Source organism: Diuraphis noxia, unplaced genomic scaffold, assembly GCF_037042655.1.
Source record: "Diuraphis noxia isolate RWA-SAM2 unplaced genomic scaffold, SU_Dnox_SAM2 contig0002, whole genome shotgun sequence".
NCBI classification, from domain to species: Eukaryota; Metazoa; Arthropoda; class Insecta; order Hemiptera; family Aphididae; genus Diuraphis; species Diuraphis noxia.
The window spans coordinates 25,352,668-25,459,172 of record NW_028301712.1 but is presented as its reverse complement, the minus strand read 5'-3'; the positions used below and the strand labels follow the sequence as shown (position 1 = coordinate 25,459,172).

General features: G+C 27.9%; 8 protein-coding genes, 1 long non-coding RNA gene and 1 pseudogene across 11 annotated transcripts; 6 read left to right on the top strand and 4 right to left on the bottom strand.

The window, feature by feature from the left end:
• Positions 1–23,779: 23,779 nt before the first annotated feature.
• LOC107169245 (uncharacterized) lies at positions 23,780–29,480 on the top strand. Its single transcript, XM_015518923.2, has 3 exons — positions 23,780–23,910; positions 27,684–27,750; positions 28,127–29,480. The coding sequence occupies exons 1-3, from the start codon at positions 23,815–23,817 to the stop codon at positions 28,852–28,854; spliced, it is 891 nt and encodes a 296-aa protein (XP_015374409.2). The 5' UTR covers positions 23,780–23,814; the 3' UTR covers positions 28,855–29,480.
• Positions 29,481–44,460: 14,980 nt separating this feature from the next.
• On the top strand, positions 44,461–46,667 carry LOC149058267 (uncharacterized; annotated as a pseudogene).
• Positions 46,668–48,177: 1,510 nt separating this feature from the next.
• On the top strand, positions 48,178–58,311 carry LOC149058266 (uncharacterized). Its single transcript, XM_089218350.1, has 4 exons — positions 48,178–48,210; positions 48,254–48,618; positions 55,929–56,298; positions 56,824–58,311. Exons 1-4 carry the CDS (start codon positions 48,178–48,180, stop codon positions 58,309–58,311), a joined length of 2,256 nt encoding a protein of 751 aa, XP_089074476.1.
• A 4,217-nt stretch (positions 58,312–62,528) lies between these two features.
• LOC107169240 (uncharacterized) lies at positions 62,529–63,130 on the bottom strand. Its single transcript, XM_015518917.2, has 2 exons — positions 62,954–63,130; positions 62,529–62,813 (listed from the first exon to the last, which is right to left on the bottom strand). Exons 1-2 carry the CDS (start codon positions 63,128–63,130, stop codon positions 62,529–62,531), a joined length of 462 nt encoding a protein of 153 aa, XP_015374403.2.
• A 7,188-nt stretch (positions 63,131–70,318) lies between these two features.
• Positions 70,319–73,895, bottom strand: Sod2 (superoxide dismutase 2). 2 transcript variants are annotated; one of them, XM_015518921.2, is made up of 5 exons: positions 73,540–73,895; positions 73,116–73,309; positions 72,938–73,051; positions 72,073–72,252; positions 70,319–70,609 (listed from the first exon to the last, which is right to left on the bottom strand). In XM_015518921.2, the coding sequence occupies exons 1-5, from the start codon at positions 73,572–73,574 to the stop codon at positions 70,464–70,466; spliced, it is 669 nt and encodes a 222-aa protein (XP_015374407.2). In that variant the 5' UTR covers positions 73,575–73,895; the 3' UTR covers positions 70,319–70,463. The 2 variants fall into 2 exon arrangements, with proteins under 2 accessions (XP_015374407.2, XP_089077483.1); XM_089221357.1 differs by having other exon boundaries at positions 73,753–73,895.
• Positions 73,896–75,998: 2,103 nt separating this feature from the next.
• On the top strand, positions 75,999–77,865 carry LOC107171891 (uncharacterized). Its single transcript, XM_015522149.2, has 2 exons — positions 75,999–76,244; positions 76,368–77,865. Exons 1-2 carry the CDS (start codon positions 76,191–76,193, stop codon positions 77,673–77,675), a joined length of 1,362 nt encoding a protein of 453 aa, XP_015377635.2. The 5' UTR covers positions 75,999–76,190; the 3' UTR covers positions 77,676–77,865.
• Positions 77,866–79,921: 2,056 nt separating this feature from the next.
• LOC107169247 (putative aconitate hydratase, mitochondrial) lies at positions 79,922–87,643 on the top strand. Of its 2 annotated transcripts, XM_015518924.2 has the most exons (15): positions 79,922–80,190; positions 80,385–80,447; positions 80,564–80,721; positions 83,170–83,395; positions 83,457–83,582; positions 83,643–83,801; positions 83,869–84,019; positions 84,278–84,453; positions 84,522–84,651; positions 84,924–85,081; positions 85,142–85,400; positions 86,401–86,606; positions 86,683–86,780; positions 86,848–87,196; positions 87,282–87,643. In XM_015518924.2, exons 2-15 carry the CDS (start codon positions 80,418–80,420, stop codon positions 87,423–87,425), a joined length of 2,370 nt encoding a protein of 789 aa, XP_015374410.2. In that variant the 5' UTR covers positions 79,922–80,190; positions 80,385–80,417; the 3' UTR covers positions 87,426–87,643. The 2 variants fall into 2 exon arrangements, with proteins under 2 accessions (XP_015374410.2, XP_015374411.2); XM_015518925.2 differs by lacking the exon at positions 79,922–80,190 and having other exon boundaries at positions 80,254–80,447.
• A 95-nt stretch (positions 87,644–87,738) lies between these two features.
• Positions 87,739–88,657, bottom strand: LOC149058265 (uncharacterized). The gene is made up of 2 exons (XR_016190551.1): positions 88,064–88,657; positions 87,739–87,998 (listed from the first exon to the last, which is right to left on the bottom strand). It is a non-coding gene; the product is annotated as an uncharacterized LOC149058265 (long non-coding RNA).
• A 74-nt stretch (positions 88,658–88,731) lies between these two features.
• LOC107169244 (uncharacterized) lies at positions 88,732–91,571 on the top strand. The gene is made up of 5 exons (XM_015518922.2): positions 88,732–88,996; positions 89,082–89,271; positions 89,445–90,235; positions 90,303–90,422; positions 91,241–91,571. The coding sequence occupies exons 1-5, from the start codon at positions 88,989–88,991 to the stop codon at positions 91,335–91,337; spliced, it is 1,206 nt and encodes a 401-aa protein (XP_015374408.1). The 5' UTR covers positions 88,732–88,988; the 3' UTR covers positions 91,338–91,571.
• Positions 91,572–92,874: 1,303 nt separating this feature from the next.
• LOC149058264 (igE-binding protein-like) lies at positions 92,875–93,204 on the bottom strand. The gene has a single exon (XM_089218348.1). The coding sequence runs from the start codon at positions 93,202–93,204 to the stop codon at positions 92,875–92,877; it is 330 nt and encodes a 109-aa protein (XP_089074474.1).
• Positions 93,205–106,505: the final 13,301 nt, after the last annotated feature.

Here is a 106,505-nt window from a genome sequence, read left to right as displayed (position 1 = left end):
ATAAAAGATTATGCTTTATAAAAATAGAAAAAGAAAATAATAATAAAATAAATTATAATCAAACAAACAAACAAACAAAAACTAACCCTTAAAAATAAAATGTTGTAAAAAGGTATGTAGTATGATGTTACATAGGCATTCGGGTAATATTTCTCACACAGTTAACATTATTTAAAGACCATTAAACCGCTCGAAACATTTATTTCGAACGGATGGTCTACCCAAGACTTATAAAAAAAAATATTGAAATTTATTTATTTTGGATTCTTGTCTTAAGAATATAATAATAAAATGCCATGAATATTTTTTCTTATAAATATGAAAACTTTTTTGAGTAATTTTATGACATACATAGATATATTTTACCTTTTAAATGTTACATGGTATATTATTGTAAATTTATTTTTATCAATCAATGTATTAGATTATACTTCAAAACTGTCTAAAACGCAATACAATAAATATATGATATTTTGTTTACTTTATAATACATTTATTGTTGAAATCGCTTATTTATTTTCATCGTGAAAACAAAAATTTAAATTATAAAATAAAGTGATATACCTATGTCTACCTGACAAATAAATTCCTAAATCATAATTATTATCATTCGATATGATAATGAAAAAAAAAAAATTTAAAAACAAAAAAAATGTTTTTTTTTTTTTTAAACGGGATAAAAATAATATAGACATATTGTAACATAATATTGATTTGGGTATATCCGGAATCGGAATGGAATAAGAAGAACGATTTAAAATTGTCGAAGTTTGACCTGGTCGCGGATACATTTTCCCGCACCGACACGTGAATTTGCGCACCACGGAGGTGATTTACATACCCATAGGGACGTTCGAGTTTCTACGGCAACTGCAAGTGAATACAGTCTCATCGACGATGATGATGTGTACTATATATATATATATATACGTGCACGGTCAGATTCTTATACATACATACAAAATAAACGTATAATGTACATGGTTATTATGCATCACGTTTGCACGACCCTATTTTCCGAAAAGCCTGTGTGTCGAACAAAACTTACAGACACGATGGTGCAATATACAGGGTTATTCGACGAGCATAATGGCATCATGCTCACTCCTATTTCGTTCTTTGATTATATACCTATATATATATATATATATATTTCAATTACGGTTTTATGAATTTCCAAGTATCTATATAGGTAGGTACCTATTATAATTGACGTTTAATAATTCAGAAATTAGGTACCTACTCGTGTTCAAATTTTAATTTATATAATATATGTATATATAACATATAAGTATAAAAAAAATGTATTAGCTTAATACGATTTATCGTAAAAAGAGACAATTTTGATTTTAATATAACATTTGTATCGTCGCACAACATTTCTTAAATGGTGACACGGAAAAATCAAAGTATTTGAAAATATATATAATAATATGGTCAAATCTTGATCGAAAACTGACTACCCCTATGTATTTAAAATTTTCAAAAGTTGGAACATTAATAAATGCTTAATCGAGGGACAAAATATGGGTGTAAGCAGGGTGAGTTTGCTTCGGAAGTCATCCTGTATACACACACGCACACATATGATTTACTTAACCACCGTATACTTGGCTCGTGTTTCTTTCCATCCGGCTACCAAAGCACGCAATGACGTGTTATAAACGGATGTTGTATTATATTATGTTGTATTTCAACGCGTGGAAGTCTAAACGACATCATAAACCAAAACGTATTTCGATTTATTACATTTTTTTCCCTTCACATTTTTAAAGTTGGCCGCTTATTATTGTGAGTTGTGGTCTGTCTACGGTAGAATTGACGCACAGGGTAAAAAACTTTTATTCGAGCCATCCTAGTTTGTAATTAAATAAAACGTCCCAGAACTTTTAAGCGGCTTTTAATATTTTGATGACGATTTATAACTTGAAATATTTTAATACCATCACAATAATATCCACGTAGAGTTCAGTGAATAATATTTTGTTTAACAATGTGTGTTTGGGATGTTTCATATCGTTATAAATTATAATTACTCGCGCTTAAATGCATAATAATATGTAAATTATCAATAATGTAATATCGTGATTTAACTTCTTCGTGCTTAAAGTTTTTTTTATCAAGCACTTGATTACATTAGATTTGCTAGTTTTTCTTCAATTAAATTATTTAATTAATTTGATAAAACTGAAAGTATTTTTATTCTTTAATTATGACTATTTTTTAAATATTTTAATTTGATATGAGATATGAATATTCCGATATTGTGTAAGTACAACGATAATGGTATAAACGTGAAGCTAATATTAATTTTATTATGAAAGTAAGAAAATTCTTTTTTTTTAACAAAAAGTAAAATATAACATTTGAATTTTTTTTCTGTACTTAAATAATAAAAACAATATTGTGCATTTTAATATTATGTCAGTCTCAAATATATCAAGTATTATAATTCTTAAATTATAACTCTATAAAATGTTATATAAACACTCAATAATTTTAAGACTATTTGTTTGACCTCATTATGGAATCTTGCCGTTAAAATGCAGTTAAATACCTATATGAATAACTGGGTATTTTGATAAAAATAAACTGTTTTTTTTTTTATGCAGTAACGTGTGTGATAAATAAAATAACAAATAACATTAAAGATCCTACTCGGCTATTGTCCTTGCTTTTATCACAAACTTTTTAATACATTTCAAAATTATATTATTATTCAAACAATAACAAAGTCTACATTTAATAAATAGATTTAAGTGATTAATATGTAAAAACTTATAAATGAAAATGTAATTGTAAAATTGTCAAAAGCTAATGGCCTCCTATGTTGCCGAAGCTAAAATGTTCAATAAAAAAAAAAGACTATATTTTGAATATAATTATTACCTATAGTGGAGTATTTTGCATCTTAACAACTCGAACAATATGTATACGATTACAATTTAAAGTCAGAGATGCAACTTGTATATTAAAAATGTCTACTACCAACTTTTATTTGAAACGTATTAGTTTCTGGACATACTCGTAGGAAAAAAATGATTATAGATAAATTATGATGGAAAACATTTAAATTTCAAAATTTGACACGGTTTATTTTCTAGTTTTTATTATTTACGAATGAACAGAAGTGTCCTAGAAGTGTGTACATACATTTAATATATCGTAAGATGTACAAAAATGTATATAGGTACGGACCGATGGTTCGAAAAATAAGATCCAATAATGTGTATATGCAATGGTATAAACTATAAGGAATACGTCGCTTAAATCGGTCTCGGCCTTTGTGAACACTGCCGAATGCTTTGGGACCCAAAGGCTTTGAGAATAAAGCCTGTGGAAATAAATAAAAATGTTCATAGTTTCATATATACATTATGTGCTCGCTATTTTTATGGTGGAAGTTTTGGTTCCATCAGATTTGACTGAACTGTTTTTTTTTTTTTGGTTGAAAAATCATAACCATATTATTATGTAGAATGATATATATTTTGTTCATGAATACGTATACACACACAAACACATATATATGCATATTATTATATATATATAATGTATATTGTATATATACAGTAAAAAAATCAGATCTAATGTAGCAAAATTATAATTTTAGAATTCAACGCATTCGATAATACACTATAGAAATGTTTGAAAGTTCAACCTTTTCGATTGTGACCTTAATGATGCTTTTAAATGAAATCAATAAAACTAATATAAATATTTTATCATAGTGTTATTGTTATGATTTTATTATAAACTATAAAATATTCAATTGCAATTATAAAAATAAACGGGAAAGTGGATGTTACTCTGCTGCACAGTAGGTTACAAATGAGTTACTATAATGGATGAAATTAAATTTGAATCCAATGATATTATATCATTGTATACGAAAAACGATTCTGAACGGAGATGATTTTTTTGACAAGTATAGCAAATGCTTATATAAACATTCAGTGAACATTTCAAGTATCTGCGATCATTTGTTTTAGAATTACACCAAAATAAGAAAATCGCTAAATGAGAAATTTAGTGATCATCAATGTTGTAAAAAATTAAATTTCAAACACTCATAACAATTTAATTTGACTATCTGGTAGACAGTATTTTTTTGATAAAGGTAGACAAACTTCTAAAGAATCTTGTATTATATTTTCAAATTTTAGATTTAAAAAGAAAAATTTCTTGAATTTTTAGCTTCAAATAATTTGCGAATTTTCGTGATTTTTACGTATGTTGTCAAAATTCAAACTTTGAATGCTTCTAAAAAAAAAAACATTTTGACCATTTATTTATTTTATTTTTCAACTGATATTGTAAAATTATGTTAAGAACCTTGTATTAAATTTTCAAATCTTAGAATTAAAAAGAAAAACTTTTATGAATTTCTATCTAGGATAATTTGAACATTGCCGTAATTTTTACGTCAAAATTTGAACTTTAAATACTAATAAAAAAAAATCGTGCCTATGTATTTTTAATATTTTTAACTGCTATTGTAACAATATGTTAGGTGTCTGAATTAAATGTTCAAGCTTTTCTACCAAACAAACATATATTTTTATCAATATTTATAGAAAAAAAAAAAACTAAAAATGTTGAAAAATTAAAATATCAGTAAACAGCTCAAACCAAATCAAAATATTTCGAAAATTTTAACAAATATAGAAAATGCCTATATAAACATTCAGTGAAAATTTCAAATATCTGTGGTCATTTTTTTTAGAGTTACACTATAATAAGAAAATCGCTAAATGAGAAATTTAGTGATATCCAATGTTGTAAAAAATTAAATTTCAAACGCTTATAAAAATTTAATTTTTTTTTGATAAAGATTGACAAACTTGTAAGGAATCTTGAATTAAGTTTTTATATTCTTTAATTTTACGTAAAACGCAATTGCGCCTTTAGACCTCGTGTCCGTAATATGGTTCCTCTCAAAATATCTCTCGTTCAAAATGTCACACGTTAAAAAAAAAATATATCCCCGTTACAGATATCTCCGTTACAAATATCCTACGTTGAAAATATCCCAATTAAAAATATCCTAGGTTAACTAACCAGGGACGGCCAGCTATGTATGTAGAATTCAATATAATAGTAATTTATGGTTATCTCATTTTCACTATGTTTATATTATGCCGTGTAATTAGGTACTATTAGAACTTACAAATATATTACAATTATGTAAGCCTTCAAGAAGCAAAAATTGAAAGATACATATCTGTTGAGCTACCCGTCAAAAAAAAGAAAATTTATGAAAAGTTGGACAGACAATTAAAAGAAGTAGTTCTTAACTATGAACATACTACTATACTTAAGTATATTTAAAAGGTATTGTGTGTAATTTTTCATTTAAAATAAATCTTTATCATGTATGTCGTGTGTAATTTATTTATGTATAATTTTTCAATTTTAAAAAATAATGTTAATTTTAATATAATACGATAATGATATAGGTACATATAGAAGTTGAAATATACATTGCTAAAAACGATTCAAATTTATAAAATTATTTAAAAAAAAAAAAAAACAAAAAATATAAATATGAATTAAGGGATAATATTATTAGGGATATTTTTTATATAAGATATTTTCAACAAAGGATATTTGTAACAGGGATATTTGTAACGGGTATATTTTGAACGAGGGATATTTCGATGCACGGGATATTTTAAGGGTGCACCATATTATATATATTTAATGATTCCAAAAATCAGCTTTTGAATATCTTTATTATTAAAGAAAAAAAAGTGGCAAGCATGCTCGGTGTATCACTCTATATTTTCTATAGAAACATGTTTCTATTCTATTGATATCCCATAATATTTTTATTTTCTTAATCAATTATTAATATATTTCAAATTTTTAAAAATTGTTCTTTTTTTTCCTTGGTCTCTTTTTCCAGGTATTCAACTATAGATATAATATACCACTATTGTAACAATATGTTTAAGATCTTGTATTAAATTTTCAAGCTTTTCTACCCAACAAATAAATTTGTATCGATATTAATTTAAAAAAAAACTAATAATGATCGAAAATTGCATAAGCCTATAAATAGTTAAACTTAAGCGACATTTTGAGAATTTCATGGTGAATAGAATATACTTATATAAACTTTCGGTGAAAATGTCATGTATCTATATGTATGTCATGGTCATCTGTTTTAAAGTTACCTCAAAAACCATAATCGATTTTGTCGAAAACTACAGATTGAGCGTAAAATTTCCCGTTTTCCCCTTAATTTTTAGTTTGTTAATCGAAGCAGTTTTACTGTCCCAAAACCTGATGACACAAAAATAAAATAAAATAAAAAAACACACGTCATTGTAAAATCAATACATTTCTTACTCTGCTCAGAATCTAATATGAAGAATTGTACACGAAACACAATACCATTTTGCGTATAATATTATTATTGCTCGCCTGAATGTCTTCATGATCAATCTAAATCAAATTGCTTTTAGGGAAATCTGTTTCACATTACGTTATATATTATTTATTATTATAGTATTATAGTATAGATGAACACTACAGAATACATAAAATAATGTTGAAATAAATACATTTATATCCTAAAGTTACCAATTAGATGTATTATTTTATATCTATATAATATTATATTTATTTATGTTAAATGGGTAGGTAGGTAACGATTGAAAATTTATATGATGAGTATTCTAGGAAAATGAAGTATAACGTTATGAAGAAATGAACTCGAATAAGGATAAACGGTCTTATTATACATTCTCATCTCGTCCTTATAATTTTCAAAAGAGAAATGGAAAGAAGAGCAAAAAAATACATAACCAGACGAAACCCCAGATTGTACACCTAACAAAAGGTAATTGGACCATTTTCTTTGTCGATCCTTGTGAATATTAAAATAGCAAACTATATTCAGAATGGTCCTTGCAGGTTGAAAATTTCTACAACCAGTGGCTTGCAGGATGAGAGAAAATGAGTTAGAGAGAGAAAATTAATTATATTTTTTAAATGCAAAGAGAAATAATAACGAATTCAATAAATTTAATATTTTTCGTTTCCATCATACTATATATTCACACCCCCTAGATGACCCTCATACATTTTATAATCAACATATTGTTATTGGAGTTCTATAAGAGTTTATCAGTGCAAATATTAGCTCAGGATCCATCTCTGTATATTTAATCATTGTTGACAAATCCCAGATGATGGGTAAAAAATCACTGTTTAGAGAAAAAAAATCCATGTAAAGAAGTAAAAATTCGATTTTTTGTAGTTTTTATACACTATGCTATAAATGATGATTATAATTTAATTGAAACACCATTTTTTATATGAAAAATTATAAAACAACTTTGAAAACAGTGACAATATGTATGATACCATGTAGGTACGGTATTGGCATTGAATTTATAATTATTTTAATAAATATTATTTTTATATCGTCTTTTATCCGTAATAATTATTTTATTATTGGGTAGGTATTTATTATTCAATTGAAGATTTGTCTTAAAAGTGTATTATAAAAAAGGATATACATATATATTCATATAAATTGACTTCTTAGATTTGATTTAAAAGGGTATTTTTATTTTTCATAAATCATATATATTACGTATTAGTAAATTAGGTTAATATCAATACGTGATTAAGCAATAATAATTTATGATTCATTATAATTTAAAATACAAATGCTTAAAAATAAACTGTATCGAGAAATATAAAACATATTCGAAAGTTAGCTTTGTTAAATTAAATTGTGTGTAAATAATAAAAATATATACATATTTTTTTTAGTAGTGCATACTTATGAGTTATGATACATTTTAGATTGTTTATACAGAATCAATTCGTATTATTTGTAAAGACGAAAACTAATGTTATTATAAAAAATAAAAATTGACACTTAAATCTAGCAATGATTTCAGTATTCATAATATATTATATAAAACTATAGATGTATAATATCTATACTACTTTCCAACCAAAGCGCAATATTTCTTTCGTTAGACGGTAGCCGTAAAATACATATTATATTAGATTCTGAGCTGAGCTAGGAATGTATTGATTTTATAATGATGTGTTTTTTTTTTAAATTATAATTTTTAAAATTTTTTAGATTCTGAGCGGAGCGATGAATGTATTGATTTTACCGTGATGACGTGTGTTTTTTTTATTTATTTTTTTTTTGTGTCTGTCATCACGTTTCGGCGCAGTAAAAGTGCTTCGATTTTTGACTTCGGGACCTCGTTCGATCAGAAAGTGAATCTAGTTGGTATTTTGGGGGGTCAAAAGTAAAAAATTCCCAATATTTAAATAATCAGGATAAACAAACTAAAAATTAAGGAAAAGACGGGAATTTTTACGCACAAACAATTTTCGACAACATCGATTTTGGTTTTTGATGTAACTTTAAAACAAATGACAGATACATGCAATTTTCAAAAATTTTCGACTTAAGTTGAAATATTTTTAGGCATATGCAATTTTCGATCATTATTAGTTTTTTTTTTAAATTAAAAATATAATATAACATCGATAAAAATGTATTTGTTGGGTAGAAAAGCTTGAAGATATAATACAAAGCTCCTAACATATTGTTACAATAGTGGTATATTATATCTATATTTGAATACCCGGAAAAATAGACCAAGGAAAAAAAGGACAATTTAAAAAAAAATTGAAATATATTAATAATTGATTAAGAAAATAAAAATATTATGGGATATCAATAGAATAGAAAAATGTTTCCGTCTCCGCTCAGAATCGTTTTTCGTATACAATGATATAATATCATTGGATTCAAATTTAATTCCATCCATTACAGCAACCCACTTGTAACCTACTGTACAGCAGAGTGATATCCACTTTCCCGCTTTTTTTTTATTTGTAGTTTCAAAAAATAATGATTTGCAAACATGAGAAAACTTTATTCAGAATAAACATGTATTATCCTTATAAGATATCTGAGTTGAATTAGGTATTCTGGATGATACTGATTACATTAAATTATTCTAAAAAATTGATATTTAAATTAAAATAAATTTATTTGTATTCGCAGTTATTAATTTAAAATTTCATGATTAATAATGATTGCATAATTCATTTTTGGTGTGTTGAAAATATTTTAACGAAACGTTTGACATTGAAATCTATCTATTACGAATGCTCACGGGTCAATCAAAAGTGTCAATAATAGACATAATTTAGTGTTAAATAGTTAAATTCATGTGTACCTAAATATTCTCATATCAGAGTTATCCGTTTTAATGCTAGTGAGGAAAAATTATACCTTCTGCGTCCATTACATAAATAGCATGCTATAGATAGCTCAAAATATTTGTATTAGATCTTATAGTTTTGTGAGAACTCTAGAGAAGTGTACGTTGAGACAGATTCCTATGCAGGTATATAACTTAACAAATATCACATAATCATGATAATATGTATTATGTGTGTTCATCAACTTGTATCTTGTGGGTATAGGATTTGAATAATTGTGTTATCTAATTAATTAGTTTAAATAATATATTTTATGGAGTGCGTTTCAAAACGTCCAAGAAATGTTATTAATTTATTATATAATTTGAAAAGCATGGCATTAACAAAGAACGTTCACAATACCTTTTTTAATCATTTGTCATGTGCCCTTAAAGGTAAAATTAATGTGATATTCTACCAAATGTTATATTTACGCATTTTATACGCTGGTAGTTAACTTGAAACAATTTTACAGTTACGTAAACTCTCGTTTAAGAGCTAAATATTATTGTAATATGATAATAGTTATATATATATTTTATTATAAGTATGTTTTTTGCTGGTTAGATATAATTCCTCATGAATTCATCAAACTTGATCGTTGTACGTAGCTAGATTAATGAATGACTGAACAACATAGACTTATGTATAAGTAGAGTTAGTAGACTATACTAGGGATAATTTAATAACTTAATAATTTCAGTAAGAGTTAATTGACTATCCACTTAAGAATTACATGCGTGTCAAATACCTAATTGGGTTCTATGAGACAACCCTTCAAATCTAACATATTTAAAAAGAAAAAAATTAATATTAAACGAATAAATACATATTTTTATCGTACATTTATTTTAAATTATTTATATTCTCAAAAATACAACAATTATATAAGTATGTATAGGTACTAATTCAATGGAAAAATATTTATTTATTATTTACTTCGTATCTAACGTAACGTATAATTAATGTTTTCGAGTTATATGTACAAATTTAAACCTTAATATCACTTGTTTTAGTTTAAACAAAAGTTTTGGAAGTTCTATTTTTCTATATAGTAAATCTTAATTAGAGAATTAGAAGTTGCAAAGTATTGTTACAAAACTTGAATGGTTCCTTAACCATGTTCTCAATTTTTCAACATATTTCATATCGATTATATATCATCAATATAAGATTTATGATTTTATAAACATTTATAATTTTAATAATAATAAAAATCTTAGTAAAAATCTTTACACGAAAAAATATAAATCATTATAAATGAAGAATTCTAAATAAATATTAAATATCTATTCTGTTTATAATAAATCGTCTACAGTAAAATATGAATGAAATATATAGGTATAGGTACAAAATGTACCTGTGTAATTTATCGTAATTTTATCAATATAATGGTTGTTTAAATAATTTTATATGTTTTAAGAAAAATCGATTTGTTATAGTTTTCTAAATGTATTTAAAAGTATTTTGATGTTTAATTTTAGCCATGAATAATAATAAGAATAGGTATTATTTTTTTTTTTTTAATTAATGAAAAGGCTTCAACAGCTTAGGTTATTAGCCTACTATAGGTATTATTATTATAATTATTATAAAATAATAACCAACCAATTTTGGGGAACCATATCTTCGATTCCACGTGAATTATAATTGTGATTTATTGTTCTGAATCAAAACTTCTGTCAAACTCTCATAATAATTCATTTTTTAAATTACAATTCATTATATATTCAAAGAAGTGCTAATTAAATGTTGAAATTCTTGATAGTTTTCCAACGTATATTGTTGAGAAACAATTTTTTTTTTTGACTAATTTATGTAAAGATAAGATAAAAATTTGCAATAGTGTCCACCCACGTAGGAGTTTTATGGATGTAAAATGGACAAAGTTCACTAATTGTTAATAAAAAATCCATGAAGTGAAAGCGAAATTGAGAAGCGAGAATGGAGAACGAGTGTTTGACTAGTTTCGACAAACTTTATATTATGCATCCGTGTAAACACATACATTGGTTATATACTGCAATACTGACTAATTAAAATTCACTTTTAAGCTAAGCACTTTAAGCTTTTCAGTTTTGACAATCCATTTTAGCTTTGTCCAATATGCTATATATATATATATATATATATCAATTTAACCAACATTTAATAAAATAACAAAAAGGTCGGTGTTTGGTTTGTACAAACTATAGTTTATAGATCAAACAGTTGATAGTTTAATAAACCGGGAAAAATAAAATATACCTACTTAAAATAAGCAAAATATTTGAAAAAAAATTGTTCTATTGTTCCATAAAATCAAAAATTATCTTCTAATTATGACTATTTAATAATACAAGGTTCTAATTATTTTATAGATCAACAAAAATAAACATTTTTTAGGTATTAAATTAAATCTATAAAATACTCATATTTTATTGAAATTATTTTACTGACAACTATGAATTTATAAAATTATTATTAAGACACAAAATGTCCAAAAATTTACATATTTATTTTGTATATTAAAATTTACAAATTTTTTTTCTCTTTCTTTCTAATTATATAAATTAATCCAACGCTAATGGCCCATAGTTGTCGAAGCGGAAATTCTTTATAAATTTCAAGACCAATAAAAAAAAAATTATTATTAATTCGAGTGGTTTATTAAAATATTTATAGTAATAAGTCTGTATTTAAATACAATTCTAGTTTTTCGTTTTGAACTATAAATACTAATATTAAAATGAAAAAATATTAATAATAATAATCGTAACTATGTAATGGTAACTAACGAACGGACTTAAGGGGGTATAAGCAGGGATTTAAAGTAGGGGGTCGTAAGTAATAGATAGTCTCCTTCCCCTTACCTATTAAGCTTAGAAGGCTTCTTTTTTAGGCTTTAACTAATCATTCAAACAGAACATTGAAATGCTGAACATTAAAACTTAATTAAAATAACTTCTACTCTATTAAAAGTAATTATTCACTATCGAGAATTTATTATTTAATAATTATCAATTTTATAAGTATATTTTTTAGGTTAAAAAAAATTAGGTAAGTCGTGGATGTCGTTGTACTGTACAGTAGGTTACAAGTGGGTTACCTACTGTAATGGATGGAATTAAATTTGAATCCAATAATAAATATCATTGTATACAAAAAACGATTCTGAGCGGAGACGGGTTATCTGTCTAGGATATATTATAGATTATTAAAAATTTTCAAATCTTAGATTTAAAAAGAAATTTTTTATATATTTCTAGCTTAAAATAATTTACAAACTTTCGTGATTTTTACGTATGTTGTCAAAATTCAAACTTTGAATGCTTATAAAAAAAATTGTGACTATATATTTCTTTTATTTTTCAACTGCCATTGTAAAAATATGTTAGGAGCTTTGTATTTAAATTTCAAATCTTTGATTAAAAAAGAAAAACTTTTATGAATTTCTAGCATAAAATAATTTGCGAATTTTCGTGAGTTTTACGTATGTTGTCAAAATTCAAACCTTGAATGCTAATAAAAAAAAATTGTGCTTATGTATTCTTATAATTTTTTAATCTCTATAAGAATAACTTATGAGAAACTTTGTATTAAATTTTCAAGTATTTTGATTGGGCCAACAAAATTTGATCGAACCTTCAAAAAACAATTTTCAGAAAAATTTAAAATTTCAGTTGTCTATTAATATCCCAAAAAAGTCAAAATATTTTGAAAATTAAATAATGTAAAGAAAATGCCATTCTTAATAACTGGTAAAGTTTTCAAGTATCTACGACTTATACTTTTTGAATAATAACAAATGTTTAAAATCATTTGAGAATAAATCGTTATCGTTACACTATTTCGTAAAAATTTAAAAATCAAAATTTTTCTATAATGATGCTTCGAGTTTTCTCTATAGCTACTTGAAGGAAAACTTACGAAAAACTTAGTGTTGTATTTTTAATCGTTAGTTATAAACACAAAACATTTTATGATTTTTCAACTTCAAAATTACTTGCAAATTTTCGCGTTTTCGACAGATTTTGTAAAAATTTGAACTATAAACGCTTATAAAAAAAAATTGTGAATAACGATTTTAAATTTTTTTTAGTTACAATAAGAACAACTGATAAAGAAGCTTGTATTAAATTTTCAAGTTTTTTTGGTTATCCAAAATTTTTTTATTGACACTTCAAATTAAACTATATATAGATAACACTAACATAAACATTTGGTGAAAATTTCAAGTATTTACAGTGATTAGTTTTTGAATTACAACCATATAAAAAAATCGATTTGGTCGAAAACTGGTTTTGCGTAAAAATTCCCGTTTTTCTGTCATTTTTTTTTGTTTTTCTCGATTTTTTAAAACTGTTGGAAAATGTTTACTTTTGACCTCTATAATGCACCAAGGATATTCACTTTTACATCAGAAACCATCCCCAAAGTTTGAAATTGAAGCATTATTTCGACTAGTTATGCTGTACACAGACACACAAAAAAAAAAACACACATTATTGTAAAATCAATACATTCATCACTCCATTTCGAATCTAAAAATATATATTGATAAAAATTATTGGCCTGATAAGCCTCGCTACATATTAATTATCATATGCTTAAAAATGTTTGGTATATACATAAGTCACAAAGGAAATATAATTTATGATATCCTATTGATACTGTATTGTATTGTATTATATTTAATTTTGTTAATTTATATTATAAGGTGTCAAAAAAAAACTGTTTAGTAAAATTAAGTCCTAAAAAGAAAAAGTAACTATTTTTTTTTATTGCGCATTTGGCATGGAATTACAGTTTATTGTAATGTACATATTAATATATACGTTTAAAAACGAAGAGTTCAGCATGCTCGGAGAGTGGAGCTTTCCTATTATTTTTATAATATAATTTTGAAATAAGTAGGCTCGCAGTTTTTTTTACATACAAGTATTTTTATAAAATATATGATTTCGCAATACAACAAAAATATATGTATAATTTTTATGAAAAATTTCTAAGCAGAAAATACTTATCATACAATAAAATACATTCTATAATATTATATTATCACTCTCCAAACAGTCTTATTTTATTCTATGATCTTATCATAATATTCGCTATTTTAATAGAAAAATATTTCTTTGAAATACATATAAATAAATTAATATTAGTAGTGAATAAAATATGGTTATAGAAAAATATTATTAAAACAGTATGTAATCACAGTGCGCGTATTAACTATTTTGTGAATGATAAGTACCTTTAGTACTTATCTACTGTTACTTGTTTTATTATGGTTTAATTATGGTTATCTAAAAATTATGATTATCAAAAGTGATTTAATTCTTGAAAGATAAGATTAAGAGAATCATTTACGTATCAGTCTATAGATTAATTGACTTTTGATGGTTGTAAAATAATAATATAATTTAATTTTGGCAAATTGAAAATTTTTACATTCGTGGTAAAAATTAAAACATTATTTTATCAGGTTTTGTTGACTTTTTTCTTATTCGATTCTTGTTGTTATTAAAAGTATTAACGAATAAATTGCATTAAACTGTTTGTTCTCATACTCGTGGGCAGTGGATAAAAATTTTGTGATATGCCATTATTTCTTAATAAAATTTCTGCCTTTTTCAATACATACAAGAAATAAAAATATTATTAGTTAATTTTATAAACAGTATTCTTTTTGAAAATTGAAATGCATTGAATGAGACAAAATAATAAAGCATGGAATTTCGACAAAATCCTGGAAGATTATCATTACTATGGACCACATATGAAAACTCTACTTGGGTTTTTGTGGACGTTACATTAAGTGAGACAAACTGAATCTGATTAATCATATTTTGTATTTATGATTATTAATGCTATTTCATAGGCATATAGTGTGGGAAATAAATTAAAATTTATTGATTTGAACGATGATGAGAATCCTTAATAATTTGTGAGATAAACAAGTTCACCATGCAATGCGTAAGGGTGTGCGCCCCATTTAATAATTATGCGACTTGTCCTCGTTAACCGTTTACTGCGTAACGGTTAAAATTATTAATAAAAGATACTTTTCAACACTCGCAGTTTGTTTGATATGCAAAAATGAACAAGAGAAACTAAAACAAGCGTCTATTGAATAACGCGAAATTGGATGCAAAATGTTCACTCGTATTGCGAGCAGAAACGCCAATGAGGCGAAAACAATATAAAAATGATACTGCAGTGCGAGGCATTGACTCTTTTTGAGAAAAAAATTAGCATGTCAACTGTATAATAATAATATAGTGACTGCCACGTATACATGTAAATGATCGACGAACGAGAGTGATATCATTTTACATTTCCATAAATGCTGATGGTCGGATATCAATGAGATATATACTACTTTTTATTTCGGAAACGTATATCATATTTTTTTTTATTCGACGTAATTTCATATAATATCTTATACGTTTCTTTTTTTTTTTATAAATAAATATATTTCTTTTTAACTATCAAAGGAAGGTATATTTTAATATTCACATTTGTGAAACCTTCCATGTGATTTTCTTTACATATATAAATGTTTGGAACACAAAACATTTGGCCAAATAATTCGTACTTCTACAATATATACATAGATAATGGAAAAGCGAGTTACCTCTAGTATATAATATACACTGAACGGTGAACATCAGTGCCTTTAATACCCGACAGACAATGTTTCTAAACTTTTTAATAGTCGTTTCAAAAAGTGTTCCGATAATATGAAATACAAAATGTAACGTCATAGAAAAATGTCAGTAATAAAAGTGTTATATAATAATGTAGTTAAAAGTTAGTAGTTATTGTTGCAATAATAATTCCTCTTTGTAAATTCACTTAAGTTGAACATCGTTATTATTATTTAAGCCGACAAACATCGTTTACATTTCTTTGACAAACATTATATTAGACGATTGCATCCGAATTTCGTGAATAATTTATATGTTTATTAAACTCGAGTAAATTATAAATATATACATTTTGAATATTTTAGCTCACCCAAGCTAGTGAAACCATCCAGAACATAACGATAATGTATTTTTAATATATACATTTACATTCACATGTATTCACTCAAGTAATTTTTTAAGTTGTTCATTTCATTTGTGTCCTGTCCGCCCGAGTCTTATAAATCGCCAAAGACATTCCTTCTTTGCAAACCAATATTTTATTTTGTCTACGTGAACTTCCTTCTGTACTATTAGGTATATGTGAGTAAAATGCAACATTAACCAAAGGAGTATTTGACATTACATAGAATGATTACCTCTTTTTAGCTCAGCTCGTGTACCTATATGGCCTATATTTATACAGTAATTTCTGGCAAGCATAATCTAATTTTTTTTACGAAATAATTAGTAACGGGATTTAAGAAATGTATATTTACTAGTCCTGAGAAATTTGAATTTGAATTTTTAAATTAAACCTGCAATTGTTTTTTTCAAAAAATCATAATACAGATTAATTACTGATATTATGCTTAATTTCTTATTTAAGATAATGCAAGGTAATCACTTTAAGTGTTTATAGTTCTACACTTACCATTTCAAAAAGTTTTTACTTTTTTGATTACGTTGTTTTGCAATGCCATTAAGTTGTGTAAAAATAATATTTTAAAAAAAATAAAAATTTTCTAATTGACGGCTGGACACATATTATATGAATCGTCTTAATGCATCTTTTATAAAATATATAAAATCCAATATTTAATATCATTCTAAACCAACCATTATACAAATACAGACTAATAATAAGCTAAAAAAAATTAAAAATTTCTACAAACTATAAAAGTTTAGATGTATCTAAATTAATTTTTAATAACAATAAAAATAAAAATAACTATTGTCAAAAGATAACCTTGCCTGAAAAACAAAAAAATAAAAAAATTTGAAATATTACTTTTCATAGAACTAAACAATGGTAATTGAAATATTAAGTTGGTGTGGTTTTCAGCAGATAGAATGTTGGGGAAAAAATAAAAAACTGTTCCAATATTTAATTACGATAACTAAATTTATCGTTGTCTACCATAAGTTATAAGTTCAGAATAGTTCTTTGGGGAAAAATGTTTTAATCCTATCTAGATTGTCGCTGTTTTATTTATTCCAAATGTACAAATTATATTAATTAAAATTATAATATTTATGTTTCTATAATAAAATGTTTAGTTAACCTAACAAGTATTTATTCCATCAAAATGATGTCCAACAAACTATAATGCTTTAGTAAGTCTGTTGACTTAATTATTAATTAACTTTCTACGTGATTAAAATCTTGAATTTATTGTTATGGTAATTTAAAATAATTAGTTTCTAAATATTCTAAATTAAGACATGGACATAATAAAAACCATTGGTTATTCATTATTAATGTTACAAACTTAAAAAAAAAAAAAAACTTTATAAAATATCAATACTAAATTGAACATTTTTAATGGTGCTCTACTCCGTCGTGTACCTATATTGCATATACATTACGCCGTTCAACAAATCATGGTATAAAAAAAAATATTTATTAAGGATTCGGTGTAGTGAACTCGTGTTTTGTCTTTAAGTATCAAATAAGAAGAATAAAGTGTGTTAATGTATTATCATTTGAAAGTAATGACTTAAATCAAAATAATCGAATACAATTTAGAATCTACCTACATTACAATATGTTTGTGTACATACCGACTACCAATAACATTGTAAACTAAAACAAACATTTAATGCAATTCATTAGACATTTATTACAAATATTAAGTTTTAAATATGGTTAAAATAAGTTGGATAGGTGTTGGTTTAATTGAGATTATTAATAAATTATTTAAATTAAAGTTCTAGAGGCCTACTCGTTCCAACTAGATAAATTAAGTCTTGAGCCATAAAATAAGTATCAGTTGTTAGCTTACTATAATATCAGTATTTCTGTGTAATTAAAGTATAATAAATAATTCATAATAATTAATATAATAATTAGAAAATTACAATATGTAGAACAGAAACCAATAACGGCATTTCGTTTAGCTTTTAACTTATATTTTTCTCGTGGAACTTACTTGATTTGTCAGATTTATTTCATAACACATGTTGATTTAATGATCGACAATCGTGTTAATAATACTTTTAGTTACTATAACTAATTTTTGGTTTGAACAAAATTTACTTATTTATTAACTCATCATTCAGTAATTCAAAAGGGCTTCAACATTTCTAGATATTTTCATTGTATACGGCTTTCAATTATAAAAACTCTTTATTTAAAAAAAAAAAAAAAAACGGTTTCAAAACAAAGCCAAATAATTAATAGCCATACTCAAATAATTAATATCTTGAATATCCCTAAAATATAAACAAATAAAATGGTCAGTATCTTAGTGTTAAAATCACCATTCAAACTATACCAAAAAAATTGATAAATAATCTGTTTTAACTAAAATTGTGTTATAGCTTGTAAAATATATTATTTACTATTAAATCAAATAATACGAATACATCATCAATCAATCAATAGTATGTCATTTAAACTATAATAATTTCAATTAGGTATGATATCGTTTACCATTTACATATTAAACTTTAAATTAGTGCTCATTACTAATCGTTGCTATAAATTCAGATCCATTAATAATGTTTTAAAACTAACGATAAATGCTAAAACCACTGCATTAAGTCTCAAAATCTTGGGTTCTGAACGAGAAAAATAAATTGGTATCATAGTGACAGCAAGAATACGACATATTATTTTCTCGTCTACTATAGTCATAGGTACTATTATAATATAGTGTTTGGCACACTTTCCGGACATCCGGAAATAATACGCTCACAATTCCCACGGCTCGTTCCCCCGTATATGCACGTAGGTAAATGTATACACAAGAGATCAGTCGTCAGCGAAGCGTGACAAGTTTTGTGCATTTTGCGAGTTATCGACGAGAACACACGGTGTTGCTGTGACACACGGTTCCCGCAGTGAAAATAAATCATTCGGTCTGATTCGATAGCAATTTTTGATTTGCCGCAAACCCGTGGTAAAAGAGGGGAGGGAGAAAAAGAAGGCTATAGGAGAAAAGTGCCCTCCACATATACAAGGCAATATACATGAATGCATTTGGTTTTATTCAGTCATAGGTCGGCCGAGTTAAAAAAAAAAATCGTCGAGACAACATCAAAAACAATAACAATATATACAAACAAAATTATTCACTATTGGTTAGTTTCACAACTGATTGTGTTCAAATGTGTTTTATTTATTTATTTTTTCTGTTTGCGTAATAATTGTCTATGTGGAACACTTGTATTGAGTATTTCTCTTATTTGACGTGTCTCTCGAACTTTACAGCACCTACCTACTTTTTGTACTTTTATTTATTATTATTATTTTTTTTCTAATAATAATTGCACCTTTTATCAAACGCGAATACTGAACTTCACTGTGTAAATACTAATACTACTACTCCTACAAAAAAAAAAAAAAAAATACGCTAGCATTAAATATTTTTTCTTGTCAGCTTATTTATTTAGACTTTTAAAAATGCTTCTTAAAAAGGAATTTAATCAGCATAAATTAGTCGCTGCTATAGCGTTTAAAAAAAATATCTAAGTAATTGAACCATTTGTTCGTATTTTGATGTTCAACGCCTAATCAAATTTATTGGATATCTACTTTTTTATAGTTGCGATAGCATGATAATTTTATTGTCAATACATTCAAAACCTTTTTTTTAGCTCATATTTTAGCATTTTTCTGTACACAATAATGTTGCATTTCTCCTGTCATCGTTACCATACCGTTTTTTTTTTTTGTATTTAATATTTATGAATTTATGATTATTTAAGTAAACCGTCTCCATATTGCAAAGAATAAAAGATAGTTTAAACTGTGTTTAGGTTGACGATCGTTTGGTACACAAAAGTAATAATAATTTGAGCTAAAATTAAAAACTATTGTAATGGTTTCAATTAAAAATAAGAGCCATTGTTTCAATTATTATTTTCAGTAGTCACACAGTTTATATATCGTACGCACTTTATAGTCATCCGCGATATATAATTCAGTACAACTATGTCGCATTGTTTAGAAAAGTAAAATATTTTTTTAACATGTCCAAGAATACAAAGTTTATAATAAAAGTGGATACTCGCCATTCATATTTTTTAGATATTGGAGTAGACAGTTAACAAATATGTATTGTTTTGTATCTTAGTTGTTTTTAATGATGTGCGCTAATAAATCTTTCTGAATTATATGTATATTAAAAACAATAATAACCTAAGAGTTCTCTTCTGAATATTTTATCAATACCTATACAATTATTATTTTGAAATGTTATATAACATTTTAAAAGTACTTCGATTAAAACGATACTAGTGTTGGGTTCTCTTAAATCCTGACTCTAAATATATAATAAAAATAAAAAATATAGATATTCATCTTTAAGGATTCCACACTGGTGGTATATATTTATGTACTTTTTATTGAATAACACAGTAAAATATACCATACAATTCATTTACTTATTATATGAAAACATTTTTTTTGGATTGTGAATCCTAGGTATTTATTTTGAATAGAAAAAAAATAGTTAAAAGAAAAATAATTTATATTTTGAGCACAATACTTTCATTTCGTTTACAATTTTTTCTATAATTAAATGTCCTTAACCAAGTATTATATAATATATTAATATAATATTATGAAATATATTAATTAAATTAATAAATATATTTTACGATTTCTTATAATAAGATTTTTAACATTACATAATAAAATCATAATAATTATTGTATGCTATTGGTATGGCGTCATTTATAACACGATTTAATAATATAGTTTGATTTGTAGAATATATTGCCAATCTCTTTCTGGAATCAACCAGATTCTGAATGTTTATTATTCATAAAAACGTGAACAAATAATAATAATTTTTAAAAATATTTCTGTTACTTATCTGTATTGTTGTACGTAAATATATATTTTTATCTTAGCAATACTTTTTATTATATATGCGTGCTGAAATGTGCGTTCAATCAATTTAAACTTTCAGCGTTTTTGACGATCGAGTTTAGCTGTTTCGTTTACGCCAGATAACCTGATAAACAATATTCTATTGGTTTTATTATATTATCGAAAATAAAACAAGTTACCTACCTATGGTGTAGTGTGCTGTTGGTATTTTTTTATGTGCTATCCGTATTTTTTACTCACGATTATATAATATATAACACATATATTACAAATTTGACTGAACTTGAATACGCTAAATCTAAGATTTTAAAATTTTTAATAATCTATAATAATATATCCTAGACAGATAAACCGTCTTCGCTCAGAATCATTTTTCGTATACAATGATATAATATCATTGGATTCAAATTTAATTCCATCCATTACAGTAACCCACTTGTAACCTACTGTACAGCAGAGCGACATCCACGACTTACCTGTCTTTTTTTTTTGTCTTTCTCGATTTTTTTGAAAACTGTTGGAAAATGTTTACTTTTGACCTCTATAATGCACTAAGGATCTTCAATTTTACATCGGAAACCACCTCCAAAGTTTGATATCGAAGCATTATTTCGACTAGTTATGCTGTACGAATCTAAAATGCCTAAATTCAAATGTGAAAACCAAAAAACGTTAAAAAATATATTGAAGAAAATTCTTGATACTTCTTTCATTGTTTTCATATTTCTTACTGATTATTATTTTTTTTAGTGTTCTTCAAATTCAAGTATTCAAAAGCGAATTTTTTTTTACTTCTAAATATTAGGACATTTTTTTTTATAACCAAATACACAGTTAAAGATACCTATTTACTAACTTTATTTAAAAATATAAAAAGGGAACTAATTTTGAATTTTTTGTTTGTGCCCTCAGGTATGACTTCTAAACTGCACGAATCACGATGAGAGAAACTGCCACAATCTTATAATGCTATTTATATGTATTGAATTCTACTAAATACAATTTATGATTGTTGCTTCAAGCGGACAACATATTTTTTACCACTGAAATTTTCGATTTGGAAAATTTTTCCATAGAACCCTTCGTGGCACCTATATAATATTATTAAACTTAAATAAAATGAACATTATAGATACAAATATTGAACACCGCGTACCTACGTGTGTGTTTAATATCATATTTTTATGCTCTTTCAGGGCGTGTAACGCATGGAGAAAGGATTTGTTGGTTTACGTGCCACGGTTTTTATCCTGATTGATGCATATCCTCCAGAGCCAAGTTACTACGTTTTAAATATGCATTTATCATATGGTGCCGCGTTTTATTGCTTCTTATCAGTCACAATACCCGTCAAGCGTCAGACGTCCTTCATCAGTCATTATACACATTACACACAAACACACACATTTGTACACATATGCGAGTTTCATTCGTCTCCTCTGCTCTTTACTTTCCGACATCGGGTATGTCATGATACGTACAATTTATGAGCAAACGTTTTGTCAAAATTTCTTGAATATCTTTTGGAAGTTCGGAAAAAAGGTAGAAAAAAAAGTAAAACAAAAATATTAAAACTTAAAAGAAAAACAAATGTCAAATTCTGCACCCATACATTTTAATTGTGAACATTTTTAACATATATATTTTATATTAATGCATAATATACATTATGCATATTATCAGAATCGTAATTTTTTTCCGGATTACACTTTAAATAAATGATAAAATACATAGATTTGAACTCAAATAAGTATACAAAATTAATGGCCATTTAATATTTCGTTGACACTAAAGTAAACGTTTGGAATAAAATAAATAATATCATAATTCATAGTATTATTACTATATTTAACATTAGGTCGTTACCCATATCTGAATAGGCTGGTATATTTAATGTTTTTAATAAGAAAATATGAGTTAATGTTTTTAGGTAGCGTACCTATACTTAATATCAACAATATAAATCATTAGATGAAAAAATTATTATTTTTTCAAACATATTTTATTCTATGAGTATTATTATAGTCATTATTCATTTCTTAAACGATATATATGTTAAATACACACAATTTAGTGTAGGTACGTATTATTACCAAAATGCTTTACTTATAAGTACCTACCTGCCGTTATGGTGTACCTACCTACAATTTACTATTGTACCTTCTGTATTTTATAAATTACGATCTTAAATCATTAAGTGTAGTTAATCTAGTTTTTCTCCTAATAATAGGTTATTGCAGTGAATTATGAATGTCACAATCGGAAGGTCATCAAAGACGTTTTTTTTTCCACTGATTTAACTGTAATATAACAAAATCTAATATAATCACATTATTGTTATTTTTATGTAATGCTGTTATTATTATTAATATTAAAATTTGATGCATTTTCAATCTATTTGTAAATCGTCCTTGAATAATGGATACACATTGAATAGAGGAAACAAATTTTGAATCCTGCATATGAAATTATAATAACACAAAGAAACACACACACACACGTATTATGGGTGCACGCAACTCGGCAAGCAAAAATAAATGCTCTTGAATATTATAGTTATCAGAGAGAAAAACAGGAAGCTCAGTATAATATTATGTGGTTTATCTAAATTTTATGATTTGCAGTCAAAAGCACATTATTCATTCTTGTGTATGGTGCACTTCACAAAATACCATGTTCGTAATACAATATATTTGTATTTTCCTTTATGTAAGTATCGTTTTCAAGTATCATCGTTGACGTTTATTTTCTATATGAAATAATATTAATAATAAATAAAAGTTAAGTAAAGTCCTCTTTACCGGAAAATATTTATTAACATAATAATAATGGATTCAGACAACTGTGAAAGTTTAAAGTAATATTTTACAAATACAATTATTTTTAATGGTTAAGTACTTCATTAAGAGAATATTTTCATTTTTAGGGTACCTATAGGAATATACGGATTTACCGTGTAGTTTTCATTGGAATAGTTTATTAAAACTCATCGTTATTCATCATTTATAATAATCTATAATTATATAAATTAGAAAACCTATAATATTATTAAACTATGTGTATTTTAATATTAAATCTATTAGACTTTGAGTGGAGAGAAACCATTTTTATTATTTATTTATTTAAAAATACATTTAAATTTTAGAATGAATTCATAAAAACGATTCTTTTTTAACGACTTAGTGTTTATATAGGGTATTGAGACAGGTTTTAGAAAGTTATTTTTTAGAATGCCGAGTTTTAGAATATAAGTTTTAGAAACATTGTGTTTTAGAAAATAGAACTTTTAGAATTTCAATTTTTATAAAATTTTTTTTTACTGTTTACTCGTATATAAAATTTTTTCTAATAATTCTTTCATAATAAAAATAAATATAATAATTGTTAATACTTATTAGCAATAGCTCTCATAAATTTATCTAAATTAGAATTAGAATCATTGATTATTCGTTTACATAATATTTGCAATAAGTTTTGTTCCGTGTTTCATTGGACTTTTTTCTCTTGAATAGTTGTTAATATCAATAAAATAAAAATTTGAAAACGATTATTGAGTAACAAAGCATTACTTATGTTTATAAATATTTTGCATTTTGATATTTCCCATCTTCCCGCTCAAACATTAACTATATAATTACAAATTTGGAAAAGTATCATAATTTCTACATTCTGTATCGTAAATTCTAATAAAAAATAAGACAGCTTTTTATTTAAAAACTGTATATTTTATTTATTTTATTTTATTTTCTAAAACACAGATTTTCTAAAAGTTTCATATTCTAAAATATAGATTTTATAAATCTTGTCATTCTAAAACTTGATTTTCGAAAACATGTACCCAAATCAGATACTTTATGTTTAATTACAATTTTTATCAATCAATATATTTGCTCCAAAATGTGTGTGATCATAATTTGTTGCAAACTAGTTTTGTATAATATCATATAAATATTTATTACAGTTAAGAATCCACAAAAAAATTAAAATCGGGAACATTATCAATCATACTTTAAACGCTCCTAACTAAATAATAATTTTTAAACTAATATATTTTATATTTTTCTAAACATAATTGAGTTGTAGTGTATAAATGAAAACAGTAAAAACTTTAGTACTAGCATATTTTGTTTTATTTAAAATATATAAATATATATTATTTAAGTTAAACATCTAAGGCCATCAGCCTGTTTTTCTCTTATAGAGATTATAGTTTGTACGATTGGTATATGGTTGGTATGGTTGGTTCAAACAGGTATATGGGTGGCAAGTATTTGCCACTAAGAACCCGGGTGGTCATCCATCCGGGAACTAATGACACTGGCTAGAGCTGATACTCAGACACGTTTTGCGACTGAAAGCACTACGCCGCGTCACATTTAAAATATATTATACTAGAATTGGTTTTATTCTGTAGCATTACAATGTTAATTGTGTGTTTATCAATCGAGTGAGTTGTAGGTTATGTCTCAAAGTTACTAGGTAATGCTTGTATGGTATATTTATTAATGTGCACTATAAAATAATGAATGTCTTATTTAATGCTCATAAGTTTTAATATTAATATTGTGTTAAACAAAAATAATATGTAAATTCAATGTAACATAACTATAATAAATTGAAATAATTATTTATGCATTATTTTTGTCGATATCTAATCTATATGTATTGCCATTAATTCATATTTATTATTAAAAGTTAAACGTTTAAATTAAAAGTTTTTTTACAGACTGTCAATGTAATATATTTTGCTCATGTTACAAAAGCGTTTTGATAAGAAACATCTAATGGGGCCCATAACACTTTCTTGTTGTACAATTTCACCTACAAATATAAGCCGACGTTTTTGTTTTTCCGTCTTTCGAATGAAAACATGTGTGTGTGTGTCAATTTTATAGGACATTAGATTTTAATTGTAGCTATCTACGAGTATTTTAAAATTGCCGACCATATTGTAACGTCGTTTTGTCGATTTTGCTACGTCGTTTCGATTGCTCTCCAAATCGTTGTTCAAACACATATAACATCCGTAATTCGTCATGAATTCCCACGAGACACATGATTGGCGAGTCCTTAAATTCGCAATTACACACCAAGGGTTTTCTCAGAAAATCCTGGTTGTCGTTTCCCACAATTTATAATACGTCTATAAATTATCAAATTCGTTTATGTTCACAATTACTTATAATAAATTTACTCTTATGCTAAATAAATTAAATACTATCGATTAATTGATATGCGAAGGTGCCTATACGTTCTTCACTCTATTTAAAGTGATTTTCAAATAAATAATATTATTTCATACATTTATAGGTAGGTACTTTCTTATTTTTTTCATACATAAAGGGCCATTCACCAACAACGCATATTTCGCAATTAATCATATAGTTATTCAAATTCTGATTTTCGAATTTTCATGTATAATTTAAGACCATCATCTTGAGATTTTTGTACAACTGAAGGAGTATCCTGTGACAATACAAATTTCTTTTAAATGAAAACCACATTTTTTCTATACATAGTTTACTTGATCATTATTTTGAAAAATGTTTGTACCTTATTAAACATTCAAATGAGTACTTTCTCAGTTAATGATATATCTATACTAGGTAAGAATAATGGTTTTACAAAAATATAAATTTAGATCAGATGTAATATTGGATATATTATTTATTATACTTAGACGATGTTAATAAATAAATAAATATTGATACATTAATATGAATTACTAACATTTTAAATTGTCCAATGCCCCTATATCAACTATATCATCCAAATCCGTTATCAGGATATTATTCCTTATCACTCATTTTCTTTCTGTACTTGAAGTTAAATAACTCAAAAACTACCTGTTTGAATTTTGATTATGACACGTGAGAGTATTTCAAAATTATTCTTTGAATAATTTTCAGTATAAATGTGGGGTTTCATTTGAAAAACAAAAGTTTGTATCTCATCCTCAGGACACTCCCTAAGGAGTGCAATATAGTACAACAAATCTTAAGAATTTAAAAAAGTCATTAAGTATTTTAAAATTCCAAAAACCAGATTTTGAATAACTGCATTATTGAAGAAAAGAGAAAGAGTGAACATGTTTGGTCAATCACTCTGTGTACAGCTCCATAACTGATAAACAATACGTATAAGTAAACATAATCTATGATCATTACACGAATAGTAATTATTGATTATTGAACATAATATTATAATATATTATAGAAAGATGTTTTATTTATTTATTTTAAGCTGTAATATTTTGAATATTTTATATTTATATGTTGAATTAAGTATGTATTATGTTTTATTTTGAACATCATTTTATTTTATAACCATTTAAATAGATTTTTTATTAGATAATTTTTTCTTATATTATCGTACACAATTTACCTAATAACAGTTTAATTTAAAATGAAGGAAAACGATTTTTCTAAAGTTTATTAGAAAAATTAGCGAAATTAATGTTGGTTATAATTTCTATATTACAGGTATGTCAAATGTCGAACTTTACTTATTCCAAAGTAATCGGAAGACCCAAACAAAGTTTGAGTGTAGGTAAGTACTAATAGCTACAGTAACTATACATAATTTTAAAAGAGCATTCACATTTTAATATTACTCCAAGGAGACATTTGTGTTTGTTATTTACGATATTTTTAACCAGTTTTGTCATTCGTCGTTTGATCCTATTATCTAAATTACTTTTTGCGCATCAGTCAACTTTAATTTAAACCACTTAATTATAATAGAAGAAATAAAAGTAAATTTTTTGGGAAATATTACCAGTATCAATTGATGTTCAAATGAAATTCACAACCTAATAAAATTAAAAATTCGATACAATTGTATAAATTCCTGAATATTATTATTTATTTCATTATTAACCATACAGAGTAATTTCTGAATAATATTAAAAACGATTTATTAACAGATTTGCCAAAATGCTCATCAAATGATTGGATTTGTTTTGAAAGTAAAACCATGGACAATTCTTCAGTAATGGCGTATTTTAGTAAATATACTTACATTCTGTGGTCATATTATAACGAAGATGTGAAAAAAATGAATGATAGTGAAACGAATAGTATTTCCATTGAAATACAAAAGGAAAAAAGACCAACAGATTATGATTATTATGATGAACCGGAACAAGAGTTTTCGAATGAAGATTCCACGAACAAAGTGAAAAGATCACTTGAACTGGTTGAAGAACAACCTCCTGAAGGAACTTATCGTCCTCCACCCAATGATGAAGAGATTAGGACCGTTCGTTCATTGCCTGATATGCCTACATTGCCGTCAATACCTTCTATGCCTTCAATGCCTTCTATACCCTCAATGCCATCTGCAATACCGTCTTTGCCATCTTTGCCCACACCTTCAATACCGCAGCCACCTACAATGTATCCCGTGCCATCAATACCTCAACAACCTAAAATGCCTTCAAATGGACCAAACACAAATACAGAAGCGACAAAATACGATGTAACGACTCGATTGTCGGAAGTAGAACAATTTGAAACTACTACGGAAGATTATGGTAATATTGGTGAACCAAATTGCGATTACGATCCCATTTCCTTCGTTTTAAAATGTACTTTAAGTTTGATCACTAGTATATTTGGATTATCTGATACATGTTGCAAACCAATTATTTAATTTGTTTAATATATAGGTCAAACAAACATAACAATAAAATATACCAAACAGCTAAAATAATTACGTTCATTACATATCACATACCATATAATACTTTTCTGTTTACTTTAAAATATGTTATAACTAAAAAATTTTATTTCATGCTAAACTTGGATATATAAATTAATGAAGAAACATCAATGTACACACAAAAAGGTATCAATGGAAATCACAATCGTGATTATATAATATATACATTGAAAAAAAATGAGACGTGTTTCGAATAAAGCTGTGTAATACTTTTGAAACAAATGTTCCATTCTCACTGATATTTCTTTTTGATTCAATTTTAGATTAGTTAATACCTATGTATTTTTAACATGTTTTTTTAAATAAATTACTTTTATAAAAATAATAATTATAAAGAAAAATATTGAGGTCCACATTTATCAGTCCAATAAACTATAGCACATTTACAGATTATTTTTTTTAGTAAAATAATGACTACCTTGTCAAATTTTATATTCAAAAATAGATATCTAGCTACTAAAAAAAAAATAAATGGTTAAAATTCTATAGAACAAACGAATTAAATTACAAGACCTTTAACACGTTTAGAATTATTATATTACTTTTATAATTTTCTATCATATCATACATTGAAGTTCCAGGAACATAAAAGATAATAATATATTCCACAAAAAAAATTAAATAATTAATTAAAAAACAGCAGATGGCGAAATATAACCAATATAAATCGTTATTACCAAATGAAGATAATACATTACTGTTTTAATAATTTATTCTAATTAATGTTATTATTTTAATATCGAATTTTTAATAATTGTGTTGATAATTAAAAACTGTTTGGAATTAAAAAAAGTTTTGTCTAAAATTTAAATAAATATTATTATTACTTTTTTTCATTAAAAGAAATTTATTATTCTTTAAAGGTATACCTATTGTTGAAGTATATAATCTATAGTAATTTAAATATGTGTATATTAATTTATTTATGCACATAAACTTATAGAAGTACGACTGCATAAATCATTAGATAAGAAAAATTATTTTACTAAATATTATACAATTTATATATCGAATGATATTAATATTAAGTGTTAGTGTTTAATTTTTATAATTTAAAACAAATAATTATTGTTTATGAATTATTAATAATTTTTAGTATACAACTATGCCAAAATAATAACTGTTTTTTTGTAGTACAAAAATGTTCTTCTAAATTATTCATATAGGTACTTTTAGGACAATGATATAATTCTACTGATTTTTAATAATTATTATTGTCTATCACTATCACAAATGACAATTTAAAATGTACTTATTTGTTACACTAGATTTAAAATTTTATCCGCCGATAATAATTCCGATTAGTTGAAATAGTCGTGTGTAATAGTTACTTCGATTGTCACAAATCTGAAATCATTTTTACAACACGAAAAACTCTATTTCTTGGAATCAGTGATTGTACGGTATATAATATCATCGCCTCGCGATATATAAAATAATGTTGCGAATAGAAAATGTTTATTTTTTCTTTTGATAACCATTATATTTTCATTGCTACTGGTTAAAAACACCTCTACACATAATAAACTGCTACGGGCCAATAAACTATCACGGTGGTTCCATCAGAATTGCAATTATTATAGCCGAGCCTTCGGGAATATTGCCAAACCGTTTAATGGTGGGGCGGTATCCCTGCAAATGGGTCCCCTGGGTTGTGCTTTAAAATAACCGGAGAACAAAATATTAGCATTTCATCACTGATCCTGAAGGTACACTCCGACCCAAGAACTGTCGAAATAATTGATAACTATCGTTTCTCTAAAATTATTATCTTTCGTGTATTTGCTTCTGTCTGAAGATCGCTTTAATTTGTACGTCTGATCGCGTGCCATCGATTTAAGTTCACTAGTGCACAGGTCTATATAGATCAACCGGTTATAGTTATTGACAATATATTTGCTCTGAGTTGTAATAAGTTTTCAAGGACCATTAACAATACTGATTGCAGTGATTTATGTTATTTTTTGAAACACTACATTTAATTGTAATGATTTATTATATCGTTTTATCACTATATTAACACAACAAATGCATTGGTTATAGTGTTATTGATCCACAGCCCCGCAGGATGGTTTTAATGGTTATTGTATATACTACTGATGGATTACTGCTTACTGTTAGCAGTTGAAAACATTAAATTCTATGGTTTTAGAATATATTAAGTAATATTAACATTGATTTGATTTATTTCACGAAATAACAAGTATTAAGGTAGATAATAGATATATCATATTATGAACTATTTGTATTATAAAGTTTTATTTTTCTATAATAAAAATAGGTAGGCAGGTAGCCAATTATAGCTCCGTTATCCAATTTTATCATTGAACAATAATGGTTAATGGTCTAATACACACGATAAAAATGACCTTGAAATGGCACAATATTGTTTATATTATTATATGTGCCATGTACTCGTGTAGTCGTGTGTGACGACGGTTTACGCAACTTAACACTCAAACTCAAAACATCTAAAAGTAGTAAACATCAGTAATTGATAATAGTGATATCTAAAAAAGATACAAGAAACATAAATTCAGTAATGTGATTGCTGAGAAATCTCAACAAGAAATTTATTGAAAAGTAAGACTTTTATACTGAAATAATTTTAATTCACCTATAGTAATTTTTACCACGTGGTCATAACTTATACGTATAATATTATCGTACCTATACGTTTATACTTAAATGTTTAATAATAGGTTTTTACGTACATATAGTGCATTTACAAATGTAATACACTATTCAAACTAGATAACCCACTTTTCTGTATAATAGTCGTCAAGTATACTTCGAGTGTAGGTCACTGTAATAGATGTGTTGAATTTGAATTCAATGAGAAAAATATGATTCTCAGCAATAACAGTCTATCATACTCATATATGTATTTCTAAAGATATTTTCTACTTTTATATTAGTGATACTCCACTGACCCCGTAGGTTGCACTCATTTTTGCCATAAATAATACGTATAATGGCCATTATTATGCATTGTTTTTTTTTTCTAATCATCAACAATAGTGGACAAATACTATTGATCTGTAAAAACAAGATATACGTAGGATATTATTTTAACGTTATCAATTAGCCTTTAGGTATAAATATAACTATTAGGTAAGTTGACACTGTAGATATAAGTTGAAATAGTGCGATAGTATGACATGTGAATGAGTTCGTGGTACCTATATCTCGCGTAAAATCAGTATAAATATTTTGAGAATATAGTTTATAGTTAATAATATACGTAGTTGGGAAATGTTAAAAACATTCTACGAATTAGGTGCAACATAATAACCAAAATCGTTATTTTTCATTTGAATATCCAATTTTTCATCAACTTAGAGATTTGTACTTAAAAACGTCTACAAAAATAAATTATATTTTTATATTTTTTAATGGCTATAAGAACAAAAACGTCTATGGAATAAAGTAGGTATTACATTTCCAAGTTATTTGGTAGTACATAAGATTTTTCATCACCATTTATATAAAAAATAAAAATAAATAACTTGAAAAATGAAAATATTAATAAAATAATAAATACCTAGTTTAAAACAACCAAAATATTCGGAATATTTTATCATGTTTAAAATTTTTTTTATAAATATTTAGAGTATTTATGGTTATTCGTATTTGAATTACAACAAAATTGATTTTGTTATATTATGGTATGTTTAATTTGTGAATATATTTTCATAATATAACACTTTAATTATTATTTATTTATTTATTTATATTTTTGTTACATTTTGTTACATATAATAATAAAATATACAATGTAATAATATATCCAATGAATGCAAATTTATTTTTATCACCAAAGTGTATTTATTAAAACGTTACATAAGTATGAGCACTGAACAATAATACATTTTTAGATTAATAAAGCCCATATTCTATTATGTAAAAGATTACCTGAACATACTGTTTAAATAATATACTTACATAAGTTAATATAATATATGTATTGTAGTATGGAACAGAGAAAATACGATAAAATATTGCCGGATGAATCAGATAAGTATTGTTCAATTCTATAAAATAAATGGGAAAAACCTTTGAGCTTACGTTTTATCAATTCATTCAGAAGGTGGTTTTTTTTCTGTACACATTTTATACTTTTACATTTTATGTAGATATAATATATTTTTTTATACCTGAAAAATAATAGGATATTTCTAAAGAAAAAATAATAATCATGTTTTGTTTTTTCTTTCCTCATTGTTCTTAGTTGCTATAGAAACATTGGAGATGTAGCTTATTTTGTCAACCATGTTTTATAACTATGATGCAGAAGAGTTGTGGTTCATTTTTCGTGGTTCTTCGACCATGTCATGAGGCGTTTTTAAATAGTTCAACTGATGAGTGGTAGATACAATTAAGATTCAACTATGTACTATATTCTCGTATAATGATTATGTACTACGTAAGCTACAGTGCTTCCAAACAAAACCCAAAACTATACTTTTGATCATTGTGAATCTCAAGGGCTCAGAATTAAAACGTTCTATTTAAAAGTATTAAATTGTTCAAGAGAGCAATTTAAAACTTCAAATTGAATGAAAAAGGTAAAATATAAAAATAACCAAATCTGTATCTGTTCTGTTCTGTTTTTGTGATCTTGAAATTCGCATTTTGTTTTAAGCAAAACTAAACGTAAAAAAAAAAGATGGTGTGAAAAATTTCCGTAAAGAAACAGAAAGTTCTACAGACCTGATTGTTAATGTTTTTTTTTTTTTTACATGGAACTTTTTTGTTCTAAATAATGTATGTATATTTCCTGATAAACAAAACTCAGTAACATAAATGTGGATGTGGATATGTCGTGATGATAAAACCAAAATAATTGTATGGTACTATTATTCAAAAAAATATTTATTTAGTTGATACAATAGGTATCATATACCTGTGAAATATAACAATACCATACGTTTTGAAAAATAAAATATTTAGAAAATGTTTCAAAACTGGGAACATAAATTGTTAAAAAAATTGAGATAGTACTTATTTTGAATTAATTATAATAAAAGTTGAGTAGTAAAGAACAAGCATTGTCCCTATTTAAATTTAGGCACTTATTCTTTAGTAATTAATAATTAAATTTGTTTTGATATAAAATAAAATGAAAAAAGTTATTTTAGTTGTAGATAGATTAAAACTCATTTTTTTATTATTATATAAGTATTATTGTAATTATTAGATGTAAGTATTTTTTTTTTTTTTTTAGAAAATTTACAATCTGTATTAACAAAACACAATAATTAAATGTGAATGTAATGCAAGTATTAAAAATAAAAATATTATAATATTTATAAACTTTAGTTTAGGTACTTTTGTATTATTTAAAAAATCTAATTATACATCTCGTTTATAATAATTACTATGTAATATAAATATATTTTTTATTTAGTTTATACAGTCAAATTCAAATGCACAAATTGAAAATTTAACCAATTATTTTCTTTGTTTATACTTCTACTTCTTCGTGGTTTGTTGAATTCTTTGACGGTTTAAGATTAAAGTAGACAGTAGTATTTCATTACTCTTGAAAATATTATTTACATGATTCATGCTAAATATTCATTTTAGTATCACAAACAAAAATTAATTATTACTTATTGTTCATGATGTACCTAACAATTACCAAATAAGTGAATGGTTAACTTCTATTAAATCGCTACTGTGGGACATGAATGCATAATATTAATAGGAAACTTTAATACAACACTAATTCCCCCATATTCATATTTATCATCCGAGAATAAATTCTGTATATAGAATTTAAATGGAAATCATCCAATCTGTGAACGGGTGAACTGAATAGTTGACCCTAGGAAGGATTACAAACTCAAATTCTCTAACGTTTAACGATTGGATTGTTTTAGAATAGTAAATACATTTAACTGTTAAATTCAAAGGTAATTAATTATTGACGATTGGTGGTTCATACGATTTTAGTGCTGGTTATTTTAAATTAACTAGTTATATATAATCGGGCTCGGATTAAGACTTACCCGTAGGCTGTGATGAATTAGTTATGTCTATTTTGCTAGCCTTTGGCTTGAATATTTAATTTTTGTTTATAAGTTTGTTGTATAATTTTCAAAAATGTTTCAATCAATATACCAAAATCTATCATTATTTGACTTAAATAATTTATAAAATTATGTTTTCAAGTTTTTGGACAATATACATCTCAAAAAGTAAAACGAAACAAATAAAAAAAAATTATGTGAAGTTTATTTTATTTTAAACGCGTATAATTAGGAGCACTCTCAAAGTGCTTCTCAAATTTAGAATTTTTAATTTTTGTGGTTTAAGCTAGAAGTTGATTAATTATATCTATCAAAGGTGTTCCAGCACTAGATATGATCACTACCCAAAATTGGAGTCGATAAAAGTGAATTACTTTTTTTGAATCGGGAGGCCAATATAAACTTTAAAAAGATTTACTGGAAGTTATTCAAAGGAGTATATTCGTGCACGATAATAAATAATAATATTAATATATTAAATTTAAAAACGTAACTTTGTCTCACAGAACTGCGGTCCGTCTAATGTAATCAATTTCAATTAAACTGCAGTAGGTACGAAAACTACATGGTTTTTTGTATGGAAACATTCTATAATCTATTATTACAAAATAAAGAAACATAACTTCTTGAAAGTAGGTACTTCAACGAAAAAAAAAAATTGTTTGATTGTTTGATTATTTAGATTATATTTGATATTTTGTAAATTATTTGTATCCGGGCCCGATTGTATTATGTGGACAACAGTGGACTAAATAAAGCAACATAAATATATTTCAATTGAATAATAACTTTAAAAACTCTCTAAATAATATATTTTATAAATATAATCCAAGAACCAAGAACTACTTTGTATACCTAACAACAACCTTTGTGACATTTGTATGTTCATTATTAATTTGAGTTAAATTATAAAATTTAAAATGTTAATAACTCTTCATCTTCTGCAGTGTTAGCAGTATATCGTATATAATGTAGGTAAGCAACTAAATATTTCAATATCTCTACCTATCTAAATGGTGAAACAACTTTATTTAAACAATAAAGTACTAAATTATGGCTTTTAACTTTTAAAAACGATATAGTTATGATAATACATTCGGACGACTTTTGTGGTTATAAGTTTATCAGATTTGCAATTCTGAATTGTGGTTGTATTTTCTTTGTGTAAATAAAACACGAAAATACGTGGAAGTATATGAGTTCAACAAATACACGCTACTTGGTGTGGGATTCGGACGTATAATGACGACATCGATAATATTGTCTGGGGTAGTTTTTTTTCTTGTGTGTGTGTGAAACAGAGCTGAAGAAACATTTGGCAACCAAAAATCTGGCATGCTTAGTACGATTGAAATAAAAAAAACCTCATTAATCGCTAGAAAGCAGAGAAGTAACGTGGTGTTCAAATTTAACGAGGTCGACAGAAAAAGTAAAAAAAAAAAACCACTTCATAGGGTTCGGAACCCTGAAAACGCGTTAAAACGGTCGCGGATTGTATCGCAGCGTTATAAAACCACACTCGCCCTCGAGCAGAAAGAGGATTATATTAGGTGCTGTATATGTAGTATGTACCTACTGCTATTATGTTGAAATTTCCGCAGTCACTGTGGCGTGCTCGTAGAGATTTCGTTTAAACATCGATTTTAAGTTACCTCATCAGTGTGTGTGTGTGTGTGTGCAACGATGGTGTCGTCGATTGTGTATACACCTTGCGATTACATCATTAATGTGTGTTGAAAAAAATCGCGTCCCGTCCGTCAGTACAGCTTAAAATTGCAAAAGGTGATAGAAAAGAACCGTCAACGATAGACTACTTAAGTGGCAAGGGCTGGAAGTAATAATTCAAGACTATGACGATTCGTATACCAATAAGTTTGATAAGACATGGAGGACAATAAAAACACAACTTGAATTAAGTGTGCCGCGCGTACACAGCATTTTTAGTTTTAAAATCTTTATGTATATTATCCTTGAATGAAAAAAGAATTCCTTAAAATAATAAATATTTTTTTTTAAACAATTAAAATGAAGGTGAACTAGGTATTAAATAATTGTAATTTATAATATTTATTAAAATAAAAATAAAAAATCACATTTACAACATTGAAAACAGCTGAACAACAATACGTATTAAGTTAGATAAATATTTTATCGGATCATTTTGCTGCAGTACGTATACACGCATTATTCTTTTGATACAATCATTGTGATGGTTACGTGACATACATGACTAATACAATATAAGTCAATGGGCAGTGAACATATTATTTAGACTCGAATCGTTATATTTTTTACAAATAATATGGTTTTATATTCTCTTTCACATTTTGAAAACCTAATTGGGGTAGCTATTATTCAAATCATCATAGTGTACGTGATGTATATACGTCGATTTGAATAAATTATTATTTATCTGCTACTGTGTTATGTTATTGAAACCCCACGTTTATCACATTCACTGTAGGATTTTGTGGAATATACAACTGTACACGACCGACCGGCAATATACGTAATTCGGTATTTTACGGTCAGTATATTAAATTGATTCTCATTGATTGAAAAGGTTGTGTTTCCGAAAGTCATAACATGAGCTATTGTCAATGTTTGTCGGAAAGTAGAGTAGAAACGTATAAGAATTACGAAGGACAACAAAAGGGTGAAAAGTGACCACGAGCAATATTTAGTTGTATTGAACAAAATGTGACAGCCAAACAAAATAAGTGCTGGACGCTTATGTAATTGGATTATAATTGTACAACTGTGTTTCTGTGTGCATTATATATATTATATAGGTGCAATGGTCAAATAATTTTTCATAAATCGATTTGATGTATTTTTATTTATATATTCTATTGTTTGAACTAATTTTAGATTCTGAACGAAGTGATGAATGTATTGATTTTACAATGATGTGTGTGTGTTTTTTTTTGTGTCTGTGTACAGCATAACTAGTCGAAATAATGCTTCAATTTCAAACATTGGGGGTGGTTTCCGATGTAAAAGTAAATATCCTTGGTGCATTATAGAAGACAAAAGTAAACATTTTCCAACAGTTTTCTCAAAAAAATCGAGAAAAACAAACAAAAAAAAGGCAGGTAAGTCGTGGATGTCGCTCTGCTGTACAGTAGATTACAAGTGGGTTACTATAATGGATGGAATTAAATTTGAATCCAATGATATTATATCATTGTATACGAAAAACGATTCTGAGCGAAGACGGTTTATCTGTCTAGGATATATTATAGATTATTAAAAATTTTAAAATCTTAGATTTAAAAAGAAGTTAAAAGTTAAAAGTTTACTGTAACTATCAAAATTACGAGGTTTGATAATTAGAGAAGAACTCTTGGCGGTAGCCGTAAAACCATCGGTACCCACCACCAGAGATATAAAATCTGCTTTCAACGAGGAGTAATTTATTAGTAACATTACTTATGACAATTGGCGGCGCTGGCATGTTCGTAATCTCGACTTTTCCATCACCGGGGTGTTTTGATGGTGGCGTACTAGGTTCATATTGAGCCGAAGGTGATATTTCGACAAGAGGGGGACTAAAAACCTCGGGGAGGTTGTCAACCACGGAGAGGGGAGCGAACCGATTTGACGTCACATAAGACTTGCTTTTCTTTAGACTATTGTATCGAGATTTAACGAAGAGGAGAACATCAAAATCTGTTTGGTTGACTTCTATGTAGTGGAGTGGGACATGACAGACGGGTCTGCGTATTATCGTGCTAAACACGTGAACATAATTAAATAATAAAACTGATAGTAATTACGTACGCAACGTAGTGAACAAGCGTGCTTGACGGCGGACGACACAGAACTGAAATAAGAACAATATTTTATACTTATCTGAAATACCATACTCTGACATATATTTAATTGACTTATGATAGAAAATGTAAATGTGTTTACTGAACAAAATCATAATTTGAGTGGTTTAAATGACAAAGTGAAAAATGATTAAATAAATACTATACCTTACAAAGTTTATTAACCGTAGGGTAATTTATTTAGTATTTCATTCCAGCTGAACAATTTCAGAATTGTGTAACATACATATATACTACGTGATATTCCCACGATAGTCGCAAAATGCTATTGAAAAACTACTTTTAAATTTTTTTTACTAATGACGGAAATGTTTTCAATAGGTTAGAGCATTGAACCGATAAAACGAGTGCCACGTTTTCAAAAGAAAAATAATTGTTCAAAAGAATCCGTTCACAACCACAGCCGTAATATATATCTCAAATTACACTTAAACCACTTTTAGACATCGTCTTTTTTTATTGAACATGTTTGACATCAGCAGCAAAGGCTATTAGTCGCATTTAGTATACACAATTTTTTTTTAGATTTTATCTTGCAGATTGGTTTTTTCAAGAATTTGAGAACCCGTGCGAAGGTGGTAGCGTCCGGTCCGAGAGCTGCGTCCAACGTAATGGGTACGTTTGAATTTCTTCGTTCATCCCGTCTTTTTAAAAATATTTCTTGAATGGAGAAAACGGTCAACAAATGTATTCATAAAGGAATCCGAATTAATTTGGTCTTAAACTCTTTACGTTGTTAATATCGTTATAAATAGCAAATAACCTCGTACATGGTTAAATGTATATATTGCAACGTGGTCGGGTGACTTTGTTACGATATTAGTTATCCTACAGGGAAGGTTTTCTAGTTCTTATGGATAAGTTTTCCGTAGCTGGAGGTTAGAGCACTATATGTATGAGGTATTTTATCAATAATAAGGCATGTTTGGTTTATAGATCCATATTAATTATTATATTAAAAATAATACTTTACTAATGTAGATGGCTGTTAATAAGTGTATTGGTGAGTTCGCTCCTGTTGATGGTGACTGTTGAACTAATTACTGTGTGTCATTTTAATAATAAGTAATTATATGCATGGGTAGAAAAGTTTGAGTGCGTAGATTATGTATTGGTCAATCATTTGAGTGTGTGTTAAGTGTAGGTATAATATTTATATATATGGTGTATTGGTGTAAAGAATGTTAAATATATATATTATATAGATATAGATGTAGATATATAAATATATAATACTGCTTATAAATAACGAGAGTTATGTATTTTATTTGCTAAATGGGGTTCCTTAACTTTTTTTCAATACTAAATACAATAATATTTATAAAGCAAATAAAGGAAATATTGTTAAAATAATTTTAAATAAATGTATTTTTTCATGAAATTAATTAATTTGTTTTGATATGATATCGGTTTGTTAATAACAGTTTTATTATAATAATATAATAAACGTATTCATTAAGTACTTAATAGTTTTTATGTTACCGATTATATTCTGTAAGTACGTAGCTATTGTGTTATAAATAATAGAGTTGATCAATAGAATAGATATTTTTTATTAGACATTTTGAAAAAACAATTGAATGCACTACGCTAGAGTTTTCAATGAATTAAAATGTCTGAAAACAAATTAATAAACGCGATTAAATTAAATTGCATAGTGTATACAAAATGTTAAATTGGGATATAAATTATATTTTAGACAAAAAATGTATTTTATTTTAGATGGGATTATAGAAATATTATATACTTTGAACCTATACATTAAACAACCAATAGAATATGATACAATTAATAATATATATTTTAATCCTTGTTAGTTGTTGGGCATGTAAAGCCGGACAAAAGGAATGAAAATGTCTTGAATGAAAACTACCAGTGGTAAGTTTAAGTGACATTGAAAATCTGATAATATTAAGAACAATAAACCAACAGATTACAGCAGTTTCCTTGCAATAACTTGTCAATATTTTTATTAGTTCCTACGAATGTATTAAAAATAAAATGAAGAATTTCATAGATTAGGGTTATCAGCTATACCAAGTGATCAATTTAACACTTACATTAATTTGAAAGGTTTCAACTTTTTGAAAATATTTTTTACAGAACTTGACCATTTGTCATTTAAAAATGACATTTCTGAACAAAAATTATATTATTTTAATTTTTCACTATTTTGAATAAGGCCATACATTTAATCTCGTGTTCTGAAGCAGAATATTATTCGGTATATTTAAATCTATAAAACAATAAATTTTGGACTAATAATAGTTTATTAGTTATAATAGTGTATAAAGTGTTTATGAGTGAAGTAGTGAACCAACATTTTGTGGAACACCCCTGTATCATTTTACTCCGCTCATCTAAACTTTAAATGATTATAAATTATAACTAATGAACTACACTTGTCTGAAATTTGATTTTTATAAACTGAAATACGATTATAAATTATAACTAATGAACTATACTTGTCTGAAATTTGATTTTTATAAACTGAAATACTCTAAATATGTTTTGCTTAAAAATATAAAATTAAAAATGTATGGTGTCATTCAAGAAAGCGAAAAACTTATGAAACATAGATTTAAAAAAAAATTCTATTTTAAAATTACATCAAATTATATTTAAAAAAGTATTTTCAAATCGAAACTTTTCAAAATAACTAATGTAGATATTTCGTACTTAATTAGATCACCTAATAGTCGAATTATATATATTATAAATAAGTATTCATTAAATTTGTATACATGATCTATTAACAAAAAAATACATAATATGTACACTTGTGCTGTTATTAATAGATTAATTTTACTTTTAAGTTAAAGGTGGTATATATTAAAAATATTAGTGAAAATTCAGTAAGTGCATGAGTACTGAAGACCTTATTTGAAAAATAAACTTCATATTAATATTAATATTTTAAGATTGGATATCATAGGTATATTTTAGAGAATAGAGATTGAATTAAATCAATGCAAATAATTAAAATTTATTTTTAATACTTTGCATTATTAATAATTAATAAGAACTAAATTTTTAAGGTAACTTTATAAACAATAAATACCTATTGATAATTTACATGCAGCTATTTACACCAGAACTTATCAGGCATTAACATGTTGTTTTTTTTATTTAGGGTGAATATCGAGCAAATTCATATCACTATATAATTGCAAACCATAAGCAAATAACATAATATTCAACTATTATTTAAATAAAAAGTCAGATACCTCAACGGAATTTAAAGGAAACATGATAATTTTTATAGCAATAAACGATTCTCTTTTTGTAAGATAACAATTATATTCTCGCTATTATTCATTTTATGTAGGTACAATTATTATTTTTCAAAGTTAAGAATAAAATTTGAAAAAAAATGTATTGTCTTATGACTTATAGTTCGAATAGTCAAAAAAAGTCTAATACTATTGCATTAATCACTTCCTGGTTTCCGAACACTTAAAATCAATAATAGACTATAACAAAATAGCTATTGTCTTTGATAAAATATATTAATGATTTAAATTTCCTCGTGTGATTTATTCGTTCAGAAAAATACTTAGGTAATATTAAAAACACAATATAAAAATAATAATATTTCAATCCATAAATTATTTGAGTTTACTAAATGCATCCATAAAAAAATCACACATTCAGAATGTCCCGTGAGGATACACTCATTAGCCGTAGAAGGGGACTCGCCGCCCGGGCAAAAACCAGTTTTTCACCGTTTTATCTATAAATTTTTAAAAAATAATTAAAAATCATAAGATTAATGAAAATAAAATGTTGAAAGGTCAACATTTTCAGCATAATAAACTCTTTAAAATAGTTATCTTTATTTTTTTCAAAAAATAAAAATAATAATTTTTTAACTTTTGTACCAAAAAATGTAATTAAATTAAAAAATAAAATATATGTAGCCATTTTCTATGTGAGTCTAATAAAAAAAACAGATTTATGATATATTTATTATCTTTGAGATATCAAAATGAGTAAATCCTCGTGGGACACCCTGTGGTCTGTAAACAAAATATATCATATAAGCTATTGCCATCATAAATATTTGTATATGGCTTGATGTGGCGTGTTGGCTGCTACCAATAGCGGAATGCTACTGGGAGTAAGTAACAGCCACAGCTACTAGCTCCTGGATGGTTGCCCACCCAGGTTCATAGTAGTTAAAAACCTTGCTACATATACACATGTTTGGTACCTACCATAACAACTGTAACAACCGTAAAAACAACCTACCGTACCAAAACCTTATACCCCTATCACAGTTCATAACCCCTACAACAGCTAATGACCTTATAGTCACCAGGCTTAAAATCAAAAAAAAAATTATATATATAGATTACACTGTGATTCCATGAAGATGTGCTCTCATATTTGTTCGTAATTTTAAGTTTTCAATTGAATTCATAAAGGGGACAATTTCAAGTATGCTTTGATTATGCTCTGATCGCGTACCTCTGTTAATTGCGGGAAGTGTCTGTCAGAAATCTCCAGCAAATACAAAAGTAATTCCGCCCAATTCCTCCAATGTATTAAGGTATGGTATCCCTGAATTCAGAAAAAAGAAACTATTTATGGATTAAATCTCCTATGTATTATCTGCATTGTAGAATTAATGAAAAATAATAAATGATCTCTTCTATGAGTTACCTAATATTATCTATAAATAAATAAATAAAAATAAATATATATAAATCATTAATTTTGTAATTCCTGAAAACTACATTTTTTTTTTACATAGAAGATTTATTTTTGTCAACAACGAATTATACATGCATGATAAAGACAATTTTTACCTTTCAGGGTGTTTACATAGCAACTGGATTCGATACATCAAACTTAGAAAAAGATCAATTATATTCCTAAAACGTTTGCTTATGGAACATACCTATAAAATTCGTTCAGTTTTGAAAGACATGAAAAAACTAAGTTACAGTTGCGTAATTCTTATAGTACAGTTTTTACGACCATTGGAAAAGTTTTAATTTTTTTAATTGTATACATTTTAATGTTTAATCTGGTGACAGAAGATGGTTTACTAGTGGTAACATTAATACACCGAAACTTATATATTACAAGACCTCATGAGCAATAGTAGAAAAAATTGTATTATAGACAATTTTTGAAAATATATATATAAATAATATTGTTCGAATTTGGTTTGGTTCTCAAATACAAAAATATACTTTAGTTAAATTTAACTAATATATAACTACATTTTTTAATCATATTTGATGTTATATGTTACCTTGGAAAGAAGTTGATTTGTAAACTAACGCGATACAAAATAAATTAATAAAAAATATAAATAATTGGAGTATTATATTTATGATGTCCTATTGAAAATATATTGGATAATTCTGATATAACATTATTATTACCTATTTACCATGTACAGTTTTATCATGAATAACCAATCGATAATTAACAAGCTATTGTATTATTAATAATAGATTGATTTATTCCATAGATATTTAAACGCATTGAAAAAAAGCAATTACAATAAGTCTTAACAAGAATGTCTGAAATAAGATTAATAAATATGATAAAAATATTGTATTGTCTGTTAAGTGTATAAAATATTGGTTCAAATAACTTTTTTGTCAAAAAAAGGATTTTATTTCAGATATTATAATAATATACGTGTTGAAAAAATAGTATAACATGAAACTTTCGTTTATATTCGTTTTAATTCTTGTAAATCGTGTTAAACCAGAAAGAACCAATCACAAACTTCCCTTAAAGCTACCTATTATAGTAAGTAGATGAGTAAGTCTATTGAACATATTTGTATTATTTTTTTTTTATAATTGTTTGAAATTACAAATCATTTTAAGAGAATGCTAACCCGTATGTGTTGACTCTGTCTCACAAGTGAGCAACATAGTAAATTTTACGCTTAAAATATCACGTTTAACTCCGTTAATTTAAAATTTTGAGTGAATTGAAATCTTATACAAATTAAAATTATTTTTATTATGTTTTAATTTTAAAGCTAGTTAAAAGTACTTTAAAATACACAAGCAGTTTACAATTTTAAAATAACCATAACTTGTTTTAAAATGAACCAAATAAAAGCCCTGAGATGCCATAGATAATAATCTTACCTTGTTACCTTTAATTTTTATAAGAGGTCAATTCACTCTAAATTTTAAGCTAACAGAGTTAAACGTACGACGTACGTGTTAAACGTGATCTGCTGACCATACAATTTGCCATGTTGCGCACTTGTGAAACAGAGACAACACACACAGGTATGGTTTCCTCTAAATTTTGATTATTTATGATTATGATATTATTTTTAGGGTGAATACCGAACGGACTTTAAAAAAATGTATAATTGCAATACCATGCCACAAAATAAAATAAATTTAAACTATTATTTAAATAAAATGTCTGACAATTTAAAGGAAATTTATCAAATACAATACCAATTAAATCTTCAATCCTTAAAACTAAACAAATGTACTGACTGAGAAGATATTTGATAATTATTATATAATACTTCAACAATCTCAAGAATTTGTTAATAATATGACCAGGGCTAGGATTTGTAATAAAAAATTGTAAAATATGCATTTTATTTACCAAAATATGCAAAAATATGCATTTTAATTTCTATCTTAGATTTTATATTGACCGACATACTTTTATTAATTGTGTTTATCTTTCTTCGTCAAACTATTCAATCTTTAATCGCATACCTATTGTACCATAGGACTGTATTTATAATAAAATTTGTGTTTGACAAAAAAAATAAGTTTTATACTTTAATCAGCAGAGCTAGAATTAAATATGAAATTTTAATATTTTTTTTTTTTAAATTTGCATTTTATTAAAAAATAATTATAGCAAAGCGATTACAAAAAATATTAATATTAAATTATAAATATTAATTACGAAATATACTATAAAACATGCATTTTTCGTATTCTTATAATCGAAATATGCAATAATATTCATTTTATTCAATATATGCATTTTAACCAAAATATGCAAAACACCACCTTTCATCGCATCATGAGGTGATTCGTGGACATTACTGACAAAATCAATAATCAGAAGTCGCAAAAAACATGCTGTTGCATACAAATCCTAGCCTTGAATATGACAGTTTCATTGCTACTACGTTTACCAATATTATATTATTATATATTAGGTATTCTTTTATTTATAGTTTTTATTTTATTATTTATACATAGATAAATACGAAGTTTTGATACTCTATAAGTGGATTTTAAATTTAAATAAGTTTAGGATTTTCCGGGTTTATCTTTTAGTTCCTTCAAATTGATCAGATTCCTCTTCCGACTCCAGTGTTACTAGACCATACATTTTGTGTAATTTGTTTTTCTTTAACTAGTTATACCAAATTAAACTTGAAGTATTATTACTTTAGTTTGATGTTAATGTTGCCACCAAAGGGGCTGACGGAGATTGGAAAAACAATACAACATATTCCACGCTGCTCAAGCATATACAACAGTAAAAAACTTTATGAGTAACATTGACACTAGTGGACTTGGATTGAGTTTAAAATTCCCTATACCCACGGTATGTAAATTTTAAGCTATTGGTATTTATCTAAAAATAATAATACATTAGAAATGTAGAATTTTCAAACGCATATATCTTAAAACTCAATATCTGTGGTTAAAAATTGTTTTAAAATAATTGTTTTAAGGGCGTTCACGTCGCAACAAGTTTCAATGCATCTAACCTGGAAAATCTCAATTATATCTCTAAAAAACTTCCTTATGGACTATATAAAATTCATTTTTTTATAAACCATTAAAACAATTGTATTGGTTGTTTTGTAACTATAATTCAAATAAAACGACTTTCAGAAACATATTAATATTTACTGCTTAGTACATTTTTATAATTTTGGACTAAAGATATGTTAAAAACATTATTGATATTATCACCCTTTGGTTAATGTTTATTTTAATTTTGTGACTAGAATATTTTTTGGTTATGGATATCTGTATGTGTTATGAATAATTGTTATTATTTATCATAAATTATGTTCTGCGAAAAATAACTTGGGTATTCTTTGTTCAGTTTGACATTAATTTAACAGTTTTAAAGTTATGAACGGTACCTATTATTTATTTATTTATACGTATCGGTAAAACAATGTTTATTTTATTTATAATATAGGTAATTAAAGTAACTGATATTATTCTATGAAGGTAGAGTATAATTTTGAATTCAAAATATCTTAAAAATAAATGTCCAACAATACCTAGATACTCACTTGTACTTACAAAAACTGCTGTAACTAATTCAAGTCTAAAGTTTTTATTATTTTCAATTGTTTGACATACAAATATAAAATACTCAACAAGTGAAAACATTAACGTTTTATTGATAATTATAGAATTTTATAATCTCAAATTATTTGAGGTTCTCAAATATCAAAATAAATGTATTATTTCGTAAATAATATATAATACCATATGATATGCTTTTACACCTAATGTATCTAAAATTTCACTTGCGTATAGTGCTTAAAAGTAAAAAATATATTATATTTGAAAACATCCACAGATTAGGTTAGGTACTAAACAACACATACTAATTAAATGTTTGAAAAATAAATTATCAAATCGTTTTTCGAATATTATTGATTTTTATTTGATAAATGATGATTGAGTTAATAATTCATGAAAGTTTTTTATGATATCTAACTAAAATGACAAATATTTTAAGCTCGTCTAAAACTCCATAACTTTATCTATTTTCTTGATAACATTAAGCGCATATCGCTAATAAACGATAAATTATATATTTATTTATTTATTTATTATATTATAATTAACTGCCTATATAATCTTTAGCATCACTATTTATATTTTAATAGCTTAGAAGCTACTTGATCGAATTTTGATTAAGATATATAAAATGTTTTAATAAAATCATTCACTTAACAAAGTATATTCACCTATTGGTTTACGTTTGGCTTCAAAGCCAAGTAAATAGATAGGTTAGGTTATACGCCCCATATTATGACATAGTGACACCTACGATGCTTATGGATATTTAGGCGATATGTTATAAAACCATTAAATAAACGAAAATTCGTTATTCGATTGTTTCGTGTAATCTGATCTGTAGTAAATCCTAACAACAACTAAACTATAGGTAACAATAAAGTGCTGTTTCATTCGAAATATCAAAAATAACGAAAAAAATGTATAATATCTTTATTGTATCCATCGTTTCTACTACGCCAGTAATCATACTGTTATCTACACGGTTTCTATTAGTAATATATTAGATATCAAACACATATACCCGAGTAAATTAAATTTTTCCGAAAAAATGTCGGTCCAAACAAGCGATTTAAAAAATATCATATTATAATGCGTGTTTTGCCTGTCAATAACAACACATCGGTGGATCAATACTTTTCCATATAAAAGTTCTACATAAAACAAGAAGACAAACGATATCCGCGCCATGTTCGACAATTATTATTTTATACTGCAATTATGTCGTCTAACCATCGCCGCCGTTATTGTTATTATCTACGGCGTCTTTGACGTCCACATCGGGCACCATGTCGTGGCGACCACCAATAACGAAACCCAAAGACACCCAAATCGTCTGATGCCAAGGTTTTTGAACGGACACTACGTGACATGGCCGACTAAAGACAACAGGACGACGTCATATCATTGCGACGTCTTAGACAGTCCGCCGCCAAAACCGCCGTCGCACATATATTACGTGCCGGACAACGTGGTTTTCACCCGTATGCAAATGGCCGGAGACAGGGCGTTTATCGTGTCACCGAGATACAAGTACGCCGATACCTGATATTATACAATGTTTGTTGGTAAATAGTACTCTGTATACACTTCGTGTGTTGAGATAATGTCTTATCAAAATATATAAATATATAATATATTATAGGCTATAGATAATAAATTATAGGTATAGGTATTATATATATATATATATTATATATTATGTAATATAGGCATATGTATGTTATAGTCATGAACCGTAATTTCATGAAAATTCAAAAATTACATAAAATTATAACCTCCATATTATTACACTTAAACAATGAAGAATAAAAAAGTATTCGTCGTGTGACCACTATATCAAAAAACGAACGTTCAAATTTTACCCCGTAATTGTTTTATAGTTTTTTTTATCCGTTTTGTGTAATATTTTTTTTATAACTACATTTTTAACTTATTGTCTTATAGTAGTAACTTCGGAAATTCTATTATTCTCATAAACATACTAATAATTAAACATTATTAGTTACCTACCATAATACATTTATCATTACACAAATAGTATCATTATCTATATACGGCTATACCTTTAAATTGAATTATACTTCATATTTTATTTTAAATTCAAGTAAGTATACATATTTTAATTCAAGTTCACATTTTTTATTATATTATACTTGTGCCTATGGTTTTTTCTGGAATGGAAAGAGTACCTACGTACTTACTTCACTTTAAGTTTTTAATAAGATTTATGATTAACATGCATAATATGAAATTTTGTATTGGTAGGTACAAATGTAGGTACATTATATATATATTATGCAGGGGCTCTAATTTGTATGCCGTACAAATGTAGTTTTTATACCAAAATTGGATATTTTTCGTATGAGAATTCGGTGTGAAACGTATTCGATATGGAATGTATTCATGAATTTCTAACTTAAAACAATTTGAACATTATCCTGATTGTGACATATGTTGTCAAAATTCGAACTTTGAATGGTAGTGAGTTCACAGTCAATAACGCACTAATAACTGAGACCTTGTATAAAATGTTCATGTTTCAGAGTGAAAAATATTATTTATCGAGAAAAATGATTAAAAAATCAAAAATTCCTGGTGCCAATAAATAGTTAAATTTAATAAGTTACTGATTAAATTATCTACAGCTATTATTTTTTGAATTCATGAAATAACTAAATCTATTTTGTAAAAAACTGGTTTTGTATTAAAGTCTTCGATTATCTTTATTAATTTATTTTTGTCTATTTCGACGTTTTTGAAAACTACTATATAGACATTTTTACCCTATCCCCGCTCCCCCCACGAGTACAAACTAGATTCATTTTCCTATCAGAAGAGGTTAGGTAGAAAATCAAAGTATTTTTACTGTCCCAAAAAGTGATTACAAATACAAAAAAATTTTAAAGTCTTCATATACCAAGTATAAGGACGACTAGATACAATATATTCGTATTAAAATATATTCTGGCGTTTGTATAGGTTCTAAATTAAAATATGGATATATGTCATAATATAATGACATTAAACGTACGAATTTATTATGAAAATAATCCAAATGCTCTACAAAACAGACCGCTCCCCCCACTCTAAATAGGGCCAAAATTGTGAACTGAGTAGGGCGGTGATGTGTTTGATCACTGACTGATGCAAATTGAGTCAATTTCGTATTATATTAGAATTTAGGGTACTGATATTTTTGTGTATTATACAGGAATAAGTAGACAATAGAGAGATTATACACAAGTTTACCAGGTCCAATATATAGTCCCGTCCACCCTCCCCTAAATACAATATACATTACACAATATATACTATATACCAGTGGCGTCATTTGGAGAGTGGCAGGATGGGCATTTGCCTCTCCTTATCATTAGTGGGCCGAATATGGGCCCCAAGCCCGCTATAAATTAACATTTCAAATTATTTCTTTAGCTTCACTAATATAGATATTAGATTTAAATCAAGCTGTTGACAATATGTTTGGTATTATGGAGACTAGAAGATACCCAGTTAATGTCTAGCATCTTACATTCTAACTATCTAAGTAGCACTTTAAAAACATAAATTAATAATAAATATTTAATAGTTTATTGCAGGTATGTTTTGTTTAATACATTTATACTACTCATATTTGGCGCAAATATAGGAGACATCAATGGCGGTAAATTTCCTCTTAAAATTAGTCATCATATAAAAAGGTAATATTGGGTATCCCTCTACAATCTACATTCTACATAGTAAATAATATTATATATGTGTATAATAATATATTAATATGTATTATTTAGACATTGTTATCCCTCAAAAAGGGAATTATTTATGTCTTATCTCAGAAAACCGTAAGAGTAACTAGTATGTATAAAATTATGTAAAAAAGCTATTATGTATTGAAATAAAAATGTAATTTTTAGCGAGTGGTTTTAATTTTTTTTTTTTTTGTATTATGGGCCGGACAAAACTTTGCCCCTCCCTCTAAAAAACTGAAATGACGCCACTGCTATATACTATATAGGTATACACTTATTTTATTATATTAAACAAATACGTAGTGATAATCGTAATAATTGTTATATCATATAAAACGAAATAGTATATACCTATTGGCTATCATATTAGTATATTATTACCATTGTATAATAAACAATATAAAGATTAAATCATACAAACTGATAGCCACATAATTTATTTATTTATTTGTATAATTTAAACGGGCGAACCCAGTTACATTTATTACAGACATATGTCTATTATTATAAAATATGTAATAATAATAATAATAATAATATTTGTTATCACATGAACACTAATCTTAAAAATTATAATATGACAGCTATACAGATAGTATGCATCATTAGGTAAATAGACAGGTTTAAGTAATGTATGTGATGAGACACTTATGGTTGACAATAATTCACTGAAAACAAAAATGGTTAAGAATACAGAGTAAAGTTGTATAACATTGGAAATCGACTTAATGAGATATTGACATAGATTATAACATTTATACAGCTAAAATATTATTTATGTAAAAATTAAAATCATTTAAGGAAACGCAGGAAAATAGATCAACATTTAAATAATTAACAAGTTGCATAGATCTATTCATAGGAGTATTTTGACCATAGTTTGAACGTTGGAGTTGCACATAAAAAGTATTTAACTGCCTAGTTCTACGATTTGGAATATTAAAATTCAATAAAGAAATTAGTTCTGGACAGTTAATATACCCATTCGTTAATTTAAAAATAAAACATAGATCAAGTCTTTTCCTTCTGTTGACAAGGGTTTCTAGCTTTAAATACGACAATAATGGTTGATATGATGAGTGAGGTGCACGTTCGATACAACATAATGATAAATATTACATACAATTAAATTCATGAAAAAGACGTGTCCAACTTGATGATTTTTTCCACTCAAATTCTACAGTTTTACATAGTTTAGAATAATTATTGGACTTAATTTCATGATAATAATCCGCGATAAATAATTATAACCAACGTAAATTTTTTCATGAAAAGGTCGATTTCATTAAATGTATTACAGCTATATATATTCTATAAAATCCTTTAAATTGTTTTTGTTAAAATTATGATTAACTTCTTATCTGATAGTACTATTGAATTGTTAATTTTTTATCTATTTAAATGCACGTATATACTTTGTATTTCTTTAAAGAACTTATTTTAATAACAGTAATTAAGCTATGTGTTAATTTTAATAATTTGTAATTATATTTAAAATTAAAACAAGTTACAAACACACTTTGATTATCTGCTTCGCATTAAACCTTGTAATAAGCTTATAAAGTTTACCCTAACCTTTAATAAACTTTTAATTTATTTATTCGGGAATTACGGACGAAAGTGTTGTTAAATTAATTGCCAAGTAAGCTGAGATATTTAGTATTTTGTTATCTATTTATAGTATTAAAATTTTAAAATATATTATAAATAACTCATCCTCATAAAAACCATACAATGTTTTATAAACTAAATTTTTGTTCCCAAATTGTAAAATTTGTTCCCTAATTGCTAATATGTTTTTTATTTTTTATTTGGAATTACTCTTGACAGCAGTAGTGATAAGGATAGATTTCCTTATTATAATATTTATGTATTCACGATTAAAAAATACGACAGTAAATAAATAGTTAACTGGTTTAGAAGTATTGAAATGTGTTGGTTAAAGATAAATTTAATGGTGACGGTGACGGTGACGGCGACGATGATATATGGCTGCATACTAATTGCGTCCCGCAACTGCGGCAACAATTCCTTCGAATTGCGTCTTGAGTATTTTTGGGGAGTAGTACTTGTTAGTTGCGTCCCAGTTATTTTTTGGAATCATATTAGTTGCGTCCCGATTTTTTTTTAATTTTTACCAAGAGCGTCTTGTATTATATTATAAAAACTAAACAATATTTCCCTTTTTGTTTTTATACAGACTAAGGTTTGTCGCTTGTCAATAATAATAATTACTACTACATGTAGGTCAAAAATATTGTTTTGCTTTTTATACTATTATTTTATTATTGCATTTGTAATTTTAACCTTAGTGAAATGTATTATTATGGTATTGGAAAAAATTTGAAATTTTTAATGATGCCTCTAATAATTTGTTTCGATAGAAAATTTGACGTTGTTTATTTCAAAAATTGTTCTTTACAAATAATTATCAAGATTGTACGTTTGTTTAAGTAAATTCTACATTGTTTTATATTACGTATAGAGTAGTGAACAGTTTAAACTGCGCTACGGCAATAATTGTGTTTGTCTACAGAACGTAACACACAAGACAATATTATCAAAGCTTTAACGTAATTGTTTTTATTATATCTAAATTTCTAAAATAATTGATAATTAATAATAACAAACAATATTTCGTATTTAAACATTTTAGATATCACAGATAATGATGATACAGTTTCGATGTACTAAAAAAAAATCCAGAACGCAATTAGTAGTATACCTTTTTATACAGGACGCAATTCGTAAGCAGCTGAAGATAATAATATAGTCACGGATTCTCTAATCTAGCGATTTGTTTAATCATTCCAGAAGTTTAAAATCTTGTCTTTCCTGTATCTGATTTTCAGAAAAATGTATATGGTGAAAACACTCATTTAAGTCAAATGGCTGATTTTTTAAAATTTTTTTAAATATCAATATTTTCGTTAAGTAAATTATAGTTCATTATAGTAATTTATAGTGTATATATCACATATTATTAAAATAAATACAATAAAAAAATAATTAGATTTTAACATGCACCTATTTAAAAATGTTCTTATAAAATATTTTTTTAAAACCTTACCTATATTGTTTGAAAGTAAAATGTTTCAAACATAAACTATAAGTCGTAATTTACTAAACGAAGATATTGATACTTAAAAAAATTTTAAAATATCAGCCATTTGATTTAAATAAGTGTTTTTGCCATATAAATTTTTCTGTAAATCAGATTTACAAATTGGCTATATTTAATCTTTCGAAAAAATTTTTTATCAATTTTTAAGTTGTATATTTTCAATATTAAAAAGTAGAAAATAAAAATGTAGCGCGGGTGTCTATGAATTATTAAATTTTAAAGGAATTTAAAAAAAAAATATTGATTAGAACAAAAGTTATTTAATTTATCAAATCTCCGTGGGACACCTGTATAGTGTGCAGTGGCGTATCCAGCATTTTTTTTTTTTTTTTTTTTGGGTGGGGGGGGGTAAAAAAATATAACATTATATTGTGTTGAATTTTATTTGTGATGTATCGATCGATCATTAAATGAATTAAACATTGAATAATTTTTGGGGGGTATAACCACTATAACCCCATAATCCCCCCCTGGATACGCCACTGATAGTGTGTAAATATAATTTATACAATATACGTTGAACTAAATTGTACTATTTGTACATCAGTTTGTATTAATATTATTGCTTTATAAGAATATACCTAAATATTATATATTATTTTCATTTAAATCAATGTCCATGGTGTTTTATCGATAACACCAATAATTGTACCGTGTAATTCATGTTTTTGCGATTTTCATAAATTCATAATAATTGTCTATAGTGTTGAGTTCAGATAGCAAAAATGACATCTAGATAAATATTAGATTACTAGCTAAATCAATATCTAGATTAATATGAAGATAGAATATTCAATTTTTATCTAGATAAATATGTAGATAAAATTTTTTCATCTTGATTTATATCTTACAATAGTTAATTTTTATTAATGCTCGCCATGTTATTAGATTCTTGGTTGAGTAATTGATTATGGAGGCAAACCAGGAAGGCACGTTTCGTGTCAAAAATATATTATACCTAATGAATAAATATAGGTACATATAAAATATTTAAATACCTATATATTATATTTAGCATACAGTAGGTACCAATTTCAACGTATAACAAATATCAAATAACCAAAATCATGGTTAATTACCAATTATTGTAATTAACATATATATTTTCTGGTTTAAAAAACTAGTTTATATTTTTTATATTACATTCAAACTGAAAATTAAAATATAAATATAAATAATATTTTAATTGTTAAACAAATAAATTATAATGATATGTCATGCTTGTTTAGTTCTTTGACTTGCAACATAGTAGCATCTCAAACGTTTTGTCTCCTAGACGATTTCTGCTGTGTGTTAATACTTGGATTGCTCCACTGAAAAGTCATTCCACTGGAGCTGAAGACGGAATAGTTGTGTTGTATTTTAAGAACACTTATTTAACTATGAGATAATCTTCTAAAACACTAAATTATTTTTTGGGAGAGTTTAAAAACGTCAAAGCCTGTACATAAGACAATATCAAGATATTTATGTAGATTTCCATAACTTAAATCTTAGATACCAATTAGAAATTATATAATTTATTCATCTAGATAAGATAAAGGTACTTAATTTTCATCTAGATAAATTATCTAGATAAATGTATCTAGATACAACTCAACACTGAATTTGCCTAAACTTAGAACCTGGTAACCTTGGTTATCAATCTATTCTATTCTGAATCATGTGTTTAATATTATTTATTGTTTCATATAAACATTTCAAAAAGACAAAAAATATTAAACACCATGTTATATTGATATTTCTAATTACCTATTATCAGTTATAACGATGTAACTAAATATAATTACACATTTATAGGATTATACTACTATCACAGATTATATATTACTATATTAGGTATATAATAATATAATATATTACTGTATTAGAGTATAAATAATTGTTTTTTATAAGTAACAATGATTAAATATAAATGATAATTTTTTTAATGCCTCGCGTGATTTAAAATATTTTTTTATGCTACACAGGCCAGGAGTACCGTTTACTCTAGGTTATGTTCCATTAACCGATTGTGCGTCAAATTGCACGGTTTTAAACAACAGTTTGAATACCGAATACAAACGCAATAACGATAATGGTTATCATTCAGTGTCGCCATTCCCATCACTTCGTGCACATTGCCAATTTACCAAGCAATCAACGCAGTATAAAGGCAAAGAAAGTCTGTGCGATGGTGAAGGACTTGTTAACGTAGTTGACGTGTACTTGGGTCCAGACGGTATACTGTGGATTCTTGATATTGGCATTGTCGATACGTTACCATCGCCTGATCGTGCTAGCAAACCAAAAAAATATGTCGACCCAAAAGTCTTGGGTATTGATGTAACCACTGGTACTGTAAGTATAATAACATACGATAACATTATGTATTGTAAAAATAGTAAGCCCAAACATATCCGATCAAACAATGTTTTTATAGTAAAATTAAACGTTTTTTTAAAGCGTCCATAATTATTATTTAAAAACAATTTGTTTTTTTTATATTACAATGTGAAGTCATGAACGAAACCATTTTTTAAAAGATTACGGTAGACTGATTAAAAACTGAGAAAAAATGATTTAATAATATAAATTTATTGGAAATACATAATATTACCTACATGATTACAGATTATTATGTTGGAAAAATGTAACTCAAAAAGAATAGCAGCCTCATAGATACTTAAATGTATGCAAATTTTAATTTCACTTTCCTGAAAAGTATTAAAAAAGTATTCTGTTATCCCCCCCCCCCTATATTTTTTTCAAGACAAAAATATATTTGACATCAATCACTATACACCCGTATTATCGCATATAGCTTAGACAATGTAACGAGCGTGTTACACATACTATGAGTAAACCTTATGATTTATTTCATAGATAGTACACAAGATAATGCTCGGAACGCTATTAAAACCCATGCCCGCCCATGAAGATAAGATAAGGATAGTAGCTCGATCGTTGTGCTCTATAGTCGTAGAATACGACGACAACAGTGACAAAGACACATTGGTGGGCAAGTCTAGAACGCAGAAAAAGACTGCAGGCGAATACGGTACGGCGAAGAAAGTTATGAGAAACAAACGGTCAACGCAGGGTAAACGGGAGGACAGTGGAAACGGGATTCAAGGGGATTGTGGAAATGGAGGTGACGTTGGAGGTAAAAGTGACGTCTATAGTGACGACGATGATGGCAACGGTAGGTCTAGTGATCCTCCAATCGTCCGCAATCGTCGAAATTCGAACGACACGTCAAATAAACCAAAACCAGTGGCGGTGTACGTGGGCGACGCGTGTACCCACGACCGGTTCAAAGGTTTGATCGTGGTGTGGCTGGTGGACGACTGCCGTGGGATCCGCGTGATCTTGCCGGCGTCCGTTTCGGCTACAGAGGACGACGACAGCTGTGACGGCGATCTGGACCCGAGCCGGAACACTCTGCACATGGCACTGTTGGACGACTTCAGTGGACGGCGACGGCAGCGGCACCTGTACTTCACGTACGGCCGACACCCGGACGCGTACCGAATCCCGGTGACCGCATTTCGGAACCGCGGCAAGACCAGAGGATCCGTCGATTTGAAGTTGAGCGGTTGCCCGTTGACCGGCAGCAACCAGTGCGTGATGAACGTGGGCCGGAAACCGATCAGTGGCGGTGGAAGTGTCGGTAGGCCTTTGGTTCCGGTTGATTCGGCGTACGGTATGCAGTGGTATTTCCGAGATCCCGCGGCCATTCGCCGGTCGGACTTGTACGTCTGGGACGCCCGCCGAAAGTTTCACCCGGAATACTTCAACCTGGTCGTGCGTGGCCACGTGACGACGGTGGCGAGTGTCCAGCACAGTGGTCGTTCGAGTTCCACCTGCAAGGTTTGCGGATTGCCACTTGCTACGAGATGCAGAAGAGACACAGGATGTGGGAAGGAAATGGGGCGCGGGAAGGACACAGAACGTGGTAAGGACGAAGAACGTGGAAAGGAACAGGGACGTGGCAAGGAAAGGGGACGGGGGAAGGACAAGGGACATGGGAAGGACATGGGACGCGGGAAGGACACGGCATGCGGGACAGATTATGGTTGCAACGACGACGACGATGATCCGTGCGAAAGTTGCAACAACGCCAGTGATGCTCTAATCAAAAACGCGACGGCCGCCGCCCATAAGCATCCACGCGGCGGTCGACTGTCCCCGGGATGCATGGAAATAACGTCCGTTGATTACGCGACCACCGAATCAACGGATGCAGCCAAGGACGGTTATGTTCTGTGGGCATTGCACTCCAACATTAGGGATTGGGTGAATGGTCAGACTGGACGTTTTGGTATGACCGCGTTGCTGTGTCCGATCGTGTGCAATACTGCGTGCGATTAATTTGTATTACATATTCTTTAAATTTATTATCAATATTATATTATTATTATTATTGTTATTACTATTATGATAAAACGAAAACAGAGCTATTTAGATATTTGTCGTGTTATGTTATTTATTATTCAGTGCTATAGTTTTGTGTGAAGTAACTTACTCTTACTGCCATTAGCAGAACAGTGCGTATGACTACAGCACGAGTGCACGACATAAAGTGTTTACTGTTTATTATGGAAATGGAAATGTATAACTTTTATAAATGCACTATATATACCTATTATATTTTATTTATGTTCAGTAAAGGTGAGTTGAGTAGAAATCATGTTGAAAGTTAAAATTCCTGATTTTAGCCTTGATTAATAATTAGTATTTACATAATATCTATTATATCTTTCACCATTACTTATTACCAAATGGGTTAATGATGTTTTGAAAAAATTATTTTTTACTTAAATATGTAGGTTATTGTATAAGAAATAAAATATAAATTAAACTTATTTTAACAAAGTATCTTAAACAATCATGGGCATTGGACATGAAAAGATTCTGGTTCTAGCTCGCAACTTTAGGATATTGTCGATATTGAGTTTGATAAATTCGGCTCATTTTCGAATGTATTATTATATGTAGGTCTATAGTATTTAACAATTATTTCAAAGTAAAAGATACTACATTTTTCAAAAATTAATAAATAATAATAATAATGATAGGTACTTAATTAACTTTTTTTTCCGTTAGTATCGAGAACCGGAGGAGGAACCACCCTGCAAGTACTTCTCCTCCAGCCACCATCGTTTATTGGTAAAAATTACCAATTACACATTTAAGTAGCTGCAACTGGCCAGTCTCCCTTTCGTTGGTACTCGTATTACTGTATTAGTTATTACAATAGGTTGTTATGTACAATTATATTCGAGAACTTGCCTTCGGAGGTACTTAATTAACTGTAAGATAAGTTATTGACTTTATTTTTCTCCTGATAAAAATCACTTACCCGAAAAACCAATAAACAAGCATTTGTAGATTTTTTTAAATTTCTTTTTTTAAACAGATTTTCTGAACTTTTGGTATAGGTATACTATTATAATTTTTATTTACCTATAGTGGTCAAATTTTGTTTTTTTGTAATGAAAGCATTTATTTTCATAATTATTGTTTTCCGTTCATATTGTTACGTACCTATAAAATTAAATATGTACGAGATACGCAATTGTGATATAAAATAAATATTAACTATGACTAAAACTAATAGGTAAGTCATTTATATCAAAAGCATGCGGAGGTCAACAATAGGAACGTGGTGGATAAGATATTATAAGATTGATTAAATTATAAAAGTGTTTTCACATATGTCTCTTCTCGGAAATGACTGTATAGACTCGTGAGAAAGGATACGAAACGGTCAGACAAAAAAAATATTATTAATATATGAATACTTTTATTTTTTTCAAGGCAAATATTAATATTAGTACGACAATTTATACTAGAAAATACGTAATATTGTGTTGTTTATAATAGTGATGGGAATTATTCGAACATTCGAATATCAGTATTCGATGCTACAATACAATACGTAACGAAAATTATTCGTTTAAGTTTTCGCGCAACATAAAACGTTTATTGACCAATGTAAAACTTGCGGTGAAACTTCCACGGTTGAACATCTAATATGCCACTGCCGTAAATTCACCGACATCAGAACCAAGCTCAACATAGAAGACAATCTGGAAGAAGCCCTAAGTCCCCAGCCAAGCAACATTGAAAAATTCATCAGTTATTTAAAACAAACTAAACTATATCAAATTATTTAACCTAGATATATCGCAATCTTTTTTGTTCATATTATTACCATTGTTTTGTATATATTATTGTTAATGATTCGTTCTTGTGTAAAAAAATATTAATGTTAAAGGCCAATAACCTTTATTGTTGCTCATTTAAAAAAAAAAAAAAAAAAGTTTAATAATAAATAATATTATATGGCGCATAAAGGCCTGTGAGAAGTGGATTCGAAGCCAGTGATATTTACTATTTGACAGGGCAATTTATTAAAATACAAAAATAAAAATTGTGAAAAATACTGGAATATTATAATTAAATTATTATTAATAATAATGTATAAGTTACAACAAAAAAATAATAAATAAATAAATGGTAACTACGAACAGATACCAGCAAGATAAGAACTATTTTCGTATTTAGGTCGATTAATCATTGACTTACAATTAGTTATAATTATAATAATAAATAGTATAAAAAGCTTGCCATGAAAAACGAATAAAACAAATTAAGTGCCTATTGTAGCATCGAATACTCGGAATAGGTACTGTCGGTACTGATATTCGAATGTTCGAATATTCGAATTATATACGATAGAACTATTTGAATTCGAATATACATTACATTACTAATTTATATACTATATTAATACATAATATATATGTATCTGTATTATATACATTATTGTATGGCCGCAACTCGTACGTACCTCTCATAAACTCGGGCTGCAACTCGAATATCATTTAGGGATTGGGCCGCAACTCACTAACACTGGATTAATAATACATACCTAACTGTAGGTAACAACCATTATTTCATAAAAATAAAAGCACAATTATGATAATACAGCTGTAAGCTGTACTTTTTATAATTGATTACCGTAGCCGATTGACTCTAAAAAAAAAAAAAGATATTGTGCTAAATTTTTTATAATAAGTCGTGCGATTTTTAAATTGAAATATCGTATACTATATAATATAATGTCGTATATATAAATCGAGTGGAACTGGGGCTACTAGTACCTACATGCTCTTTTCAAACTTACTGGTAGGTAACTATGGGTTTTTAGTATAGTAAGCTAAAATAGTTGTTTTAAAGTCGTTACGAGTTGTTTCGCAGCTGCATAAAGAAATTATGAGAGACGCGTGAACCTCTCATAACAACGCTAAGGGTGTGTCTGGGAGTACCTACCTACTTCGTAGTATATGTCAACAACTTGATAACTACATACTTAGCTGGTGAAATAAATTTATTGAAAAATGTGATCTCTGAATCGACTAGCGTGCACAGTGTCGTATTTTTAGTAGGCTTAAACTTGTAGTTGTGCTTCAAAAAAATTGGTTTATTAAAAAAGTTCTTAACAATATTATAAATTTACTAAATTTTGATATCTATATATACGACTTTCTCGTATGATATAATACTTATCATAATCACTTGTATAATATATATTATATATTCAGAGGCGTAGATATGGGGGTTTTGGGTGTTTAACCTACCTTCCTCTCATAATTGAAATTTTCCCTATAAATGTATGTTTTATATTACTATTATATCCGAAAACTGTAAAGAACTTGGCTTAATTTATAATTAACACCCCCTCATAGGCGCACATAGGGTGTGAATTTAGGGGGTGCTGAAATAATTTATAGTACACAGACCCGTGGGGAGCGAAGCCCCCCACTACACCACCCTAATACTATAATAATTGCATTGCAATAATTATAAATTTTATTAAAAATAAAAATAAATATTTTGTAATTATATTACAAGTTATAATAACATGTAATCATTAATTATTAATGTTAGACAAGATTTAATTTTCTGTTTGATATTGCAAATGTTTGCAATATAATTTCCCCTTCTATTTTATTGGTAAGATCACTCTCAATGCTAAGCGTAGATAGCTTGGTAAATCTTTCTATCTTTCTTGGCCCATATTGGTGCGTAACCAGTTTTTCAATCTACGCATAGCTGAGAAGGAGCGTTCACACGTTGACGAAGAAATTGGAATTGTTATTCCCAATAGCATACAGACATTTGGAAACGAACTTTTATAACATTGATTTTTCATGCCTTCATATATTATAAAGCTGGCTGGTAGACTATTCATTAAAACCATCATTTCTGCTGATAAACTAACTGTTGATATTTTCAAAATATCCTGATATACATAAACAGATTTATATAATAATATTTCAAAAGATATGACTATGTAATAAATATTTTAAATAGTTTATGCGGTGCTAATTTTAAACCTGGGAGTGCTAAGCACCCCCAAGCACCCCCCTATGTGCGCCTATGCACCCCCTCCTTAATTTCCTAATCTTGGCTACGTCACTACATAATACAGTAAGCTAAGTGTATCTTATTATAATTCAACATATTAATATAAAATTCTTTATTTTTAAATAGGTACGATTTGTGCGACTTCAATATTTTCATCTATCTAATTGTATATATCTATACTGATATTCTGTATTAGGTATGGATTCCTTTATAACATTGTTCCAAGATGTCTGTTTTTTTTTCAACAATTCATTCCGTCCTGGTCCATAATTTGCTGTGAAATCTTGTTCAGGTTTCCAGAGTTCAGACCGTGATTTGTAACGTCTGTATAATGGTGGATTGTAAACAGCCATGCAATTTATATCGTACAGGGAACTCAAATTTTTATTGTAGGCGTTGTGGACACCGTGTTCACGGAATAAATTAATTGGCATTCCCTAAATGTATAATTAAATACCAGTTATATGTATATTTGAAATTCGGTTGGTAAATGTTTTCAAATTTTATTTAATCTTGATCAATGACTTGATGAGTAAAATATTATGCCCTGCAATATAATATACTTTGCAATAATTACCGATGCCCTTTCTCTTATATTCCGCATCACCCTGTTATCTCGGATAGGTAAAACTCGTTCGCGATAATCTCTTTGATAAGTTGAATCCCAATTACTTTCATTTTTTGACGGTAATGTACCGTATTTATCTTCATACCAATTATTAATAAGTACGCTTTTGTTGGCATACACATTCATTTTCTAACCCGTTTAATTAACGATATTACAAATCAAATTCTTTGTTCTCGAAAACAACTTCAAATTTTTTCTCCTTTAACACTATACTATTGAATTAATAAACACTCTATGAAATATTTATAGAATTTTATAGGAGCCAATATACTATCAATTTATTATAAAATATTATTTTTATTTTTATTTTATTTCGATACTAAATTATATTAGATTAAGGGAACACGGAATGGTAAGCCTTTTCTGTCATGTTAATATAACTAATACAGTATATAGGTATCAGTTTAAATAATAACCAATAAAAAAATTGTAGTCTATGACTGTAAATTAGGGTACTCCGGTTTAATTTATTTAAACAGATTGACTCTAAACAACCCATTGTAGTATTGTCCCCCTTACTTCCAACTATTTTGAACACTCATTTTTAAATTAGCAACACCATACTTAAACCACAGTCATAGGTTTACTCCGTTGGGTAATAGGATTTTCTTAATCCAATTGTTTGTAAATGTGAATTATAGACAGTTGTTTTAAATGAAAAAATATGAATCCACATTTATTTTTCATAAAATTGTCGTCACTATATAGAAATCAATTATTATCCAGGTAAAATAACACAGATGTTGTATAATTATTTTAACCGTTAAGGGAAAAATACCCATATTCGATTGCTGCAACTTCCTTGATTCTGTTTTTCAAATTTCCTATCTATATAGTATAATCATCACATGCAAAATTATTTTTTTTTTCCATCATAAATCATAATATTTATATTGAATTTAAATATCCACACAATTTTTAATGCGATCGATTTTCCGATTAGTTAATCTCTTATACCAATATGAACAATAATGCAAGTGCATAATAGTTTATTGTAATATATTTTACATGATTTGTATTAAGCGCGTAATGTATATATTTTACGACGTGCATTCATCTCTAAAACGTATAGCTTTCACAATTCACAATCTCGGGTGGTTACGTGTGATGGAAATGAAATGTGAATCTACGCCAAGTATACCTATCCAGATAAAATAACACGCTGCAGATATAATGTTTAACTGTTAAAATAATATTTAAACAAAAATATTAAAAATACGAACAACAGATAGGTAATAAGGTACATACAGCTATAATATTGCAATAACAATAAGTCAACAACATACGAGTGATATTTCAACCCTGTTATTGAAACATAACTCCGCATGACTTATATTTATGTACAACAACAATAATATAATTTAATGAATATTCAGTATGGTATAATCATAATATAATATGTTATATTGTTAATTAGTACTTATATATATTTCAACAAGTTGTGTGTTCCACATTTTTTTTTAACCATTTATGTTGAAAAATAATTAATGTTCGATTACCAAAAATTATTACTTACCTACAAAAATTAAAACTGAGTTAAAGGAATATTAAATAACCACAGTTGTTATTATAAATTATACAATTTTTTGAGCATATCTAAAATCATGTTTTAGACTGTTCGTGGTTGGGTTAATGCTCAATAAATAAGTAATGTTAAAATTAAATTTTCTCGAAGTTTTATCCGATGCAAGTGAATGTTGAATAAAAATAAAATTATGCAAAAACAAAAATCATATAATTTAACTACCTATATGTGGTACCTATCTTTGTTTAAAATTGTACTTATTGATTGAATAAATTCTTTCGTATGTAATTTAAAAAAGCATAATATCAGTATAGAATTAAAAACATTTTAATTTTCCTTTTTATGAGTTTTGCTGCTATACTATAATATTCAAGAAATTAATATATTGCATATATTTATAAATAATTTATAAATAAGTTCCTATTTTATTTTATGATGAATGCATTTTAAGTTTCAAAAGAGATTTTACTTGTAATCATGAGAAAAATAATTAAAAAAAAAAACATTTTTAAATAAAAATTCTTCTAATTCAACTGAAAAAAAAATAAAACCTAACAATTCATGGTACTTTATCCGTAAAATCCATAACTATTAATTACTTCTACGTTGATTAATTTTTAAGTATTAATATATTATACTGATTTGAGTAGGTACATGCTATAAATAGTCTTTAAACAATATAATACTACATTTTTTTTATGTATAAAATAAAATGCAATTTTTTTAATTATTATTGTAGCTATGTTTAGCTCAATAATATAAAATGGATTGTTCTAGTAAAATTGAATATCATTTTAAACAATTTTTACTAAAAATGTAAATGTTGGTAGATCGCAAGTAAATATCTTCATTTTTCAAAATATAAAAATTAAAAATTATAAAATCTGAGTAGGTATGTCACGAGACCGTGAAAGTTTTTTGTGGGAGATAAATGTATGCGCTAAAAATTTGAAGGCTTCCATATCCTTAAAAAGTGAGGCTGATGTTCTTTTATAGATATTCGTACAGGAACTTAACTTTGGAATGTTCTTGTTTCTATACGTGTTCCGGTATTTGTGATACACAATTAATTTATGTTTTTACAGATAAAAAGTCAGAACCAACTAATTCATCTGGTATTTTGGTTTGTCATTTAATATTGGAAATCAAATACTTTAGACTCTAAAGTTTAGAGTAAAGGTACATGTCTTATTGTACCATGCACGCAGGAGGTGAGAAATATAATAATAATGTCTTTCAGTTGTTGGCAAACAACATTGAAATCACTAAATGACTGACTGAATATAATAGTATGGTATACAATTATAAATTATTTCAAAAAATTTAAATACATTATTATAACAATATTAAAATCGAAATTAAAATGCCAAATGCTATAATAATGTAGGTATGTTATAAACTAAAACACTGGTATAGTTATAATAGTTATTATAGCCTATGCCCTATAGGTATCTGCATTGCTACTGTATAATATTCAGGTAATATATATTATATATCTATATATATATATGGAAACACAATTAACTATATAAAATCGCTACGTGAAAATGTTGCAAATAACTTTTAAAATGTATCGTTTGATCGTTACGGACAAAATTTTATAATAAAATATTTTTACGAAAAAGTAATATCGATCAAGATACGCATATAAAAATACATTCGAAATCCACACACTCTTGCAATCTTTTCTATAATGGACAGTTGTAAAAAGTTTTAATAACATACTCATAATAATATCATCTCTATACTTTACTAAGGTATTTTATCCAACAAACTTTTATATTGACGTATAAGCGTAGACCTATATGTATATACCAATATACCTATGTTAGCTATTAGATATGTATAGTCTATACGATATATAGCGTGCGTCTGTGTATAATATAATAATGTTAAAGAATAATAATAATGATCGATGAACTTATAAGTATAGTACGGTTGGCTATAGGTTTTCAACCGAACATCTCTTCTTAATTTTGATAATGGTGCCCTTGGGATATTCTCGATCATTTTACCAACAAAATTACTCGACATTCGTTTGGGCCGACACACGGTGCCACCACAATACTATGGTAGGTATAATAGGTATACAATATACATATATATATAAATATATAATATACTAATATTCACGATAACTGCATTGGATTGGTATGTAGGTAGGTATTGATTTTTCGTAGGTATCGGATAAAATTAAGCAAATAACTGCTTTAATATGCATATATATGTATATATATATATATATATTAGTATATTACTACTTACAAGACATTATATGCGATTAAAAGAAAAGTTGTCGGCTTGTCGCTGGTCTATGAAATGAGGGAATTGTAAGTTCAATAAGTAATAACAGGTATGCGACCTATAGCCTAAACGCCCTAAACCTATAAAGGTTTAGAATTTAGATAATATTAATTATATATACTATCATAGGTAGTAATCGTATTTTTAATTTGTGCGATTTGATCTATACAGGGTGTCCCGCGAGGATTTATCAATAGTGATACCTCACGAAATAATGGAGATATCAAAATTCTGGTTTTGTTATAAGACGCGTAGGGATAAGAACTACAATTATTTCATTTTTAAATCAAATCTAAAAGTTTTGATAAAAAATAAAAAAATTTATTTTTTTATTTAATTATTTCCAAAAAAACTTGACTAGCCATTTTGTAGAGTTTATTTTTCTGAAAATGTTGACGTTTCAAAATTTAATTTTCACTAATTTCGTGGTTTTTAATATTCTTTCTAGTTTTGAAGAAATAAAATATGATTTTAACTAGGCATACTGGAAGTGTTATGCCGGCCGTACAAGAATGCGCGGGCGCAGCGTGTTACATGTTTGATAACACTTAACACTACGGTGTTAAATAAATAATAGGTAATTTGCAATTTTTCTCGAAACTAAAAAATCAAGAAATTAATGAAAATAAAATTTTGAAACGTCAATATATTTCAGAAAAATAAACTCTACAAAATGGCTATAGTTGATTTTTTTGGAAATATTAAATAAAAAAATATATTTTTTAACTTTTTTACCAATATAAAATAAATTAAAATATGAAATAATAGTTGTTCTGATCCCTGTGAGTCTATTATTACAAAACCATAATTCGATATCTCCATTATTTCAGGAGATATCACAATGGGTAAATCCTGTATATGATAATTTCTAGTTTAGTTAAAGCCGGCGCTCATTTAAATGATTATAATTTTATTTAAACTGTTAAAGTTTGAATTTAAGTTATTTATTATACTTTTTTTTTAACATAACGCACTCTTTTAATCTGTAAATTTTATTTTATTTTTCCTATTTTTATTATGGAACATTGGAGTAACGAGTAACTTATTTATATAATATATATTAATAATAAAACACTCCAAAACATTTCTTTTTGAAAATACTTATTACTTGTCTATAAACTTGTAACTTATAACGTTATAACTCTACGAAAATTAGATATTAATTTAAAATATTTAAATTTAGATGAAACGATTTTGTTTTTCACTAAGTACCTATATTAGTAGCGTATCTGAAGCTTAATCAAGTGAGATGGTTTTAGATTCTGAGCGTATAGCGAATCTGCGTCTTCTGCGAATGAATGTATTGATTTTACATATAGATGCTTTTTTTCTGTCAGTCATCAGCATTTGGGATAGCAAAAATACTTAAATTCTCGACATCAGCGTCTTTTCTGGCATAAAGATGAATCTAGTTGGTATCTTTATGAAGTCAAAATAAAAATAGAAGATTTCCAACAAGTTTTTTAACTATATCAAAAAAATATATAAACATGTAACATTGTAACCGTAAAGTTACACTATTTATAATAGCCATTAGATGTTTTCAATTTTTTTGATGTTTTTTTTAAGAGGACGTTACACCCGCGTGTGTTGTCTCCGTCTTACAAGTGTGTAACATTTCAAAAACTGTTTCGCGCAGGAAAGAACCGAGAAACCTATAGTTATAACTAAGAAACGAAATTTTCACCTCATAAAAAGGAGAATTTTGTCTGCGCAATATCGTTTTTATTTTTTCGATATCACTTATATAAAAAAAATATTATTTTATTTATTATTACCATTACTATTATATATTTAAGTATTAAAATAGGATATTTTAGATTTGTGGAGCGGAGCGACGGCGACGAGTGCCAAAACATGTATGGTGTAGTAACTGGTCTGCACCTATCGGTTTTTCTCTGATAACTTCAAAACAGTTTGTCTTTAATTCTTACAAAGTATGCAAAACACACATAAAAAAAAATCTTAAATGTCGATAGGTTACTAAGCTCCAATGCACATCCAATTACACTAAAAATAAACTACAGATTTTTTTTATCTATTGGATGTCAGGGAAGGGGGCGCAAATTTGGTTTTCTGATAGGCACGCTATTATTGGTTCTAGTAACGGATCTGACTGTGTGATTTGAATCTCATCAAAAACCATAATATGACATACGCGGGATACATAAAGCTGGGAATTATTTCCTATCATTCCTCCCCGAAGTTTATAAGCAGATATGGCCTATTTAATTCCCAGTAATGTTCATGAATAAATTAATGAATGAACATTCATTTTTAATGCTTACCAATTAATGGTAAAAATGATTATAATCATTGATTAGAAATATTAAACAATTTAGATTTTAAATTTATGGTATTTGCTTAGCTTATTTGCAAATATCTACATACAAAATACGTAAAAACCACGAAAATTTACAATTTATTTTGAATTAGAAATTCATAAAAATTTATCTTTTTAAATCTAAGGTTTGAGAATTCAATACAAAGTTCTCTATGATTTTTATCAAATAAAAAATGTCTACCGGAAAATCAAATCAAATTTTTATGAGCATTGGAATTACAACATAATTCACTCAATTTTTCTTGTACCAATATTCTTATTTTATTGTTATTCAATAGTGAATAACTGTACAAATTTGAAATTCACACAAAATGTTTATGTTATCAATTACTAACTTGATTACATTTTCAAATTATTTACAGACATTTGAAATTTTCCGTTTTTTTTATTTTTTTATCTATATAAATGTCAATAAAATTTTATTCATTTAGTCAAAAAATTAATACAAGGTTATATATATATATATAAGTTGATATGATAGCAGTTGGAAAATATTAAAAATATATAGGCAAGGTTTTTTTTTTTACATCCATTTAAAGTTCAAATTTTGACAAAATGTATTGAATTGAAAATTTTCAAATTTTTTCGTAGATAAAAATGTATAAAACTTTAATAGCTAAGGATTAAAAGTTTAAAACAAGATTCCACTTAAGAAGTTATTTATGTGGCAAAAAAAAAAAATTAAAACCTATACAAGAATAGATTTTTTTTATAGTTATTTTAAGATAAAATTTGGATGAAATGACATATTATTAAATAACCAAGAATAACCATTTTAGTAATATTAATGTAATTTAAAAATATCATTTGTGGATACTTAAAATTTCTAGAGTATACTTTATATTCTAATTGTAATATTTTATGTTATAAATGACTTGTACTTTATAATAAATTGTATACCTACTATGAACGACTAAATGAATCGGGTACATAATCAATCGGATTTGATTAATTTGAAATTTATTTAAAGGTACTTAAATTTTTTTTTTAATAATAGCAATATAATTAATATAGTATAAAACTATAAAATATGCTAGACTGACAAATCGTTTGGGCTCAGAATCGTTTTTTATATGCAATAATATTATATCATTGAATTTAAATTCAATACCATCTATCACAATAACCCACTTATAAACCATACTGTACAACAGAGCAAAATGTACTTTTTTAATAAAAACTCAACAAAGTTTACAGGAATACATAAAAATCTATAAAATATTTAACTGCTTAAACTAAATTATATTTTTGATAAAAACTAGCAAGTTTAAATAGTTATTATATTATTAAACCAAAGCTTCAGAAAAACGTTTGGACACAGCATCCCAATTAACAACTTCAAAAATTGCGTTGACGTAATCAGCACGTACATTTTTATACTGCAAGTAGTAAGCATGTTCCCAGACATCAATCCCAAACAAAGGAATTAGTCCTGTTCACAAAAAACAAATAAAATTTAGTATTTAAACATTGCTGTAATGGGTACCGTTAACAATTTTTAATTACTTCACATCACTCTGATTTTTTATTTGTGCAGCTACCCATATATACAAAATATTATAATGGATATAATATTCATCAAAAATTAATTTAATAAGACAATGGTTTCCAGAAAACATTCTATTAATAGGTACCACACATTACTAAATCAAATTCTAAACACATATTAATAGATTTGATACACGTCACATGATTATACGTACTATTCTGAATACTAGTTTAACTAAATTGATAAAGTAAATACTACCTAATTTAATTTGAATAGAATAGTTCAGAAATTAAGTATGTGTTTTTTATACCTGAATATCTAAATTTTTATATTTTTTGAAATCTAATACATGAAAATGTTTTTTATTTAATAGTCTTCTTGAATTTATTTTGCTTAAAACGTTTTATGATGTGTTTCATCATTTAGCTAAATGTGTTACTTTTTGGGGTCGTTAAGGCAATATCCAATTATACAAAGATTAAACATAATACTCTTCACCTTTACAAAAATGTGAAATATTAATTCTATCACTAAAAGTAAAAAAATAAAGCAATGAAATAGTACAAATTATAGTGTAGGCTATATGGCCAGAAATCATTAATGCTCATAGTTTCCTTATCCACCTTTAATTGCCACATGATAACAATAATTGAGAATCACACTGATCTAAGTAATAGACTCTAATTTTACATTTATATAATAGATAACAGAAAAAATAAATAGAACCGGGTCTAACATATTTGTTAATGATTGAGATAGAATCTTTATGATTGAAAAACACACAAAAATAGTCTAAAAATTCCTTAAGATTTTAAGCAATATATATATATATATATAAATATATCCTAAATTGTTGAATAATGGATTTTACATTTAATTTGGTTGAAATTCTACAGCAGTAGTAGAAAAAAAACGCAAAATACATCAAAGTCCTATCTCTGATAATTGATTAAAATTAAATTAAAATAAAAAAAATATAAATGATCTTATTAGGTAATATCTATTTTTCGGACAATAACAAAAATATGAATAATAACTGTTGACAAAAATAAATTAATTGAGGGATATCCAAGTTCATTATAGCTCAGAAAAAAGGTAATATATTGTGTAATTACAGTAAGGTGTTTAAATTATTGATTTAAATGTTTGGTTATAAAAATACATATTATACCTATCATAAAATTGTAGTAATAGTAAGTTTTATATGGGTGCCATAAATTTTTAAGATTTAATAAATTAGCGGGTAAATTAGTTTATTTTGAGGGTTTTACCAAATAGATACATTCATGATTTAAAATAGTAAATTGTGGGTAGATCATTGATGTTATGAGTGAATAGATGATGAAAACCAGAATGATATTTTTACACAATAATAAAAATAGTGCTTAATGATTATATAATCTTACCAGTAGTTGGGAACAGTGGATCTTGGTTTGCACAACTAACGATAGTCAACTTCTTGGTTTGAGGATTAAACCCTAACCAACCCCATCCTGATCCTTGAACAGCAATAGAAGCTGTAGCTAGTTGTTTCTTAAAATCATCAAATGAACCAAAGCTTTGGATTAAAGCCTTGTTCAAATCATCTAAAATTTAGATATATTATTATATATATTTGTTATATTAAATATAACAAATATTTTTTATATTCATAAAATGATTAGGTACAAAATATAAATCAAATAATAAGGTAAGTCAGAAAAAAACAAGTTTCCATTTCAAATATGATTTGTCAAGTTACTATGCTATCTCATAAAAACATAAAAAACAACCAAATGAAAACCAATTTTATAGTTTGTTGAGTGGGTATGGCTGACACTCATAATCAAAATATGTCATCTAAACATTAATTGATTATTATGTCAATGTATATATATAAACTTAAATCATAGAGTGTGTAAAAACTAATATAATATATTAAATAAACTAAGTGTATTGTTTACACTATTTCAACAGTAATTATACAAATTTAAAAATTAACCACTTTTTGCAAGACATCAACAACATGTAATTAACAAAATTTATCAATGATTGAGTTTAACAATACTATCAAAATAATTTAACATAAGTAAAATGCTTATTAATCGATAGAAATGGCAGTCAATAATTTATTAATAACCTACTAAATTTCAAAATTTGTGTCAAACTATAGTTGTAGTTAACTCTTGTGTAATAATTGAATTATACACAATTTGTTAAGTACATGAAATTATTATTGAATAAACTCTATGTCTTACAATTTTAAAATATCTTCAAAAATTAAAATTTTACCAGAAGGTTTAGTTGAATGCGGAGTAAGGGTATCCCAGAAAATGGAATGATTAATATGACCACCACCATTGAACTTAAGTGCCGGCGACAAGCCTATGATTGTTGCTGTATCATCTATAAAAAAAAAAACAATTTTAATTATTTACCAATATAATCACTAAATAAAAATGTACATAACCTTTTTCTACAGCAGTCTGTAATTTTTCTAATGCATTATTATAATTTACAACGTAAGTGTTGTGATGTTTTTGGTGATGAATTTCCATGATATCGCGTGATATGATTGGTTCCAAATCTTTGTATTCAAAGTTTAAAGAAGGTAATGTTGCCTTACTTCTTATTTGGGACATATACAGGCGGTTGAATGGAGCACTGAAAAAATTTAAAAAATCATCTTAACCATAAAAAAAATTCAAGTTATCTTTTGATGAATAATAAATCATCATTTTAATGAAAACTCTTCTAATGTTTAATTTAAAACACTGGCGTAAGTGTAAGAAAAATTATATTAAATAATAAATATAATATTATGGTAATTTCTCCTTATTAGATAAGTGTCAAATATAACAAAAACTTCTTAAGGATTAACTTTCATACAGTACCTTTTCAACAAATTTTGAACAATTTTAGCAGACATTTTTTACAAAATAATTGGACACAGGCGTTTTCAGAAAATATATAAATAAATAAAGTGTTGGCCTGTGTGTAAGTAATATAAATTATAATTATATGTGTACGTATATAAGCGGTTGAACTGAAGTATAAAATATATGAAATATCGTTATAAAAGCTGTTGCAGGATTGTATCAGAATACCTGCAAAATAATAGGAAACACGGAAGTCGGAAAGCCGGAAAAATGAAGATCAAACGTTCAATGAAAAAAATATTACACTAGTCCGTAGTCCGTACTTTTACACCATAGTCCTATCGGCTATCACAGAAAAGATAAATAAAAGAATATTATAAAGAATGGACCGCGGAGAGATATATGTAAATCAAAGATATGTGCGAGAGAGAAAGCGCTATGTTAGAAATACCAAAGACATTGGTAAGCAAAAATATATTAATTAGTCTTTGAAATATTTTATTTTTGTACCAAATTACCAATAACTTAAATAACTAGGTACCTAGGTATAATATTATTATTGAAGTCGTTATATTTCTGTCTATTTTACTGTACATTACTACATAATCATTTTTAGGACACTGTACAATACAACAAACTGTCCATATTAAGCTATGATATATTAGCACAGATTATATAAATATAATATAATCTGTGATATTAGTACATATAATTGTCATATATATATTATATTGTCTATTTTAGTTATAGCTAATTCGTTAATCGATATTACTTATTAGTAAGTAAAAAATAAAATTGTGCATTATCGTTTAATCTTTTATTTGTTATTTAAAAATTAACATTTTATAAACTTTTCTATATAATATTTTGTAGTTTTATAACAAATACCTAACTAAATATTAAATATAAGTTATACCACTTAATACTAATATGTTTTATGCTATTCACAATAATAATAAAAAATAAATAAATACATTAATACCCCGATTAATACTTTAAAACATAAGCGTCATAAGCGAGAGATTTTATTTAAATATTTATATACATTATAATCTTTAACTTAGTCTATAGGCACTGCCAGTATATTATTATGGTTTATATGCTTCATATAGAAAATGTAGCTCAAATCAGAATAAAAAGTACACAGGAGACAGGATGCATATTTGCTCACCCCTGAATTAAAGAACCATAGCAGAGAATTATAGTTAAGAGGACACCAGTATACATTTGTCTCTACCTTACAACAGACTCAACAGAGCAAATTATAAGCTCTGAATAATCAAATTGAATTTAATGAAGGGTAACGTTTTCTTAATAAAGCATACTAACAGAAAATTAAATAAAAGTTTATTTTGTGTTGTCTTAACAAAATTTGTCCTAAATGAATTTTGTGATGTTATGTATTATTAAGATGTAGATAGTTGTAGGTTTTGTCGCAAGTTATCGTCAAAATATTGGAGCAATTGGCTGTAACATTGTTTTCGGCTTGTAAATTATCAATCAGGGTATTTAATGCCTTTATTTTGGATTGTAATCTGAGATTTTTTTGTCTTAATAACCTTTCGGTGTTAACTTTTTTCTCAAAAATCTTTTTATAAACAGACCAAAACATTTTACTCTTTCTAGGGGGTTTCCAAATCTTCTTCATAATCTCCCAAATAGCAAAATAGTTTTCTTCTCCTAATAATTTACTGAATATAGCAAAAATAATAATTTCCATCTAAATTCATTTTCTTACCGGAAAAGTTAAGTTATAATAAATCACAAAATTATTTCGACTGAAAAAAATTAAATTAAATTAAAAATAAACATGCACATATCATTGTTAGATCAATACCCACCCTACGCTCAGAATCTAAAATAATGGATCTAAAATTTTCTTTTAGTTTTTCAAGGTATCTTTCTGAAAGTTAAAATTTGGGAGGGAGGTTAGCTTGAATCTCGGATCGTTGAAACGCTTATGTTCTAAGACATTTCTGTTTCAACATATTGGAGTACCCGATAAATGTACGAAATATAAGCATTGGCGCAAATAGGGGGCTTCGGGGAATTTAGTTCCCTCAAATTTTGGTCAAGTCCCCCCGGTTCAAAATCTAGTACCTAATTAGTACTAATACTTGTACTTATATTATAGCCTATTGCGAGGAGAGCTTAAGTCCCCCAAAAAATTTAGTAAATTTGCGCCTATGCATATTAGTATAAAACATAGGTACGTATAAATCACAAACTTCTATATAATATAGACTCTATTATAGTATTATATATAAGTCTATAGTATAAATACATATTTGAATCCATAAAAAAAAGTAATCAAAGGACTCACGAAATGTGCAAAGAAGTTTAAATAACATTATCGTGTGCGGTCACACTGTACTCATACAACCTTGAAAGCAATCAAAGCAATAAAAAAAAAAACAGCCTGCTTCAGCTGCTGCCTGTTGTGATACTGTGATAGTGATTATGAAGTGATAGCGATCCATATGTTCAATGTTGTGACTCGTATTTAATATTCGACGACATTCTGCTTTCAACATTTCGAATTCGTCCGTTAGTTTACTCGATAGTTTCAACATTTTTTCCGTGACAAAATGTTATACAAACAGTGTTAAATCTTTATTTTATATAAGCTATAATTTTACTAATATATTTTAGAATTATTTTTCAAAATGAGTGATCAAGTATTACCAATTAAACCTGTCAATAAAAATAAAAAAGGCAAAGTAAGAAATAATCTTTTTCGAATAAGAGTTAACCTATTTTTAAATTTTTTTATTATTTATAGTTTCTATCTAATAACATCAATGTTGTTAATGTGTAAAATAATATTCTCTTATTTGACATAGGTGATTCGAACTAAACAAAAAAAATTAGTTATAAATCTGTATAAAACAAAGAAGGCAGATAAACCTAACATATTATACAAACAGTTAGTAAAAGAATTAATGACTGAATCTGGAATAGGAAGAAATAGTATTGAAAAAATGATTTCAGAATACAATACAAATAAAACCATTTCTTCTCCGATTATGAAGAAAAATAGACCCAAAATTATTGAAGTGATTGATGATTATTATAAGAATGCCATTCGTCAAAAAGTGCATTTATTCTGGCAAAACCGGGACCCACCAACATTGGATAAAATCGTGAATTCTGTCTCCGAAGATGACAGTTTACCCACATTGAAACGGACAACCATGTACAATCTTCTTAAAGACTTAAACTTTATGTATACGAAAAGGAATCGAAATAGTGTTTTATCCGAGAGAGAAGATTTAATTGTATGGCGTCGAAATTATTTACGAAGTATAAAAGCATACAGAGAAGAAGGACGGACATTATATTATTTAGACGAGGCATGGTGTAATGACTGTTTACAAAATGCGTGTACAGAAAATTCCATAAAATCAAATAAAAATACGTTTCAAAAAGAATTAACAATAGGTGCTAGAAACCCAACTGAAAAAAGTAAATATTTCATTATCATCGTACACATTGGCTCGCGAGAAGGATTTGTTGATGGCGGTCTAACTTGTTTCAAATCCAAGACGAATAGCAGTGACTTCGACAGTGAATTGAACGGTGAACATTTTATAAAATGGTTTATTAATATCTTGCCTCTATTAAACGACAATGCAGTTATAATAATGGATAATGCACCTTACCATTCCGTCAAGGCGGAACAAATTCCAGTGTCATCGTGGAAAAAGGCGAATATCATTAAGTGGCTTCAAGAGAAAAATGTTCACGTTGATGATTCGTATGTCAAAGCAGAGCTATTGGATTTAGTCCAAAAACATAAGTCGGCGTTCGATAAATATGTTGTCGACGAAATCGCCAAGGCAGCTAATAAAGTTGTCTTACGACTTCCGCCGTACCATTGTGAATTGAACCCCATCGAACAAGCATGGTCAATGGTTAAAGGATACGTAAAAGATAAAAATACCACTTCGAAATTCGACGATGTGAGACAGTTGCTGATCGAAGGTGTTGAATCGGTCACGGCGGAAGATTGGCGACATTTCGAAGACAATACGATCAAAGAGGAAAGTAAATTCTGGGAAATAGACAACATAGTTGACGACTTCATAGACGATGAGTATAATTGTACATTTAGTGTCGGATCATCGAGTGACAGTGACGATAATATGTAATGTTTTTTTTTGTAATTTATATAACTTTAAGTATTGACTAGTATATTACTCACATTTTTAATTAATTTTTATATAATAATATGTATATATTGTATATAATTATATTTTTCACGGTTAATAATTATTTTTGTATTTTGAATAAGAGTTTGTGTAAAAACAATTTTATGACAATAAATATATAATTTATTTATACCATTTTTATTATTTTAAATGTTTAGCAGTTTGGCCGTAGAGTAAGAATGATTGTTGTCAGAGTTGTACCTTTCAATTTCAATTTTCCATTAACAATTTGTCATCAGACCATTAAATATTAATTGATTCGTATTGAATAATATGATCCCTGTTTCATGGTGAATGGAGTTGCATTTTTGCATTCCATTTCGGCATTATTTGGATCAGTTTTTTTTTTTTTACAATTTGATGTATAAAAATATAAAAATAGGTTTGAATTGGGTAGTTTTACGGGTGACCGGGGATGATGAAATTGTACGCACGTGCGGGTACTTAGCATTTTAAAAGGTCAAACAGTTGTCATAAGCTTAGATACATGAAAATCTTTACGTACGTATTACAATATAATATATTATAATGTTAAATTCGATATTTTACGATTTGATCAGATTTTATTTTATATATATATATATTATATAACCGATAAAACTATCGCTATGCTAAGCGTAAATCGAAATTTTTGAGGGGCACCCATCTGAATTATTATGCTATTATGCATCTTGGAGTTTCGGACAAAAATGATTGCATTAATTATTAAAGTTTTTAACATCCCGGTTAAATTTAAACTACAAATTTTTGATAATAGATAAAAACCTTTAAGTTTACTATAAAATAAGTTGTTTCGGTACAGTTATTTTACTATTTAATTAAAGTTTTCTCAATTAAATATATTTATTACAAATAGGTAAATATTTTGTTTCTCCGATAGAAAACAAGCTACATTATAACCGTCAGCACAGATTTCTTCCGCTTTTGCGGATACGTTCTAAATTCGATTAATTTTTGACAGTTAAAAATAAAAATCATATTCAATATAATTTCAAAGCAAGATTAACGATTCGATATAAAGATAAAAAATATCAAACGTAAAGCTTAAGTTATGAATACAACCAGTTGGTAGGTGGGGGTATAAACGGCCACGGGTTTCACTAGAGTAGTAGAGTACTAATAATCAGGGACGAACGCAGGAAAAAATTTCGGGGGGGGGGGGCGGGGGGTTTGAAAAATTTAAAGTAGGTATTCATAAATATCATATTATTCATACTGCATGTATTACACTCTTACTATATTTTATTTTAGGCACTTATACTATATACATATACATATTACGTAATATAGATTAACTAGCCTAAAAGTACCTACATAAATAAATAATAATAACCATTTTTATTCTCACGTAGCCTCTTTTAATAATTCCCTGCTCAAAATCTAATCAGAAGTTCCAGAAATACGTCATTTATGACCTATGATCAATCTATACCTAGTTTATTATTCCGGTGTCTTCTTAGGAAAAAAAAGCAGGATTTTATTATTTCTTTACAATCGTGGATAGTACCGGATATTTCTATGCACGATTTAAGATAATTAGGTAGGTATCGTTTTAAATTGTAGTATCGGAGAAACAGCCCCACCCCAATTAGGGACAAAGATGATGGAATTATTATTTTTATAGTACATACCTATATAGTAGTTTGGGGGACATTGAGCACTGTGGCAATTGTTAATAATCGTCTAAATGGGCAAGTCAGTAAACGGTATATTATATCTATATTTTTTTAAATAGTTCCTTTTTCCCATATTTTTTTTTTTTGGTTGTTTTTATTTTCCGTGTTATATATTTTCCTTGGTCTTTTATAAGTTGTTAAGGAGGGGCAAAAGCGAGCTTGCTCATGCGCTAAACTGCCATTTTAGGGCTACTGCAACCTTTTTCCCGCTTAAAACATTAATAGTAATAATAATAATATTATGTATAAATATATATATTTCATATATTCTGTGGTATCACCATATTATCAACTGCTGTTTTAAAAATGCGCGCCAACACAATTAACAAAAACGTAGCGCCCCCGAAAGCAGAAAAATCGGCCGCAACGGTGTGGAACAAATCGATGTCTGCACAGGCCACAGAACGATAGGTTCACATTTTGCCACTCCCACTTTGTACGCTTTGGTCGCTAATCGCTAACCGCAGGTCCGCAGCACCGCAGCTGATATTTTTGTTAACAACTGTTAAGCGCCGCCGAGCTTTTTCGATTTTTTGCCACCCAGACTCGGTCAGTTTTTAATTTTTATCGACAACGACAAGTGACAACCTTCCTTTAAGTAACGGGTTGCGACGTAGTATCCGTCCGCCCGCGATACCCTGTCCTCCAAATTTGGCGAAAACCATTCTGGTTCAATCACACGATCAGTATAATTATTATTTATTTATTAATAATAATATTGTTTTGGCGATTAATCGTTACGCGGCGATCGATCGTACCTTCCGCTCGAAGACCAATCGGTATACTATTATACATTTTTTATTTTTTATTAATCATACTATTATCGTTATAATAATGTTATCGTAATAATATAGTTTTTAATTATTTATTTTATTTATATTATTGTTGTTTCTATCGGTTGTTGCCACTCCCCACTCCAATGTGCTTTTGAAACCGGCTGTCTTCCGTGTTCTGTTCATCGTCACTTCATCAGTTCAGTCAGCTAGTGCTCAACGAATTTTACGCCATGGCGTACTGCAGAACTTTTAAGTCCCAGGTACGTATTTCACTCTTTGGCCAAATGACTCCCAAGTTTGGCGTTTCCTTTCTCTGATAGTCTAATATGACCAATAATTCCAGTTTAATTTTCAATTACTATTTGCATGTACACAGGTATCCTGGACCAAACTAATATCTGGTGAGATCCAACAGAGATGCTTCCATTCATCTCCGGCCGCGTTTGGCGCAAGCAAAGTAGCTATGAGCAAGTTGGACACCAAGCCCTTGCCATATGACACCCTAGAGAAACGCATCAAAATCGTTGCCGATAGGTATGTAAAAAATAATATGTACCTATGCTACATAATGGCTTTTATCTGCCCTTTTCATCTGTTCTATAATATGCATTTTAGTTTTTTCGTTCTTAACTATTTCTATTGTAATCTATTTGTAATCAAATAATTCCTAGGTGTTGCCTTGACCAATTCATCAGCTAATGATAACTATAATAATACCTTGGTAATTATAGGTGGCTAGAGGTAGATTACTATTTAACATGTGCCCATGTCAATAAAAAATAAAAAATTGAGAACTTAATTTATATCTAAGTATGTAAAATCGTTTTTTTTTTTAACTTGTGATACTTCTAGTTTTTTTTTAGCAAATTTAATGTTTCGACGAATAGGCATTATTTTTATTGTTTTTTGATCAACAATGATATTAGTATAAATGAGGAAGAAATGTGTTAAATGACCTAAGAAAACTTGAACTTTGCATGTTTATATCTGTAGACTTTGGATATTAATATTATTATATATTATTATTTTTTTTTTTAAATTCAACTAATTATTTAATTTAAAATATTTCCGGGTACTTGATTCTTTTACCCATTGCAGCAACATGTTATAATCTAACAGTTCACTAGATAAAATATGATAATTTTTGATTGTTTTCTGTATTTAATTTGTAAAAATCTATTTTAATGTCTTATTTTTTCATTAGGATGAATAAAATTTTGGTTAGCGGTCGTTTATAAAAAATAAATGATGGCCAAGCCAGGTCTGATGATTTTAGTTATCTATTTTTATGATGAAGTTGATCTATTGCCAAAAATTTTTAGTATGACCTATCTATAGTTGGTTGTGATTTCAAATGTTTTTCTTTAACTCTTACCTCAATTTGTACTTACCTATTGACTTAAAATATCTACCTAAATGAATTATTTTATTTAACTTAGAATAGAAGTCACATATGTTCTATGTATCTATAAATACAAAAAATTTAATTAAAAAAAAAAAAGGCAATTTCTAATAATATATTGTAATTACATTATTATTATAGTACTAAAGCTTTCTATGAATTATATTTCACAGTTGATATAAGCTATTATATAACTACTAATAAATTTATCTTATCTAAGACTAGTTACTACCAAGTATTATAAATAATTTGAAATTTACAAATTTTTGATAGGATAAATCCTTCGTATTGAAAGATTATTTTTTATCGCATTTGTGTGCATAAAGCATGTAATTACTGCCTCTTGAAAGTAGTTGTAAATGTACACAGTAAATAAATAGTTGAAAGAAAAATATAATTTTCAAGATGTAAGTATGTATTGAACCATGTTTTTATTATTTTATTTAGGTCTTCCATTACATAAGATAGTATTTAAATAATATTTCTAATACTACATAAAAACAAAAATTTATATTAGTTGTATAACTTGAATTTTAAATTACAAAAAATCTATTTTGTTAATTTCATAAAGGTTATATAGGGTGTTTCATAAAAAATTCAGTTTTTGAAATACTGACTAATTTGTTATTATTAGGAAATTGGCACTGTTCTTATAATTTCTGTTTTTTGTGGTTGCTTAGGATTTTAGTAAATAATCAATTTATTGTGTATTTGTTGTCATGGAGCGGTATACAAACAACCAACATGTTTTGTTTATTAAAACCCATTATATATGATGGGTGTGTTGCTGTAACTGTTAACTGTTAGGAAACTTTGTACGATCCTCAAACATTGTGAAGCGATGACCACATCAACAATAGTGAGGCTGGTCAGTAATTTCAAAGAGACAGGATTAATTTGGAACATTAAAACTCCTGAGCACAAACAAGCCCAAAGTTTAATTTTTCGAGTTAGCTGTTGTTAACGACTGTAGAGAGGGTTATATACAGGATATCACATTTCACACTTAAATCTCAACTAATAGTGAAACATTATGTATCTTAATAATGTATTCCTTATAAAATAAAATACATTTATAGTAACATTAAAAACTGTGTTCTTTATGAAACACCCTTTATATCAGTTAAGATTTAAAAATAATATATTTATGTTATGTTAGCAATGTTAGTGTAACCAAAGATTATTTATAGCATCATTGGTTTTTAATATCTACCACTCATTTTTATTCATCCTTGAGTTTTGAAATTTAATCCTTTAATTGTTTTATTTATATTATATATTTTGTATATTAAATTGAAAATTAAAGTGGGTTATTTCCCTACCTTAATTTTATTAAACATCCTAATAATATAAATTTATTAAATTTCATTAGGTAATATTGGTAATATGATTTATTGTTTTAATTTTTAACTTATGAATTACGGAAAACTTAACAGACTTATTCAACTGCATTTTAAGTTAAATCTTTGTTTTAAACTAAAATCAATCATGGTATATCATACTAACTAGTATTGAATAAAAATCAATTTAATTTATGGTCATAGATGATAAATTAAATTAAGTTTTCTTAACTATTATAGATTAGGAAAGCCATTGTCTTTGGCAGAAAAAGTACTTTACTCTCACTTGGATGATCCAGTTAATCAAGACATTGAACGTGGTGTCTCTTACTTAAAGTTAAGGCCTGATCGTGTAGCTATGCAAGATGCTACTGCTCAAATGGCTATGTTGCAATTTATATCATCAGGTTTGCCAAAGGTTGCTGTTCCTTCCACAATTCATTGTGATCATTTGATTGAAGCTCAAGTAAATTAGATTCAACAGTTATAACTGTATATTATATTTATTAATAATTATTTAATAATAGATAGGTGGAGTTGAAGACTTGAAAAGGGCTAAAAGTATGAATGAAGAAGTTTACACTTTCTTGAAATCAGCTGGAGCAAAATATGGGGTTGGATTTTGGCACCCTGGTTCCGGAATTATTCATCAAGTAAATATAACATTATAATATAAATTATATGAGTAAAAAATTTAATTTAATTTTGTTTAGATTATTCTGGAAAACTATGCATTTCCTGGATTATTGATGATTGGTACTGATTCACATACACCTAATGGTGGTGGACTTGGTGGCTTATGTATTGGAGTTGGTGGCGCAGACGCTGTTGACGTGATGGCTGATATTCCGTGGGAACTAAAATGTCCTAAAGTAATCAATCATTATACATCAATCATTTATAATATTGTTTTTAGTTTAAAATGTAATTTTTATATAGGTTATTGGTGTTCATTTAACTGGGAAGATGACTGGTTGGACCACACCAAAGGATGTCATCCTTAAAGTAGCAGATATTTTGACTGTCAAAGGTGGTACTGGTGCTATAATTGAATATCACGGACCCGGAGTAGATAATATATCTTGCACAGGTAAACATTATTACTTACAGTGTAGAACATGGATTCTTGAACTGTGGTACGCGTACCCCTTGAAGGTACTTGAAATTTTTTAAAGGGTACGAGTCTGGCCTACAAAATTTGTTATTTATGTATAATTTAATACATATATCAGTTGAGTAACTAAGAAGGGGTACCACAAAAAAATTAATTTTAAAAAGGCGTACAGTATTCACATTTATCCCTGGTGTTGAATATAATCTTAATAATCGTTAAATCATATTTTCAAAGGCATGGGTACCATCTGTAACATGGGTGCAGAAATTGGAGCTACTACTTCTTTGTTCCCTTTTAACCACCGAATGGCGGACTATTTAAAAGCAACATCACGTGCTGATATTGCTGAAGAGGCTGCCAAGTACAGCAAGTCTTTATTGACTCCTGACAAAGGCAGTCATTATGACCAGGTAATATTTTTTCTTGAATTGTTAGAGTTATGTACTAATGATTTATTTTATTATTATCATCAATGTAGTTAATTGAACTTAATTTATCAACACTGGAACCTCATGTCAATGGACCCTTCACACCTGATCTCGCCCATCCAATTTCAAAACTTGGAAAAAATGCTAAGAAAAATGATTGGCCGGTAGAAATTAAAGTTGGTTAGTTACTTAAATTAAAAGCTTATTTATTTCTAGTTTAACAATTGCCCAAGGAAAAAAAACCCTCAACACTAATATCTAAAATTTCAAATCGCGTCTAAGCTAAATGTCGATATCTTTATAAAAACCATTCTTTGAGTAATCTATACAAAATAATATTCACTTGTTAAATGGTTAAAGGTAAACTGTTCTTTTATACCACTTATTTTCAAGATAGTAAGATCAAAGTTGTGTTTTAGATAATTTTTTAAAATATTTTTTCCTTATTTCAGGTCTTATTGGAAGCTGCACTAACTCCAGTTATGAAGATATGTCGAGATGTGCTACTATTGCAAAAGAAGCCTTAGCCCATGGTCGTAAATCAAAAATTCCATTTAATGTTACTCCTGGGTCTGAACAAATTAGGGCAACAATCGAAAGAGATGGAATTGTATATAAGAATTTAATATTTATTAACTATTAGTAGATATTTTAATTACATTATGTTCAGGCACAAACACTGAGAGAATTTGGAGGAACTGTACTAGCCAATGCGTGCGGCCCATGTATTGGTCAATGGGACCGTAAAGATGTCAAAAAAGGAGAAAAGAACACCATCGTCAGTTCATACAACAGAAACTTTACTGGACGTAATGACGCCAATGCGGCAACTCATGCCTTTGTCACCTCTCCAGAGCTAGTTACCGCTTTAGCTATTGAAGCTCGTTTGGACTTTGATCCTACAGTTGATTCAATCAAGGGAGCTGATGGTTAGTTAAATATTACTTACCAGCAGGGCTCAGGACTTATGGCACTCAGAATCATTAATATAAGCGATTAAAAACATTATAAACATTTAAACAACTTAAATTTAATCAAAAATATTTATTTAAAAAAAAACTAAAAAATTCTAACTTAATAAAAAAAATAAAAAATCTTAATTTTTATATTATAAAAAAATTAAATTTCACTTTCGAGGCTTGAAGGATTTTATGAATTTTTCAAAAAATAAAATATAAACGATATATAAAAATATTTAATAATAGTTGAAAAAATGTTATTTTGAGTAATATTTTTGCTAACCCCGAAATGATGTTGCGGACTGCGACAACTGAACATATAAAAGATAAGAATTATTTTTAATTTTAATTCTATCAAAAATTACTTTTCAGGAGAAAATCATAGAAAGTAGAAAAATTGTTCAAAAAGCAAAAAAAAAAAAACGTTCAAATTTCATAATTAAACATGTTGTAACATAGCACTCTGCTAAATTTTAATTCAATTGTTTTAAGTCCCATACCCTGCTTATCAGTTTTCATGATTAATAGACTTCAGTTAATAAAAAAAAACACATTTAAGGCTAATATAAGTAACATTTAAGTAACTAAAATCAAGTATTTTTAAATACATACCCTATTTTGTTCATTGTATTTATTCGAAACAAAATATTAATTGTCCCTAGTTCAATGAAATAAGAACAACAACATCATAAGTCGTTTATTGACAAAATTAAAATTGCCTTTAAATATGACAGATATAGTATTAAACAATAAAACATAAACTATGCACTAATATGCACTAAAATATTTGAATTTGCTGTTGGACCTTATCTATTTTGATGACTTAATTATTTAATAAATAAGATTGATGCTAAGTTCCAAAGAGTTCTCATCTCTGTTTTAATGTCTTGATTCCAGAATTATATTATTATTAAGAAACTATTTGCATTTGCATTTTTAAAATTAATATTGTATAATTTTATCCTGATAGGTAAAGAATTTAAATTGAGTAATCCATTTGGTGATGAATTACCCGCAAGAGGCTTTGACCCAGGTCAAGATACTTACCAAGCTCCACCTGCTGATGGTTCAGCTTTAAGTGTGGTAGTAGATCCAAAATCAAATCGACTCCAATTATTGGAACCATTTAAGGTTTGGGATGGAAAAGATTTGGAAGGCCTTACTATCCTTATTAAAGTGTGTTTAAATAAATAATTTGAATATTATTTTCCTTTTAAGATTTTATAATCTCCTATGTATACCTTTTAAATAGGTAAAAGGAAAATGTACAACTGATCACATTTCTGCAGCTGGCCCATGGTTGAAATACAGAGGTCACTTGGAAAATATATCTAATAACATGTTATTAACGTAAGTTATTTTGACTTAGTTTTTATTAAAATGTATAAATTAAAATGATTATTTTTTATCATTTTAGTGCAGTCAATGCAGAAAATAATGAAATGAATAAAGTAAAGAACCAGGATACTGGAGAATGGGGTGCAGTGCCAGATACAGCCCGGGCATACAAAGCTAAAGGTATATCGTGGGTAGTGTTTGGTGATGAAAACTATGGTGAGGGAAGTAGCAGAGAACATGCCGCGTTAGAACCACGTCATTTGGGTGGACGTGCAATCATTGTCAAGTCATTTGCCCGTATTCACGAAACTAATTTGAAAAAACAAGGATTATTAGCCCTGACATTTTCTGATCCTAAGGATTATGATAAAGTTCAATCATCCGATAAAGTATCTTTGGTAGGACTGAACCAATTTACCCCTGGCAAGGTAAACTAAAGTTCATTTAATATTCATCCAGGTTTCCAGTATCTACTACATATTTCATTTCTAATATTATTTGTTATAATTTCAGCCACTGAAATGCATATTGTCTCACGCTGATGGGAGCTCTGATGAAATATTACTGAATCATACATTCAATGAACAACAAATCCAATGGTTTAAATCCGGCAGTGCATTAAACCGAATGAAGCAAGTGGCTGCTGCTTCTAAATAAAATATTTATTCTTCTATATTAAATTGTATTATCTATTAATATTTAATTCATTGTTGATATTTTAAATTGAAAACAAACAATTATTGTATGTAAAAAGTAACTGTTTTTAGTCAAATATTTTTAGACAAAAAATCATTGGATTTAGATCCATTGCTATACTATTGTTTTATAATATTGTAATTGTTAATAAATTTAATAAACAATTTTGATAGTTTTAAGTATGTTGATTTTTGTTGCCTATTTTAACTTGGTTTTTTAAATCAAACTAAAATTACTGTCTTAATAATAAAATATTTTCAAGAAAACACGTATAGTTTATAAATCTTTTATATATTATAATTTCTATGATTACATAATAGAAAGATATTTCCTTTCAATGAATCTTATAATCATTCAATATAATATTTAAATGTAAATAATTAGTTGGTATGTACATTGGCAATGGGGGACATGTGGACAGCTAGATGATGACGAAATTCTGTTATTAGACATCAGTGTATGAGCTCGACGCCACGAAACTCTCGAGTGAACTTGACAGCAACGACGAAAAAAGCAACGCTTTTAACGATATTCCTAAAACCATGACAGAAATCACAATACATCAGAACTAATAAATGACGATTATAAATTATGCTTACCAAATGTTTTCGTCACGGTAAATAAACTTGATCTTTTCCATGGTAGTGCGAGGTCTTGGCTGGACAGCCTGGGCCGGCCTTCCGAACATTCTGTGCGCTGGTCGTTCTGGACGAGAGCTACGAGAACAAGTTATGTTGAACGGACGCTTCACCGACAGGGGTTATAAACCAAATATGGTATTATACTAGTAATAGTAGTATATCTTTGATCACCGAATAAATTTTTATTATTTATTATTGATCGACGTAGAAACTCACAACACAAAAATACAACCGATAAAATGATTATATTTTATTGTACTTATCTATGGCCCAAGCAATGAAAGAAATAGAATATCAGCGAACAGTGAATACTGAATTCGGTGAATGGACCTAACCATAGATATAATATACAACAACGTTGTTGTATATATCTATGGACCTAACCACGAAGTTATCACTTATCAGCTGTTATCTCATGGCAGTGTAGCAAACCTATTTTGCCAAGTAGTTGCATTCTAGACTTGCTTAAACTGATTAAAATTTTGTCTGGGGAGCAGCAGCAGCTGCAGCCTGCAGGCTGCTAACTTGTTATTGAACTACCGCAGCAGCTCTCTAGTCTACATTATCATTTAGGCATTATCGACTTATCGTCTATGCATTTAGGTTACCATCACGGACTACTATATACAGTATTACAGTTGTAGTCCGTGGTTACCACCTATATCTTTATTATCTATGGTTTTTTTTTCGCTTGTCCTGCCGCCAATTTAGTCTTTTATCCATAAGCGGCATAACGCATAAGTTAATATTATATTGCGTCTACCGAGTGGCGAGTACCGGGCTCATAACGTTCCTTACTCTTATGCTGAGTACTGAGTAGTTTATCAACAGTTTAACACAGTTTTCAATATTGCAGTCTTGATTCGGTGCTTCGAAATCTACAATGAGCGAGTAAGCGATTATAACCGCGTGCCTAACTATTATTTATTCAAGTTGTTAGCCGATCACTTGCTTTATTTTTCCGAAATTGTTGTAGATCACCAAACGATATGGACCCCACAAAGTTGTTAGACGAAGTACGATCTTTACAATTAAAATTAGACTGTATGACCAAAACACTTGGCTCGTTGGATAAAAATGTCAACAAAATAACTGAATCACAACAGTTTCGCAGAGAAGCTGTGCGGGAATCAGCCAATTCCAACATTGTCATCAGATTTTTGACAGTATGTATTAATAATACTTAAGTATTATTTATGATGAAACGTTTTGAAAGATAGGAATTTTAGATTACTGTTAACCAGTAACTGACAATTATCATTAATTTTACAATGATTGTCATAGATTTTTTAATCGTCTTAAAAATGTTTATTGTGACCTTGTTCTTATGTTTTTTTAGGCCTTGCGTAAATTGTCACCTGAAGAATTAAAAAATACTTTGATTGAAGCTGATTCTATTCTAAATACTGCAAATCCTACTCCTACACATCAAAATCTTGATCAAACTATAGAATGGAATGTCACTAAGGATAAGTTAAAAACAGTATTGAAAGAGGTATTTGATTTACTTAATTCATTGCCTCTTAATACCTCAGTTGATGCTAACAATTGTGTTGCTTCAACAAGTACTAGGTATAGAAATGATAGTGCTAAAGTAGAAGAATCAAAAATACAATTTTGGAGAAGATACAAAAATAAATACAATTATATTGAGAGACTTAAACTTAAATTGCCTCCTTTAAATAATGTAAATGACAGTGTACAAAATGATGTGAATCCTACTGTACAACGTGATGTGAATCCTACTGTACAAAGTGATGTGAATCCTACTGTACAAAGTGATGTGAATCCTACTGTACAAAGTGATGTGAATCCTACTGTACAAAGTGATGTGAATCCTATTGTACAAAATGATGGAAATGCCAACACACAAAATGATGGAAATGAAAATACAAAATATACTATAAATGACATTATACACAATTTTGATGTATATAAAATGTTTAAAAGTAAACTTAAAAATTCACCATATGATGACCCATATTTCAAGAATAATGTCAGAAATAATAAACTGACTTTAACACTGAAAAATGGTGAAACCATAGTAAGACCAGTGAGTCATGTAGCACCTCTAATAGTACTACGAAAATGTGATGATTTGTGTCCAATACCACTACAAAATAAAAAAACGTGTGTACCCATTGATTTTGATGTAGACTATTTTATTTATTTTATTTTTTATAACTTTATGTTTTAGAACGGGTAAACATTTTCCAAGTACTTTGAAAAAGGAGGATTCTAATAGTAATAATAATACAACTGCAAAAATTACCAAAAGAGAAACAAGATCTAATAAAACGAGAGTTATAACAAACAGGTATGTTTGCTTCTAGAGTTTTTACTGTTTTTTATTGATGTTTTACTTAAATTTATATTTTCATACATTTTAAAGCTTTTAGAACAGTAAATTGTTAAATATTTTATCACTTTAATTTATGAGTGCAAAAATTATAGTTAAGGTACTTAAAAGTATGCTAACTTACCCATTGATTTGTACTTTGTTGTTTCTGTTTTACAAATGACATAGCAAATATTTCATTCATTAGTTTCCAAAAAAAATTTCATTCCAAAATGTCATTATATGTATAAAATATAATAGCAAACTAAAATGGTTATTCTTCATATTTTCTAATTCGTCCAAATTTGAACTTAAAGTGTGTATAGTAAGTTCAGTAAGTAAGTGAGTATAGTAAGTACTGGACATTTTCAATTTTTCTTAATAGATTTTGAAGTTGAAAATCAAAGCATTATTTCAACTATTCATCAAGTACACAGATTCAAAAATACCTTTAATAATACTTTATTTTACATTTAATTTTGACCAAATCGTTTTTAATAATTCTGATTGTAATAGAGAAGGCAATGCTAACAGCAGTCCTCTCCTTGATTCTCGATAACACGGAAAAAAAAGATCTGATTATTATAATCTAATATTAATAATGATTTAAAAAAATCATTTTGTGTCTGTTATATGCTCTTTTAACTTATTAATTTTTTGTTACTATAAACTATATATTATTATATCTAATATCTTGTTCATGTGAAGTTACCTGATGGATATAACTAACTTTATTATAAACAATTACATAGATTTAAACTGAATTAATAGTATATTTATGTTGTTATAATTTTTAGTTCCAATACCAGTGATAAAGCTAGTGCCAAAAAACGAAATCTGACCATCAAAAATAGTAAATATGAACCATCAACATCAAAAAAAAAAAGAAATTAAAACAATTCAATACCTATCCATTAATATTTTTATGGTATATTATTTATGAATTTTTACAAATTAAAACTAAGTTGTCATTCTTTGTGTAATTTAATAGAAGAATCAAGTACAATTTAATTTATTATAATTTGAACTATGTATATACATAACAAATTTATTTACTTCATTATTTACTCATTTAAATATTTTATATTTATTAATGAATAAAATCTTGATGTCATTTTTATTATTTAATACGTTTAATTTATGTAATAAGAATTTATACATGAATTTAATAGATTTTTTATAGATTTTAATGCTAGGCTGTGTCTATGTGGGGAGTGTTCTAATGTTAATCTCCTGGGTTTTCTCAGATTAGGTAACTTGGAAATTTAATATTATTTCTTTCTAATTACACATTGTTATTATGTCATTAACATTTTATAAATTGTATATATTGCAAAAATGTTAAAACAGTTGATAGTTGATGAATTTTTTTTCTGTACAACTTAAGTGAGATTTTTTTATTTAAATTTATTAATTGTTAAAATGCACCAAGTATTTTTTAAATATTATAACATTAATTAATTAAGGTGTACAAGTAAGTTTATGGATATATTTTAGGTTGATTATGAATCAGGATGGATAATTTTCTTGAACTTCAACTGCTTCAAGTAAAACACCATGTGGTAGCAGTGGCTTTAGTTTGTGGTTTTTGGTTCTTTTCCCAATGTTCAAGTGAAGTGCACCTTCTATTGTTTTTAATTTCGAATGAAATTTTTAAAATTGTTCATCGAGCCATGTGGTTAGGTATGGTATTCAAGGGTTTTTGTGAAGTTTTGTATTTTGTATGTACCATGGTGTTTTAAGAGCTATTCTGAGAAATTTGTTTTGTATCGTTTTAAATTTTTAAATTTTTGTATAGGATGCGGCTGCCCATGACCAGCATGCATATGTAATTAATGGTCTTATTATTTTTTAGAAGTTAGCATTTATACTGAAATGCTGGACTGTAACTTATTAGGGGGTACAAGATTTTCAATCGTGTATTGGCTTGGTTTAAATTTTTAATTATTTTTGATTTTCAATTGAGCTCAATTTGTATAAAGTACACCTCTTTAGGGTAAATATTTTCGCTTTGCTCTTAATCCAATTAAGGTATAAAGAAATTTGTAGATGTTATTGAGTTTTCAAGTTTTTTATGTTGTGTTAAGATAATAGTATCGTTAGCATATATTGCTAATTGACATTTTTGTGGAACTGGGATATCAAAGCAAAAAATATTAAACGAGGGGGCTGGGCAAGGACTGATCCCTGCTTTTATTGGGTGTTCTTTAGAGGTATCAGTATCTATTCGTACTTTAAACGCGTGATTTGTGAAAAATGACGATATTATATTATATAAATAGGTTGGCAGTTTTAGTTATGTTAATTTTGACACGAGACCTTGGTGTTAAACCTTGTCGCACGCCCGTGTGACTTCAAGAAAGAAAGTGGTTGTGAATTTTTAAATCCATCTACTATTCTAGATTCGCTGAAGTTGAGTGTAGTCCCTTAGTCAACCTAGCTCGAACCGTCGTCTATACCCATGCAGCATCTTGAACGGTGTTAGCCTGGTCACTTTAGACTCACTATTATTTATTTGTTTTTTTACCCCAGACAATAAATCGTCCCACTGTTCTTCCTCAGCTAGAGAAATTAACATGGCTAGGATGGTGCTATTAATTCTCTCCACTTGCCCGTTTACTTGCGGCCTTCTCTTTGAATTTAGAATGTGTGTGACTCCATGTGACACACAGAAGTTTTCAAATCGATGAAAAGTAAAACAGGTGCCTCGATCAGTGGTCAACTTCCTAGGCAGCCCAAATCTGTATACAAACTCATCCATGGCATACAACACTCATTCAGTGCTGGTATCCGTTGCTGGAAACAAACAGACACATTTAGTAGGATTGTCCACTATAATACCAAAATATACCTGTTTACTTCAGTGCTCGTGACAAACGGCCCTACATGGTCAGCATGAACAATTTCGAATGGCCTTCACCCTGGTGGTTTGGGATACAGCAGGCCAGATTGTCGTCTTCTATTGGTTTCCTTGTCATCAGGCACTCCATGCACATACGAATGTGAAGTTTCACATAGCAACGAAACCCTAAAAACCAGAAGTCCTGAGTTATCTTGCAGACTGTCTTATCAACAAACAGATGCCCTCCCGAGTCGTGTGCGGCCACTACAATGCTCTTGCGCATGTTCCTGGGCATTACAAACAGTAGTCGGCCTTGATACCATCTATACAGCAAATTTTCTTCTAGACTGTATTCATACACGAGTCCCTTTTCTACTTTTGTTCTCTGTTCCTCAGGTCTTTGCAATATGTTGCAAATCTGGCGCAACTCTTCATCCACTTGCTGAGTTATCCATACTTTGTTTTCAGTTTGTAACGAGATACATACATCCAATCGGCCAGCCAACACTTCAACTAGGGTTTCACCTTTCTGGTCGGTCCACCGGATCCCGTGACAGTGCATCAACATGCAACATTTTTGTCCCTGGACGATGATGTATATCAAAATCATATTCTTGCAGTATGTCATACCGTCGCAAACCAACGCTTGACAATCAATCACAACATAGAATCTTACACCCAATAAGAAATGTCGCCATCTGTCCACTGCCCACACTATACTCATTAATTCTAATTTGCTTGAGTGATAGTGCGACTCTGAAACGCCCAACTTCTTGCTAATGCAATATATATTATATATACTATCTGCAACGGTGCTCCTTCTCCTTGCTCTGCAGCAACATTACTTCTAGGCCAACGGAACTTGCGTCTATATGGACTTCAGTGCGATAGCTGCTTTTGGGTCAAACATAAAAAATATAGGTTTATCTGCAAATATACTTTTCATTTCCGCGAATACAGTTTCTTGTGGCGACAACCATTTGAACACCACGTCCTCTTTAGTCATTCTTGATAGGGGTTCTGTCAAGGTAGCATAGTTAGTTCCGGACAAACCGCCTGAAGAATCCGGCGAGGCCAAGAAATCTGCGTACACCATGTAAATCTTTTGAAATTGGAAATTTTTCCATGGCTTGACTCTTCATCGTTTCTGGACTAATCTATCCTCTATCTATAACAAATTCCAAAAACTCAATACTCCTTGCCCCAAAAGAACACTGATGTTTTTAATGTGAGATCCGCAGCTCTCAATTTCTCCAGGACCATTCTAAGTTTTATCAGCAAATCCGGTCACTCTTCAGCATCTATCACCCAGTCGTCTGTTAATGGCTTCAATTACCACAATAAAATTTAACTTCAAACAATAGCATTAGAATATATTTCACTTAGGCTTGGACTTTGACTTAGACGCTGAACTACACAGTGTACTCGACGCATGTCACACACTCAGTGTTGCCAACGTTCAGCCATCCTTTAGGTCAGCGTCCTCGCTGAGTTCAACGTTTAACATGATATATTAATATTAACAAATATATTATAGTAACATCTAATAACTGTCTTATGACTAACAACTTATTCATTGGCATCCCCGGTCAATTGATTCTTTAATAGTTTACAAATTATAATTCAAAATAATAATTAAAAGAAATTTTAAATAAGTAAAAAAAAAAAATGTATAAATTATAATTTTTAAAAAAAAAACATAATCTTCCATCCATTTAGGCGGTTTCTTCTCTCTAGTCCTGGTTAGTAACTCTTGATTGACTTTATCCGTTTCCTGTTGTTCTTGGTCTCCCGTTTCGGTTTCTTCTTCCTTCTGGCTGGCATTGTCAATTTCTTCTTCTATATCATCTGATTCTGGTCCCAGTTTGTTCCCTTTCATGTGTGTTGCGTGTACAGTTGTCCTGTATTGTCGTCCGTCTTTAACTATAACATCAGTAATTTGATATGTATCATTGGGTAACACTTTACTGACTACAAACGGTCCTCTAAACTTTGGCTGCAGTTTGGTTGGTTCTCCGGTGTGTTTGGGTAGAGTTCTCAGAAAAATCACTTCCCCTACTTTATATTGGGCTGGTGTAATGTGTTTGGCATCGTATCTAGTCTTCCATACTCTTTATTCTTTTTCAATTGTTTCCCTGGCTTTTTCTTGCAGTTTAGTTACATCTGAATGTTGTTCCTCAGTTACTAAATGTCTTAGTATTCCATCATGGAAATTTGGATAATATCCATATAACAATCGAAATGGTGTGTCCCCTGTTGTTTTATTCTGCACATTGTTGTGTTGACTCTCTACCTCAAGCATATTATTATCCCATGTATTATCGTTCTGCATATTAGCTTGCAATACTGGTACTAACGTTGAGTTAACCCGCTCTACCTGTCCATTAGACTGCGGATGTCGTACGGATGTTAATATGTGATTTATGTCTACTCATACAGAATTCACCGAATTGTCGAGCTGTAAAAGCTGTCCTTCGGTCACTGATTACTTTCTTAGGTATTCCATAGGTTAATATAAACTTGCAAACTTCTTATGACTGCTTCAGTGTTACATGCTCGCACTGGGTATAACTTAACATATTTCGTCAAATTGTCCACTAAAATTAGTATGTAATTTTTCCCTGCAGTTGATCGCACAAATGGTCCTATATGTTCTAAGTGTATTATCTCGAATGGTCACTTTCCAGGTGGTATCGGATGGAGTTCTTGTGGTCTGCCTCTTGGTACTTTAGTTAATATACACTGGGCAGCATCTGATGTGAACTCGCACATAACTCCTCATTCGGGCAAAGTAGTACCGCTCTAAGATCTTTGCAGCCGTTCGAGTGAGAAATGTCCAGCCATGTCATGACTCTGCACCACAATACTCTTACGCATTGCGTTTGGAACAACCCATAATTGGCGTTCTTCTCCTTTAATCCTAACCCTTTTATACACTATGCCTTGACGCATGACAAAATCCTTAACTTCACGTTGTTCGTTTAATGATCGCTCTTCAGTTGGTTTTGTCATTATTTTGATTATTGAACATATGTTTTCATCATTTCTTTGCATTGTTATTATGTGTTCCTCTGCAGTCATTTTTATTATGATCTTTAGCTCTTCAAATTCTCCTTCGGTGTCTGTTGATGTATTAACAGGAGCTCTGGACAAAGCTTCTACGTGGGCCATCTTTATCCTTGGCCTGTGACGTATCTTATAGTTATATTCACTTAACAGGTTTACCCATCGAGCTACTTTTGGGTTTACTGTTTTCTTAGTGTTGATAGTGCTAGAGTGATGCTAGCGTTGCCCTTATGGTGGTGTGAGGTGTTGTTCAATATGACATCAGAAACTCATCAATTGTTTCTTCCCATTTGTTATTAGATATCATTGAAGTTTTGATTGCTTTACCAAGAGTTCTCATGAACCGCTTTACTGTTCCGTTCGCTTGTGGCCAGTATGGCATTATTTTGCTGTGTTTTATTCCAAATGACTGTAAAAATTCACTAAATTGTGTAGTTCCGTTCATTGGTGGTCCATTGTCTGTTTTGACACACTCAGGTACCTAACCCTAATTCCATGAATATATTTTTTAATTCATGTGTTACCGTTTCAGTCTTTAGATTATTTATAATTCTTACCAAAGGATATCTGGAATATTCATCAATTACAACTAATGTATATTTACCGTTAAGGAATGGTCCACCAAAATCTAGATCCAACTTTTCCCATGGTCCTTGTGGTAGTTCTGAACTCATTATTGGATCAGTATTTGATTTTGTTGTCGCTGCTTGTAATGGTATACATGTACTAATTTCATCAGTTGTCAATTTGTTCATATTTGGGAACCATACTTTGCTTCTTAACAATGTTTTTGTCTTCTCTATACCTTGATATCCAGTATGTGCAAGCTTGACTACTTCCTTTTGTAATGCCTTTGGTATAACTATCTTATTTTGTTTTAACACTAGTCCGTCATTAGTGATTGTCAACTCATCTTTGAACGGTCTGTATTCTGGCTCTAATATAGTGTTCTCCATTAATGCTGTTTTTAATTTTATGAGTTCTTCATCACTGTTTGTGCACTCTGCCACCTCTTTTCTAGTCATTGTTTTTGGTATGCTTAGTTGTGCTATATTATTGACACGTTCTTCTATTCCTGTTTCACAGTCATTTGTCTGTCGTTGGTTTAGAGGATGTCTTGACATGAAATCTGATTTGTGCTACTTTTAGTATGTAATACTTTATTGTGATTGTATCCTTGAGACCTTGAATCTTTAGTCTTAGTCGTTCTAACCTTGCTGATGAATCCTTTGTTTGACTGCTTGTCTTATTTCGTCATGGAATACTTCTGCTGCAGAGTTAATTCCAAAACTCAATCTTTTGTACCGTCTTAGTCTAACATGAGTGCTAAATGTTGTGATGAATTTTGATGCACAATCCAGCTCCAACTGGTAATAGCCCTCATTGAGATCCAATTTTAAAAATACTTTTGACCCATTCACAGCACTTATTATGACATAATATTATGACATTGTCATAATCAATAATTGGAGTCACATGACGCACTCATTCAATGGCTGCATTTGGTCTTCTCATATCTACACATAGTCTGACTTCACCGTTTTTTTTTTAGGAACTTAGACTATAGGAGAAACCCAGGGTGTTGGTCCATCGACTTTTTCAATTATATCTAATTTTTCAAGTCTTATAAGCTCATTTTCTAATTGGTGTCTTAAGTGTATTGGAATGCGTCTGTGTTGTTGAGCGACCGGGGTGATGTTTTCGTTGATGTGAAGTTGTATTTGTCTTCCTTTTAATTTCTACTTGTCTCTTTGACTGCATTTATTTTATTGTCCCACGATTTTTGTTGTGGATATTTTTTCCATGGCAATTTTGTTGTGCAATATGCTTTAAAATTCCCGATTAAACCACATCGGCCACATTTTTTATCTTTTGCTGGGCAATTAGGATCATTTTTAAAATGATTTTCCATTCCCATATCTATAGTATGCCTTATTTTTGTTTTTTCTTAAATATCAGATATTTCATAATCAACCACTAAGCGACTAAGCGTCAGATTATAAAATGAACTATAGTCTATTATTTTATGCTTCCCACTAATAAAGTATTTTCAGGGCTGAGTGGACTGGAAATAAATCACTTTTTTAACTAAAAGTAAAGCCTTTTTTAAAATTGAGTCACTTTTTTTTAAAATTCACCTAAATTTAAATTACTTTTCTGTACTAGTTCAAAAATAAATGCAGTTGCCAGTTGTATTTTTATTCTGTTATTTTATTTTGTTAACAAAAAAAAAAATAGTCATTATCATTTTACACGGTATAGACATGTATAGAAGACACGTTGTAAAGAAGATCGTGATAGAAAATCTTGTTTGTTGTTTAATCGACATTTTCATGATATAATTATTAGAAACTGTGTTATACCAAGGGTCATAGATAAACTATCTAATACGGTTATGGTCATCACGATGATTCCATAAAAATTATATTTACATATTTTATTATTTAGTCACGTCTATCAATGATTATATTATTTACCCGCTGGTTTTTATTCTTCCTGTAATCCTATCACTATTTAATCCTATTACTTTTAAATGCAGTTGTAGTATAATAATAATTGCATTGCTTGTTGTTAAAGATGCAATAAAAATGTACAAAATTGTATTTCATTAGTATGTACTATGGTTTAAGATTTATTTTTTATTTATTTAAACCGCGATTAGTATCAATCGCTGCCAAATTAATAAGTTTGGCACATAGTGCTTAAAATAGATATATAAAAATTATTTAGAAAAAGAGAAAGAACAAGAAAAAATACTCCTAGAACAAAAATCGGTAGAACAGCTACAAAAAGATAAGGAAACCATTTTGTATATTGAAGAAGATCTATAAGTAAAAAAAAAGTAATCAGAGAATTATACATTAATTGTTGCAAAAAACTTACTATTAGAATGCTAGAAGCTAATCAAAGGTACCTATAGAGGCAAAACATTTAAATTTACCAGGTACAATACAAACTGCATTCGTATTATGACTTGTTTTTAATTTAAATTTAAAATAAAATCCATTGCTCTTTGTCAGAGCCAGAACATGCCCATTAATTTATACATTTTAAAGGTTATATGGCTGTGTACCTAATTTAGGTTACTAAGTCAGTTGTGTGTAGGGTGTTACAGTAATGCGGTTATTTTTGTGTATTTGTTTGTATAATTTTAAGTTGGTAGGATTGTAACACGTATTTGTGTATGTGTGGCAAGGATATGTTGCTAAAAATCCCTATTGGTAGCCCATCCGGCATCTAGCAACTGCGGCCGATACGTATACGCTCAATGCGTTTCCGCATATTAAGCGTACGACCGCACCTTACCAAGCCACAAAATTACTATTATAGATAGGTATACTCGTACGTAAACATGAAACAGTAATAATTTTCAAATATAATTTAGGTATAGGAACTTAATAGTTAATAAACACCATCATGTTTATCGTTAAATTGTTTTTATTTCTGAATTCGACGTTAAGCCTGAAATATGATTGTCTCGTAGGTTGTACTGTTGTAGATCATAAAAAATAATAACTTCATGTACAATATAAAATAATAAACACTAGCTACTTGTTTAAGTTTATTTTTATGAATAAATATCAATAAAAATAACATTTTTATAAAAATATTATGCTTTTATAATACGAGTACACATGATGATTCACCATAATAAGCATACTTAAACCCATCTTTAATAATCTGATAATGTAGGTATTCAATTTCTGATTTTTGTAATTTCCATGTAAACTATTTTAATATGGTCTAGACTGCTCTAGAGGGTGATTCTTTTAAGTGGGTACACTAATTATCTCGAAAAGTATTTACTTTTTTCAAAATATTTTTTACATGGTTTCAAGTTGTTAAAAACCAACGTTTTTATTAAAAAATTATATTTTTAAATATTTTTTATCCTTATCATTTTTTAAGTTTTTTACTTTTTTGAATGACAACATAGAGTTTTAATTTCATATTCCAAATCAGAATATTTTTCTAAGTATTTTGATTCATACAAATCGAATTTGGGCTAGTAGTTTTTGAGTTATAAGTATTTAAACTTTAAAGTTTGGATTGGCAGAGTGGAGTGGTACGAGGTTACCCCGCAAAATGTTTGTCCACTACTCCGCCTAAACTTTAAATACATATAACTCATAAACTACTCGTCCTAAATTTGATTTTTATGAATCAAAATACTTAAAAAAAATATTCTGCTTTAGAATATGAAATTAAAAATCTATGTTGTCATTCAAAAAAGTAAAAACTTAAAAAATGATAAGGATAAAAAATATTTAAAAATATAATTTTTTAATAAAAACGTTGGTTTTTTAAAACTTGAAACCATGTAAAAAAAATATTTTGAAAAAACTAAATACTTTTCGAGATAATTAGTGTACCCACTTAAAAGAATCATCCTGTATATAATATACCTTATATAGTTATATATAATTGAATTATATTTTACATGTTTGAAACTTGAATGCAAACGTTTATGTGCATATTTAAAATGTATAATAATTAATTGTATCCACTTATGAATTTGTGAGTGCATAATATACATAAGCTATTAGTTATATGATTTATTTTACAATAAAATACCTAGAATGTATATAATAATTCAGTATACAATTTTTGTTTACGCAGTAAATAATTTTATAAAAAATCAACATGCTAAGAATATCATAATTTTTTTTTTTTTTTTTAATTATCCCGCAGCAACTAAGGCCATTGGGAAGGGGGTAGTACTGTAGATTTTAATGGAACTGTAGGTTGGTTTTACACGTGGGTGAGAGTTTTGTCAGAATTTCTATTGGGGCACCCGTAGGTTTCTGCCATGCCCCGGAGTGAGGGATGGCGGCACTTGTTCTCCGGACACCGTGACTTGCCCGGAGAAAAATGCCGCCCGATGGTCAAGGATCGAACCTGGTCCGGCTGAGCCACAGCCGACGCGGTAGACTACTCAGCCACCTCGTCCCCAATATTATAATTAGGTAGGTATAATAATGTCACTTCATTAACAGTAAGAATTATTAAAATTTGTTGTGATAAAAATTGTTGGGTTATTCTGTTGAATAATATTTATAAATAATTTCATATTTTCTACTAAAGTTATGTTTTTGGTTTTTCATTTTTTGGGATTATTGAAAAAGGAAAATTTCTATGTATTTACAAATTTCGTGGTGTGAAATTTTGCGAGCGGCGGTCTATTGGAGTCGGATGTCGTTTAAACGCACAGTTAGTTTACTATTAAATAATGATGTTAGAAACTAATAAAAATATATATACTTATAATATTATATGATATATTCTAATTTAGTGACATATTATTACGAATATTACTGATCAATGTAAATCTTAATGACTGCTGAAGACTTGAAAGTTTCGTTGCAACACCTGCGTGTAGGCGTACACAAAGAAAGGATTTTCTCAATGGATTATTATAGTTATTAAACTTTTATAACAATAACAATAATAATATAATATAATTTATGATAACATTTTAATTTCAAACGCTTAAGTATAAAAAAATTTGTGTGAAAATGTAGATCCTGATCCTGACGTACTGTCGTATTGTAGTTCAACTAAGAATATGTTAAAAATATTATAATATAATGCAAGGATTCAGATAAAAATTATCTAGATAAAATAATAGATTACTAAAGTTCTGTAGATTATTTAGAGTTTGTATGCAATCCACAGCCAGGGCCGGCGCAAGAAGTTTTGGCGCCCTTAACAACCCCCCCCCCCCCGCCAAGACTAGAGTAGTATTAAAATTAAGTTTTTTAGTAAGTTAAATAAAATTAGCATGTATTTTGTATCATAACAATATTGTAATAAGGTTAGACATATTATTTTATTAACTTATAAAATTGTACAACGAAAATAATATTAAATTTATATTATCATATTTATAGATACTCCGAAAAACGTGTTAAGTTAATAATACTGATTTTCATAATAATAAATATGCGAATGTGCGATTCACCACGTTATATCGACCGTTGCGCCATATATTAATTATTATATATCATCATATATTCATATAAATTATCAAAATTCAAAGTATATTCATTGTTAATTCATCATTAACATAAAATATCAAATCAAATAATATAATATTATTTCACGCCACCAGCTCACCACTGCCTATAATATAGGAATATTGTGTTTCTGGTTTCACTAACTACTTATTAATTAAAACGGAATTTATTGTAAAAAAGAAACCAAAATACTATGTACAAATTTACTAAACAAAATATATGATCATATGAATATTGATTACCTGTTGGCGCCCACAGAAATTTTTCTAGGGGGGGGGGGGGGCAATGTTAGGATTTGAGGATAAATATTATAATTTTACTAGGTGTTTTAAAATAATAACATTTTTCATTATACTCGTATACAATGTATTATATTTTATTATATTACAACTTATTTTATACTTTAAATTTGTTGTATAGTATATAGTCATTTATCTTAAAACATTCAATAAAAAAAAATATTTTGAAAAAGCCAGGGGGGCAAATGCCCCAGCTTGCACCCCCCTGCGGGCGCCTATGGTTGGCAGTTAATTGTTAGTTTATACATTTGAGTATTTGACATTACACAGCAGACCGTACGGAGCGAGAGCTCGTCGAAAACAATAAATTGAATAAATAATTGTGTGTGTCAGACAATTGTGTCTTTTTGATTTACGCTATACTCTGCGGTATTTTCACCGTAAGGTCCGAATGGGTTTTTTACCGCCACGGTTTTTCTAACGAATCTAGCCTTAATCGTCTAGTTATATGATTTTATTTATAAATAGGTAAATATTATAATATGAAAATAATTATTACGACCATCTATATATTTTATTATTTATTGACACGCACAAATGCGGTGGTATGCTTCCATAATTCCATGTATTATTTTTACATCAAAACCAGCGGTATCGATGCACTGTTATATTATTCTTATATTCTACAAATATGACAAATATGAGACAATTAAAGATGCATCTTCAATTAAAACGACATTAGATAATGAATATTTCAAATTGTATAGATTGTTAATGCGTTTTAAAAGATAAATAAATAAAAATAATTTTCAGTTTGGCGCCCCTACGTGCTGGCGCCGTGGGCAGTCGCCCAGGTCGCCCATAGCTTTCGCCGGCCTTGTCCACAGCCAAGTTGATATTGTGTTAAACTTTTTATGGTTTTGAAATTTGCTACGAATTATGTAATATTATATAGGTATTCGAACATGCATTACATCACGAAATCAATTTTTTGAATTTTGGATTTTAAAGTGGGGCACTGGGATTTGTTGGATTATTAAAAACGAATATTTATTTTTTTACAAGAGGTTGCAGATTATATTAAATAAAATAACTTATAATTGCAACATTTTTAGACCTATATTATATTATATAGACCTAATTGATTAAAATCGCCTAAATAATCATGTAAAAATATTTGTAGTTTACATAATTTATTACATTTAACGAAGTTTAAGGCAGGGTAAATCTACTATGATTTATATAGTTTGCCACCGAAAACGCCGCGCTGTCAGATTATCTAAAATTAATAAATATAATACATTTACTATTTATTTATTATTTAGTAGGTATACAAAATCATAAGCCAAAAACTCTTACGGATAAGGATATCCCTTATAGAATCCTCAATTTTTGACTGATTTTCATCAAATGTTCGTCAATAGATTCAGCAACAAATTGTATACAAACTGAAGTGTCATAGGTTAATTTGTATTACTTACTTTTAAATTGTATTTCAAAGCATAAATTAACATATTTATTATAGTTGATTCATAAAAAAACTATATAAGTACATTTTATTTTATTTATTTCTATCATTGGAGGTTACAAAAAATAGTGTTTATGATTGCATATAATTATAGACCAGTACATTATACTTGTAGGTTTTAGTCAAATCAATTCAAATAACTGCAGTGTTAGGTAACAATAATCTGTTCAGCGTGCATTTACAGGAGTTTAAATAGGGGTAAATGTACGGGTAATGTCGTGCAGGATCAGTAAGTATATTATAAGTCATGTAAAAATGGAGTTTAATTTTTTTTTTCTTTATTGTAATGTGCTCCTGACATATTATAAGGTCATCAAACTTATTGATTAGATAATAAAAAAATTTTAATTTAGAATTGGTAAACGTAATTAATTACAATATAGTTACAAATATTTGTAAAAATTTACCTATAAATAATAATATTTACAGTTAAATATGATTTGCTAGTTATAAAAAAAAAGTCATGGGATGATACGATACCCAAATTTTACCGTAATTACGCTACTAGGTATGTGAGAGTGTCTGTTTTATTATTACATGTAAGATTAATAAACGAATTTTGTGAGAGAATTTGGTTAGTAATTAAATTGTCTGTATATACTTAGGGAGACATTATACAATATAAAATAGGTATATTATTGTGTTGCTATCATATCGTATATTCGTACGTACAATGCAAGCGATAATAATTGTATTAATTTTTTTTTTTATGTTTTCATAGCGATTATATTATTATGGATAATTGAATAATTTATCAATTAAATGCACATATTTAGGCATTGGGCAATCGACATGAATATTACACGATCGTCATCCGACAATGGGGCGAAGTACGTATATAATAATAATAATATTCTTATCGATGATTAAAACACGTCGGATCATCGTTATTGTAGCGGCTCGTTATAGCATATTATTATAGTTGTATAATGTATACAGCTCGCAACTGAATAAATGGAAACTTATTATATACATAATATTATAATATGACGTGCGGCGCCGGGCCTCCGGAATGCATATTATCAGATTTTATACTCTAGTCTTTGCAGACATATAACATTTAATATTACCTATATACAATATTATATGTAAACTATATTCACAGGAGTTGAAAAAAAACCGGATATTTAAAAAAAAAAAAAAAAAGCTAAAACACTATATTATAGTCCTACTTGTATGGTATCATAATACTATATTTATATGCATGTATATTGTATATACGCTTAGAGTTGACCAACAATCACTACGGGCGGCGACGCGGTAACGGTGTGCTTGGTTGGATTTTGACTTAAAACATTGTATTTTATTTTAATGCTATAATTTATTTCGACTTAAGCTCGTAGATATTTTGACGAAGACGGGCTTTGATACTAAAAAAATTAATTAACCACAAAAATATTATATAATGAAATAAAATAATATTATTATCGATACCTATTACGTGTCGTATAATAAAATATTATCGTAGGAAGTCAGTAGGTCGTATACTCGTATATAATATAGGTACAATATATTAAATTCATTATTATTTTGCAAAATAGTAATCGACGAAATGGTTTCCTTTTCCATTTATAATATTATGTTGTGACTGCTATTATATGCATATTTATACAGTATTATTCTCAGTGATGTCTCTGTCTCACACATTGACACAGAAACGTATTTTGTATTGATTTCATTTTGAAAATTGATTTCATCCTCGTGGATTCCATCTAACATTGTTCGCCACAGTGGCAAAATACCTATATTCATTTTTTTGCCCTCAGTTAACACTCATGTGTTAAAACCAAGTCAGACAATTTGTATTTTTCGAAATATTTTGTTATGACTTTTTTTAAAACAAAATTGAGAACATAAAAAATAACCATTCTCGAGTAGACTTCACATGAGGTGAATTCATATCTGTTTTCAAAATCTTAAACTTATCACTAGATCTCATCACTTAGTACGGCAGAAATATAACGCACATCGCTGCAAAATCTTCCATCTTATATATTTTATTGCACGTGTGTGATAGACTGAGACGGAATATAATCAGTGCTTCCAATATATTTAAATGTGTTGTCTCCGTCTTACAAAGAAACAAAAAATGTATAACATATACCTAGCAAATATTGTTCTACAACAGAACCAAATGCATGCCATCAACTTTAATATTAAATTGATTTGACATAATATTATCAATGTTTAAGGTAAGAACAATAAAATATTATTACCCATGTTGAATTTTCGATTTTCCTATTTATGTGAGTTATGAATATTCTGTACAATATCATAATTTTAGAATGATCATAATTCGCTTAAAAAGTAAAATATCATAAACAAATGTATTTAGCTTTAAGTTTAATTGATATCATAAATTAATTCACT

Bases quoted from the DNA above. Each gene is read 5' to 3' on its own strand.
- LOC107169245 (XM_015518923.2), top strand. From the start codon at position 23,815: ATGATTTGCAGTCAAAAGCACATTATTCATTCTTGTGTATGGTGCACT. The intron at 23,911-27,683 runs GTAAGTATCGTT...TCTATATTACAG, and splicing joins ATATTTGTATTTTCCTTTAT to GTATGTCAAATGTCGAACTT. The intron at 27,751-28,126 runs GTAAGTACTAAT...ATTTATTAACAG, and splicing joins CAAACAAAGTTTGAGTGTAG to ATTTGCCAAAATGCTCATCA.
- LOC149058266 (XM_089218350.1), top strand. From the start codon at position 48,178: ATGCGTGTTTTGCCTGTCAATAACAACACATCG. The intron at 48,211-48,253 runs GTGGATCAATAC...ACATAAAACAAG, and splicing joins CTGTCAATAACAACACATCG to AAGACAAACGATATCCGCGC. The intron at 56,299-56,823 runs GTAAGTATAATA...TTTATTTCATAG, and splicing joins TTGATGTAACCACTGGTACT to ATAGTACACAAGATAATGCT.
- LOC107169240 (XM_015518917.2), bottom strand. From the start codon at position 63,130: ATGAATGTGTATGCCAACAAAAGCGTACTTATTAATAATTGGTATGAA. The intron at 62,814-62,953 runs GTAATTATTGCA...TTATACATTTAG, and splicing joins ATATAAGAGAAAGGGCATCG to GGAATGCCAATTAATTTATT.
- Sod2 (XM_015518921.2), bottom strand. From the start codon at position 73,574: ATGTCTGCTAAAATTGTTCAAAATTTGTTGAAAAG. The intron at 73,310-73,539 runs GTACTGTATGAA...AAATTTTTTCAG, and splicing joins GTTCAAAATTTGTTGAAAAG to TGCTCCATTCAACCGCCTGT. The intron at 70,610-72,072 runs GTAAGATTATAT...TTTTGTGAACAG, and splicing joins TCCACTGTTCCCAACTACTG to GACTAATTCCTTTGTTTGGG.
- LOC107171891 (XM_015522149.2), top strand. From the start codon at position 76,191: ATGAGTGATCAAGTATTACCAATTAAACCTGTCAATAAAAATAAAAAA. The intron at 76,245-76,367 runs GTAAGAAATAAT...TATTTGACATAG, and splicing joins ATAAAAATAAAAAAGGCAAA to GTGATTCGAACTAAACAAAA.
- LOC107169247 (XM_015518924.2), top strand. From the start codon at position 80,418: ATGGCGTACTGCAGAACTTTTAAGTCCCAG. The intron at 86,607-86,682 runs GTGTGTTTAAAT...CCTTTTAAATAG, and splicing joins GCCTTACTATCCTTATTAAA to GTAAAAGGAAAATGTACAAC. The intron at 87,197-87,281 runs GTAAACTAAAGT...TTATAATTTCAG, and splicing joins ACCAATTTACCCCTGGCAAG to CCACTGAAATGCATATTGTC.
- LOC107169244 (XM_015518922.2), top strand. The intron at 89,272-89,444 runs GTATGTATTAAT...ATGTTTTTTTAG, and splicing joins TTGTCATCAGATTTTTGACA to GCCTTGCGTAAATTGTCACC. The intron at 90,423-91,240 runs GTATGTTTGCTT...TATAATTTTTAG, and splicing joins ACGAGAGTTATAACAAACAG to TTCCAATACCAGTGATAAAG.
- LOC149058264 (XM_089218348.1), bottom strand. From the start codon at position 93,204: ATGGATGAGTTTGTATACAGATTTGGGCTGCCTAGGAAGTTGACCACT.